This window comes from Dermacentor variabilis, chromosome 2 (genome assembly GCF_050947875.1).
Source record: "Dermacentor variabilis isolate Ectoservices chromosome 2, ASM5094787v1, whole genome shotgun sequence".
NCBI lineage: Eukaryota > Metazoa > Arthropoda > Arachnida > Ixodida > Ixodidae > Dermacentor > Dermacentor variabilis.
In genome coordinates this window covers 82,796,080-82,939,129 of record NC_134569.1, presented here as the reverse complement: position 1 = coordinate 82,939,129, position 143,050 = coordinate 82,796,080, and the positions used below count along the sequence as shown (strand labels likewise).

Here is a 143,050-nt window from a genome sequence, read left to right as displayed (position 1 = left end):
ATGTACCGCACCGCCGCACCTGTGCATGACAGCACGACAGTTGTTAAAGGAAGCTTCTCATATTAAAAAAACAAAACAAGCAAAGCATATAACTTCTGAAAGGGCAGAACAATAGCGCTTATAATGAGGGACAAAAAAGAAGGCGGACAGATATAAGCGTTCACTCGCAAGGTCAGAGTACAGGTTAACACGCAAGATCAGTACATTTTACAAACCACAATATACTCGCATTGTTATTCGTGCATTACAATGCAAGGATGGCTGACACATGGGTCAGGGTGTCTTCTAATGAAACATATTTGAATAGTTTTTCTGTTATTTGTTTCTTTCTGTGATAACAACACTATCATCGTGCCAAATTCAGTGACACAATCGCACACGTTGCTATGGGAATCAAAGATGGAAGTTGATTATTTCAAAGGAGTTAATGCTCTCTCTTAGCCATTTATTGATCCATCTTGCGGTTTTACCAATATACACGTTTTTCGCAAGCCAGTGTAATGTTATACACTGCTGCTATAGCACTAAGAACAAACTTACCGACATGCCTCACAGTGTAGTCGGATTCTTTAGATTTCTGGTTCGCGGATGCATGGTCCACGAGAGCTCAAAGTCGACATAGCTTCCTTTTTGAAGAAACTACATCAATACTGCGCCAGGTGCCTACATTATTCAGGCCATGGGCTATCTTATACTTGCATGGTACGACAGAAAACACTTTGTTGTTAGCGCTGCAATAACTGTCGTTAAATGAGTATCCAAACAACCTATCCTGGTTTTGCTGCCTTGCTACAAAGAAGAAAGAAAAAGTAAAAAAAGAAAAAGCGCGACGTTCCGGTACTGCTATCGCGCTGCTATTTCCCGCCGGCTGGTGGCCACACAGAAATGAATGCTGCGTTGCCCTACGCCTTTAAAAATTTATTAAATAAGAACCTTCTTTTAATTATAGCCACTAAGGGGTATTTTGCAACCGCAGAGCGGAACTCAAGACAGTGCTTATTCTCGTACTCTTTTGCTAGAACCATAGTCTAGAACCATTTCGAGAAGTACGTTCTAAGTAAGTGTCGTTAAATGCGTTGCTGTTACAGCTAACAGTCGGACAAGCATTATGCCCAGTGCATAAACATATATGTAACAGCAGTGCACATCGCTTCAGGTTTTCAGCATACTTTGAGTGCACGAGCGCCTTACTAAGTTACTGACAAATACCCGCACAAGCATTCCATAACGAAGTTCGTATCTGCAAAAGCGGGCGATGTGCAAGAGAGCAACGTTTTAATGTGCTTATTCCGCTAGCATCGGTCACTTGGTCGTCGCTGTCGGACTGCTTCTCTCGCGCCGGCACGGTGATCGAACTCAGTCGACCTAAATGGCACTAGAGTCAGTGACAACCTGAGAATTACAAATAAGCTCCACCCATAAAAATGTACTTCGCCTGCCCTTCAACTCTGAAAAAGCGCCAAGCAACCAAGGGTCCACTCACAATTATGCACAAATTACATACAACCAATTAGGCTCGCTTACTTCCCTGTCGTCAAGCGGTATTGCTTGTTTAAAACAGCTGTTTCTTTCGTACATTTCTATCTTTGTGTCACTCGTTACATGATGAGACTTGAATGTCTAGGGCGAATTTTATGAGTGATCCTGGTGTCGCTCTCAACCAAAGGTATTTTTTCGCTTACATACAGCGAGCTTTTATTTTCTTATTAGCCCGGCGTTTACAATAGAGCAGCAAAGTCACTAAGCTGTGAGCTGGCTCGAGCTGGCGCGGCTCTCTTTCAGAGCTGAAAGAGCTCGGCAAGCGTTAAACAGCTGCAGCTATGGCAGAAAAACGTTAAAAGCTCGAACATCACTTCGGTCTCAGTCAAGCTTCGGCTGTCTGCGCAAGTGGGGAATAAGGTTTTTTCTACATAGTGTGCACATGTTGGCGTTAGTGGTGCCACTTCTTTTGTGCGCTTGCTGCCTCGCCGAAGAATCTGGTTTTACTTTGACCGTGTTGCACACAAATGACGTGCACGCGCATATTGAAGAAAGCACCAAGTATGGTGCTATGTGCAGCGACGAAGATAAGAAAAGCAAGAGCTGCGTTGGAGGCGTTGCTCGGATCAAGGCAAAGGTCTGTGCCCATCCTTCGAATACACCCTTTCTTGTTTGACGTGAGTTTGCGAAATCTGACGCGTGTTCTGTTCATGCGTCTAATCTTACGATCATACTGGTGGTTCGATTATTCTCAGAAATATTAATCACTTATCGACAATTATCACAGCAATATAACTTTTCTTTGTTGCAGCAATTACCGCTGTATTACATTTATGTTCTCACTAAGCTATATGTATACATATATACTGAACAATATAGGTTGTATCAAATCATAATTACATTTATTTTATTGCAGATAGCTACTGCGCATGCTAGGTGTCTTTCACCTTATCATTCATCATGCTTTTACACCAGGTCACAGAATTGAAGAAACAATATCCAGGAGCCCTATTTATGAATGCCGGGGACTTCTTCCAAGGAACCGCATGGTACACTGTGCTGAAGGAAAAAATCATATCCGCCGTCATGTCCGACATGGATTACGATAGCGTGGTAAGAGACGGTGTCTACGTGTAAGCGATAGAAATCGCGTGGACTTTTTTTACATACTGCAAGTATCCCTGGACTGCAACTCATAGGTTCTTGCACAATGTGCCTACACATCTATAGTCCATCTAGTCAAGCAATCTGAGGGGTGTTCTATAGAATTAAACACACACACACACACACACACACACACACACACACACACACACACACACACACACACACACACACACACACACACACACACACACACACACACACACAGACACACACACACACACATATATATATATATATATATATATATATATATATATATATATATATATATATATATATATATATATATATATATATATATATATAACCGCGGAAGTGTTAGCCAGTAATTCCACATGCTGCCTGAAGGCATCAATATTGCTGGATTCGAGACCCTCGTTATGCAACAAACGAAAAGAAAAGGATTTACTCCCAGGGTTAGTTATAGTAGTAAAAACTTAAATACCGAAGTAAGTGGATGGGAAATGGAATGGAAAAGCTTTATTGCTCTATATCTCAGAGAGATTGGTGGTGGGCCGGTGTCTTCATGTCTTGAGTCCTGGCCGCTTCACAAGGTCGGCGCCCCTATTCCAGGGCAACGATGAGTCTTGCTGCCTCGCAGGCGTGCTGCACAATTGCCCGTAGGGCTGCGAGCTCGCTGCTGGTAAGCAGACCCTCCCATTGTATCGCACTTGGGTTATTTACTTTATGGAATGCGAAATTACGCTTGCATTCCCACGTGATGTGGTATAACGTGAGTGTTGCCCCGCACCACGGACGTGTATACCTGTACTGGGTAGGGAACATTTTGTGTAGTGTGTGCAGGTTGAAGAACGTACCTGCTTGCAGTCTTCGCCAGCTGACTGGCTCGTGTTGGATGGGAAAACGACGCCACGGTAGTTGAAATGGTAAAGCACCGCACGCGTAATGCGAAGGCGTGGGATCGTTCCCCACCTGCTGCAAGTTGGTTTTTCGTCACTTTCCATTAATTTATTATTTCTTTAATTCACTTAGTAAGTACAAGTCATAGGCCCTATGTTGTCCTTGGTGTCATTGTTGGTTGGCTTCTTATGGTATATGATTAATAATAAAAGCGGGCCCCTCGGCCGACCCCTTTCTTCCATTTTATATATATATATATATATATATATATATATATGGGTCAATTATAAAGGTAAATTAAGTAAATTCAATGCTTGGGCTAGGTTTTGCTGCTTGACTAATGCTAGAACAGAAGCGCAACTTCCAAAATGAGGCAAGAAAAAAGAAAGGCAAGGAATAGCGCTGACTTCCAACTGGGAATACATATGGCATACGATAAATATACTGTACATGTTGCAAAGCGCAAACAAGCAAATAAATACGGGAAAGAGCCGCACAGGTTAAGATGACAGTGAAATCTGTTCCTTTAGGCAAACAAAGACAAAGGACCCGTCAAGGATATAGTTTCCGGCAATAATCCCGGTCATGCGAGAGCCTGAGGCCTGATCCTGGAGGTGCTGGTGGAAGGCCAGTCCAACCCAGAAAAGGTAGAAATGATACCACTTACATACACGCATCTATTACAACACTACAGGCTGCCAGAGCTCTAGTAGGAAACATAAATACCAAAGAAAGTGGATGGGAAAGCGGTGCCGTGGGTTATCTCAATTGGTAGAGCATCGCACGCGTAATGCGAAGACGTGGGATCGTTCCCCACCTGCGGCAAGTTCTTTTTACATCCACTTTCATTTCCATTAATTTATCATTTCTTTATTTCATTTATTAGGTACAAGTAATTTCCATTATGTTGTCCTTGGTGTCAACGTTTGTTGGCTTCCTATGATACTCGCATATATATATATATATATATATATATATATATATATATATATATATATATATATATATATATATATATATGTGTGTGTGTGTGTGTGTGTGTGTGTGTTTGTTTATTTGTGTAAAACTTATAAGCTTTGAAACTATTCGCATCGTAGGTTGTTTTGTGTAAAGTGTAATAGATATGCTGTTGGGCAAGGGAGGCGTCCCTCAACTTGGCACACACGCACACACACTTTAAAGTTTGACCGCATATCACTTATAAGATGCCCTATAATATGCAAAATTAAAACTCATCCCAATATTTAGTCCTCCCATGCAATACACCACGGACATACCGTTCTTGCGGGCTTCTCTAAAGGGGGGAAAAACAAGAATTTCGTCATTTTGTCCCATGCTCTTAATTAACCGACACACTTAGAAGTTTGCTCACCCATATCACCCATAACATTTCCTTCAAGCTCTCCTAAACTTTGGCTCGCTTTCTAGGAACACATGGAGAAAAGGCAGGGCAGCAGTTAACTCACAACTCAATTCGTTTGTACCATTGTGCTTGAAGCTCTACTCAAGTGTCATTCTTTCGTAGGTTCCGCTCGTCAACGTCAGGTGTGGCGATTCAAAATTGTTCATGATGCACGTCTACCGACTACACTGGTGCACGATCTTGCCGTTAAAGCATATGTGAGCGCAAGCGCTTTCGCCACTGCAGTGCGCGAGAACTTCGCAAAGTAATGCCACTGTAAACTTCGGTGTTATACAAGGCTTATTCCAGATAGCGCACGCATTTTGCAGGGAGCTGCAGACTCATGTGATTGTCATTCACCAATCATTGTTGCATTTTGACTTAATAATTGAGCGGAAACCCGCAAGGTAGAGAGAAGTAATCAAAGAAGGGAAAATCAGACATCCACCCGTTCGTAGCAATTGCTACGAAGGAAACCCATACGGGTTCCTCGAAAGAAAAGCCTCACAGTTGAAGAAAAATTCGTCCTGGTCCGGGACTCGAACCCGGGACCACCGCTTTTCCGGGGATGCCGCTCGACCATCTGGGCTAACCAGGCGGCTAGCATATGGCAGGGCGAAGTCGAATTTGTCGACAACACGAAGGAAAGGCAAGAGTTTGACGTAATAATTCTGCGAATACCAGCAAAGGTTCTATACGGGTTCCTCTTTCGAGGAACCCGTATGGGTTTTTTTGTAGCAATTGCTACGAACGGGTGTATGTCTGGTTTTCCCTTCTTTAATTGTTGCATTATATATCATCCCTGACGTATCACGGAACGTTTCAGCGAAGGCGAAATAACTCTATGAAGAAAGTACACGTGCTCCTCTAAACTTTAATTGTTTTTGTTCCTTGTGAGTTCTATACGCCGGTAATACGTTTGTGATTTCATTGTCGCAAAGACTGCAGTGACGTATGCTATTACAATATTCCAGAGATAGACATGCACGGAAGGAAAACGGTATTTGAAGCTGATGTTGCTGAGACCTCTCAGACAAAGAGCATCTGAGACCTCCACATTCATAATACATACAGAGGGCCGGATCGGCGCGGACTGAAAGGCAGGGGGGCGAGAATACGAGAATTTAAGAACAATATTTTTGCTCTGTATTAGCTCTCTATTAGTGCTCTTATAGAATGGGGGTGAAAGTTCTAACTTAGATGGTGTGTTCATATTTCTTGTTTCTTGTTATGCTTGGACATTATCTATATGCCTGGAAACTGATTACCACAATGTCGCTTCAAAAATAGTTATTATACAAACACTATTTAGCTAACCTACAGCATCCCAAGTAATCGCTTACTCCCCTAAAGCGTGTAATTTGCCCTTACGAAAAAAAATAAAGGAGACAACTGTTTGCTAGAAGAACGATTTACTTTTGTCCTCCATCTTCTCCCAGTCGGAGACGTTACGTGAAACGTCCTTTGAGTGAAATGTGCTGGCTTGGGAACTCTGTTTTCAAGCAATGCGATTTAAGCAGTACCAAGTCTAAGGACGGGCTAGTTGATAAACGTTAAACTAAGATGAGAAGAAGCGATAAAGATGCGTACCCAAGATATGAGAAGTACGCATGTCCTGTGTAATCCTTATATGTTCTGTATGCGTCTTTTCTACTAGATTTCGTCTTAGTTGAGCAACACCAGACAACGCTTGCGGACGGCATTCACTACGTCAGCTCGCAAACACGCACGTGTGCGTTTAAAACAGAAAAAGAAAGGTGGACAGAGGCGGGGGAGGGGGACAAATAAACAGACAGAAAAGTCTTAACTTGCGGGTTCTAAGGGCATAGTTGCAATGTTCAGCTGCAATGTTGGCGCTTCAATCTTTCGGTAAAGTTCGGTAACCTTTTATTTTAGAGGAAAATGGGGTGTCGTAGCGATTCGTTTGTCCAACACGACGTGTCGCTAGAATTGCCGTACAAAAGTGTCGAGATGCAACAACGGGGCGGTCCTGAAATGGATATATATATATATATATATATATATATATATATATATATAAATCGCAATACAATCATTATATATATATACAATCGCAATAAGACAAGTTCATTGTTACTAGTATATTTCTTCTTTTTTTCTCGCATGTATTCCAGTGCCTTGGGAACCACGAGTTCGACGATGGTCCAGAAGTGCTCGCGCTGTTTCTTGTAGCCATGAAAAAGGCTAACGTGACAGTCGTAAGCACGAATACGGACTTTTCGAAGGAGCCGGCTTTACGAAATATCAGCCTTCCGAAATCAGTGACGATCGAGGTGAACGGCGTATCTGTGGGCATTCTCGGTGCAGTACTTCCCGAAACTAGATTTCTGTCGAATACTGGTAAGCTCAAAGAACTTATATTGTGGCATAATCACAGAATTCTTTACATATGTTACGCCGAGCGTGTAAAATTTGGCTCAGAGGTGCGTCACTTAAACCAGGCGGACACGAAATACGGTGCAGGTGCCTGCTCTGGATGATTAGATAACGTTAATGACCATAAAATTATCGATTTACTGGTAAAATTTTGACCACTGTATTTAATGCAGCCGTTATTTGATGCAGAACCCTTCGCAGTCAGTGATGAGGGCTGCATTCCGACGCGCTGGCTTCAGATGGCGGATAATCAGCAGCATGTATCAAGGAGAACAAAGTTGACGAGCACTCACTCTCATACTTTCGAGGAGTTGCTTTGAGGCGCAGTTAAGTGCCTTCAGTAACAAGAACAAGTGATTAATAGGAATAGGCGAACTGAGTACTATATAATTCTGTCAGGGTATACGTCGAAACGCTTAGTAAAATGACAAAAGGCGGGTTATTCTTGGCTAACGCTCTTCTCCAATCTGCAAAATACATAGAATACACAAGTTTATTAAAAAAGAGCTTCAGCAATACTAAGTGCTATGCTGACTATTCAAACGCACCTACACAAAACAATATAGTACGCTGTATATTTTGACGTGCCCAAAGGGTGCAGCTGCGTAAGTAAAGCTTGTTTAGTGACTGCAGCTTATTGTACATTCTTTTTTTTTAAATCAATCTTTAGGTAGTTGGTAGATCTGATGCCGCTGTGATAAGCTTGGGAGGAGCATAGGAGTTTATTTTTAACAACCTTATCCTTGCTGTGACGATCAGTGTATTGAGCGCGCTTTAAAAAAATAATTTGTTATAACTAAAGAGGAAAATTATGCCTAAAGATCATAGGCAATAGGAGTTTAGTCAACTTTATAGATCCGATAAGTCCTGCTTCGAGAATAGGTGGCGATATTATTAGCCAGCATAATGTAACGATCATATTTCAGTTACGTTTCTTTTCGCTCTTCGCAAGTCGTATGAGTGGCGCTCTGCCCAGTCCATTTGCCGGCCGTGAATAGTAGGCGATAAGGAATAGAATAGAGTGGGGATTGGATTGGATTGGAGAAACTTTATTTATGCCTGCAGTTGGGCGCTCGCGCGCCCCGACGAGGGCCTACGTCATCCTCGAAGGTGCCGTTACTCGGCGCGGGTCTCCGCTCGCCGTTGCCGGCTCGCTGGGTCCGTGCCTTTTGAGCGCCTCGAGGACCTGCTGGACGGCCCAGAGCTGATCGTCTCGGTCGTAGCTCTTCGCGGCTGCCTCGAGCCGCTGTGGGAGTGTTCTTGAGTTAGCGTCTTCTGGATATTTAATGCAGTCCCACAAGATGTGCGTGTAGTCTGCGGTCTCCCTCCGGCAGACTCTGCACATATCTGTCGGATATGTCTCGGGGTACATGCGATTCAACAGTTTCGGGCTCGGTAGCGATCCGGTCTGGAGCTGTCTCAGTACTACCGCCTCCGCTCGACTCAGTCTCGGGTGCGGGGGTGGAAGAGTCCTGCGAGCCAAGCGGTAGGCCTTCGTGATTTCATTGTAATCCGTCATGCGGTCCTTCGTTCCGAACCCCGTCGGACGGTCTGTCGCCGGGGCGCGGTTGGTTAGCGCTCGCGCCGCGGCATGTGCCGTCTCGTTATGGTTCTCATTGCGTTCCGACGCGTCGCCCGCGTGCGCCGGGAACCACTTGAGTCGTACTTTTCGTTCGTCTAGTTTTACCGCTCGCAGTACGCGCTCAGCCTCCCTGCAGATTTGCCCTTTGGCGAAGTTTCGCACCGCCTGTCTTGAGTCACTCAGCACCGTGTGGCAGTCTGCGTCGGCGATGGCCAGGGCGATGGCTACCTCCTCCGCTTGCTCCGCTTCGGTGCTTCTCACGCTCGCTGCCGTCCTCGTGGCGCCGGTTGACGCCTCTATGACGACCGCTGCGAAGGCGTTCCGTTGGTATTCGGCCGCGTCCACGTACCGCGCGTGGTCGTCGTTGGCATGCTGGTCGATGAGAGCCTTGGCCCTCGCCGCTCTTCTTCCCTTGTTGAACTCGGGATTCATGTTCCTCGGTATGGGGTCGATTCTGGTCTGGCGTCGGACCTCTTCGGGGACGGGGAGCTTCATCTCCACCTCGTTCAAGCGTCTTATTCCCAGATCGTCCAGTATCTTCCTCCCGGCTTTGGTCATGGACAGCCGCTCCAGTTGAGAGGTCCGTTGCGCTTCGGCTATTTCTTCGAGCGTATTGTGTAGCCCGAGTTGTAACAAGCGGGTCGTGCTTGTGGACTCGAACAGGCCCAGCGCTGTCTTGTACGCTCTTCTGATGAGCACTTTGATTTTGTTTCGTTCGTGTTGCAGCCATCTGTGGTAGGCTGCAACGTACGCGACGTGGCCGATGATGAAAGATTGGACGAGCCTAATTAGGCTCTCCTCTCTCATGCCAGCCTTTCTGGAAGTGACTCGTTTGAGGAGTCGAATCGCGTTGGCTGTTTTTGCCTTGAGACGGGTGATGGTTTCGCCGTTCCTTCCGTGCTTTTCGATGACCATGCCTAGGATCCTAATTTTGCCGACCTCGGGGATTACGTTGCCGGATTTGGTCACGATTCTGATTTTTTTCGTTTTCGCGTTGTCTAGTCTTGCCTCTGCTGTATTTGGTAGGTGGGAGTATGAGAAGCTCCGATTTGCTCGGCGAACATCTCAGTCCGGTGCCTTCCAGCTGGTCTTCTATTGCGTCGATGGCGGCTTGCAGCGCGCCCTCGATGTGGGCGTCGCTGCCACCGGTCACCCATATCGTGATATCGTCCGTGTAGATGGTGTGCCTGACGTCTTCGATGCACCCGAGCTTTTCGGCCACTCCGATCATTACCAGGTTGAACAGCATTGGCGAAATGACCGATCCCTGTGGTGTTCCGGTGCTCCTGAGCTTCTTCTCTTTCGTCTGTAGGTCGCCTACTCGTAGCTCGACGGTCCTGTCCGTGAGGAAGTCCTTGATGTAGTTGTAGGATCTTTCCCCCATGTTGAGCTTGGAGACTTGGGACAGAATCGCCGAGTGTTTCACCTCATCGAAGGCCCTCTGCAGGTCGAGCCCTAGGATGGCTTTGTTGTCGCGGGCGCTGCCGCCATCATCGATGATTTGGTGTTTGAGCTGCAGCATCGCGTCCTGCGTGCTGAGATGCTGTCTGAAGCCGATCAAAGTGGCCGGGTACAGCCCTTCTCGTTCCAGGTAGTCTTGCCACCTGTTGAGCAGGACGTGCTCCAGCACCTTGCCCACGCAGGACGTGAGCGAGATGGGCCGGAGGTTATCCGTGTCCGGCGGCTTCCCCGGCTTGGGGATCAGGATGGTCTTGGCTGTCTTCCACAGCTTTGGCAGCGCTCCCGCTCTCCAGCACTTGTTGTAGTATTGTGCGAGCTTTTCAATCGAGCCGTCATCGACGTTCTTGAGCGCCTTGTTCGTGACGAGGTCTGGGCCGGCTGCCGACCGGCTGTTGAGGTCGTGCAGGGCCGCGCGTACCTCCTCGACGTCGATGTCACGATCGAGGTTCGCGTTAGGCAGGCCGCTGTACGGCGCGTGTTGTTCGGTAGGTGTAGTCGGCAGGTATTTGTCGTTAATGCGCCTGGTGACTTCGTCGACGCCGTGTGCTGAGACCGCCCGATGTATGAGCTTGGCGAGTCTGTCCCTTTGGTGCGACTTGGTCTTCGTTTCGTCGAGCAGGTGACGCAGTAGGTTCCACGTCTTCCCGCTATGCATCTGCCCGTCTGCCGCGTTGCAGATCTCGTTCCACTGTTGCATGCAGAGAGCGCGGCAGTGATCCTCGATCGCTCGGTTCAGCTCCGCCACCTTCTTTCTCAGTCTGCGGTTAAGCCGTTGTTTCTTCCAGCGATTTAGTATCGACTGTTTGGCCTCGATGAGATGCGCAAGCCGGCTGTCTACTTTGTCGATCTCCGCGCCCGTTTCAATCTCTTTGGTCGCGTCGCGTACGCTCTTGGTGATTTCGGCCGTCCACGAGTCGATGTCTTCGATCTCGTCGTCACCGTCGCTCTTCTGGCTTCTGGCGTCTCGAAAGGCATCCCAGTCTATCCATCTGTGTGTTTTGACGCTGGTGTCGTTGTGTTCCGGTATGCCGATTTCCACGATGGTGTGGTCGCTGCCTAGGTCGATCCCCGTGTTTCTCCAGTTGATCGCGCCCCGGATGTCGTTCTTGACGAACGTGAGGTCTGGAGTGGTGTCCCGGGACACGGAGTTACCAATTCTCGTCGGATGTGTCGGGTCCGTGATGAGGGGGAAGTCGAGTTCCGTGGCGTCTTGGTACAGGTCGCGGCCCTTTGCTGTGTACTTGTTGTAGCCCCAGGCAGGGTTCATCGCGTTGAAGTCTCCGCACGCGATCAGGGTGTTACGGCCCGCTGCGGTGCTGGCTCTGTGCAGTAATGTCTTGAATCTCTGTTTTCTCTGAGATGGCTTGCTGTAGACGTTGAGCAGAAATATGCTTCCTTTTCTCTTCTTGCCAGGGATGATTTCGGTCAGTGTGTGCTCGATCTTGAGATTGCTTTGCAGCTCATGTTCGACGAACGTGAGTCCCTTCCTGACCAGGGTGCACAGGCCTCTGCCGTCGGGCGGTCCCTTGTGCACTCTGTAGCCGGGGAGGGACGGTGCGTCGGTTAGTGTCTCTTGTAGTAGTATAACGTCTGGCTTGCGCGCGGCATGTACGATGTGCTGTTGGATGACTGCCTTCTTCCTTCCGAAGCCGCGACAGTTCCACTGCCACGCGGTTACACCTGCTGCTGCTGGTGTTGCGTTGGCGGCCATGATTGCGTTGCCGTGTACGGGGCTCCCTGGTTGGGTGGATGATGCGCGAAGAGGGGCGCAAACGTCGGGTGGCCTACCATCGGCTGTAGGGTCCTTTCGATGTAGGCGAATCTGTTCGTGTCATCGGCTCGGTAGGTCTCCATTGTTTGTTTCAGTGCTGTCACTGCTGCGATGTTTGTCGTGATTAGCTGTTCGAGTTTGCTGAATGTCGCTTCGAATTTCGCTTCGAGGCTGTCGATGCGATCGTTTTCTGTTTGCGTGTGCGTGGCCTCGATGGCTCGCTTCTTCGGTGCCGGTTACTCTATGGCTTTCCCCTGGATGTTCGTTGTCGTTTCCTCTGTCTTGCTTGTGCTTGGCGTGGGTCTCTGTAGAGGCTCGTTGTTGCATAGCAGCAACTGACGAATCTAGGCGATCTCTTTCGTGAGGTTGTTGATGGTCGCTCGCAACGCCGCGTTTTCGTGTCTTAGGAGCTCATTTGCCTCCCGGACCTTATTAATATCTTCTTTCTGCGTGGTTTCGGTGATTTTCTGCACGTTCCTTATGTTGTTTCCTTTCGCTGCGTCGACCCAGCTCACTCGCTCACGTGACGGTGACGTTTTCCTGCTGAGGCTTCTCTTGCAACAACTGCTGTCTCTGGATTTGGGCGCGCGGTTTTCCGATGGGGTCCTTGACTTTCGCGCAGCTGGCGGCTTGTCCAGTGGCGGGAAATCGCTCTCCGACAGCAGCTGGCGTTCGGCCTGTCGGCGCTCCCATTGTCGCTTGCGCACTACGTAGGGGATCTTGTATTTCGCCTTGCACGTTCGGTCTCCGGTCGGGTGTTCGCCTCCGCACAACTGACATTTTGGGGTACAGCGATGGTCTTCTGTAGGGTTCGCGAGTCCGCAGGCCAGGCACGTCTTGATTGTGGGGGTCGGGCAAACGTCCTTGCGGTGTCCCACTCGGCCGCACTGCTGGCAGACGTCGATCTGTTTCTTGTAGGGGCGGCACGGAATCAGGGTGACTCCGTATCGGACAAAGTTCGGTACCTTGGGCCCCTGGAACACCACAATCGCAGTGGTCGTGCTTCCAATCCTTTTTGAGGCCACTGCTAGCGGGTTCCTCTCGTTGACGATCTTTCTATCTAGCTCTTCGGCGCTCGCGTCGATGGGGATGCCTCTGATGACGCCCTTCACGGTGTCGTGAGGTGCCGTGCGATATGCGCTGACCTCGTAGGGTTTGCCTTGAATGGATATTTCCTGGATTTTAGCGTACCTTGCCGCGTTGTCTTCGTTCGGTGTACTTACGACCATGATGTTCTGTTGTGTGTTGGGGCAGATGGTGTCCGCGGCGCTTTCCGCGCTCGTGATCTTGGCTGCAGCGAGTATGGCCGCAGCGACGGTGGTGGTGCCGGTCTTGACGATGTCCAGTCCCCCTCTGGGTCTGACAACTATCTTGGTTTCTTCTAGTGGCATGGCTGGCATGCGTGCTGCCTTGATGGCCGAGGCTCTGACGTTCTTGTAGAATTTTGACCTCGTGCTTGTTTGACACCCGCCGGGTGCATCGGGCTTGCCGCTGGCGGGGGTCCGCTGGCGCAGCCTCGACATGCGTTCCCCCGCGAGCGTCCATCCGGCGTCGCTGTGGTATTCCTCGGGTGATATCTCTGTTCCCTGAACTTGAACGCACATGTGATTGTCCATGATCATTGTTGTTTCAGAGGGCGCCTCCATCTCGGAGCTGACGAGTGGCAGCCGCCGAGGTGTACGGCAGGCCGCTGTCGGTGCGACGGTGTTGTTGGGCCGAGTGTCCGCGGAACACGCCTAAGCCTAGCAATCCTCCGCACGGCGGCAGTAGAAGCAGTCACGAAATATGGCAAAGCACCTCTGGGGTCAGCTGGTATCGGTCGATGCCGCTCGCCTTCACGGACACATTGGTGCAAGCAAAACTTTGGTACGAGGTAATTAGCACTGCGTAATTGGCTAGCAATCACGGAGCCGATCACTGACTAGGGACGAGCGCTTCTTCTTCGTCGTCGTCTCCCTAGAGTGGGGAAAAAATCCTCACAAGGTATCGACCATTGCCTCCGTTAATTTCCTTTATTCGGCATTCAGCGATGCGCAAGCGTTATCTAATCAGTGATGTGATTTGGCGCTGATACACCGTTTCCTTTTTTTTTCTCAGCATCTCAGCACTTTCCAGATACTTTGTCCGGCGTTACATTATAGCCTTATTACAGAAATTATTTAGGTTCATTGGGCTCGCATCAGTAGGCCATATAAAATATCCCTGAATAAGCGTTATACAAGCAGTTCAACATCCTCAACGTCAAAATTATTGCTTGGAGGGGAATTGCTGATCACTGGGCCAAGTTTACAGTTAGAATTCTCGCCCTGCATTCACATTGGAGATCTTCCAGTAGAACAGGCACCGGTCCATCTAAATAGTCAGCATAATATTAATAAAAGCTACTGAACAATGATCATCTTAAGATCCAAAAGTTTTTTTTTTATTCTAGCCCTCATTTGTGGCCGCGTTTTTACTTCGACTGGAGATTGTTATGCGTATCACCTCCCGTGAACCCTATTATAATTAGCTTATTTACCGCGTAGTTCTAATATCCGTAATAAAAGCACTTGGTGTGTCTTCTTCTCTTATGTCCGCGTCGTTTTTTTTTTTTGTTGTTGCGCAATATCACTTGATTAATGGATTACCATCTTGCCCGGAATGCTGCTCTCAAAAAGATGAAGCTTTACCTAAGAAAACAGCCGTGACTTGGCGAATGTAAATGCATATTCTAAGTTGGCGAAAGGAAATGCGCGTTCAGAAGGGGCAAAAAAAAAAAACTAACTGCGGCGCTCTAGCACCTGCACCAATGTAACCGTGACATATAGTTTAACTACTCTCAACCAATCGCGTCCAATGGACAGCTTTTGTCGTTCTATTTCTGTAGTTTTGGCTATGGCAATGAACATTTTTACGCACCTAAAAATTATAGAATAAAAATGACAGCGCTATGCATTGAAGAGTGTACCAATCATTTGAGCACCTGCATAGGAGAGAAAAAAAAAAGAAACCGAAAATAGGGGACGTAAGGGTGGTACGTCGACCAGAAGAGCGTCAGGTTTGTTGTCCTACACTGCGGGGAGAGGAGAAAGAGTGAGAGAGTGAGCAAAACACTCACGCAAGAGGAAGCACAGGGGGGCTATATAAACGCAACTCAGGCTAGCACACTTCAAAAACTCGACTATATATAGTGCGCAAGAATATGTTGGTGTGAATGGCAAACATGGCAAGAAAAGTTGGTTTACGTCGTGCTCCTGTTTCTTACAGGTAAAGTGGAGTTTGAAGATGAAATTACGAGCATTAAACGAGAAGCAGAAAAGCTCGAGAAGAACGGTGTAAAAGTGTTTGTGGCAATAACGCACTCGGGATACCCACGAGACATCGAAATCGTGAAGCAAGTGAAGCAATTGGATCTGCTCGTCGGCGGACACACAAACACGTTTCTGTATCATGGTACTGAATCGTCTGGTATTCCTTCCTTTTCTTGTTGAAAAGTGGCTCGGACACAACTTGATTTGGAGTGTGAAGCTGCTAACGTGGATTCGCAGAGTAATATTGTTGTCCAGAAATTTACCTCCATTTGCGGTTAGTCGATCACAACAACACCTTCCTCTTAGTCCCGGCCTATTCTCTTCATTTGCGTCAGGATACCTTCGTCACTTACTGTTTACCATTTCCGCAGGTGGGCTTACTTTGTGAACGCTTAAGATGCCACCGAAAATGGCTAGGCAATATTCAGACGGAGTCTTGCAGTGTTTCAAAAGTGAAAATAAAAGTGTAATATTTAGTGAATGCAAAACAGCACACTGCATACAAGGTCGTAGTCAGTAAGAGAGAGAGAGAGAGAGAGAGAGAGAGAGAGAGATTTAATCTTGATGTGGTCACTTGTCCACACGCCTAAGGGGCTATTTTGTAAAGGGTGATACATGAAATCACTTACATACCTAGAACACATTCAGATAACATACAAAAGCCAATGACATGCGTAATTAAAACAGTGCACCCAGTTTTATTCTAACGAAATAGTGAAAGAAAAGAAGGTAGAGAAACATGGGCGGAGTGAGGGAATAGCGGATGTAAGGTTCGGACTGCTTTGGCTCGTAGCAACGTATGGTTTTGCATGGCAGGTGACCTGATTTGCCCATTTGCTTTATTTATGTAGAGGTAATCTAATATGTAGTTGGGAAAATGGGAATTGTTTTGTAGCTACTGATGTATGCCTATTGATTGGCATGTGAGATTCACAGAACGGTTCAAAAGTGTAAAGTGGTGTGAACTAAAAAGACCCGCGTCGCGGCAAAGGGACTGCTGCGAATGAAAGGCAACAATATACACAAATTTGTCGCGTCAGTTCTGGAAATGGGTGCTTTAATCAATTGCATCGAATTCCTGTGTGCAGCTTCAGCAGCATGGTCAGTGTAAACGTCGCTCGGTATTCACTAGTATAGTGCGCAGCCACTGCAACACAATGTGATGATGTAGATGCCAGTTTTTATTAGTCCTCTGATGTCGTTGATCAGATCACTCATTTGTGCGGGCTGGACTTCAGCGGCTGCAGAAGCGCTTGTGATTCGACGAAGAATGAAGAGTGACCTGTCTTGTTCGGAATATAACGTATACCGTATGCAAAAGCTGTTCGCACATACGCAACTATAGCTCAATGGCCGAACAAGGAATGTAGCCAACGCCTTGACAATGGGAGTACTTCGTCAGTGACTGTCCTGACGAAGACGGGTTCCATTGTTGAAGTAGTAGCTCTAGAGACATTCCTTGTTCGTCCACTGCTCGTCACTTGAAGCTTCCATCTCATTGTGAACTTCTGTCTTTCTTAGTTTGGTGGCTGTAGCTGAAGCTGGAACATCGGTGGTTCCCTGGGCTGCTGCTACACGATTGATGTTGGCAACATTGTGGCTGTCATAAAAACACCAGCTCATTTCATTGTTGTTGCAGAACCGCTATGGGTAAAAGAAATTCCAATTATGGGGTTTTACGTGCCAAAACCACTTTCTGATTATGAGGCACGCCGTAGTGGAGGACTCCGGAAATTTTGAGCACCTGGGGTTCTTTAACGTGCACCTAAATCTAAGTACAAGGGTGTTTTCACATTTCGCCCCCATCGAAATGCGACCGCCGTGGCCGGGATTCCGCTATGGGTAGGCAACACATATGACTCCAGGGGAGCAGCGCGAGTGCCAGGAGCGGCAAAGGAAAAAAGAAACGGCAGTACAAGCACGGTGGCGGGCTGTCAAAATTACTATTACCCTTGTTACTACCATTACTCAAAGTGACCATTACTACCATTATTCTAATGCAATAAAGCATTGCATGCCCCCCTCAGCAGTTGTGGTGGTGGTTTCAAACACCTTCGCTCGACATCCACTTTCGCAGGCGCGGGCCAAGATGGCGAGTAATTTTTTTTAAACTGTGACTCCGAGTGTAAACGCTGCTGTGCATGACTGCCATTGATTATGATTTCGAGTGAATCCAGCTTGGCCTCATTCGGTTAGTGAATTCATCATCATCATCATCTTCTTCTTCATCATCATCATCATCCTGGTCACGCCCACTGGAGGGCAAAGGCCTCTCCCATACTTCTCCAAGTACCCCGGTCATGTACTAATTGTGGCCCTGTCGTCCCTGCAAACTTCTTAATCTCATCCGCCCATCTAACTTTCTGCCGCCCCCTGCTACGCTTCCCTTCCCTTGGAATCCAGTCCGTGACCCTTAATGACCATCGGTTATCTTCCCTCCTCATTACATGTCCTGTCCATGCCCCCCATTTATTTTTCTTGATTTCAACTAAGATGTCATTAACTCGCGTTTGTTCCCTCACCCAATCTGCTCTTTTCTTATCCTTTAACGTTACACCTATAATTCTTCTTTCCATAGCTCGTTGCGTCGTCCTCAATTTAAGTAGAACCCCTTTCGTAAGCCTCCAGGTTTCTGCCCTGTACGTGAGTACTGGTAAGACGCAGCTGTTATACACTTTTCTCTTGAGGGGCAATGGCAACCTGCTGTTCATGATCTGAGAATGCCTGCCAAACGCATCCCAGCCCATTCTTATCCTTCTGATTATTTCAGTCTCATGATCTGGATACACAGTCACTACCTGTCCTAAGTAGATTTATTCCCTCACCACTTCCAGTGCCTCGCTATACCTATCGTAAATTGCTGTTCTCTTCCGAGACTGTTAAACATTACTTTAGTTTTCTGCAGATTAATTTTTAGACCCACCCTTCTGCTTTGCCTCTCCAGGTCAGTGAGTATGCATTGCAATTGGTCTCCTGAGTTACTAAGCAAGGCAATATCATCAGCGAATCGCAAGTTACTAAGGTTTTCTCCATCAACTTTTATCCGCAATTCTTCCTACTCCAGGTCTCTGAGTACCTCCTGTAAACACGCTGTAAATAGCATTGGAGAGATCGTATCTCCCTGCCTGACGCCTTTCTTTATTGGGATTTTGTTGCTTTCATTGTGGAGGACTACGGTGGCTTTGGAGCCGCTATAGATATCTTTCAGTATTTTTACATATGGCTTGTCTACACCCTGATTCCGTAATGCCACCATGACTGCTGAGGTTTCGACTGAATCAAACGCTTTTTCGTAATCAATGAAAGCTATATATAAGGGTTGGTTATATTCCGCACATTTCTCTATCACCTGATTGATAGTGTGAATATGGTCCGTTGTTGAGTAGCCTTTACGGAATCCTGCCTGGTCCTTGGGTTGACAGAAGTCTAAGGTGTTCCTGATTCTATTTGCAATAACGTTAGTAAGTACTTTGTAGGCAACGGTTAGTGAGTTAATTATACATATTTGGGACATATGCATGGAAGTGGCGATGTCTCTAGCCCAAATAAATGATGTAAATTCTCAGAAATGTGATTTTTTTCCATGAGTCGTTAGCTTTGCTTACTGGAAGGAGAAGCGATACTGAGGCACATATCATTAACTTGCATTTCACACGCCATTGATGAAAGACTCTGCCGGAGGGTCACTGAAATCTGCAAGTTTTCTTTATGCAGGGTCAACAAAGCACGCAAAGGAATTCAAAGCGAGGTGAACATACAGCAACACATTCATTCTCTAAGCATAGGCTATTCATACCATTAGGAATAATTATTAGTTAGCTCTTTAAAATGTAATAAACTTTGACCTGTTTATACAGGGTGTCGCAACTATCATGACCAACGTTCTAAAATATCCAAATGCCACGTAGCTTTACAGAACCAAGGTAATGTCGTTTTCCGTCGCTTGGAGATGCTCATATCATATTTTGCATTCCGCCTAATTACATAATTAGTCTTAATTAATCCTAGACTGTATGCCTTTCAATCGCTCTCACATCGCCGACGCACGGAATCACTACAGTTTCTGCATTGCGTTATTAACTACCCTTGCCGGGTTTCTTCATATGATTACCTAACGCCTGCTAAACCTAGAAGGGTGATAGTTTGGGCTAGTTGGTTTTCCATGAGACTGTGTGGGTCAGGGTGAAGCTGAACAAGGGACACAGAAAATACGCGGACAAGGACCTGTCCTCGTTTTTATGTGTCCCGTGTCCCGCTTCGCAATGCAACACACAGTCTCGTGGAAAACCATCTGATACTAGAAGTCACCACCACCTAATCATCGTGCCTTTTAACGCGACAGCGTTAAGGATCTCGTGTCGCAGAAAAGCCGTGTCGGCGGCGTTGGCCGTGAGTGAAAAATACCGCAAGGCAATTCATGCATAAAAACAACTTGCAAGATGGGCTGGGTTGGATTCGAACCATCGTCTCCGGATGTTGAGACGGAGACGCTACCACTCAGCAATGAGTTCGATGGTTCAAAGCGGGACAAAAGCGCCTCTAGTGAATGGGGTGTTGCCTTAGAATTGTGCCGTAGAAAGTCATACTGCGGTGTATATCTGTAATTATGAGCATGTAAATTACAGAAGTCGCAGTTAGACGAGTAGCGAAGTACGCTTCCGCTACATTTCTTCTGCGCTTGGCACACATGCACGTGCACGCAGAGCCATCTTGCGGCAAACACAGAAGACCCCCTCCTCGCAATGTACGGCGCTGCCCCGGCAGTTGGCGCGCCACTCGCCCGCTTCTCCCCTTCGTCTCGTCAAGAGCCTGCTGAGCGAATGAGTGGGCGGTGCGAACGGGATGCGATAACGCTATCGCCTTCCACTCTTGAACTCGAAGCTTCAGCGTCCTCCAATTTTTTTTACCCGTACGGACAGATTTAAGTACAGTTTCTTTCCTTGTGTAATTGAATATTGGAATTCCTTGTCTGGTCCTCCTCGTTCGTTCCTTTAAACTTATCTTTAGACCCACCGTGGCTGCTCAGTGGCTATGGTGTTGGGCTGCTGAGCACGAGGTCGCGGGATCGAATCTCGGCCACGGCGGCCGCATTTCGATGGGGGCGAAATGCGAGAACACCCGTGTACTTAGATTTAGGTGCACATTAAGAAGCCCCAGGTGGTCGAAATTTCGGGAGTCCTCCACTACGGCGTTCCTCATAATCAGAAAGTGATATTGGAACTTAAAACCCCATAATTAAACTTACCTTCAGCTACTATTGAATAGGCAGTTAGTATTTTGATTTGGTCTGTATCTTTCATATTAGCTCGATTATTTGCAATTGTTCTGGTTTACACACCCACTCCTGCAATACCCCAATGGAACTGCAGCATGTACAAATAAAAATAAGAATACGCCAACTTCTCAAACATTACAATTATATAAGAAGTGCCAATGAGAAAATTGCAGAGCAACATAAAGAACTCCCGATACAGCTTTCTGTTGCTCAATACGTGCTACATACAAGTGTTATTTTCCTAGCGTGAAAGAAGCCCGCGAATACACGCAAAACTGCAGCGCAACTGGCTGCTCGAGGCACTTTTTATCGCTCAGAAAAGCGATTTTATGTAGCACGTATGGAACAACAGAAAGCTGCATCGGTAGGTTTTATGTTTCTCTGAATTTTCTCATTGACACCTTTCATCTAATTATAATGTTTGAGAAGTTGATTAATAAACTAAGGCTAACTATGATTTAAGGCGGAATGCAAAAAAAAAACTAATCTGAGTATCTCCAAGCGATGGCAAACAACATTACTTTGGTTCTGTGTAGCTGCGGGGTTTTTGCTTAGTTTTACATCTTGGTGCATGATAGTTGAGACACCCTGTATATTTACATATATTGTGCCTGTGCATGGCACAGGCACAATCTATGGCAATAAAAGTGGAAATAAAAGAAAATGTTGAAATTGAAAAATACGGATTAGGTAGCCGCCGCTGATGCGCTAATGCGCTTCTTCTCCTATTGTCAGGATTTGCACAAATAAAGCAAAAACATGATTTAATAGCCGTGCGCGTCCCCGTCAACAATGATGCAGTACGCTTTTAGCTGCAATAAAATTGTCTGTGAAAAGGTAGAACCAACTCAAAAGAAACCTCAAATGATGTCAGTAACAGAACAATGTGGTCATTATAAAATTTGAGAAGTTGATTAATGAACTAAGGCTAACTATGATTTAAGGCGAAATGCAAAAAAACTGCCGACTAGGGCGGGCTTCGGGGCTCGAGACCCCCCCCCCCCCCCTGGGGAACTCCGGAGGGGGCTCGAGCCCCGAAGCCCCCCGTAGTCTGCGCTTATGTCACGAAGCAGGCCATGGCTCTCAAGAAAGGCAAGCTTCAAACACGCATAGCTTCAGTGTTCTGCGCTGTGATGATTCTTTTTTTGAAAGAAGTAGCTATACTCAAGCGATACCAGAGTCCTCCCACGGACTCTGGCGATACCCTCCGCGTTTAAACGCATCAAATGTTTTTCAGGAATCGTTCCAGGAACGCTCTTAGGCATTAGGAATTTGTATGCAACGGGAAAACGCTGCACTCAAGATTTCAGGTAGAATCCAGCGCTGGGGGGCGCAAAATAGAACATTCGAAATATGCTTAAGAAACAAAACTATTCAGTACTTCTTCTTGAGCATCGGGAAACATTGCATACATGTATTTTTCTTGTTGGCATAATTTTGTGCATTACAAATATCGTTTTTACTTGGATATTGGGTTGGCAGTTATGCAGTGTAGTAATTACATATATGCAGCTGGATGCGGACCGAAACCCAGCAACGCAGCGTCAACGCTACTTGGTAAAGCCATGACCTGTGAAGTATATATAGGCGCATTGACTCTTATTGGCTGATTTGAAAACACGACGGGACATACGTAAGCTGCCGTATCTGTCGATAATTGCTGGTATATGACCATTGTTTAGGAACGAGAGAAAATAAAACACACGCAGCCAAACATTAACGGCCGCGTAAAACATCTTTTTTGTGTTAAACTTCCTGCTCTCAACACGCTTTCAGAATAAGTCAACCTTGCCAGATTCTTCGCAAAATCGTTGAATAGATTCGGCCGCTTCCTGAACACAGCACTGAAATGTTTAATTACAGGTGAAGGCTTTCCTAAGGAAAACGTTCCAGAAGGAGACTACCCTACCATAGTGAACAGAAGTGACGGTAGCAGAGGTCTTGTCGTGCAAGACTACTGGTTCGGAAAGTTTCTCGGCTTTTTGCAGGTCAACTTTGACAATGAAGGACAAATTGTAAACTGGACAGGAAACCCTATACTGTTAAACAATTCAGTGGAAGAAGGTAAGAAACAATAAGAAACATGCATACGGTAGAGCCAGCATTCAAGAATGCGCTGTCGCTATCGGGCACGGTCTCGACTTTGTTTACGAAAGTTGCGGCATGTACAGAGCATAACGACAAGGGCAGAGCTGGTATGATAGATGTATTTTTCTGGGAAAATATGGGGACAAATCCGATAAACAAGCTCATTTATAAAAAGTGACATTCAATTGACAAGTCCCTAGAGATGGCTCAACTAAAAGGCAGTCTACGTGACCAAATGAAAAGCATGTGCACCATATGAGGTTAACAGGTGCGTGTGCTCGTTGAAATATCAAACGCGCCCCTAGAAATGATATTTAACTGGAATATCACGGGCAGAGGCTGGAAGCATGTGCTTCTTGCTAGTCCATTCCATCTCTATATGGGTTAAGGCGCTCTGAGTGTTGAAGATTACTTGAAGAATTAAAGACAAAGCAAGGCAAAAATAGTTTGGGACCTAAAATCACATTTGAGCGTATGGTTGAAAAATAAAGCTAAGTTTCGAACGGAGTAGTTGAGTCTACGTTGCAAGAAACAACGAAATTCCTTAAAGTAAATAATGTCATAATACCCTCTTTACAATGTCAAGAGAAGGCCATGGTCTCAGAATGAACCTTAACAGGAGCGCATGATTCTTAATTGCTGTGAATTTGCTGCGCAGTTTTCACCTCTGCTGGTCACAAAGCGAACAAGCTAGCCCTCGTGAGATGTCCTCATCTGGTTCACCACACAAGCAGATGACGGTTCAGTGCACCCCATTTTATGCAGGAAGTGAGTGGTGAAGGCCACAGCTAGTCGAAGTCGATTAATAAAGTTTTGACGTCTCTCAAAAAGCTAGCAGAAAGTCCCGACTTTTGTTCTGTACGACCCTAGATAAAGAATAGATATTTCCGCTTGATTACCGCAACGTGTTGTCGGAGACCTTTCCGAAGAAATTGTCTTCATAATGTACTTTATGTCAGATCTGAAGAAAGGAATAATGCAATGCCGCCGTGTTAATAGGGCCGTTCTTTCAATTCGTCTGCCTGGTCGCTCCCGGGTAATCCAATGTGGCTGGTTACCCACTGAACTTTAAGATAATGTGCACTAGATCCGGCAGTGTGGGTATATTTCGCGATCCAAGCAATAGTTTCACTGTACGATCTCTTGGAGTGGATGTTACACCGAAGCTCTGGCGCCGACTTTGAGTCTCATCACACCACTCAGTTCTGGAATAAGAATGTTGACAAAGTTGAATGGTTTGCTGAACCATCCTGAATACAATACCAATCTGTGAATAACCAGTTCTTGCATTTTGCTTTTTGTGATTTTGAAGCAAAACAAGCTGGACAGCAGGTAAGGAATGAACTTCGCATTTCTTCATACCTGCTTCCTGTACACACACTTGTAGATGCATGCGAGGAAAGCCATAGTTTCTTGAGATCAGTCTAACGCTTGTATATAGGGGAATGCTTAGATGATATCGGGCAGTTTTGAACGCAGATAAGACAAGCTTTTTAGAGGTTGCGTAGTCGACTGTGTATGGTACTTATAGTGCGTAAACGTGTGGGAAAAGTGGCATGTGTTTATCATATTCGTGGCAAGGTTGTAGTCAGCTCTCGTGCATCTTGCACGACCTTGACGTCGCCTTCAGTACACAGCAACAGACAAAGTATGCTTGCCGTTATCAAATGCAACTTGTCCCCCACTGAATATGATAATCCTCGCAGTACAGGCAACAAGTATCCGTGTCTTTGCCGTATACGAAAGCCCCGTGGAGCGTGAGCAAGGTGTCCGTTGAGCCCTCCTGTATTGCGCCCGCCAAGTGGCACGAGAAACGTACAACATTGTTCAGGTTCGACTCCAGTAGTTTAAGATGTCAATGTCATACATATGTCCCGCACTGCTTCAAGAAAGGGATGTTTTTTTTTTCGTTTTTTTTCACGCTTTTATTTTTATCGCGCGCTTCTTTCCGTCTTACCCTTTCCCTTCTCCTATTGCAGGGTAGCAAACCGGAGGTTTTAACTCTGGGTAACCTCCCTGCCTTTCTCTCATTTGCATCTCTCACTCTCTCTCTCTCTTTCTAGCTCTCTCTCTCAAGAAAGCGACTGTGTGTTTCACGAAAGTAGTTTACTTGGACGTTAGCACTTCGTCGTTTGTTTCCAACATTTATCGGTTGTCGCGCCGTGCACATCAGCATAGTATTGAAATACTGTATGAGCGCATATCCTCATGTGGCTGCCTTCTCTGTTCCTTCAGACCGAGGTATGCTGGACCTCATAGAATGCTACAAGGACAACGTGACGAGAGCCATCAATGAGGTCATCGGCCGCTCGAAGGTGGAGCTAGAGCAGGCGGACAGTATATGCCGGCTACGCGAGTGTAACCTTGGGAACTTGATAGCGGACGGCTTCTTCGCCTACTACGCGGACAAGGAAAGCAGCGAGCCCGACTTCTGGTCTGATGTCAACGGCGCCATTTTCAACGGAGGTGCTGTCCGCGCGCCCATCCCTCAAGCTGGTGAGCATTTGACATTGACAAAAAAAAATGAACTCAGAAATAACGGCATGTCTTTGTTGTATCCTAGCTGGAATGCTGTAAAGTATCGCTGCATGGGCTGTGTGAAACATTTACAAGCATAACCTAAGATTAGCAATTAGCGTAAAGTCAGTCGTTGTTCAATACGATCAGTACATTGATAAAACAGAAGGTAAACTGGGAAGTTCAATCTCTCGAAACTAGTGTGCTTTGATGGTCACCACAGTCAAGGGCTCCGGATTGCTTTTCATCTCCGGTTATACAGGTATATGAGTCGTGATGCCCAAACACATCTTGAGAGAGCGACAGAGGTAACCTAAATGGGAAAGAAAAAAAAATAAGTCGATACCAAATACCAATGCGATTTCATGTAAAAGCCCATGTGTTCCCATGTAACACGCGGCATATGGAACATGTTCCGTATATATTCCACGTCCAGTGTCAGATGTCTTATATGCGATATGTCCCATATGATATATCAGAACATACTGGTTGTTATATGGGATACCCATATGTTCGTGTATTGTATACGGGAGTTATTGGGCATGCGACATTTTTTTCAATACGGCGTTCTAAACGGAGACAGGTGGGTTTTTATATGGGAATGCCTTAACTTCTTATGAGTGAGTGAGTGAATTAACCTTATTTCGCTCCAGAGAAGACGCAGGGGAGACCCCGCGCCACCCGGCTAATCCCACGTAGGGACCGCCAAGCCGAGCTTGACGGCTCAATCGCGGGCACTCTGGACGGCCAGGGTTTGGTCATTGAGTTCGGGGCTGCCCAAGAGCGCAGCCCACCTATCCTCGCTGAAGGAGGAGCCGATGGCTTCACACTCCCACAACACATGGTCCAATGTTGCCCTTAGTCCACTGGTGGGGCAGTCCGCACTGAGATATCTTTCAGGGTATATGGCATGAAGAACCGCGAGGTTAGGGTACGCACGGGCTTGTAAATGTCGAAGGGTAACCGCCCGCGCCCTGCATAAGGAGGGATGTGGGAGGGGGAATACCCGTCTTGACAGATAGTAGTGTGTGGTGATTTCGTTAAACGTAAGCAAGGGTTCCCCGCGGGGCAGGGGGACTGCTGAGGCGGCGCGGTCAGTGAGTCCTCACGCGGCCTCGTGTACGCCCTCGTTAGGGTTAGAGGGAGAACCCTCAATCGACCCCAAGTGAGCGGACAACCAAATGAGAGAATGCGCAGAGATACTTTTGGCGCTTTGGAGAATACGGAGGGCCTGAGGGGAGACCATACCGGTTTGGTAGGCCTTAATGGCTGCCTTGGAATCACTATATATTGCCTCTCTGCGACCATCGAGCACAGCCAGCGCGATTGCAACCTGTTCGGCTACCACGGGCCTCGAAGTGCGTACCGCGCTGCAAGTGAGCCTTGAATTGGAGTCTGCGATGGAGACAGCGAATGCCTCTTGTTGGACATATGCCGCGGCATCCACGAAGCTTGCTCAATGTGGTTATTGCGGACATGCTCGAGTAGAGCTGTACTCCTGGCCCGACGTCTGCCGACGTTGTTTGCGGGGTGCATACTGCGGGGAAGGGGCGCGATGTGCAGTTGAGACCTGATGTCGCTGGGAATCCGCACGCCGTCGGGGCACTGGTCGACAGGATTGAGGCCCATCTCGTCGAGTAGCTTGTGGCCCGTCGGGGTGCCGGATAGCCTTAGCAGCTGTGAGTGCTCTTGTGCCTCGATAATTTCTTCGAGCGTGTTGTGGACTCCAAGCTTCAGCAGGTTTTCGGTGCGGATGCTTGCAGGTAAGCCGAGGGATCTTAATGAGAATGTTAAATATGAGACATATCGGTTATCCCGATATGGAAGACGAAATATCTTGTTAGAAGGTGGCGACACGAATTATTGCGAAAGCAACAGGGCAACATTCTCGCTCTTAATTCGGTGCTCCGCCGAAATAAAAAAATTATTCCTTCTGTTGAATCAGTCAGAACAGAGGATACGGGAATGTCTGGCTGATTTGAATGTGGCTAGTGTGCAGCTACCGCTTCTAGAAGTGCGTGGCCCCATACCGTCTTATAACCGTTGTTATACCGTATATACTGCGACAAGCTCCAAAGTTTCAAGTATCAAATAGTCGTATCCAATACGAATCGAGCGGTGAGAGCTGTTAGATTTTTATTCGAAAACACGAATGCGTGCTTGCTTCAATTTTTTTTTTCGAAATAACGGCTGCGGATAATCTTTCCTTCTTTCTCTCTTTCTTTCTTTCTTTCTTTCTTTCTTTCTTTCTTTCTTTCTTTCTTTCTTTCTTTCTTTCTTTCTTTCTTTCTTATTACAGTATTAGAGAGGGCTGACACTTACTTAAAGTGACACAACCGCTTTTCCTGCCTTTTTTATTGGTTTGTAAATTTGAACATCCAAGCTCATCTTAAAGGTTTCTTTCTTAAGGTGAAACATTCTTTGCCTCTTCCTTCAATTTTTCCGTTGCTGCTGCTGTCTCGCACGTCGCGTCTGGATGTGGTTCATAGCGCGCATATATATGGCAGGAGCGCGGCAGCGACTAAAGGCGACGCGAGAAACTCGTTTGGAGCTTTCCATATACGGTCATCACAATGTCTTCTGGAGCTGCCTGGGTGTCGGCATAATACCATCTTGACAGTTGTGACATTCCATGACCCTCCCCGAAAGCATCGCAGAAACTGCCGCGCTTACCTTTCTGCTATCGTGCAACAGCCCAAAGGGGAGATAGATAGAATCGTTGAGAAGAGGTAGGGAGAGGAGGCAGAAAATGGGTTGAACGAAAGTCCTTCAATGCTTTTCTGGTCATGAAACTCCTACGTAGCGCTATGGGAGAGCTTGCTATGTTGCCGTAGCTGCCACGCAGCGGCGCTGGGAGCACAGTGTGGGCTAGAGGAAAGCTGTGCGCTGCGTCAGTTGGTTCTTTATTCTATGGCTGGGCGCCCAAGTAGTCCGGCAGGATCGGCAGTCGGTTTTCTTCACTTCAAGAGATAATTTGTTGATCTGTACCGCGTTGTCACTTCGGCTACAGAGGTGTGAACGTAAAGGTATCGCTATTTTGTTTGCCTAGTGACGCCAATGAGCGGTTGAAGTGGAAACGTGCAATAGCGCGACATGAAGCTGGCGGCTTTACCTTCGACTCTCAAGTCAGTTTGCGAAAATGATTTTTGACACCATGAACGTTATTCGAAGCGATAAGTTCACTGTGAAAGGAGACGCTGTGTCCTTGCCCGGCGCAGTTCCTTGGCTGTTCGAAGGGCTGCCGGTGTACTGGGCACCACGGCAGAAATTGGGCATTTTTTTCTCAGATGCCGTCTGTACTTCTTCACAAGGGAAAAGAGCAAACTTGCACGGGCAAGTAAGCGCGCAACATGCCCAGCCGGTGGGGGCAAGAAAGTGATGCGCTGAATTGCTTGCTTAACGGTTTCAACCACGCAAACAGGGAGCAGTTTTTATTTTTCACTGCTTTTTCTCAATGCGATAGGTAATCGTAAAAAAATGCATTTGCGTCTTTTCATTCACTATTATGCCAACCGTGCTCATTTTTCCATTTCTAAACTACTTCATTAGAACTACTTCGTAGCTGCTATTTTTTGATATGCTTTCCATCATATTATTTCACATTTTCACATATCGCCGACAGAAGACATCGCAGCTGAAGGCGACGAAGGGACTACTTCGGTTTATGAAGGATACGGGCTTGGACAAGCGGTTGTGACAGTGATGTCGCGTACCGCGCAAGAGTGACGGACTGTAACTGACGATGTGTTTGCTTTGTTATGTGCTCTCTCTCTCTCCTCCCATCTTTCATCCCCCCTTCCCGCTCCCATCTGTAGGGTAGCAAACCGGTTAGGCTACACTGGTTAACCTCCCTGCCTTCCTTCTTCACTTTTTCCTTCCTTGCCTTATTTACTGTAATTTTTTTTGCGCAACAATGTCATGTTCACGAACATATGTAATGAAATGTGCCATTATAGTGAAGCTTGTAACGCAATGGACATTAGCGTCTCCTCAGCTTGACACGTTTTGGGATATATTGCCCCATCTTATGTAGCTCACATTCTGAATAAATCGGCAGTGCAGCAGTGTCATGCTCGTGAACACGCGAGCTTATTTTTGTTTAGATTATAGTGACATGAAACAAGGCTTCGTTTCCGTTAATCAAGCCTCCCCAGTGCAGTCTTCATTGCGAAATCTCACGCCATGCAAGCGTAATCGGTCCAAGCAACACACGCTGTCATTATGAAGCATGCCAAGTTGGAGCGGACGTACTTTCGCTCGTGCAATGCCTACGTAACGTGAACTCGTCAAGGTTGCACGTTGGAAATGAACACACGGTGGTTGCAAACCCGGAGTTAAGGCTAGGTTAGAAATCAGCGCGTATTCACACGACACACGGACGTTCCTTTGCGAAAGCTTCGTCGTTCCCGCTTTGAAATGTTGCCGACGCTCGCTGCGATAGGTTGCAGCAGAGTGAAGTTAGCTTTTATTAACTGTAAACAAGGGAAATCAAGAAGCTTTTCTGTTTTGTAATGCGGCAGCGCCAAACTCCCGCGGCGTAGACAGTCTCATTGCAAATGGCTAGCGCAATCGGCGAAGCTTCAAGTCTCGCTGCGAGGCTACAATGTGCGAGTAGTCGGCGAGTTTCTTAGGCTTGCACAGTGTCACAAGCCCAAGCAAACGACCTATTCTTAAATAAATGATACCACGCTCCTCTGCCTGAGATAAGGAACTGCGCTGCAACGACACATACATTCAGTATTGCTGCGTCGGCACGACTTCCTCCATCGTAGCCTTGTTATCTTGCAAAGGTAAGGGAAAGTAGCTTTATCACGCGCACATGCAATAACCGCATTGTGTGTAAGGCGAAATATGACTGGTAGTAGAATGTTAGCTGTTTGATGAAAGATAAACAATTGCTTCGAATCGGTACAGGAGTTTCAGCCGAGTTGCACACGAGGTAACCTTTAGCGTCAACTCGCCTATTGTATTCTACTAAACGCTGAAGAAATTAAACATTCCTTGTCAAGATCACCGCTAATTATCGTAAATAAAGCAAAATGCATTTAGAAAGTTTTGCTTAAGTGGATTCCCACAGTGCGTAGGATCCACATAATTGTTTTTTTTACTTCCTTGCTCCTGATTTACAAACTCCCTTTGTTACATGGTTTGTATTGTTTCCTCCCAATTTATTCTAGCTGCTCGTCTAAGCAGTTGCTTATATAGTCAACCGAAATTAAAAGATCAGCACATCGATAACATACCTTTATTTTTTTCCCTCTTACAACAAAGGTATAAGGATGGGCCATATATTGTCTACAATGCCTTTCGGCATGTCGGTCATCATCATGACACTCAATGGCTCCGAGCTACGAAGCATGTTTGAGTACTCAGTCTCTGAGTACAGTTACAAAGAGAAGCAGGGCCGATTCTTGCAAGTATCGGGTGAGTTATAACGTTCTTTGGCTACATATTCATATTAGTGTCACGTAGTCCAGATAACTTTTGAGACTGTGGTACCGTGCTAGCTTTCCCGCGCACTCACTTGCTCAGAAACACATGAAAGCGAACGTGCGCGCTTCTAAGGGCACAAAGCAAACTATAAATCACTAAGTGACAAAAATTTCTGGTAAGTCCAATGCAATCAGAGTCAGGCTGTATGTTCACGAAGTGTATTACAAGCTCACGGCAAGCGCATTGCTTCTTGTCTTCAGAGGATGCCTGCGACGAACACTCAAGATGACTGTCCTCGAAATCTTGGAAGCGAATCTTTTCGAGATACTATGGAAAACACGATACGGTGTTTTTCATTGCGGCAAGAGTTGTTTGTAAAATATTGATGCAATTTTCTTGCTATCGTGGTGTCTCTTCCGTATTATTATTATTTCTAGAGCGTTATATCTGCGGCACAAGAACGCACTTTGGTGACGGTGATGAACTGTGTTTTAATAGCGCAGCAGTCGTGTCGACTATAATGCGTTTATATACGTTCGTTTATTTTACTGGTTCTGACTTTGTTATGTGTGTTCCTTGGCTTGGTTTAGTTAACAATCGAAAACGGTTTACCAATTAAAAGCGCGAGCTGCGTAATATTTCCAATTAATATTGTTAAATTAGTTTGCACACGGGGATCAGAACGTACCGCCGTTTGTGTACCAAGGTCACCTTGCAGGAAAACTTGATTGTAGGCTTATGTGTTGTCGTGCTGTGATTTCTTTCCTGGGGCACCTTCCCTACATTGATGATCAATGAGCTCTGTGGACAGTATAGAAGACCTGAAAACCAAAGACAGAAACCCATGTTAGGCAGGCTCCAACTTTCTCGTAGATGGCTGTGCTATGTTCAACTCAGCTTCCAAACGTCAGTGTATTTCAGTGTGCGGCTCAGTGAAACTCAGTTTGGTGCAGTCGGTGAAAAAAGTCACAGGCCTGCCCGGCACACGCAGCACAGTCACAGCGTAAGCTGGAGGAGCGGCTCCACAGGTGCCCCATTTCGGCACCAGGCACTGTAGAGTCTTCGCGGCGAAGGCTCCTTGCATGGTTTTCACGAGAACAATCTGAACTTTCCGCCGGGCGTTCGCGGCGAAATGTGGCTTGTGCTGCCCTATGCACGGCGATCTGCTGAGCCCGATGGTGCCTGGTTGCCAGCCACGCCCGGAGGTCTGTGTTTCGCTTCTTCAGCAGCGGTTCGCACCTTGCGAGGAGGCGCCATGACGTGTACCGAAAAGAAAATACAGGCATCCAGACTACGTGGCGCGCATGTCACATACCAGATGGCATTACATCAGGCATGTTGGAAATATTGTTCGACCTGTCCCCGCGAGATCTCTCAAATATAGTTACTTACTCCCTCTTGACTGGAAACTCGCTAAAATAATCCCCCTGCTTAAAAAACAAGGAGCGGGAATGAATATAGATAATAGAAGGCCAATCGCGCACCAACTTCGGATGTTATAAAATTAAGATAAGAGGTATTGCACATTCGTATCATGAAATTTTTAAATGATAATACATCATTAAGCGCATATCAGATTGGATCTATAGACCTGGATGGTCGATATGGGGCGTACATGTCGGCTTAGAGGGACGCATTAAGCTTGCTCGACAAAGGCGCACTATGCAGTTTTAGTGACCTCTGATTTAGCCAAAGCATGCGACAGCGTAGAGCATGCCATACTCCATAACGCTTTAAGTAGCATAAGTTTTCATCGATGTATCATAAATTGGATATACCATGTTTTTAAAGGGTAGTAAATTTTATTGTTCCTAACGTGGCGTGTTGACCCAAAAATATAGTCGATCAAGAGGCGTTCCCCAGGGATCTGTCCTTTCTTCTTTCTCGTTTAACATTTGTTAAGCTCAATTCTATTGGGCGATACCGTACAAGTATATGCCTATGCAGACGACATAGCATTCTTTGCATCTGCGAGTGATGTTCACTCAGTACAAAGAACACTGCAGTCATGCTTAGGAACGCTTGAAGCTTGGTTTGCAGATATTCGAATGTATTATAGGAGACTCTTCCCTCACACCAATCCCTACCACGTGATCGGCTTCTCCCACTTACACACATAGATGAAAATATATTTATAAGTGACTTAAGCACTTAATTAACGACAAATGAAAGTGAGTTCATGCAACTGTTAAACTACATGTTGTCCGTATGCGTCTGTTACCTATTTTTGGACGTGTACGCTTCAAAAACTGTTCCAACAGCTGAGAACTATTGTGTAAAAACAATAGGTGGAAACAACAGCATTAATCCACACACTGATGTTCCACGAAGATGAACATTGATGTTTCCTACTTGTTTTTTATGAGTGGGCTCTCACATCTCCTGAAATCACGCATGTGCTGTTCACCATCGAGTCAGAGAAGTAGGGCAGTTTTTCTCTTACTATAATCCCTCGTACCCTTCACACCCTGATGAATACAGAGAATAATAACATCACAGCTACTACGAGCTTGTACTTGACTTGGCTGTTTTCAAATAAGAAACTGTTAAAATTGAACTCGCTGTATATTTCCAAATTATTGTCAAGCGTGGTGAAAAGTTGACTCGTAGCATCCAACGACATGGAAAAAGCCTGCACATTTTGTGCGCCCGTTAACCCGCTCGGCTCTGGTGTCCTATAAAAAGGACACGAAGATGAATTGTCCTATATCGTAATGCAAATGGTTAGCAAAGTCAAAAAAGAATTTTAGCCATTTTCAATACATCTCCGTCAGCGTAGGCGACTGTTTCTTCGTCCTTATCTTCCGCAGAAAGTCCTAGCGATGAAAACAAAATGGCGGAAGGCAAGAAAGACGACTGAAGCAGAATTCACGTCTTTTCATAATATTTTGCTCAATACTTACTGTCTCGATAGTGATCATAAATTTATATGTCGTTTCTGATATGCTTCGGGCTGTATCTATATCGGGAACCTTTGCCTCTCATTTGCGCGTAGCCCACGGCAAGCCATGATTTGTGTGTACTAAATATAGGACACGAGGACTGAGTGGTTGTCAAGGCTACTGCATGAGTTTATTGTAAAGTGGGAGCGCTGTTGCTTGTGGCAGCTTCCGATTTCTTGTCTTATTATTCCAGAGGCGATAAGTCAGCCTGAACAGCTGTACTCAGAGGCAAGGTGACTCCTATAGCGAAACGTCTGGGTATCGAGGGCCTAAATATATTTGCTGCACTATACGAAGTGTGCATGTTGGAGGTAGAAGACGATGACGATGAAAAGAACAATATACAGTTTGCATTTGCAGGCTTGGGGAGCAGTATTTGCTGCACAGCAGACGAAGAATTAGCCATCTATGACGCAAATACGCCCGACAAAGTGACTATGAGTAGATAGAGGCCATTCACGTGTGATAATGAAGTAACTGTGCGTGTTGGAGTTAGAAGACGATGATGATGAAGAAAAGGATGTACAGTTGGCTTCTTCAGATTTGGGGAGCAGCTTTTCTGCATAGTATACAAAAAATTGGCCATCTGTAACGAAAATACATCCGACAAAGCGACTATTAAGTAGATGGAGGCCATTCAAGTGCAATGATGAGCCTTCTATAGCGAAACCAAATAATGTTTTTAAAGCCTTTCACGCACAAGAACCGCAGTCAAATTACCATTACGCAAGTTTTTTTTTTATATTACATTTAGATGTTTGATACAGCTAAGAATAATATGCACCTTCCAAATACTTCGCATCGCTCTTTACAACCACTAAGCCCTGGTGTCCTATTATAGGACATGACGCCATATCTTATACTGACGAGGTACACCGAATTTAAATATTTTGCGGTTTCTTAGGCAGTAGTAAATCCTTAGAAAACGATGAAAAAAAATTCTGCACGTTAGAAAATTTAGGAGCCTTAGGGAAACAGCAGCGAATTAACCGATATCATTAAAGCTGGGGACCATTTCCCGAGAAGATTTCTTACTTTTGCCCAAGTTTACTGGTAAAATTCATTGCAGCAGGGGTTACATTGAAAGGAGCAGTTTACTTTCTGAAAGCTTTCTTTTCGGTGTTTTACATTACCGTCTGTCTAGAAGTTAGCAGAGAAATACTTTTTATTGGTACTTCCTTTTGGAGCTGTTTTCATGCCCAGCAGTGCTGTAAGCAATCCTTCTGGCGAAAATTGTTTTTCAATGACCCTGGCCGGCTTTTCTGCGTAGGGGAAGGCCAAAACTCCTCAGTCGGATTTCCCCGCCTTTCGCGCGTAAGCAAGCGATTTGCTAATCTTGAATTAACTTCTGTGGTAACTCTTTCGACTTTCTACGCATTCATAGACTCCGGAGAAGTACTGCTAGTGCTTTGCCCGCAACGAAGGCGTCATGAGTCCTCCTCCGAAACTCTGGCTTAAACCAGACACTTTATCTGCTTGTTACCATGCATGTGTACTTGTGCTTGTTAATTGCGCGTGTTTTATATGCGGGTGTACTGTGTGTGAGGGGCTCATTTCATGCACCAACCAGCCATTTTTAGAGCAGCATGCTAAGCGTATAGCCAGGCGAACATCTCGACCCACTGATTAAAGAATGTCTCTCTCTCTCTCTCTCTCTCTGTCTTACAGGTATTCGTGTGACGTATAACGTGGGGTATCCTCGTAACTGTCGCGTCGTATCAATACAAGTCCTGTGCAGAAGGTGCAAGGTGCCTCGATACGAGGAAGTAAGTGACACCGGGGTTTACCGAATTGTCACCACCGACTACATTACGAGAGGAGGAGATGGCTATAAGAAAGCAACGAACGCCACAAGCGGAGGTGAGGACCAGGTCGAAGTTTGTGTATAGTGTTTAGACTTGCACACACCTAAGGCCACATTGCAAATCACTACGCCAATGTGATCGTCGCTTTTAAGCTTATTATTTGATGTATAATAATGAGAAGAGCTGCGGAAGAAGCCAGAAACACTTCAAACAATATGCGACCGTTCGTACAGAAGGATTGCTGCAGCGCCCGCTTAAGTCACGTGGTACAAGGCTGCGGAAGGAGCTTTGGAACAGGGCACGCAATTAAGGGCAGTCGTTCCTCGAAGACCGAGTAAATCTACACGTTACACTTGCGACAGAAACACACTATCGCTTTCTTTGTTAAGTATTCTAAGATAACACATATCGGTGTATGTGTACGATTGATTTTGATAGGACTTAACAATGTCGCCAATAAATTCATTTATTGAATAAGGATGTATTTACTTAGACGTCGCCAACCGCAACTTGAGTATAGTAAAGGAGGCCGGTCGTTCCTTGGATATTCCATATTCAAGATTCCTTGGATATGGGGAGGTGTGCAAAGGACTCATGAAGTTTGTGCTTCCCTTGCCCGTGCAAGGCCATCTAAAGTTTCTCGGGCAAAGCAAAAAGCTCTTCGCGATCGCACTCACACGTACTCCTACCTGATACGAGTGCTACATGCGTTTATCATGAAGTGTGCATCCATCCGTTAAGACAGCGGCACAAAAGCTGCGTAACGACAGCTTGACTGGGACCCTCTCCCCATCGGATGGGCCTGCACAAGTTCCATCTCCCACCCGGATTTCAATTTGATATTCCAACACATTTTTGTTTTACTGCTCTTTTCTGCAGGTCCTACAGATTACTCAGTTCTTGTGAACCATGTCAGGAAGATGACGCCGGTGAAGTCGGCCATTGAGGGACGCATAACAATCTTCAACGGATCTGAACGTGCAACAATTCCAGGCGACTTTGTCAACAACCCATCACTAAGGAGGAAAGAGACACTATCTGCAAGGCTGCTTTAACGCCCCATATAAAAAATAGGAGCATTTTTTTTTTCGCCTAAAGGGGTGGAGACATGAAAATTTTCGCTCATGCGTTCTTTGATTCAGGCGTTGCGTACTGCTTCAGGAAGCCCGATACACACCGCGGGTTTCATATATATCCGATAAATAACTCAATAACAGCGTTATTATACCGAGAGATTTCGGTTTCGGTTTCTGGGCTCTGGGTGATGCTATGACGTCGTAGGAGAGGAAACGCAACGCGGCTTGGTCCCGTGGGTCATAAAAATTAGTGACGTAAAACTATGCTGCGTCGTCTGCTCGCGCATACGCGTGCTCTGCCAGCAGAGGTAAACAACTGGCGACTCGAAGTGCATGTCGCGATTATTATACTTATTGCGAAGAGCGACAACAACGGTAAGAAAATATTGCGGCTTGTGAGCGTCGGTGATTCACTCCGAAGCGCCGTCAGCTTTAGCTCTGAAGTGAACCGGAAGAAGCGTAGCGACGATATCGGCGCCGCCGAACGATCAGCGGCAGTGAAGCTGCCGTCGGTGCCCGAGTGACCACTCCTCGGTCGCTGATTGGCCACTTGGCCGTACGGCTGCCGCAAAAATGGGTCCCGGTCCCATCCTCTCTACGGCAAGGAAATCTCGCCGTTCGCGAGCAGAACCGCCGCCGCACGGCGGCCCGCGAACGGCAAACGGCGCACGGCGAATTGCTGTGCCGGTAACGTGGACGGACTTTTACACGTTGAGAGACGCCAAGCGAACGAGAGACCGCTCCGAGCTGCCGAACTATGCGACTCTCAGATGCTACGTCAACTGCTCTCCGCTACAGCGCTGTGCATGTCTCGGTTAGCCAAGGGCCAGGGTTAGCTCGATTACAGTGTTCTAGAAGCTTGTAGTACAGAGAAAGGATTTCTATATGCCTGTAGCTCGCTCATAGCGGAGGCTATGCTCGGCTCCCTAATCGGCATTTCATCGCTACTCATCATAGGTCACGTTTTTGTGCTAGTGTGCTATGACGTCAATATTTTCGTTCTTCCGTTGTCACGTCATAGCAGCCGCGCTAGCCATGGGTCTCGATCACGAGAAGGAGCCTTTAATGACTTTTTGGAGCTGAATTAAAATCATTTTCAAATTTTTGCAGCGTTCAATACCTCGTTGTGGGTGTCCTCGCATACAAAAGCAGCCTACAACAGGCTTTTTATAGCCTCAAAATTTGGTGTCTCAACCGCTTTAATAGTGCGTTTATTAGAAATAAACAAGGAACTTTTCGACACAAATATTTCGTCGGTGCGAAACATATACATGTATAGCATCGCCCATTGCATTCTTTAACTGAGGAAACGCAGTTCTTTAAAATATGTTAGATATTACTGAACTAAATTTTAAAATATTGAAAGGATCGAACAACAGCTAGACTTAATGAAAGAACTGTTGAATGTTTTTTGGTGATGGCGTCACTATACAGTTACAATGAACCAATTGCACATCCTAGTGCACTTGGTTCTACGAGATAGATAGATAGATAGATAGATAGATAGATAGATAGATAGATAGATAGATAGATAGATAGATAGATAGATAGATAGATAGATAGATAGATAGATAGATAGATAGATAGATAGATAGATAGATAGATAGATAGATAGATAGATAGATAGATAGATAGATAGATAGATAGATAGATAGATAGATAGATAGATAGATAGATAGATAGATAGATAGATAGATAGATAGATAGATAGATAGATAGATAGATAGATAGATAGATAGATACGAAGGGTGGGGTGGGTAACTGAAACATATATATGCCGTTTGCTACCCGGCACTAGGGAACGGGTGAAGGGAGACGAAAGCTAAAGAAGAAAATTGCAAGAAGAGAGAGAAAATAGGAAATAAAAAGAAGGAGCTCTTTCTACTCCACTTGAAAGTTCGCGCAAAACACTGACGTGTGCCAGCTTTGAAAGTGCTTTTAGTTTGCAGGCCGACACAAGCTAGCCGACAAAAGTGACGCAATTGTGTACCGCACGACCGCGCCTGTGCATGACGGCACCTGTTAAAGGAAGCTTCTCATATAAAAAAACAAAGCATATAACTTTTTGAAGGGCAGAACAACAGCGCTAATAATGAGGGACAAAAAAGATGGCGGACAGATAGAAGCGTTCACTCGCAAGGTCATATTACAGGTTAACACGCAAGATTAATGCATTTGACAAACCACGATGTACTCACATTCTTTTTCGTGCACAACAATGGAAGGATGACTGACGCATGCGTCAAGATGTCTCCTAATGAAAAACATATTTGAATAGTTCTGTTATTTGCCTCTTTGCGTCATAACAACAGTGTCGTCATGCCAAATCCAGTCACACGGTCGCACACGTTGCAATGGGAATCAAAGATGGAAGTTCATTATTCAAAGGAGTTACTGTTCTCTCTCAGCCTTTTTTTTATTCGTCTTCCGGTTTTACCAATATACATATAACAAACTTACCGACATGCTTCACAGTGTAGTCAGATTCTTTAGATTTCTGGTTCGCGGATGCATGGTCCACGAGAGCACAAAGACGACTCAGCTTACTTTTTTGAAGAAACTACATCAATACTGCGTCAGGCACCTGCATTATTTAAACCATGAGCTAGCTTATACTCGCACGTCACCACACAAAACACGTTTTTTTTTCCTCCGTTGTTGTTAGTGCCCCCCCCCCCCCGATAGCTGTCCTTACATAAGTATCCAAAGAGCCTATCCCCATTTTGCTGTCTTGTTACAAAAAGAAAAAGTAAAAAAAAAATTGCTACGTTCCGGTCTACTGCTATGGTGCTGGTATTCTGACGTACGCGAGTAAAAAGGAAAGAATTTACCTTTATATATGTGACCCATCCAACGCACGGCTCCCCGCCAGCTGCTAGCCACACAGCATTGGACGCACCGTGGCCCTATAGTTTTATAAATTAATAAAAGTATCCTGTATAGTTGTTTAACTTTAGTAGCTAGGTGGCATGCTGCAACTACAGAACGGATCTCAAGCCAGTGACTATAGCATACTTTTTTGTTAGAAATCCTGTTCAGAACCATTTCGAGAAATACGTTCCAAAGAAGTGTCGTTAAATGCGTTTCTGTTACAGCTAACAGTTCGCCATACATTATGGACAGTGCATAGACATATCTCAAACAGCAATGTCAATCGCTTCAGGTTTTGAGTATACTTTGATCGCACGAGCGCCTTACTCAGTTACTGCTAAATACCCGCGCCGACATTTCGTAATGATGTTCATAGCCGCAAAAGCGCGCGATGTATACAAGAGAGCAACCTTTTAACGTGCTTATTCCGCTAGCATCGGTCACCTGGTCGTCGCTGTCGCACAGCTGCTTTCACGTCACCACGCTGTCCGAAGTCACTTGAACTAAAGAACGCTTTAATCGGTGACAACCTAACAATTACAAATAAGCTCCACCTACAAAAACGCGCTGCGCCTGCCCTTCACCTCTGCAAGAGAACTAAGCTGCCTAGGGTCCACTCAAAATTATGCACAAATTATATATAACCAATTAGGTTCGCTTGTTTCGATCACGTCAAGCGGTATTGCTTGTTTAAAATAGTTGTTTCTTTCGCACAGATCTATCTTTGTGCCACTCGGTACCTGATGATACTTGAATGTCTAGGGCAGATTTTATAATTTATCCTGATATCACTCTTATCCAAACTTATTATTTCAGTTTGAAATAACGAGCTTTCGTTTTTTTTATTAGCCCAGCGTTTACATTACAGCAGCAAAGTCACTCAGCTGTGAGTGCACTTGAGCCGGCTCGGCTCTCGATCTTTCAGAGCTGAAGGGCACGTGCATAGCGTTGTTGTGGGTGGAGCTTGTTTGTCAATCTTAGGTTGTCTGCAACTGTATTTGCCAGATTATTTTATGGGAGCTGCATGAAATTCCGCCTGTATGTCCGCCTCTTCGAGTAGGCCAGCTCATGAACTAGAATTGCACTATCTGCCACAGGCAACCTTAAAAAAAATTTGGAAGTGTTCGCTGGAACACCCGGTATATGCGCGCTTCAATTTCTATCGTGACACGGAATGACGTTCCCTCGTGGTTTTGCACGCCTCTTTGCGACAAACAATTGAATCGATTTTCTCCGACGTAACCAATCGACTCACACAGCTCAGACTACCATCCCTGTGGAGTTGTCTAGTAGCCTTCTTCATTTTTACTTTTTTTTTTACATCTGAGAATTACGACAAGCCTAGGTTTCGTTTGCGCCAGAGAGGAAATTGTTTAATATCGAAAGCTGCAACATCATCTGGCGTAATGTTTTTTTTAATGGAAAATACACGCGGAGAAAATACACATTTCCTGCGTATGATAACTAAGCACAAGGCCCAATACGGGGTTGGTATTAGATGATACTAGTGTTAAAAAATTTACTTTATTGCGCGTTTTTACGCACAACACACAAACCTATGGAAATACCTGTCTACGCACGCTAACACAGAAAATGTCTGCAAAGAAATATGGGTGAATGATCTAGATACTGCAGTGTAATGTGTATTGAAATGTAATAATTGTGTATTGCAATGTAATATATTACAATGCAATACTGCAAACTGTACTTATCTCGGAGATGGACGAATGAAATGTAATAATAATATAATATAATATTTGGGGTTTTACGTGCCAAAACCACTTTCTGATTATGAGGCACGCCGTAGTGGAGGACTCCGGAAATTTTGACCGCCTGGGGTTCTTTAACGTGCACCTAAATCTAAGCACACGGGTGTTTTCGCATTTCGCCCCCATCGAAATGCGGCCGCCGTGGGCGGGATTCGATCCCGCGACCTCGTGCTCAGCAGCCCAACACCATAGCCACTGAGCAACCACGGCGGGTGAATGAAATGTGGGTCAGTTATAGAGATGCAATAGTGAGCTGGGCCGCAACCGTCTCCTCGTGGTTCAGTGTACGCCTTGGCTGCGGGAAGATGTGGGTCGAAATCCACGTCGCCGCCGGTTGCCCACATAAATGGGCACTGGCGTCCCCCGGCCCAACACTCAGCTTTCTTTATGCGTGAACTATGCTGAGGAAGCCAGCATAAGTGGCGGTTTGTCTCCGTCCGTGTAATATCTTACGTTATTTTAGACTTCACAGAGTGTTACACTCTTACATATTTAATATTAGAGACTTGTGGACTAATGCAATGACAGAGGACAACTTTGATAGACGAAGATCAGCGTTGGTTCTTCGTCTTTCTGAGTTGTGCTCGTCTGTTTGCACGCTGCTTATAGTAACTTATTCCTACGGTGACGCAATAACTTTTGTCACGGATGTTCATCATAATCATTCATCAGCCTTTTCCTCCCCGTCCTTTATCCCCAGTGTAGAGCAGCGGGCCAGAGCAAGCTATAGCTCAGGCCAACCTCTCAGCCTGTCTCTAAGCATTTTTTCTCACTCCTAAATCAACGACGCAAGATTTGGTAATGGATTAACTCTGAGAGATAGCGTTAATAAACAACATTTTCAATTAAACTTGCGAGCGTGCTCTCATAGCGTAGCACTCAACCTCACAAAGTACGAACACCCTTCCTTATCAAGGAAAATTAAAACGACTTGTCCGCCTTTCACAACTGGCTATTGGGAGTATCTTCGTGTAAAGAAATAGCAACAAAAAAGGTTAGCTGTGTAAAAACTAATTAGCGTCGCAATTAATTTTTTCATCAACAACTCACAACTGAGGACTCGCTCTAGGAATCAAAAAGACTGGCTATAGGCTAAGTTTTCCACCCATAAATCAGAATTTCGAGGTATCAAAATGAGCGTATCAAAAATTATGCGCTGGACTTCGGGGGTTAAATCGGTTAAGTTGACTTTATTTTATCGAAAAGCTTACAGTCTCGTTGTCGCGCATAACTACAGTGTTTGTCCTCATGCATAGCGATTGACGCCATGACACTGACCTTATTTTGCTCTCAACTTTATTCCTTTTACACACACACACACGGAATGAACCCGCATGGCTTATTCACGAGGACGAGTGACACATCTGTTGTTCCTTTTCTCTGCGCCCTCATAACCTTGTCGGGCGCGTCACAATCGACACTCAGCGGGTCTTCGTGATTGTCGCATTACTCGTGGTTACATTCCCGTATATTTTGATACGACCTTCTACAGGGGTCTTTATTGGAGACATTTTCTTGATGTAATCTTTAAGAACTTCAAAATCCACAGGACCTGGGATGATAAGAAGTAGCACAAGTTAAGCCACTGAAGTGTTTCTTTACACACACACACACACACACACACACACACACACACACACATATATATATATATATATATATATATATATATATATATATATATATATATATATATATATATATCATTTTTTTGAATTTTAGTTGTGTCGTGCAAACGTTGTCGCACTATTCTAGAAATGCATACAATAGTCTTTCTTTTACGCTGTTTCCGATTTCACTGTCACAATATTACAAACATGCATTTCTTAGCCAGAAGATTGTATTTGTATTTGGTCATTTGTTTTGCATTGTATTTCCAACATTCATTGCTTCATGTCCTATTTACGTTTGTAAAGTGTTTACATTTTTTACGTTATGTGCATATTTGCTATACCCACCCTGTTACGGCCAAGACGGCCAACAGTAATTGATATATATATATATATATATATATATATAGACTAGAACTTATCTTTCTGCCTTACCCAAAGAAAAAGAAGGAGAAAGAGTGAGAGAGCACTTTTTCCTTTTCTCTTTATTTGTTTTATTTACATATTAACAGAAAGGGATATGGCGCACAAATATGAATGCGGCTACTCTTTGTCTCATAAACAGGTGTTAAAGTTACACATAATTTTGTACACTTATGCACATAATGGCGGAAAGATGAGAAGTCGGCGGGATGGGCGCATTTCTGATCTGGTAAGGAAGAGGAAAGCGGGAACGTATATAGGGGCGTCTTGTTTTCTTTAGCTGCACCAAATCTTTAAAAACCGTCTGTGGCAGATAACACCGTCCTAACCCTTGAACTATAACACTTGCTTAGGCGGACATTACTTACACGAGAAATTAAAAGCGTAATTGGCTAATTAGCCGAATTTCACTAAATGTTTCGCACCAATTAATTTACATCACGCATTGCAATCTACGAACTGTATAGCTAGTGATCAGCTTGCAAAGAATATCGACTTGGAGCGAATTCCCAGGATGGCACCGGTTTCGAGATATGCGCCGATAAACATGCCGTAGAAATGCACTGTTGTTTCACTTAATTTATTAATGAAAAAGGTGTTTTCTGCATTGAAGCACAATAGTAACTGGAACGCCGATGTATTACCTTAAACACGTTGAAAATTGATAACTGAGATAACTCCGATTCTGAGAATTCGTTCTGAGCAGATACGCCTTGCGAACTTGCAGGCTACAATAAGTAAATTGCAATATTTGCCGTAAACTCCCTATATAATTAATCAGTGCAAGTATGCTAATTATTGATTTAAGCGTTTTGATTACTCGTAGAAGTAATGTCCGCCTCGCCAAGTAAATTAGTTCATCCGTTAGAATTGTGTTACCTGCCACAGGCGATGCTTAAATATTTGGTGCAACTAAAAAAACACACAAGTTAAACAGAGGAGGTAAATGAAAAGAAGGGGTGGAAATGATAATGAAACAAACGCATGATGCCAAAGACGGGCATCTATCTCTGTGCTTGGTAACAATGCTTCTAGCTTATGAAGAGAAGCAGGCAATTGTCTCCACAGCGTGCATTATTTGCACGGCTGTTCTGGCCACGGTGGTGTTCAAATCAGCAAGTAGTAGCATCAAGGCTTTATTCATTTGCTTCCGCTTCGGCTTAATATGAGTGTGCAGCGCTAAGCTCTCTTGGCACTGTGATTGTTGCGAGTTATGTTCGGAGGTAGGCGTCCTTGAAGACGACGAAATTCACATGCCTTCGCTGAGTCTGGCGTTGATTGCAGGAGACTGAGCTTTCAAAATATATTCAGTAGTGGCATGTGAATATTCAAAATCTCGAATTCGGATTGATTCGAGATTTACTCGTTTGAAGCTGCCGAATATTCGTTTCCATTGAATGCTATATAACGGATAACAAGAGTTTTTGGTCTGCAGGTATGAGGATAGGTGTAAGTGGATATATGGGATCTTCTGAATGATTTTGCAGGAGCGGAGCTGCGGTTGCTATGCGGAGGCAACAGTCTCTGAGCGAACATATTGAGGAGGTCACCTCTGCGCAATAGTTTTCAGTAGCTGAAATTCCATGCCTCGCCATATGCACCCTACAAATTTGTTGTGCCTATTTAGGCAAAGCAATTTGTTAGTTATTCAAATTTAGTATGTTTGGACTTCGTCCAAACTTATGTGCGGAGCTGTATTAGTGGTGCTGTAGTATTACACATCGGCTCTTCAGCAAGCACAGCACTCTACTAGGTGAATGCGGTGATCTTAATTTCACTACTGCCAGTGCCATTGCGCACCATATACAATAACATTTCAGTTGTTTTATATTTACAAGCTTCTCAGTTGACCTGAAACCAACTCTTTACCTATATTACGCCTATCACTTAACGAACGCAAATAGCATTTTTCGTTTAGAAAGACTCGGCTAAACTTACCGCAATTTCAGCATTCGATTACACATTCGAAGGTATACTTTTTTGGGAATATTCGTAAATTGGTTACTTAGAAATGTAGCTATTCGGACACCCCCAATAATGAGCCTTTTTCGCCTGCGCTTGCAATGTCTTCACCCCATTCGAGGTACAAGGTACACGCGCTTGAGGTTTGAATAATAATAATATGGATTTCCAAGTATTTTTTTTTTGGGGGGGGGGGGGCATTGTAGCCCCTCAGAAGTTGAAGTACGTCAATAGAATGTAGTCCATCTTTTTCGTACAGAAAGTTTGCTAGGCCCTAGCAGACACCGTCGAAATATATGACGTCATGCCGAGTTAGTACGAGAAGCTCAAGGAGGTGTCGCCACTTGTCTTGTCTCTGCATCTTTTCGGGTTGTCAAGCCTTCCCTCCCGAACCAAGGACATTTTTACGGCATTGCAAAACGGTAATTTTTTAATGCCACTCAAATTATGATTATGTTCTTGATTGCCGTCGCTCTAAAGAATCAAAGGTGTATGGTAGAGCATCCACCTACCTGAATCAGTAGCGTTCGTCGCCTTCTGAAATCCGTCTCCACCTCTGACCACAAAATCAGTTGTGACGATATTGTAAACGGTGCAGTCTTCGACTGGCTGATAGACAGGTACCGTACAGTTTGTGCAGAGTATGTCAATCGATAAGACTCGTTTGTTCGGCGGTGAGCTTAAGTTGTACGCAACATGTATTCCTGAAAAACAAGCATCACACGTTTTCAAAACAAGCAGGCAGTAATGCGTATCTGTCGGAAGTAGTTGCGGCAGGTCTAGCATATGATATACGTAGTCTACTGCCTAAGACAACAGTTTTTCTCTTGCCAAGAACTTGCAGTTGGTGGGCAACCTATGTGTCGATGTTGATAGTAGAAACGGAGAACGGTCATCCGTTTTTCCACAAATAATAATAATAATAATAATAATAATAATAATCAATAATTTATTTACCGTGCCAAGGAACAACCTTGAGGCCTAAGTGTTGGCGCACGCATATGTTAATAAGAAAAGCCCTGGGGAATTTAGGTTAAAGAAATGAATAGGAATATAAGTAAAAAAATGAATAAAAAGAACAATGTCGAAGAGAAAAGTGTACGTACAATAAGGCGCAAGGTCAATACAAAAGAAAAAAAATGAGGAAGGCAGTTGAACAATATGTGAAACCATGATATAACAGTGTAAAGCTCGGAAAAGAACATTTAGAGCGAGTTATGAAAAATGTCAGAATAATGAAAACATGCGTTATAAAGATTTGGTATTCTGTGGACGACTGAGCGTAGGGGATGACAGGCAGGAACATGGAAAGGTCTATGTTCTAATAATAATAATAATAATAATAATAATAATAATAATAATAATAATAATAATAATAATAATAATAATAATAATAATAATAATAATAATAATAATGCTGATCGTCACCCGAAAAAGAAGAACAACATAACATTTCGTTATTCTACTTAAAAGAATTTGAAGCAGTGAATATTACGATGTCAAAGCGTTCTGGAAGTTAATTTCACCATAGCTCCTTCAATAATTATTTCAGCGTGTTTTCCGAAGCCGCGTTAAAAATTAATGCATTAATTAATTGATGATCAGAAGTGTTTTTTTAAGCTCCCAAGAACAACCCCGAGGGTCTTCGTGGTGGCGTACTCGGCAAAACAACGCACAGGAAAAACAGTGCACGCCCGCACGCACTCACACACATACACACGCGCGTACACATAAAGAACATAATTTCGCGAATGTAGATTTTAACAGATCACAAAATGTGTGCACGAACAGAATACAAAGCAAAAGTGGAGAAACAGAGAAGGATTACAGAATGACGGAACACACAATAGATGAGAGCTTTAATTCAGTTATTGAAGTTCTTCTGCAACTACTTTCAGGAAAGTATTATAATTAGGCATGAATATATCCAGGCACTCTGAATGGGCTTTATACGTCGCATTCACTCTACATAGAGGGTCACAAAAATCTTAAGGCTGAAAGGCGCGCTGTTTCCTTGTGCTTTTCTGCGGAATGTAAAAGCGCACATTAGAAAGCAAGTGCAAGCAGCAGATATTTCGATGTAAATATTTGTGAAGAAAAAGAACAACCGATTTATAGCGTCTACAGGTGAGTGTAGGTAACGTGAGTGTCTGTGTTTGCTCTATCGAGATGGAAGGCTTTCGACAGAATCGATGTTTAAATATAGGTGTGAACTTTTTTTGTACATTTTCGAGAAGTTCACAATTTGACTTACAAGTGCCCCCCCCCCCAAAAAAAAAAAAACAACGGAGGCGTACTCAAGAACTGGAAGGCACACGCTCTTGTATAAAGTTACGAATGGCCCAGGTTGTTTGAAGTCTCTCGTCACCCGACATACTGAGCCGAGCGTTCGAAGTGCACGCTGCCTCGTTTGTTGAGCGTTTGGTGAGAAACTCGGAGAGCTATGGAAGTACACTCCAAGGTCCTTTGTTCCTTGAGCTCTTGGCAGGAGAACTTCTTTAACACTATAGGGAAGTAAAGTCCTGTTAGTCTTCCGCGCGAAGCTTACGACTTTCGGTTTTCATGCATTTATGACCAGCTTGGTTTTCAACGCACCATGAAGCAAAATTTGCAATGTCCTTCTGAAGAGCGGTGAAATCATTAGCATATTTTACCGCCTTGAAAAGTTTCGCGTCATCAGCATATACCAAAATTGAAGAGTTTTGAATGACTGCCGAAATATCATCAATAATAAACAGCGAGAAAAGAAGAAAGCCCAGGACAGACTCTTGAGGAACTCTACTTGTAACCGCATAAAGTTCTGACGACTGACGCTAACGTTGCAGTACCGGTCGCGTAAGTAGCTTTTTATCGGCGCTGTGACAGAGGGTCGCAGATCAAGTTGTGTCAACTTATGGAGGAGTATCCTGCGGCATACGATATCAAAAGCCTTGCTTAATAATAATAATAATAATAATAATAATAATAATAATAATAATAATAATAATAATAATAATAATAATAATATTATTATTATTATTATTTATCTCTGCCTGTTCTTCGCGCTCTTAGTTTAAGCAATGGGGCACAAATATTATTATTATTATTATTATTATTATTATTATTATTATTATTATTATTATTATTATTATTATTATTATTATTATTATTATTATTATTATTGATGCCATCTTACAATATTCGTACATCAGAAGGCAGGCTCGTCAAAGCCAAGGAGGTGGCTTGTGCGACTTGGCCTGGCACGTCAAACAAAAACAATATGGAAACATGTACAGCAATGAAAAACTGGTGAAGCTCACCGCAACAACAAAATGGAACAGAAACTCAGTTAAAATCAGTCACGACAGAAATACAAGAAACGAGAAAAAGAGAACAGCATATAATATTTGCACCGTCGGCGGAGCCCTCTGCGCCAGGAAAACTAAAGATCGCAGTTCAGGAAGCGAGAACTGCGATGTCTGCGAAATGTATAAGGCCTCACACATCCCCGAAAAACGATATTGAAGACGCAATAGAAAGAACACTGACGCTAATACTTGCCGACACCGGCGCTGCACTTTCAGTGATAGATGCCCGAATTTCCCCAATATAGGAAAAGTGATGACGCCGCTTACTGGACTGTTTCTTCGGATTGCCAGCGCGCAGTACGTCGAGCCATCCGGCGCCTGCATCGTTCGTGACGTCCTTCAGGAGGTCCTTTATATAATAAAATTCATCGTGTTGCCATCATGTTCGCACGACGTCATATTAGGTTGGAACTTTCTCTCCACACATCATGCGGTCGTTGACTGCGCCCGCGCCGAAATCGAGCTGTTTCAGTTTTCGGACGATATTATCACTGACCACAAGGACCGTTGTCGCAAAATTGCTGTTTCAGAAGACACCTTTGTATATGCCTGGTCTTCCACTCTTGTCAGTATCTCTTGTGACTCTGTAGATGACGGCACAGTACTCTTCGCTCCGTCTGAACTCTTAGTTCGCCGCCGTTCACTATACCACTGCCGTTCGCGGTCCTCGAGTTCAAAGCTGGCGCCTCTCTCATGTGCGTCTCAAGCCTATCGGCTGAACCAATTACTTTACGCCGCCGTGAAAGCCTTGGCCGAGCAGAGCCACCTGCCTCATCTTCAATATTTGATATGACGGACGACTCCACTTATCTTGCCGCTCTAGAGGCATCGCCTCCTCAGTCACTGCCGCGTTCTTTTACGCCAGTGACTTTACGACGACGCAGCGGGACGAACTTCTTCGCTTGCTCCAAGGCTTCTCTTCCTCTTTTGACTGCCAAGCAACATCACTCGGCCGCACAACTACTGTTTCGCACACTATTAACACTGGGAGCCATGCATCCATTCGACAGCGTTCCTACCGAGTATCCCTACCGAGTATCAATGACCAGGTGAACGATATGCTCAAACGCGGTGTCATCCAGCCTTCTAGTAGTCCCTGGGCATCACCAGTCGTGCTAGTTAAAAAAGAAGATGGCACTGTACGATTTTGCGTCGATTATCGAAGGCTTAACAAGATTACCCGAAAGGATGTATACCCTTTGTATATCCCGTATTGACGACGCACTTCACTGTTTGCAAGGAGCGGAGCTTCTTTCCTCCTTTGATCGCTCTGGCTACTAGCAGGTGCCCATGGATGACGCTGACTGTTCTAAAAACCGCGTTTGTATATCCAGACGGCTTGTATGAATTCACTGTAATGCCATTCGGTCTGTGCCACGCGCCCGCCACCTTTGAACGCATGATGGACGGCATCCTACGCGGCCTGAAGTGGCATACTTGTCTCTGTTACCTCGACGACGTTGTCGTCTTTTCCCCTGATTTTCCGACCCATCTTCGCCGTTTACATCAAGTTTTTACCTGTCTCCGGAATGCCGGTCTCCAGCTTAACTTAAAAAAGTGCCGAATTGCGGCTGGAACACTCACTATATTAGGACACGTTGTCTCCAAAGAAGGCATTCTTCCTGATCCTGTTAAACTTTGCGCCGTATCCGAATTTCCGAAGCCCATTCACTTGAAAGCACTACGTAGCTTCATTGGCCTATGCTCCTATTTTCGACGTTTCGTTCGCAATTTCACTACTGTGATCGCGCCACTAGGCCAACTTCTCCAAGGCGACAATGAACTTTCTGCAGGCGCGCTTGGATCAAAATGGCGCAAAATTTACGGAGACGTGAGTAGGCGACGAAGAGTTGTAAAGGCATCATCAGAGGCTTCCGACCAAGCAGAAAGTTCATTGTCATAGGTTCATAAACCCCCTTACACCAATTGTAAGGGGGGGTTTATTCGGCTCGTAGAGCAGCAGCGACAAACTCTGCACCAGCAAGTAGGGCGCAGACGAACTCGCTACGAGCCATGCGATGGGGCAACGGGGCTTTTCAACCTGCCGACCTTCTTCGTCACATGTTATACATAGCTTATAGTGCCTTCAACAGCTTTTTCAAGTTTCGTTTTGTGGTTGCAGTAAATACATGATCAGGTAGGTCATTTAATATTCTTGGGACATAAGCATACCTACTAGCTTTGCCAAATCTTGTGTTGCAGCAGGGTACTATAAAGCTTAACGTTCTCCGGAGGAGCCGGCAAGCAATATATTCCTGCTTGAAATCCGGTTGCCAAGCGTTTCACTACCATTTTTTCGTTGATGAACAGGAACTTTCGCATAGCCTTGGTGTTTCGGCTGAGCGGCCGCCAACCGAAGGCTCGGCTGGCGATGCTCGTACGCGTAAATTGATATACGTAATATGATAGCAGCCAAGAGGGCGCCACGAAAGGCTGTGCGTCGGAATATTAGACGCGAAAACGCCGAGATAAATCGCGAGATACGCACACCATAAGAAGTGACGTGACTCGAAGACGAATGTGCGCATGAGCGTCTGCTCGCTCGTCCTCGCCCGCGGTCCTGCTGTCGTGCGCCCATGCCACGTGGCGCACGTGCAAGCCAATCGTCTCGAAGAAGAGCCACTTGGCGTTGGCATGAGATAAGTATACGTGCAGTTTAAACAAAGTGTCCTCCATAGTTATTGATGCGAAAGCGTCAAATAGCTAATTGAGCGAAAAATCCGGCGTCCGGCGTATCTAGCAGCTAAATCCTCAATCGTGGAGGCGCACTCGTGACGCCACGTCACGAGCCTGAGCGGGCGAATCGGAACATCATCGTGTCAGCTGTTCTGTAAGGGGGCAACGCCGCTATGCTACGTCACCGTCGCTCTCGGTAGCCTTTGTTATCGGGGCGTTCCTTGACCACGCAATCGCCTGCGTTCTAACTGTTCGGTAAAGCCAAATCAAAACGCGCCGAGCGTCTCAACGCGTTCGCTTGCCCGCGAGTAGTTCACAACTCGAAGGACCGCTCAGCAACGTTCAATCGGACATCAATGCTTCCGTATTCACAACTGATAAGAAGCGCTTAGGTGTCCTCGAATTTTTTGCGTGCATACGTGCAGTTTAAACAAAGTGTACTTTGCATGTACTTTATCAGTGGTTCTAACTTTACCAGCTCTCCCGCTGCACCTTGAACCCCTCATAAGTTACTAGGTGCTACCTCGGGCCACGGTGGTAGAAGAGCCTACCACCGTGCCTCGGACCTTTAGTCAATGTGTATGCATTTGTGCGCGCGACTTCATTTTGCCAATTTTTGCCAGTAGTGGCAAAGATGAAGAAAAACTCGAAGATTTATGCTATCCCAAGCAGGAATCTGTTTTGTGACTGGCCAAAATATACGCAAGACTTTATAAGCGATTCATTCTGTCTTGTGCAATTCCTTTGCTCTCCCAGAGACTTTTCATGTCTCGCTATATTCGAGCTGTGTATGAAAACTTGCGGTTCTTTTTTTTTAAAGAAGAAACATCAAGAGATCCGTAAGGTACCAACGTACCCATATGACCCAAATTGATTTCAAGCCAAAAGGCCCAGACGTGACACCCAAAAAATATTTGTCAATTCGGGCCCCAACTAGCTGGCCTCTAACGTGACGCTGGTAAAACGAAGGGTAGAAATTCGGCCTTGTTGGCACGATAAACTGTAAGCGAAGCGCAAGAAGCAAGGACAGGCGTACCCTTCGTGCTGCACCTTTCGTCTCCCGTTGTTTCTTGCGCTTCACTTGCAGACGGTGAGCGAGTGAAAAAAACTTTATTGCAGAGACCAAGCTGTTGATGCCCGTGTGTTGGTGCCCTAAAAGAAGAAAGTCCGGATTACTGATTACGGATAAACATAAAAAAGAAAACGGATGTCGTGCAGAGGCGATAAATGAAGACGTAGTTCCATGCTGTGGACGGTTATATATGCTTTAAGAACGGGGATATGTCACTGGCATTCGACTACAAATGACAAAAGTGATGTCGCACGCTGGAAACGAAGGAGTTGTGGCGTTACGGAAATAGTCGAAGTTCCAAGTCAATTCAAGATCAACTTTTCTTTTTTTGTCTACCGGTTTTGCAACCGATGAGGTGAATGCGCCTCAACACAGATACACAAATATTCGAAACAAATGCCTCGCGTAAGGCTTTTATTTGATAAAGGTTCGCCGTTCTATTTTTACCGTTATTTTGCTGCTGTTATCAGCTTCCCCTTAGCGATTTGTGTTTTTGGTTGATACGTGCGCCTGCATTTGTCTTTCAATATATTTAAGACCTACAGTACTATGTACTACCCTAAAATTTGCTGTATTTACCATGCCCCTTTTGTGGGCTTTTAGGGAGCGCCAAAATGAAAAGTTTCGCTGACTCTTTCGTACCATTATGCCCGTCAGTAGCACTTCGTCTTCAGAGCGGTTCTCGCGAACAACATAAAATTCTCTCGAAGCTTCCTCGATCGGGGTACATGAACCGCTGTTTGGGAAGCGGTGCCTGAAGTTATGCCCGTCTGCTTAGCCTCGAAAACCACACGCGCTGGTTGTATAACTCTAAGTATGGACAGCTGGACTAGTTGGTTATGATTAGCATTAGCGTTCGTGTTGTCTTTCTCTCCTCGTCCGTGTCCAAATGTGCGCTGGAACTATGTTTCATAAGGTTGAATAACTTACCGGACACTTGAAGAAATTGTCCTTTTCTGTTCTCGTAGCTGTAATTTGCAACAGAGTGTTCGAACATTTGTTTCAGCTGGTAGCCGTACAAGGTTACAACAAGGAGGGTTTGCCCGAACGGTGCTGTCTGCAGCACGTCTCCAAATGTAATATCTTGAAGAAAAGAAAGGAGAATAATGTGGCTTCGTGCATCACCAGAAGGGGCCAGAGGTGGGAAAATGCCATCACATATACAAGTGTAAAGACGATAATTACAATATTTACAAAATAAGATCTACACTAAAATACGAACCAGCACAAAAAAGACTTAAAGTTACGGAGAAAAGCAACTTCCTGTTGCCTGTTGCATTTGTTCGCATTTTTCTACTCAATTGAAAATAAGACTAATAAATGTAGGGACCCTCTAATGGTGGGTGGCGTTTGTTATCCATTTTCCATAGCGGTGCTGTTAGAGCGCATTCACACCAGCGTTTAGCAGAGGTCGCGCGACCAGTCAGGACTGACGACCAAGGAGTGACTCCCAGTGACCGATGTTCGCACCAGCAGGCATTATATTTATCCATCCCCACACGGAAATCTCTCGCGTCTTGTCGCACCACCATCGTCACGTAAAAATAAGCGTCGGCGTCTACAGCACCGCGTATTCCTGCACCACCGTTTGGTTCAGCAGCTTTGCGACTGCAGTTGCGTCTGAAAAATCGATTAACGATCGACTGACCCAAAACAATCGCGCTCCGACAAACGCGGCCATTTGCGACAAGCTGCGACCAGTCGCTTTGCAACCACTTTGGATGCACGACCTCTGTATTGGTTGCACAAGTCGTCTGTGTGAATGAGCCGTGCGACGGATTGTTCTATATCCTCAAAAATGTGCATTTAACCCCGAACTTTCGAATGATCGAACTTCCTCTATTTCATGTAGTTCTGTATAAATAGCTGCTTGCCTTCTCCTTGAAGCAGATACTTTAGTAAAGCTCCAGCATTTTTTTAATAATCAAAATATCGCATAATACTAGTCGTTAAATGATTGATTTATAGATATTAACGCTCCACAGCAACACATGCGCTACGACAGGTGCCGTAGTAGGGAACCCCGAATTAATTCTGCTCAACGGCAGTTCCTAAACTTGCATGCAAAGTACGATACTGCAGCTTTCTTTGCGTTGCACCCCCGTCGGAACGCGGTCTCTGCAGACGGAAATCGAACAAACGAACTCCTTCTCAACATTGCAGCGCCTGACCATGCCAACTCAGTCGTTGGGCCTAGATGCAGCCAGCCAGCCCTTTCTAATGTTTAGCCGTTGTTCTTAAAACATAGTTATTTCGACATATTTCACCATCCCTCTGGAGAATTCTCCCCACGCGCAAACAGTGGTTGCGGGAATATATTGGCGCAAAGTGCATATGTTGGACTTAGCGGTGCAAATAAACCCTCCGGAAGGTCCACTACGGGCTCGAGCTTAATGGTGGAGTGTCGCGATGCGTTCGGTCAAATTCGTGGAACGTGCATGCATCGTGCTTTTATAACTGAACTCTCAGAGATCATTTTTCCCTCACCGCTTTGAGTGTGGCAGGAAATCATCTGTTTGCGTAGTACAGTTGCGACAAATTGACGTGGCGTTGCTTTCGTTGACAGCTTCGAGAACTATTTGTAAAAATTAAAAGGTTTTTTTTTTTTGAAGAGAAATAAACATAAGTTTCAGTTCAGTGCTGTTTTCATCGAAAAATTGAAGCAAACGGGGAATGAATATATATATCCTTTTGTGCTCGACTGGTTCCGAGACCAGTCCACAGGGCATCAATTACATAAGTTATGCAAATAGTTGGTGCCGTTAACTGCGCTTTAAATGAATGAATGAATGAATGAATGAATGAATGAATGAATGAATGCCTTATTCGCACGATTCTAACTAGCAGCTTTTTTGAATAAAAGTACGTTCAAGTTTGCATGCGCGGTACAATCGTAACTAATTCTCAAAATCAAAACCGAAACCGATTCTTACTAAAAATAAAAAGCTCAATGCAAGGTAGCTAGCCACACTGTCATCGAACGGATGTTGTTTGTTTACGGTTTATGCCTTAGTTTGAGGTCGTCATTTTCGAGTTTGCTGAACGCCTGTAACAGCGCTTCGACTCAACCGCCTTTTGTCAAGGCATTCCAGTGAAAGGACAAAAAAAAAAGACATTTGTTTGTTTTTGTATGTTCCATAAAAGCGTTTCAACACGGTAAGCGTTGACTCTGGTTTCGTTACTTGACGTGCGCAGTAGAATTGGCCCAAGGTTATTATTTTTGTTTAATATCTGGGCAGTAATATAACTGCGCATTACAATCGGAGCGCGGTAGAACCGTGCAAGTACGGTAAATAAATAAATGTTGAAGGAAACATCTGTCCTAGAAATTTACTCTTTGTTGCGCTATGAAATTCGTGATGCGACAGTGTTCTCTGCACCAAAACAGCGCCGTTTGGCTTGTTTTCAATGGAAACTATGTATTGTGGCTCTCTAAAATCATGCATAGGGGTGGGAGCCTCGGTTGATTTCCGTTTATTAGAGAGGGGAGTCGGAAAACTGCCCACACTTCTGAGCGGTCTCCGAATAAGTAGCGTACAGAGCTGACCAACAATTTTAACGAACGACGCGACTGTCTATGGGTGGCTGCTACGAGCAAGTATTTTTGCACAAGCCAGCTCTGGCTTCCCCCAAGATACTTTACCGCTTTATGCAGTCACAGTGTGTGGTACAAAGTGGTAAAAGCTCCCTCACTTCCTTGCTCAATCGGTGCCCTGATGGTTCCCCCGTTGAGCACGGCCGCGTTCACGTCAGACCACAGCTCGGGGCTGGAGCTGTTCTTGTCGGCGTAGTAAGAGAAGTACGCGTCCGTCATCAGGTTGCCCAGGTTGCATTCGCGCAGGCGACAGATGTTTTCAGCTTGCTCCAGCAGAACCTTCGAGTAGCCGATGCTTTGTTCCATCGCAGCGGTGACGTTTGGCTTGTATTTCTTGATAATATCTAACATGTCTTTATCTGAAGAAAGGCAAGAAACATAGTCACACCTGTGTTGTAAGTAATTCAGCGTGAGTCAAATAATAAAGCTATTTTATCGTGAAGCATTAATAAAGGTATTTTCTTATAAAGAGCTAAAATTTTAGGACACTTAAGCTTCGCCTTTTGAGAGTGGAACGCGATGGAATTAAAAGAACCATGACTGCTTCTCAGGCTTCCCGACAACTGCAGCTTATGTAACCGTAGTGTTTACCGGGAAACGCTGTAGGCGAACGCTATGCACGAAGGTGAGCTTTCTAGTAGAAACGCGGCCTCTTGCGTGAGTCGATTCCGGATGTAGTACACCGCTGCGCCAAAACTGACATAATTTTCATATTTATGTTCTTGTTTCACGCTTTAATATGTCAGTCTAAGAAGGTTTAACATAAAAGGCATGCGGTGTCGGTGTTTTTTTGATGAGATATGTTTGTGGGCTGTCATTGTCAAAATTTGGAGGTATAAATTTGCCAAAGATGTAAGACAAAGTATGAGCAATTTCAGTGACAGAATGGTGGGGCAATATAACCTGCACATACCGCATGTCACATAGCAAAGTGTGGCCCATACATATACCTAAATATATACGGGAACGAGTGAACGAACAAGTCGCAGCAAGTCAGAGAACAAGGCAGGCCTGAACTTTAAGAATAAATTATCATTTTAGCACAGTAAAAACTTACAACTCGCTTAGAACGCAGCCGTGGCGTAATATCTGCTTAAAGTTATGTGAAGTATTCTCTGATAACGTTTTGCTTTCGCTATACGTATGTGCATCAGGCATTCCATAGAGGCTTCGAGAACTATAATCATATCCACAGTGAATTTGAGTCGTTGCTGCTTGCCATCATTTCCACTGCAGTAGTGCACCACGAAAGGTGGTTTTTACCCTGCCTTGTTCAAAATAGAACCATATAGCATGCTATTATCGCTTGCGGGTTGAATATTTGTAGCTAATGATTGCTAACACCAACATGCATATAACTTTAAAAAAACACTGCCTTTTAAGCACCTCTACGCACTGCTTGTTGCTCTTGAAGTTGGATTTATGCATGCAGGGAACGTGCAGCTTTTACCTTCGTTCACGGATGCATTCATGAGAATTGGGTTTCCACTCCAGTTTACTGCATGGCCTTGCTCATCAAACGTAGCCTGAAGAAATCCGAGAAACTTTCCGAACCAGAAATCTTGGACAATTAGAGCAGAGCCATTCCCTGTTCTGTTCACAACTGTTGGGTAGTCTCCCTCGGGTTTGTTTTCGGGAGGATATCCTTCTCCTGAAATGCAGATAATATCATTTTAGACGTTGAACTTAATCTTCTAAGTTTCGAAGAATCCAAAGTAGCTTACTGCGAGGCTATGGTTTGTTTTTCTGAGAAAAGCGCTGAGGAACGCGTGCACTCCCGCACCGCACTATTGTTCACATATATAACGCATAAGAACGCGTGCCTCGTTTTACAAAACACACAGACCCCTGGTATAGCATTCCGCCGGCCGTGTGCAAATAACGATTTTCAAGTGCTGCGCTATTCTCTCCTAAACATATTAAACAGGTTTAAACGAACAGATGAGACTGTATCTGGTTTGCCAAGAAATGCTGCATTGCAAATGCTGTGTTGAATGCGCTGTATTTTTTTATTGAGTTTTTATGTTTTCTGGAGATTTATATTGCACTTATTGTTTATCTTGAGGAGGGTGCTATGTTCACATTCCTGTGTCGTTCCATTCTGCTTCCTTAGTGGTTCATATGGTGGGGCTAGTCAAGCAGCCGATGTGCGGCTTTTATCCCAATATTCGTTGCCACTTATGTACATTCTGGTGTGTAAAAATGTGGTACATTCTGGCATGTAAAAATGTGGTGAAAGTAAATCAGCTCACCTCAACCTCGCGTCAGGAGTACGGAGATATGTATTTCAAATAACAAGAACTGCATCAACCGCACGTATTAAAGAAAAGATGTGCACTCGCGTTATAAACGAGCCACAACATAGTTCTGAATTATATGCGGCAAGTTATATTTTCACTCACTTTCATTTCTTTTTGCCTTATTACTTCTATTAAACATAATAATCTTTTCCTCCTGTGCCTTCTGTGGCTTCATTCATTCATTCATTCATTCATTCAAAAAAAAAAAAATTAGCCCCTCAGAGACCCTTAGTGTTCTTGCTCAGTGGGTAAAAAGCACTTACTTACTCTTGTGTACGAATAAAATGAGCGAAAGACAATTAAAAGAAATGAAAGACAATGCTTAAAGCTTATGTGAGATGGGCTATTAAAGAGAACGCACAAGAACGCCAATTTCCAGGCGCTCCCGTTGTGCTCGCCAAAACAAGCAGTGCCAGTGCTCTCTGCGAGAGGGTAGAGAGGAACACGTGCATCCAGTGTAACCCGTTTTTGTGGTGAAGTTCTCGTGCTGCGTTTTCCAAAAAGCTGCGCCATTTTTCATGTGTGCCATGTCACGCATTTTCAACTCCCTCCAGGATACAAGGCCGTCACCACACCGGCAGTCAACACAAGCTCATCGATACAATTGGTGCAATATGAATGAACGAAATAAAGAGGGTATACTTGTCGCGTGACAATTATTGACATTTATGGTCAACAAAGGCGTCTGGATAACGGAAGAAGCTCGCGCCCCCGTTTGTTTCTTTGGAAAGACATTTGACTGTACTATGCCTGACTCACAGCTGCCAGGATGCCTACTGCACCCATAAGTTAGACTTGTTTAGTACATTGCGTTTTTTTGATACCAGAAAGATCAGCCTTACTGTCAGCAGAGGCTTGTAAAGCCAGAAAATATGTAGGAACAAAAGAGTGGCGACATCACCTTTATGTCCTTGCACTAGTTTCCCGTGGCGTCAGAAAGTTTCACGGTAGCTGCTCAAGAATGGTTTAACTGCAAGTCGGCCTAGTTTGAACAGATTCATTAAAAAAAAACATTTTGTGCGCAAACAAACGGACGAAGAAAAAGAGCAACACAAGGACGAGCACTCGCCCTTGTGTTACACCTTTTCTTCGTCCCTGTTTCTTTGCGCACAAATAATTTTTCAAGAATGGTTAACATTATAATCGAATCAAGGACTGAACCTAGCAAATTTTAAAAACTTTTCAACACTAGGTTCGTCAGACAGGTGAGAGCATGTAGAAGTCCGTAATGTCATACAGACGAAGCAGTGCGGTGGTTTCAGCACGAAATAAAAAGTGCAACTGTGGCCTTCACTTCGTCTACATATAACCAACGCTTTTCCGCCAAGTGATTAAATGGAAGTCTTGATTAAGCTTATTGCACCGGTCTCGACTGATTTACTAATGCTCCTTAACGTCTCTTTAATGGAGTGCTGACATGACATTTTCGACTCTTCATGTTTTGCATGAAGACCCGGGACATCTAAACCATAGAAAAAATGCTGACAAACCTGAGAACATCCTAAATAGTTTAATAGATTAGTTTTGTACATATAGTTTCGGTTTCGCTTGAGGTGACTGTATCGTGACTTCAAGTTGGAAAAGGCAGTCACGTGGTAGCAGGATATCGCGGCGTTTGGGTACTCGTTCCGGGTTGCTGGTTCACCTCCTATGCTCTTACTCGTTGCGAGGCCCAATGTCGAAGCCTAACAGATGGCCGAGCGAGCCTGAGCGAGTGTCAAAGCAGTCGCGATGTCCTGCTCCCACGTCACCACCTTCTGCGTCACTACGGGACGACACAATCACCTCCTGCAAAACGACACCAAAGCAAGCTGTAGACTAGCTATTATATTACATTATTTAGGGCGCTGTGAGAAGAGTCCAGTACCTTCATTTAACGGAAAAATTGACAAGTTGAATATGCAATGTCGGTACTCCTTTACAAACGCCCAAGTCTATATGGTACTCAGCATGAAGTATCCATAAGAGAGTCACACCTCACAATATGGTTGGACGTAATACTGTCGTTGGTTCCTACAGGCTGTTGCGTTTACTTCCCGAACTTTCAACTGGAAAAATTAATCCTATGTCCTTTGGTTAATACCACGACATCTACTTGGGCTTCTCGTGGCGGCACGTCGTATAATACTAAAAGAACAAAACTGAAACCGCTACGACATGATTACATACATCTCAAATTCTCGGTCTCGACAATGCCAGAGTCCGATTAACCGCAATAGGTGACTTGTTCAAAGATTACACGACAAAGGGAACCGAGGGGTCCGACTTCTGTTAGTCACGACCATATGAAGCCAACAGGTAATGAAGCGAAGGAAAGCAAAGGGGAAGTTATTTGTAGTTTTAATTGTATAGTAGAAATGAGAAGCTATAGGGAATTGAAAGCGTACGAAAAAATTTGTCGCTGGTGGGACCGAACCCACAATCTCAGCATTACGCGCGCGTTGCACTACCAATGGTGCTGCGTTGGCGGCTATTCTTGTATGCACATTCTTGGATATTTATATAAGTGTACAAGATAACCAAGGCATTGTTAGCCATCGCCACTCATGGCCATGGCGGCTGAAAGAGGGAGAGCTGCATGTAAGCCCTGTTCGAGCGCCTGTACGCTCTACGACGAATTTCATGTTTTTCGTACAGTTTTGATGCAAATGATGTTCAGTTTGTGAGCTCAGGTAATTTTTGTAAATATTTACGGAAAACACATGGATGTCGTGAAATTATCGGACTGAAATCGCGCACGTTTCAATAGTAGCGTATCGCCAATGGAACGCGTATCACATCATTCAAACACGCTTGCAATGGTCACTTCGAAAAACGTTTACTCACCGTGATACAAAAATGTGTTCGTGTGGCCTCCTACGATAATATCAACCTCGGGTACTTTCGCCGCGATTTCCAATTCGCGAGGATAGCCACAGTGAGTGATGGCGATGATAATATTTGTGCCGTTTTCGTGGAGCCGTTTTGCTTCCTTCTGAATGCTCTCTAAATCGTTTTCGAACGTCACATTTCCTAGAACAGTGAACAGTTACTTAATACAAACGTTACTTAAATGTAAAATTGAAATTCCTAATCTAAATATTTAGTGAGTAAAAGCCCTCCAGCAAAGCTTTGCATAAAAGCTACAGACTACAGTTAATTAAAACTGTTAATAATCATGTAACTTAAACTTAAACAGACCTATATCGCTATAGCATCCCCTGCAAGCTCTTAAAACATGTAATCTACTCATGTTCAGCTAGGTTCCTCGAGTCTAATGAATTTTTCAAGGACAAACACCATGGCTTTCGTAAATTATTTTAACCCGCCGCGGTGGCTTAGCGGCTATGGTGCGCTGCTCGGCCAAATCAAATCACGGCCGCAGCGGCCCCATTTCAATGGAGGCGAAATGTTAAAACATCTGTGTCCCGTACATTTAGGGCCCGTTACAGGTCCCCTGGTGGTTAAATTTAATCCGCAGTCCCCTACTACGGTGTTCCTCATAACCAAATCATGGTTCTGGCACCTAAATTCAGAGAATTCAGATTCAATCATCGTCATGGGAAACGCAACTAAATTGTTTTACTGGTGAACTCTTTAGTAATGAACGGGTGTTTCATCTGTTGCTTATTCCTATATTGTTTCTCATTCACTAATATGTTTTAAATTAGCAAATTAAACATGGATCCCAACAGTATTGCCTGGATTGAAAACTTTCTCTTTAACAGAACGTAATTTGTTACAGCTAACTATTTTGATTCCCTTTCGTGTCCAGTTACTTCGGGAGTGCCGCTGGGCTCTGTCCTAGGCCCTCTTCTATTTTCAATTTATGCTAACGACATGACTAATGTAGTTCAGTCATCTATTAGGCCATGGGCTGACGACTGCATGATCTGACGCTGATCATACAGCTCTTCAATCTATCCTTGACGCTATCACTAACTGTTAATTGTAACGCATGGCAAATGCATTTGAATGCTAAAAAGTGCAAAATAATGAGAATTTCCAGGAAATCAACCACTTGTAACCCTCCTCTTTGTAACATTGCTGGTTCCGTGTTAGACGAAGTAACGTCTTATAAGTATCAAGGATATCGTATAACTGCTAATCTTTCTTAGCAAAATCATGTTAACTACGTTGTTAATAATGCTAATCGCGCAATAGGATATATTTACACCACATCTTTTGAATAGCATCGTTGTCTCTTAAATTAACCTTACATGAAACACTTACAAGGCCTAAGCTTGAATATGCATATGCATTGTGGGATCCTAGTAAAGAATGTTTTATGCGAAAGCATCAAATGGCCTATTGAGCGAAAAAGCCGGCGTCTGTAGCAGCGAAACGGCACGCATATTCCCATTGGCTACGACACCACGTCACGAGCGCGCCTCGACGGAGCAGATACGGCGGCGCGACTCCGCGGGCCGAGACGGCTTGTCGTCGGCGAGGCAGTCGTGCGGTACTGCGCATGCGCAGAACCGTCTTCGCATGCACAGTACCGTCGCCCCTAGTTCTTGCGTACGCAAGCCGCTTGCGTCCCCTAAACTGAAGCTCTCTAATGACTCAATGTAAATTTGGGTGCCGCCGTCTGGCTCTCGGAAGCCGGCGCGCAGTTCAGTATCTCTCTCTCTCTCTCTCTCACCGCCGCTGGGCTTGGCTGATGCGCGCGCCTGCCGGCCTTAGCGGCCGCTACTGCTTCCTCGGTCTCTCATCGCGCAGGGCGTCGGTGGCATGCGCCGTTGGCACCGCTAGCTGCTGCTGCTTGCTGGCTCGGGCAGTACGTACCGCTATGGTACATTACTCGCAGCGCAAAACTGAAAGGACTGCTCAACGGCGTCCAATTGGGCATTAATGCTTTCGCATTCACAACTCGTAAGATGTGCTTAGGTGTCCTCGGATTTATTTTTTTTATCAACTGGAACCGTTGCAAAACCGTAGCGCGCGTTTCATTTTGCGAAATTATTCCTGATTTTCGAGTGTATCATCGATGAAACTCATTTCGCAGCTTCCCGACCTCTCCTTGCACATGAAAATGTCCCGTTTATCAATGCTCCCCAAGATCTTTCATAATGCACTCTTGAACAAGGAACTTCTCAGTGGGCCAACTCATCTATTGTGTCGTACTAACCACCGTCGTAAATGTTGACTTCCCTTTTGTCGCACTATTTTGTATTCTGATTCGTTCAACCCGAGGACAGTCAAAGAATGGTATCAACTGCCCACCTCCGCCGTCAACATTCTCAATGTTCCCGAATTTAAATCTGCCGTTGAAGATTATTATATGTACTAACCGCCTATGGCACGTACTTTTTTCCCTACTTACTTCCGTAAAGCCTTCGGGCGTTGAAGGCATTGAAATAAATAAATAAATGAGTACGTTTCTATATTTTTCACTGATTCCCATTCACGAAAAAATGACACTGCGAACGAAAGCACAGCGGGGTAAATGGTTTGCTCTGCCCGAAGAGGAATACCTTCGCAATTAAGACAACATAAACTACCGCTTTTGTGCATCTTTAATGTGACAACAGAACCTAACGCTACCGCCACGGGCGCTTGCCAGCTACGCGAGTGCTAATTAGCTAAGCCGTGCGTGCACATGCACGGCTTGGCTAGCACGTGCACAGCTGGGAGATAATTGCAGTAGTAGCGCTAAAGATAAGCATTAACGGTATACTAGTGACACTATTACTAATAATGCTATACTAATCATTTCTCTAATAACAAGAAGCAGCGAAGCAGCGGCACAGGGACCGTGCAACAAGCTCAAGTTTCAAGTGTATACAGATCATAATTCGTAATAAAAGAAAGCAACTAATACAACCAATGTAAAGATGAAACCGCCAACAGACCGCAATCTGCTTTTTACAGAGCAGTTTTCGACCTGGGACATGACGGAAATTGATACTTTGTGTGATACCACGCAATAATTCGATTTCTGAGATACATTGTGCGTTTCGCTCTTCAGAGCCGCAGAAAATAAAAACACAGGGTAAAGTAATGCGTTCTACTTGCTCAAACTTATGGGGCTCACAAATATTCCGAGAGAATATTCACCAGTTTTACAGAATACCAAAGTTTGAGATGTCAGCTGCCTGACTTTAGAAGCTGTAGTTATACCAGTTGTAAGCTCTGATCTCGCGGGAAACAGCAGCCTACAGTAGAGCATCTTTATTTCTATGGCTCCGGGAGAGAAGCTAAGCCAACCTGCCGACTCACAGACGTAGTTATAATGAGGGGGTCCTAATACAGGTTAACTGTGCTGACATGGACAATCTGGCGACTGCGATGCTTCAGACTTGGCGAAGGTGTCAAAGGTTCACCTACGTAGGTGACAGTGGATGGGCTGGTAGAGACCGTGATAGCACACGAGAAGTCTGACACATCTCTTTCATTAAATCTATTAAATTTGTCTCATATCTTCGATTGACGCAGTGTTAAAGAGCGGAGCGCGCCTTGATGACCCCTGCGAATTGAATATCAGTACCTCCTCGGCTAAGCTGTTTAAGTATGCTAGGCACAGCACTTCAGTGCAGCGCACTGACATTAACATATTCCCCACGCACTTTCCTGAGCAAAAGTATACGGTCCGGGAAACCCGCAATAAACCCCATTTCCTTCTCCACCTATAAATGTAAATTGTAATGGTGGGCTGCAATCGAAAGTTGCACTTGCCAACTTTCCAGTCGAGTCGTCAATTTCTGGTTGTGGGTCTGAATGACGAGCGAATTCAGTGTTTTCAGTTCGTCTGTGGTCCGTTTACTTTTGCTCACAGTTCATCGTACAAGATGCCTGACGCGCATGTTTTAAAAAATTTTAACCAAGATTACACAAAGCAAATATTATTGATGGACGTCTTACACGCCTCAGAGCTACTAGAAAATTTTTGCGAACTGATAAAGCATTCATTTGTGCTGATTAAGGCTGGATTCTAGGAGGGGAAATAAAGCATGATTAGGTGTAATGATTCAGTATTGTTTATCCGACTAAATATTTGTTCCATCATGCAATTAATGCCAGCCCGAAAGAAAACAACAAACTGATAAATCAGAATTGCGCTATTTATAGCACAGGCAATAGTGGAGAAAACACTGAAGGTATAAAGAAACAGAAGACTGTACATAAAAGCTGCTCTTCCACTTTCTTACTTATGACGTGATGCCACTCACCTGGATTCGAAAGTACCTCTGTTTCGTGAAGCACTGCTCCAACAATTCCAACTTTTGTGCCATTGATTTCGATGGTGACAGATTTTGGCAGGCTGATATTTTTCAATGCATCCTCATCCGAGAAGTTAGCATTGGTGTTGACCACAGTAACGTTAGCGTCTTTCATAGCTATCAAGAATGGTGCAAGCCCTTTTGGTCCATCGTCAAACTCATGATTCCCTAGACTCTGTATTTATCAAAACAGAAGAGAAGCCCAATTATCGCTGTTTTACTTTTAGGACAAATTTCGTTGGACTTAAACCACCAGAGTACTTAAGGTTCAAATGAATAACTCACCAACTAACGTTATACATATTAAAGAAGCAGCTACAGAAACTTGCCCTATCGTGTGATGTCAGCCACGTAGCGAAGTTTTTTTTGTCGGGAGAGGGGAATTAAGAGCCAGATGAGCAAACCTACACTAGTCCAAACTTGTTCCGGCCTTATATATCCTTGCACACACACACACACACACACACACACACACACACACACACACACACACACACACACACACACACACACACACACACACACATATATATATATATATATATATATATATATATATATATATATATATATATAGATATACACACTGGAGAAAAGAAAGAACGAGCAGCGTGCACTGCTTCGAGATAGACGACAACGAGTTCTTCGAAGCCTTGTGCCTGTGTTGCCTCAGCTCTGTGACCTGTCGCTGCGGTGCTCTACTCTCTGAGGGATCCATCACTTAAACTAGAACAACTGTTGACATTTGGTGGAGGTGCTGGGCCGTTTACAAACCTGGAACTTCGCAGTCGGACGCTCCCTACCGTTTCTGCAATGCCTCAGGACGCCGTACAGCCCGTACGGCGTCCAGCCTTTGATAGCCACGGGGTTGGTATCCTCCCAATACTGCGAGGCTACAAGGGAATGCTCCTCACTCCCAGTCCCGCACTGCTTCACCAGTCCCATACTTCGCTCCCTCGTCTCCTGTTCCCCGAAGCGTCAACACTCGTCGGTCACCATCTCCCAGTCGACGTTTTCCCGTTCCCCATCGTCCGCCGCCCTCCAGCTGTGGAGGAAAACTAAAAGGGGCAGTTCCGGAGGCAAGAACTGCGATCTCTGGGAATTGCTCAAGCCCTCATTCATTCCCTGCGAATGTCATTGAAGTTTATGCCGAAGGTATCGCCGTTCATGCGCTTGTCGACACGGGTGCCACAGTGTCCGTGGTTTCCGACCAGCTTCACCATACGCTCCAAAAAGTTGCGACGCCGTTTTCTGCCATTTCGCGTATACGTACAGCAAACGCTGAGTCAATAGGAACATGCGCCGTCCGTGCCGCCATACAATTGTTGTTCTTCCCCGCTGCTCTCATGCCATCATCATAGGATGGGACTTCCTCTCATCTCATCAGGCTCATCAAGCAGTTATTGATTGGGCCCGTGCCGAACTTGCGCTGACACCATAATGTGGCAGTCTTTCCGAAGATTTGCCTTTATCTTGAATATCCTTACATATATATATATATATATATATATATATATATCACTCATAACAAGCCAACAAACACTGACACCAAGGACAACATATGGGAAATTACTTGCGCTTAATAAATTAAATATTTCATTTATTAAGCGCTAGTAATTGCCCCTATGTTGTCCTTGGTGTCAGTGTTTGTTGGCTTCTTATGATATGGCTAATAAATATCGGGTCAGTTAACCCACTTTTATCTCGTTTATATATATATATATATATATATATATATATATATATATATATATATATATATATATATATATATATATATATATATATATATATATCGGTAAAGAGAAATTCTTCAGGCTACCTTTGAAACGTAAAGCACTTGAGCGATGCTACAAGGTAAACCAGAACAAGTATTTCATTTCAACAGTTTCGACCGGTGGACCGATCTTCATCAGGGTGTACAAGAACGTGGGAGTTCGGCACTAACAGTGAAGAGCCCGGTCGTTCTCAGATAGATGAAAACGAAAGGGACAGTTGTCACAGTCCACACTTTCACGGCGGTTTGGAAGATAAATTTATAGCTGCCTTATCGGCAACGATGTAATATATATATATATATATATATATATATATATATATATATATATATATATATATATATATATATATATATATATATATATATATATATATATATATATATATATATATATATGGCGCCCGCCGCCGCCGCAACGAGGGGATCCTATCATCAGCCTTTTTTTTTCTTTCAGTTTTTTTTTCTGGAAGACTGCTAGGTTGGTTGCCGTAGCCGCCGCTCCGCTCACTGTCTTCGACCTTCTGCCGGAATAAAATGTAAATACTGTGGCGCGGCTCATGGGCCGCCGTCACGACCTGTTAGACTGGTAACTCGAGAGAACCCAGCTTACACCCAGCCATGGATAACTTACGCTGCAATTGGATAACTGGCCGGAGCCAGTTCAGCCCACCGCACAGCCATTCTGGTCCCGCTACATCCGGGTATGGTCCGCGCTGTTTGCGGCGGTTATGGAGCTGTACTAAACCACGATCCAGGAGTTCAAGTAAGAGGTACTCCTTTCCGTCCGGCCACTGCACTTCTATGGCGCTAGATACTGCCCACTTCCTGACGCTGACTGCATGGTACGCGACACAGCTCTGCCAATACCCTCAACGCCAGCACCCAGCGTCTCTCTTCCTGTGCCTTTAAGTCATCGTCATCAGGCCAGCCTTCTTCCCTCAACCTACCACGATGTCTCGTGGACCGACAGATGCGCTGCCACGCATTCCCCAGCCTCATCCTCTTTATCGCCACCAACGATGGCACGTGACAGTGATGACATCGCCGACCCAACGCTGGCTTCCGCGCCGCACGCCATCGGGTATGTCTCAAACGACATCGCACCTGCCACTCGGCCCCCGACCGCCTCTCCACCCGATTCGTCCACGTCGTCTGCATAGCCGGCCTCAGAGCCGGCGCGCGAGCTCTGCAACCTTGCCGACTCCATTCCACCCGACCTTACCGGCTATCGCCACCGCGTACACGGGCCGCGATCTTGTGCGACCCCCCGAAATCGAATAAGCCATATCTCCAGCGGTCAGTGCAGTCCTCGGCGCTGTTGGCACAGGCTCCACCTATCCAGCCCTTCCGCGTCTTCAAACGTAGTGCCTCCGAAGACGTTGGCGCCTCGCCGCTGTGCGCCTCACGGCCTCATCCCGTTCCCGGCTTTTGCAATGTCGCAGAAGCGGCTGCGGGGCATCCCGCACTGGACGTCCTCACCGAACCACCGGACATTCCTGCGGGCCTTGACCGCACTTTACCCGGCCGGCCTGTGCCTGGGTCGCGATGCGCCCCGTCGCAGACTGCGCCGAATGGTTTTCGCTTATTGACAGGGTGTGCCACGCCCACATACAATGCATCCGCCGTGGCCCATCCAGCGCTTCGCGCTTCGACTGAATTGCTCGTGTGCTCCGCGAAACGGTGATGTCCATGCGCCGCTGGAAACGCTTGCGGGGGCACCGTCGAAGCACCATTCGCCTCGCGGGATTCACCATTCCTCCATCATATAGGGACAAATGAGCTGACCGACATCTCGTCAAGTTGGCGCGTTCGCTCCACCAGCGTCCGTTCACCGGGTCCGACACCCGTTACGTAACACGCAGGGTCGCCCGCCTGAGCTCTGCGGCAGTGATTCGATGCCCTTCACGCTGAATACTTGGATTGACCACGGACGATTTTGAAACGCGGTTTCACTGGCTCGCCTTGCCGCCGTTCCGTCTGGGCCTTATCCTTCCGCCGACACCGCGACGCGGGAACACTCTGGTTGGTGCTCTCAGCCGGCGCCTTGGTGGCAACTACTAAAAGAAAACAAAAATAAAGTTGGGCGGCACGTCCTCGAGGCGCAAGCTCGGCACGCGCATTGTTGTTCTGGAAGCTTGCTACGTTGGTCGCCGCAGCTGCCGCTCCACTTGCCGCCTTCGCCCTTCTGCGGAATATATGTGCGTGTGAGTGTGTGCGTGTGCGTGTGTGTGTGTGTGTGTGTGTGTGTGTGTGTGTGTGTGTGTGTGTGTGTGTGTGTGTGTGTGTGTGTGTGCGTGTGTGTGTGTGTGTGTGTGTGTGTGTGTGTGTGTGTGTGTGTGTGTGTGTGTGTGTGTGGGCGTGTGGGCGTGTGGGCGTGTGTGCGTGTGTGTGTGGGCGTGTGGGCGTGTGTGCGTGTGCGTGTGCGTGTGCGTGTGTGTGTGTGTGTGTGTGTGTGTGTGTGTGTGTGTGTGTGTGTGTGTGTGTGTGTGTGTGTGTGTGTGTGTGTGTGTGTGTGTGTGTGTGTGTGTGTGTGTGTTACTAGGCCATCTGAGACACAAAACACGACAAGAACCGTTTACGCACGTATCGGACACAACCGTTATTCAAAGTATGAGTTCATGGTGGCTTAGTGTTTTGTTTCATAGTGGAACACTAAATGAAACATGGCCATTAACATATGCTTCGCGCTTTGCTCTTCTCGTTTGTTTGTTGCGTTAGGTAGGCAAGTAAGCTTGTGCGTATCAAACATGCATGAACTAATAATGTACAACTGTTGTCCGTCTGTTAAAAGCTTCGTTAACGCACCATACAAATACGATTTGTCGAACAGGTTGGTGAATGATGCAATTAACATAAAGCTGGGACAATCAACAGGACGGATCGACATCATCATCATCATTATCAGCCAGGTTATGCCCACTGCAGGGCAAAGGCCTCTCCCATACTTCTCCAACTACCCCGGTCATGTACTAATTGTGGCCATGTTGTCCCTGCAAACTTCTTAATCTCGTCCGTCCACCTAACTTTCTGGCGCCCTGTGTTACGCTTCCCTTCCTTGGAATCCATTCCGTAACTCTTAATGACCATCGGTTATCTTCCCTCCTCATTACGTGTCCTGCCCATGCCCATTGCTTTTTCTTGATTTCAACTAAGATATCATTAACTCGCGTTTGTTCCCTCACCCAATCTGCTCTTTTCTTATCCCTTAACGTTACACCTATCATTTTTCTTTCCATAGCTCGTTGCGTCGTCCTCAATTTAAGTAGAACCCTTTTCATAAGCCTCCAGGTTTCTGCCCCGTACGTGAGTACTAGTAAGACACAGCTGTTATAAACTTTTCTCTTGAGGGATAATGGCAACCTGCTGTTCATGATCTGAAAGTGCCTGCCAAACGCACCCCAGACCATTCTTATTCTTCTGATTATTTCAGTCTCATGATTCGGATCTGCCGTCACTACCTGTCCTAAGTAGATGTATTCCCTTACAACTTCCAGTGCCTCACTACCTATTGTAAACTGCTGTTCCCTTCCGAGACTGTTAAAGATTACTTTAGTTTTCTGCAGATTAATTTTAGACCCACCCTTCGGCTTTGCCTCTCCAGGTCAGTGAGCATGCATTGCAGTTGGTCCCCTGAGTTATTAAGCAAGGCAATATCATCAGCGAATCGCAAGTTACTAAAGTATTCTCCATTAACTCTTATCCACAATTCTTCACAATCCAGGTCTCTGAATATCTCCTGTAAACACGCTGCGAATAGCATTGGAGAGATCGTATCTCCCTGCCTGACGCCTTTCTTTATTGGGATTTTGTTGCTTTCTTTATGGAGGACTACGGTGGCTGTGGAGTCGCTATAGATATCTTTCAGTATTTTTACATACGGCTCGTCTACACCCTGATTCCGCAATGCCTCCATGACTGCTGAGGTTTCGACAGAATCAAACGCTTTTTCGTAATCAATGAAAGCTATATATAAAGGTTGGTTATATTCCGCACATTTTTCTATCACCTGATTGATAGTGTGAATATGGTCTATTGTTGAGTAGCCTTTACGGAATCCTGCCTGGTCCTTTGGTTGACGGAAGTCTAAGGTGTTCCTGATTCTATTTGCAATTACCTTAGTAAATACTTTGTAGGCAATGGACAGTAAACTGATCGGTCTATAATTTTTCAAGTCTTTGGCGTCCCCTTTCTTATGGATTAGGATTATGTTAGCGTTCTTCCAAGATTCCGGTACGCTCGAAGTCATGAGGCATTGCGTATACAGGGTGGCCAGTTTCTCTGGAACAATCTGCCCGCCATCCTTCAACAAATCTGCTGTTACCTGACCCTCCCCAGCTGCCTTCCCCCTTTGCATAGCTCCCAAGGCTTTCTTTACTTCTTCCGCATTACCTGGGGGATTTCGAGTTCCTATAGACTATTCTCTCTTCCATTATCGTCGTGGGTGCCACTGGTACTGTATAAATCTCTATAGAACTCCTCAGCCACTTGAACTATCTCATCCATATTAGTAATGATATTGCCGGCTTTGTCTCTTAACGCATGTATCTGATTCTTGCCAATTCCTAGTTTCTTCTTCACTGCTTTTAGGCTTCCTCCGTTCCTGAGAGCATGTTCAGTTCTATCCATATTATACTTCCTTATGTCAGCTGTCTTATGCTTGTTGATTAACTTCGAAAGTTCTGCCAGTTCTATTTTAGCTTTAGGGTTAGAGGCTTTCATACATTGGCGTTTCTTGATCAGATCTTTCGTCTCCTGCGATAGCTTACTTGTATCCTGTCTAACATCGCATCGACAGCCACAGCTCAACTAGAATTTTATTCAGCAATGTTATAACATTGCACTTGCAGATTTAGAAAGTACAAAATTATTCGACGAGCACACGGCATGATTCTAATACACCAAGCCGCCTCCTATCTACGTGCTTTTGAGGGTATGATAGTCATAACAGCGCTACCGTTAAGGCAGTTCCTTTTACAGTTTAAGCTGTTTTAGTTGGCGATGTTCTTGTTCCCTAGTGAAATGGCGCAAACCACTATGGGGGATCGGCCATGAATCGTGCGGTGAAGTTGTCCGCCACCGTCGCCGGTGTCCGTCGCAGCTATCGCCAGGCTCCTGCCCACTGACCAAGATATGGTTGGATTCTCTTGAGGAAGGGAGAAGTCCTGCTCCATACGTGAAAGACATTTGACATACCTGAATAAATCAAGCAGGCTATGTGACTGTTTGTCACCGCCCCGTTTCAAAGAGGATGCCAGTAAGTCATCATAATCATCATCATAATATTCATCAGCAACGTATCGTGCCACTTGTCACGCCGTCCATGCGCTTCCGCGATCGGGCCGGCAGGCTAGACCAGTCAGTCGCGTCGTGGGATTAGCGGGGTGCGCATTTTATCGCGTTTTGCTGGACCCAATAAAAGTGAATTTACTCACTGACTCACTCACTCTCTCACTTTTCACGCGATGAAAGATGCGCGCTGCGTATAGCGTCGAAACGTGTGCACTTTTCATTGTGGTTGCGTATTATTACACCAGGTGGCACGTCACGTATCTCAGGCCTCCTTGATACCCTTGAGTTCAGCGAGAGCAGGAGGAAAGCAAACATGCTCGCAAAAGAAATAAAGAAATTAGTAATCTGTGATTAGAAGAATGGTGGAAGTAGGCAAACGACCAACAATGGAGGTGAACAAAAATAAAGTTCCCAATAGGGGTTCAGAAAGTTTGGTGACGGGAATTCCTCGTTTATTTCTTTAAGCGCAGCTGTATATGGCTCAGATCCGGGATCCCGTGGCGTCTGTGTGCAGAAACTATCATCATGTGGGCCGACCCTGGTGATAGTGCAGAAAGGGCCCAAGTTCAATAGCACATACCCCTGTAGGCTCGGGGACCTGTAAAGCACCCTGGAATTACCTTTGTCCCACCTGGGACCCAAAGAGCTTCCAGGAACAATGGTAAGAACAAATTTCTTATAAAAAAACTGTTTCGTACAACTTTTCAAAAAGGTTCTGCTAACGCGCGCTCGCGCCACTGCTCGCGCTTTCGTAGTCGTCGTCGTCTTCCACAGCTGGTTCCGTTGCCGCTCATCATTCCAGCGTAGAAGTTCACTTCTCTTGTGTCGTCGTAATGGGGAGACCGAAGTTTACGGGGTTATGAGCCATTCATTGTCCTTCGCGAAGGACACATTTAATAACAGAGGTCATACGAGGATGTGTGTGCTTACCTATATCGTCACCTTTGAGTGGTACAGTAAACAGCTTCGCGGGTCATCCACCTTCACAGAGTGGAATGGCTCATGATGGTCTTTCTTTGAAGATAGGTATAGGACATTAGCCAATATGCTTGGTTGCGCAACCCATCGCACCATTCCGAAGGGCACGCTAATATCATCTATCCATCCAGCGTAAGTAACTGTACAACATAGTGTTTCTTAACACGTATGTGGCTCCCACCCACAATGGGAGATTGGCCAAAAAATGGATGGTCTTGAGCAAGAAAAAGAAGATTAAAGAGACGTATACAAATGCTAGAATGAAAAGCATGTATAGTATACATGATTAGATCAAGCAGGCTAGGTGTCTGATTGTCACCGCCCCGTTTCTAAGGGGATACCAAAAATCATCATCATCATCAATAGCAGCAGCAGCAGCAGCAGCATCAAATCGCGCCACTTATTGCCCGTCAGAACGCATAACGAGGACCTCCTTCGGCTCGGCATACACAGCACCATGCAGGAGATAGCCGAGGCTCCGGAACGGGCGAAGCTAACTCGGCTGTCCATCACGCCGGCCGGCAGGCGTATCCTCGAGGAGATCGGACTCGCACCCACCAAGAACTTGGCTGAAAACACCCAAATCCCCAGTGAAATAGGGGAGAAGGTCGTGGTCGCCCCTTTGCCCCGCAACGTTCATCCCGTTCAAAACGCAGGTCGTAGCAAGGCAAGAGCGTTGAATATACTGAAGCAAATAATTAAACGAGGACAAGATTGAAGCAAGCTTCGTGGACGCAGCTGCATACCGAGACAGCAAGGCTTTTGCGGTTTCCGTCGTGGACACGCTGGGCAAAGTCATCAACTGTGCTTCCGTCTGGACGACGAACCCCGAGGTGGCCGAGCAAGTGGCCATTGCACTCGCCATGCAAGACGGTCGGAGAGAAAGGGTGTATAGCGATTCGAAAGTGGCCGTCAGTGCATTCCAGAAAGGCCGGGTGGCCCGGCAGGTAATTCAAATTCTGAAAGGTGCCAAACACGGCGACACCTCCATACACTCCATCTTTTGGTTCCCTGCCCACGTCGGGGTGATTGAGGGGGTTCCTCTGAATCTCAACGAGTCCGCCCACGTGGCTGCGCGTGGCTTTACCGACCACGCTGCCCTCGGATCGGGCGACTCTTTCCCCGGACACAGAGACGTTCCTATCACGCACAATGAACTTACTAAATTATTTTACTTAGAGAGAAGGGTTTTCCGCCGCGTCACTCCAAGCTAAGCAGGCTGCAGGTGGTCACGCTCAAACTTTTGCAAACGAACTCCTAATCCGGCGTCCCTTACCAGCATATATACCGAGATTTATCCGAATTGTTCTTGCGCGGCCTGTGGTGAGGTTGCTACTTTGCCTCATATGCTCTGGGAATGGGGGTCGCTGGGCCCGAAGTTCATCAAGGAAGAGTGGGACGCGCTCCTGCGAAGTCCCGTCTTTGAGGACCAAATCCTGGCCGTGCAGCGCACCCGCGATTGGGCCGGCAGACTAGATCTGTCAGTCCCGTCGTCGGATTAGCCGGGTGCGCGTTTTATTGCGTTTTGCTGGACCCAATAAACGTTTACTCACTCACTCACTCACTCACTCACTCACTCACTCACTCACTCACTCACTCACTCACTCACTCACTCAATTGTCACGCGATATGACATGTGCGCCGAGTGCCTTAGATACATGCAAACTTTGCATTGCAGTTGCATTGATTCCACAAGGTGTCGGGACATGTAGCAATTGCATGTTGCATGTGACTGGACCTGGTTAAGTCAAGCAGGCTAGGTGACTATTTGCCACCGCCCCGTATAAAAGTGGATGCCAGCAAATCATCATCATCATAGTCATCATCATCATCATCATCATCATCATCATCATCATCATCATCAACCGCAACATCATCGTATCGTGCCAGAGGTAACTAACCGTAACTCGCCGTCGACTCCGGTTGGAGAGTTCAGGTCGTTCTCGTGAAAATGACGCAGAGACTCGTCCGCGAAAACCCTCTATTCTGTGCTGCCGAAAATGAAGCTCTTATGGAGCGCCTCCTCCAGCTTACGACGTGACTGTGCTGAAGGCCCCGCATGCCTATGACTTTTCTTTTTGACAAGACGTTTTGAGCCTAGTTTCAGTATTTGCCCGCGACTTTCGCGAGTTGTTTCTCCATAAACGCGAATTTAAATTCGTCGGCACTGACTGCTTCCCGGTGAGTGGATTGTTCGAGCTTTTCAGCCGTCCGCTTCCGCAAATATTTCTTTTCTCTCTTCAGTTTTGAGAAACTGCGTTTTTCGGCAGCTGTCGTCACTGTGAGCGTTGCCGATACATTGAGGAGTGCGAGAACTTTTGGGAACATGTTTGTATAACATACAACTCTAGAGCGTTCGTCCCATAGCATGTCAACTCTTCTTCTTGCATGGACTAACATTTCACGTTCCAGGCCCCCACTCCTCTTTAGCATAAGGAAATGTGCCGTTGTGATCTGGCGTAAAATTCAAAGGCGCGGCTACACATACTTCAAGTTGTCTTAGACAGCACGTTTAGGCCGGAGAAATTGCAGCATCTGCAACGTGGTATGGTGGTTTGCTTAGTGGCGCTTGAGAGAGGCTCTAAAATGGCAGATAATGAGACTGATTGTGACTCGCCCGTATACTTCTCCGCAGAACTAGAAGAATTGGTCAGGTATATTTATGTGCCAACCATGGAGCCGTGGCATTTCGCAGTTCATTCCGATGTCGGTCGCTCTGTGTGGACCCGAAAAACAGATCCCCTGCTTCTATCGGGGTGAAAAACGCCTCAAAATGGATACCAGAAGCTTTTTCCCGAGATGGAGCCATGACTCTAGCGAATGATGTTGTCTACTTGCCTACCTAAGGCAATACGTTGGAAAAGTTAGCTTTTTTGGACGTGAGCAGGCGCGTACCTTTTATGGGGTAGAAGGGGGTGCATCGCTCCTTGTATTATACTCGTGTGTCTGTTTGCGAAAATGGGCTAACTTTCATTTGAAGGGATGTAGAGGGGACCGTCTCGTTCCCTTCCCTAACTACGCGGTACTGTGATGTTATGTCATCATGTTCGTTTTATGCTTAGTGAATATTAGTGCATGTAATAATTGTTTAAATCAAAGATGTCCCCACCTCTAACATGACACTTTCTATTAATATCTATTTACAAAGTTTTTTCAATTACTTACTCTTTGTTACACGGATGTGCACGGGGGGAAAGTCAGACATAAATACTTCCTAAAACTCAAGCATTGGTGCTTGAAATCGAGCACTTGGGAAAAAATAAATAAAATAATTATAGATGCTACCGCCTACCAGGCGACCCATCTATCTTGTCAGGTGGAAATTAAGCAGAGTGCCATACATATTGCGTTAGCATTAATAGTTCGGTAGTTATTAGGTAAAATAAACTGACGCTCTCTTTTTAAACTTTTGCCGGTGATGTAGACAACTGGCATATAGCCAATGCCTAAAATTACCAGGAGACAAATGATAAACGATGGCGGCTAGCTGACGTACAACGACAAATGCTTAACGAGTACAAAATGGATTTCACAGTGGGGCCCTTGTGAGGGTACGTTGTCGCAGACTGTTTTGTGCGTAAGCTAGCTGCACTTCAGTTTTTTTACTCCTATATCTTCGAGCTCCGCAGTCTCAGAACTCTGAGTTCTGCAGGCCATCATCTGCCCGCCGCTATTGAAGCATCCTAGAATTAGAGCAAGGGAAGAGACGAACCGATTAAATGTGGCATTTTATGCGATGCTGTATACTGCGAATGAAAGTGCAAACCACCGTTGTGGATAAGTTTTCATGGCGTTCTGCAGTGACCTCATAAGTGACAAAGAAGCACGAAAACGTCACAAGTGCAGAAGCGAGCTTCTAAACTCTGTCATATGCCTTCAACAACAACCAATGTTTTAGGAAAAGTGGTTGACAGCACCGTTGGACTGTAAAGAAATGTAAGGTGCGGTTGAGTCATCCCGAGCAAATTAAGAGGTTTCTCTTTTCGTTTTCACTGTTTATCTACCGACCCCTTCCCTCCATGCAGGATAGCCAACGGGAACTAGCTCATGTCAACTTTCCTTCCTCTCTATGCATTCTCTCTCTCTCTCTCTCCCTCTCTAGGAAACCCTGATGGAAGAGAGCATACCAACAGTGACATGGCCGTTAAAGTGTGCGCACTTATTACCGAAGAAAATACCGTGAATTTCTACATGGGCACGGCCGGCACAGGTGAAGTTTTTGGGCGTATGCTGCGTTGACGAAGTCTAGATACAGCAACCTACAACGACTAAAGCGTAAATGGCACCTTGCCTTTCATAACGGCTTTTCATACTCACATGAAATTGGCGCTCTGTAAGATCGTTTGAGCAGCACTCGTCGGAGCGCAGATATAAAAGGCCTCGTAACGAGATGCTTGCAGTCAATATAAACGTTTAGTTCAGTGAACGTTGCCAACTAAATTGTTCATATAAAGTACTCATTATTAGAGTGATATTGCATGTCTTTTCGACATTTGTGTGACGGGAAGCTGCTGCATCTAAGCAATGAGCATAATATCATAATCATATATAATTCTTAGTCGAAATTTTGAATATTCGCTCGTTCTTTATAAGCAGGCATGAACCTGAGGTACCAACCAGTTGCATATAATTCTGTAAGCTTCAGTTCTCTAGGTGTCGGACCATCTCAATAGCAGTTATAAAAGTAAATAAAATAACGATATGAATTTATTTCAACATCGCTTTAACATATAGCATTGCACGAGCAGCGACCAAAATGATATACTTACCACGTAGTCGTATTGCATTGCTCCCATAACTGCTGAGACTATCTTGTCCTTTAAAATAGTGTACCATGGAGTTCCTTGATAGAAGTCACCGGCATTCATAAATAGTGCACCGGGATATTGTGATTTCAGTTCTTTAACCTGCAAGGTGGAAGACACATGCTAGCATTCTAGGCGCATGGTCAGTAAATTAGGTTACGGCCGAGCTAACAAATAAGACGGTTTGGTTGTGGAGCAACACCTTTCAGGTTCAGGTTACGCAGGTGACATTATCTCTAAGCAGGCACTCAGAATGATATATTCAGCTTATATTTGCGAAGAGGAGGGCAAAATCTAAATGTTAAGTCCAGTGTAAAAATATCCGGCTTCATGCTAAATTTGATCAGGCGTTCTGAATACATGAAAACGGTACTTCGAAGGTCGAAGAGTAGGAATGCATTCGAATATGGTTTAAATAGAGAGCGAATTGCGTGGAAAAAGAACATGGCAATAAAAGTGAAAGACAAGAGAAACGCCGTTATAGTAGAACACAAAGCATTGTGGAGGTGCCAGTATACGGTAGTGCGGGGCGTGTCGAAAATATCCATGGCTTCCAGACATTTGGTGCTGTGTTTAAAGTGTAGAGTGAAATAGACTACAAGTAAATCAAATGGTTGTTAGAAGTCTAGCTTTAGGCGCGCATACAAAACAACAAATGAAGTAAGTTAGTGCTGAGAAACATGGTATGAACATTTTTCGGAGTGGACAACCGCTGCGTGTTGTCTCTTCCATCAAGTCTCGTGTTTTGCTTGCGACAAATTCCCACAATCATGAATCACCAACTGGCCTGCACCCACACTCTGCTATGAAGTGATGACTCTGAGAGAGAAAAATCTGTGACTATGCAGAATACATTCACAGATTCGGTAATGGTACGATCACAGATTCTCAGAGTCACGAGGCGCGTAACTCTGGCAGAAAAGAATCCTCTGACCCCTCTGTCTGGCCCTTCAAGTATTCGCTCTGTGGCCACTGCACCGGAGGAAGTCCGCAGGTTCACTGATGATAACGCGCGGCTGTATTCACCTAGTTAGTATACAGCGTAAGTGGTTATGGGCTCATTCCAATAGCCATTTCGGTTGGTGACGTTGTCCGTCACCGCCGCCGCCCTTGTCCATCGCAGCTATCGCCAGGAACGAGAAAAAAAATTGCTACAAAAATTCTGACAATTGTCTACTAATGCGTAAGCATTCTTTGGCTCCGCTGCTACTTCGCTTTTGCTTACTTGTTTAGCTAGCATATGCACATCGACCCATCGCTACCAATCACCTGCTATTACACTTTTATGAAGATTACATGTGTTAACTTTCCAATTATGCATTCATTTTGCAAATATAGTATGTATCAACTCAGCCAAAACGCCATTACAACCGGGTTTTCTTTTGCCATACCACATTTTTTTCTTTCTTTTTTGTTACGACCTTGACGGGGCGACGACGACGTCGCCATATATAACACTACTATAACGATTACATGCGTTAACTTCTGTATTTTCCTTTTTGTTGTTACAGCCTTGACGTGGTGACGTAACCAGCCTTTTTATTTTATTTTTTTTCTAACGCTACCAATGAACTACGGTTACACTATAATTACAACGACTAAATGTGTTGACTTGATTGATTATGCATTTATTTTGCAGATATAAGGCGTCACGAGACGGTCAGTACTTGCTGAGGTGCTTGCCAATGAATGCTTACGCATTACTGTAGGAAACTAAGAAAATGGAGAGAAACCGCTTAATGTCCTGACTTGAACATGTGATGTAGACTGAGGCTAAAGCAACTTTCACGCCCATTAGTTTAATGTCCCTCACACAGACATCTGTATGCCACGCTGTGGTCCATGATTCGAATCCCAGTCAGAAGCATTTCTTTTGCTTTTCTAACGCTACCAATAATCTATTATTAGACTACTATATCAATTACATGCGTTAACTTTGCCAATCATGCATTTATTTCGCAGATGTAAGGCCTCACGGGACGGGCAGATTTTGCTGGGGCACTCCCCAAAGAATGATTACGTACGCTGTAGTCCATAGTTCGAATCGCGGTCAGAAATATTTTGTTCTTTTTTCTTACGCTACCGATTATCTATATATAATATTACACTACTGTAACGATTACATGTGTTCACTTGACTAATTATGCATTTATTTTGCCGATATAAGGCGTAACGGACGGACAGATTTTGCTGGGGTACTCACCAAAGAATGCTTTAGCAATAATGCCTTGTTCCCGCGGGAATCGAACCCGGACCCTCTGCACGGGAGTCAGCTACTCTATACCACTACGCCACGCCAGCGTTTGCTAGTAACTGCGGAAACATGCCCCATACACGCGTCTTAGCGCGCGAGGAATCACGCGATGTGAGATGCGTGTCGCGTAGCGTCGATACGTGCAAACTTTGCATTGCAGTTGCGTTGTATTCCATCTATATGTAGCAGTCGCATATTATCGTACCACGTCTCAAGGGATGTGACATGTGACAAGGGATGTGGTAATTCTTCGGTACACGTTATGGCGCCTCCTCGCAAGGTACGAACCACTACTGAAGAAGCGAATCGTAGAGCTACGCGTGCGGCTGCAACCAGGCAACGTCGGGCTCAGCAGACCGCTGTGCAGAGAGCAGCACAAGCCACAGCTCGCCGTTGACGCTGGGCTGACAGTTCAGTTCGTTCTCGTAAAAATGACGCAGAGATACTTCGCCGCGAAGACCTTATAGTCCGGCTACCGAAAGTGGAGCTTCTATGGAGCCGCTCCTCCAGCTTGTGCTGTGACTGTGCTGCGTGTGCCGCTCAAGCATGTGACTTTTCGTTTCTTTTTTTTTTTTAGGCGAAGCTTTCTTAGCCTCTTTTCCCCTGCTTTGGTAATCGTATCTAACCAATATTGGCGGCGCAGATACACGCCACGCTCGCACAACTTATGGGAACCATGCCATAAGATATATAGTGTTGCCTTGGAAACTTTCTTCAGAGAACAAGAGAACACACTCGCCTATACGCACGTTCTCACTCACACGAACACCCCATGAAAGAACGCCCCCCAATTTTTCACACAAGCCCTCACTGCCAACTGTTTATTTGCCATATTGGAAACCCCCACATATACGTGATTACCGCGCAAGCTCAATATATCAGCCAGGCCACCGTCTATAACGTGTTATCTTATAACAAACTTATTAAAATCGAGAAGCGGAACTCGAATGCAAAAAGGGAATGATACAGTCCTGCACGTGATCCCTATACGATTGTGAGTAGAGCATAAACAACATAGACAACATGATAACCTGGTTGACAGCCCACCTAAGAAACTGGCAGCAATATGTTGTTTACAAAGGCCACTCTTCAGAGCGACTTTCAGTAGACAATAGCGTCTCACAGGGACCCGTGCGTTGCCCGCATTTATTTCTCGCATTCATTAATGACAAAGCAACAGATATTTCAGTTAAGATTGAATTATACGAGGACGTTTTGGGCAAATAATCTGCTTCTTGATAAAAGAGCTAGCTCACTTTAAGTATTTAGGACTATGGATCAATAACGCCCTTCATTCGTCAAAGCACATTTACCCTGTTGCATCCAACTCAAAGCGAAAACTGTTCTTTCATCGTAGAGCTTTAAAATTATTAACCCATGCTCTTGGGCTGCTAGCCTATAAAACAGTTTGTTGTCTTACCACTAGTAGACGATGCTTCTGTAATCTGCGACCTTTTGACTAAAACTGATATTGACAAAACAGAGAAAATACAATAAAAATTATGTCCGCTTTACATGTAACAGTTGGGACGCTCTTCAATAACGGCTCTCATAGCCAAGGGTAATTTACCTACTTTGTCACAGCGGAACCGCTGTTCCCGTATTAATTTTTACCGGCTAACTTATGAGCACTACAACACTGATACATCATAAGTAATCTCGTTGTTATCCGGATATGCCACTAGACAAAGACATCATTTAACATCTACTCCCTTTCGCTCATGCGTTTTTTGCTACAAGTGCTCCTTTTTTCCTAGAGTCGTTAACGATTGGAACAGCCTCGGTAATGATAAAGTCATTGAACCGAACTTTTATTCTTTTGTTTCAAAGTTAGCGCGCTGAAATCGTATTCTTCCTACTTTTGTTTGTTGTGAATTTGTTTCTGTATTTCATATCTAGTAGCTTTTACGATTTTATCGTAAAATGCTTGACTTCGAGAGCTTGGTTATGATTGTCGTATTGACGCCAATAATTTTTCGATTTCTCGTTTGTCAGGTCGAACTGATCTCAACAGGATGCAAATATATAGTCGTCGAGCGATGTTTCAGAGCCTTATTTTTGGACCCGCTAGATTATTCTGACCTACCGGCGGCAGCGCCACCTCTAAAAACGGCAAATGAAATTTTGGCTGCTTTTCCATGGATATTTCACGAATAAACATTATTAACATTTCCGTTTTTCTGTGATGCAAATAATCCTTTATGCGAATTTTTTGACGGTTTTCTTTTCTTTTCTTTTTTTTTTTTTTTTTGAAGCGTCGTAGTTAAAATAAATTCTGTGCATCTTGACTAATGAAACAGCTAGTAGACTTCACAAAATTTTGATATTTCTTGGCTTCGACGGTAGTACTTTTTGCATTTTAAGATTGGCAAATCAGGTAAATGTTACATTTTTGCATATATACTAATTAGCTTTGCTTCATAATTCGCTCTACCAAAATTGCCATTATAGATTGCAGTATCAATAAACAAATAAACGTAAATAAAGGCCATGTACACTCTGTTGGCATATTGACTGTTTATCAGTCACATCCATTGACATTACACAAACCTGAAACGTCTAGGCAACTTATTTACTTCACGTTAGCTTATAATATAGTGTTCTCAAACGTATGCGTTATTTAATATTCAATGAAATGCACTAAAGTTCACTAAAACATAGTGAACATTTTAGCAAACTTTATGTCTTACTTCTGCGACATGCTTCAAAAAGTTTTTGCAACACTGGATTGTAATGGTTCATTACGTGTGACTGATATTCTGGTCTGTCGATGGCAAAGATCGCTCACTAAAGCATTTTTCAGGCTCCAGTAAGAGCTTTATATATATATATATATATATATATATATATATATATATATATATATACAGAGATATATATGTGTGTGTGTGTGTGTGTGTGTGATAAATAGCGCGCACTGGAGACAGTTATACAGTTGTGACGAGAAACGGGTGTTTTATACCGGGTGTCCCACGTACCTTGTGCCAAAATTTAGAAATAATATGCGAGTGGTCACGTAGCCGGACAGAACCAAGGCAGTGTTGTTCGCCGTCGCTTGTAGCAAGTCAGGCCAATTTTTTTCGTATTTCGCCTAATAATATAAATAATTAGTTATTATTGTTTTCTCAAATATTATAATCAGATTAAGATTGTTAATCGTGAAATTGCAGGGCATCATAAGAAAATTTCGGACACATCTTTCTGTTGCTCTATACGTGCTACATGAATGTTTTTTCTAAGAATGAAAGAACCCCGCATTAGCACGCGGAAAGTGCCGCGCGAGTGGTCGCGCGGCCCTTTTTCGGGTTCTGCGGGCTTTCTTCTGCATACGCACGGCACTGTGCGAATTAACAGGAATTTGATTCGAATAATGCGGGATGTATACGCACGAAGGTATGGTATATAAATTTTGTGCACAAGTCACTGCGTTACCGCACGCAGATATAGCGCTACTAGGCTGGCGAATCGCGCTTCCCTATACGCTAGGTGTCACATTTACTTGCACCGATCTTCCTTTATGGGTGTATACTTACTTTGGCAGTGATTCTGGCGACACCTCCGACGCATTTGCTCTTATTCATGTCTTCCTCGGAACACACTCCGCCGTATTTTGTGCTTTGCTCGATGTGCGAGTGTATGTCGTTGGTATGCAGAATCGTCAGTGTCAATTGCGAAGTCCCTTTGCCTCCGTTTTTCTCACATAGGATGGGGCACAAGTCATTCAACAAGAAGAGAATCACAACGGTGGGGAGTAGCTTCATGTTCGATGGTTCGCGTTTGTCCACGGCCTTTGCACGAATGCGTATTGCACGAATCTTAGCAACACGATATTTATGGCGATTCAGGCGCACAGAAGTTCCTCACTGCATTCACTGTATAAAAAAGAAAAAGGAAGTCAGAACTCATAATTGTGAAAGAAACATCGAAGCGCACTCCCCACAAACAACATCAAATACTCTTTCTTTAACACCATCCCTTGCTTAACACCCTCTCTTTCAGGACCCCGTGATAACGTCAAAGTATACTGAGATAGCGACACTAATTCTACCACAAGGCAAAGTGCTTATACAGGGAACATTCTACATTCAAAACTAAGGTCGAGTGTTCAGTGCATTTAGAAAAAATAAAGTGAACTTTAGCTCATAAAAAATGTTAACATTTACGTGCTGTCTGTTGAAAAACTGACGACAAGAAAGTTTTCGCGGTAGCAGCAGATAATGCTGTGTGGCAGTGCTGTGGTCACGAAATCTGATAGCACGAAAGCGTCAAGTATTTTGCAGAGCTTTTTATATACACGCAGAAAGGGGTACGTCAGCGCCAGCGAGCATAGCGGCAGGCACAGCTGCAGGTACACTGCTTTGGCCTGGGATCTTTTGCAAAATGCAAAGTACCATTTTTACGTCTTTGATGTTGTTCACACTTTGGGCTGATTATTCTCAGAGTGATTGGAGTGACATTGCAAGTATTCAATTAGATGGCTGCAAACAAGCTCGTGTTCAACAACACGAAATTCATGTTATAAAGCTCTGAAATCGAATAAATAAAAACAAGGCAATAAAATGCGAAGTTTATAAACGGAACACAATCACGTCACAATACTTCCTGCACATGATAAGCTTTTGCTGTTTATTCTTCAGTAGGTTACGTCATGTCTGGTCTTCCGCCTTACATTTCAAAGCGACGCAAGAAGGGTTGCGGTTATGCCAAGAAATGACCCTCTCGAAATGTGCAAATGATGCAGCCAATGTTCATTGATGACGTATTATCCAAGGCTCCTTGAAAAAGAAAAGTGAATTGTGAAACGACCAACAGAATGCTGTATCTCGATTTCATCAAACAGGAGACATCCAGCATGAAGGGAGGGGGGGGGGCGCTGCGCATGAGCTATGCTCATTCATCAACCAAATCTATTCAGAATTAAATGGAACAAGCTAGCTGAAGAGCGGTGATCAAGATGGACTGCCCAGCTCCACACACAAGCTACATTTTAGAAGTTTCATCGGGACGGTTTTTACAATTCTAGGTTTAACGTAGATAAATGTCATATTATTATTATTATCATTATTATTATTATTATTATTATTATTATTATTATTATTATTATTATTATTATTCGGGCTCTCTGTAAACGCCTCTATAAGCGGGTTAAAAACTCATATATTGCATTCTTAGAAAAGAGCGCCTCCGACCAGCCGGCGGAATTTTGGAAGTTCAACCGTAAGCGCTCTAATATAGATGGAGAGTGCTTTCACCTGCTCGACTCTAGAGGAGTAGAAGACCAAGCAGTCGCGGATTGTTTTGCTGCCCATTTCTCATCATTATAATCAGCAATGCTAGTCACTGCATGTTTAGAAGTATTCAAGCTTTTAGACTGGGAAGGCTAAGAAGTAAGAATCAGGCGCGAGTATATCAACAACCTCCTGTTTGCAGGTGACATTATCCTGCTTAACAACACTGGAGTAGAACTGCAACAAATGATTGAGTATCTTAGCCGAGAAATCATAAAGTAGGGTTCAAGGTTAATATGCGGAAGACAAAAAGGTAAGTTTCCATCACCTAGCTGGTAAGAGAACAAGAATTCAGGATCACCAGTCAGCCTCTGGAGTCTACACACGAGTATGCTTATCTAGGTCAATTACTCACGGAAAACCCTGATCGTGAGAAGGAAATTTACAGAAGAATAAAAATGGTTTGCATACGGCAGGCATTACCGAATCCTGACTGGGACCTTGCCAGTGTCGTTGCAAAGGAACGTGTGCAATGATTGCATTCTGCCGGTGCTAACATAGCGGGCGGAAACTTTCAGGTTTGCGAAGAAGCTCGGGAACAAGTTAAACACAGAGTTCAGAGCGATGGAACGAAACATGTTAGGCGTAACGTTACGAGACAGGAAAAGAGCGGTGTGTATTACAGAGAAAACGGGGATAAACGATATTCTAGTAGACATTAAGAGAAAAAAATGGAGCTGGGCAGGCATGTAATGTGTAGGGTAGATAGCCGGTGGACCATTATGGTTACAGAGTGGGTGCCAAGAGAATGAAAGCGCATTCGAGGACGGCAGAAGGCTAGGTGGGATGATGAAATTAGGAAAGTCGCAGGCGCAAGTTGGCATTGGTTGGCGCAGGACATGGGTAATTGGAGATCGCACGGAGAGGCCTTCGTCCTGCAGGGGACATAAATATAGGCTGAAGAAGAAGAAGAAGAGAAGAGAAGGAGAAGAAGAAGAAGTAGAAGAAGAAGAAGTAGAAGAAGAAGAAGTAGAAGAAGAAGAAGAAGTAGAAGAAGAAGTAGAAGAAGAAGTAGAAGAAGAAGAAGAAGTAGAAGAAGAAGAAGAAGAAGAAGAAGAAGTTGATGATGATGATGATGATATGATGATGATGATGATGATGAGTATGATGATGATGATGATGATGATGATGATGATGATGATGACATCAAAGAAGCTGCTGCTTATAACGCACTATTCTATTAAGAGGTCTATATGATTCAGAGATACCTATGGGCCGGCATTACGTGTTCAGGTTCGATATACAGGGTGTTCAAAGTTAGACTTTCCGGGTTTTTTTTAATGTGAAGAGGGGTACACAGAAGCCATTTGTCTACCTCAGTTATGCGGTAAGGCAGTCGCAAACTGTGAGGATAATTTTCGTCGTAATGTCAGTATATCATTAAGTTCGATAGTTAACATTTTATTTACTGCAGTTAGTATGTATGTTTATATTGAAAACTCGGAGGCGGTGCGATTTGGTGACTATTCCCTTTTGTACAATTTTAGTAATGCGCCTACGTCCTGAGATATGCGTGTCTGAAATTTCAACCCAAGCCGTCTAATTACGCATGCGAGGCCCCCTCCCTAGTGTCACGCAGCTGTTGAGTATGGCAGGAATGTGGGGTAATAGGTGACGGTAATTACTTTTCGTTATCGGCCAGCGTTTTCGTTCTTGGCCAGCGAAACCGAAGAATGACTTTGCGGGCGACGTGAGGCAAGCCCTGTTTCTTTGAGCAAATGCTAGTAGAGTGGGTGACAAGACGCCGTGCCGATGAAGACTGCTTATGCACTCAGGTGCAGTGATACTGCTCTGCTTATATATATATATATATATATATATATATATATATATATATATATAATGGAAGCTTTGTTTGCAGAATGATTGAAATGAATGCCCTCTGACAACATAAAGCGACAGCGTCAGCTGCCATAGAGCACATCATTAACCACTAAAGTTTCCAGGGCGCCTTGCGCTTTCGTAAAGAGAATTTACGACCCTGAATTGTCAGCGCTTAGGAAACGCGGGTTAATGGCCCGTATTCTCTACGTCACCTTTTTAAAATTAGAACACATCTACCAGTACTCATGACAAAGCATCAAATTGGGTCAACGTTGTCAAATTCATATTTATTTAGTTACAGACAGCTCCTGTTCCGGCACTACTTCGGAAAGAGGGGGAATAAAAGAAAAAAAAACAAGTACAGTGTAAATTCATGGCCTACATACGAACAACACAAATATACCATTGCTTACACTGTATTAGTTTTGAGTGATATGACATCTTACCGTTAACTTACAATTATGACAGTTGCCAAGAAACCAACTCTCTAAAAATGTTCGAAATGCTTGCCTTCCGCCGCAACACACCACATGAACCGCTCTACCGTCGAGTCGACAACTCTGCGCAGCATTTCCGGGTCGATGCTTCTACAGGCGGTAACTATTCTCATCTTCATGTCGTTGACATCGGTGGGCTCAGCTGCGCAAACGCGATCTTTCACGTAGCCCCACAAAAAAGAAGTTCAGTGGAGAGAGATCAGGGGATCTCGGCGGCCAAAACATTTCTCCTTCGCGTCCAATCCACTGCCGTGGAAAGTTACAGTTTAACCAGTTCTTTGCAGCGGAGGAGAAATGTGGTAGGGCCCCGTCATACTGAAACCAGACTTGCCACAGTTCGTTGAGAGGGAGACTCGAGGCTAATTTATCGACGACACCAGCAAGAATTTCTTGCGTATAATTCTTTCCATCGAGGTTCCCTTCGAAGAAGTGAGGGCCAGCGATTCTGCCCCCAAGTAGGCCACATCGTACATTTAGACCCAAGCGAATTTGGTGGTTGTGTTGCCGCAGCCATTGAGGATTCCCTTGCGACCAGTAGTGAGCATTGTGAATGTTCACTATGCCGTTCTTGCAAAATCGACCCTCATCAGTCCAAATCACTCTTCGTACAAAATCCTTATTTTAATATTTTTTATTAGGGCCCTATTACAAACTTCTGCCAGTTTTTCAGTCTTCCTCACTTAGGTCCTGATGAAGAATCACATGGTATGAATGAAATTCGTGCTTTTTTAAAACGTTGTGCACTGTTCACACGCTTTGCCCGCACTGTTTAGAAATCTCTCTGATGCTTACATTTGGCATTGCATGCACGCAGGCAACAGCGTCAATTTCAAAGTCCTCATCAATGACGTTCGACGTTCTTCTAGGGCTGTCTTTTTGGGTGTGAGCCTGTTGTGCGAAAATGTCTGAAAATGCTAAGAAATGTTGCTTCAAATGCTAACAAATGTTGCGATCCGGATGGCGAGACGCGTACAAACTCATTGCTAATGAGGCATAGCGGTTCATCTCCGCCATTGATAGCACTACGTCAATTTTTACTGCCGCAGAATAGTACCTCGACCCAGACGAAGCAGCCATTTTTCAACGCAGAAGGTGCCAACGCAGGGCTTGCTTCTTCCAACGACCCAGCTTAGTAAAGGCAATCAGTGGCAAAGGCAAAGGCGCATAATGGAAGCTCAGGGATTCGCTCGATGCGCTTGCAAGGCGATGCCTAATCTGTTCTGCCCTTTCGCAAAACCGCGAAGAACAAAAAAAAAATTGTCAGGCATACACCAATGAAGTGCACTACTCACGCCAGTTCGCAGTCGCCCTTCTATTTCACAGCAGTTTTTCAGGCGTAGGCTATGCAGGGCCCTCAAATCACATTGTACCCATTTCATCTGAGCATGCACCAAGAACTAAGAGACATAGGCTTCTTGAGACGCCTGGACGGCACAGACGCTCTTTTTCCAGCCAGTTTCAGTTTCAAGGAGCCTGTCAAGCGGAATTAATTGTTTGCGTAGCTTCCAGATGAACTCCGCTATTCAAAATTTGATCGTTGAGATAGGAAGCGTCGAGGGCAGGCCTCAAAGCACTCACTTGCTGTAGCCACTTATTGTTGGTAATTAGAAAGCTAATTAGCGTAACTTCACTAATTGTGCACGTAAGTGCGGACGGAAATTGCTCTATATCTAGAGGCCGCTACTCCGCACACTCGGATCGTAAACATAACGTTACCGTTATTTATGTTTTTCTCATTTTAAAAATATTGTGGGACTGAAAAAAAACACCCGGTATAATGTGTTCTTTTTTTAGCTGCCCCAAGTTTTTAAAATTGCTTTGGCAGATATCACAATTTTAACCGTTGACCTAAATCACTCGATGAGGCGGCCATTACATTTACGAGAAGTCAAAATGTATAATTTAATAATTGGCGGAACTACGCTAATTAACTTTGTAATTAATTACTTTACGACACGTAGTTCAATCTACGCATTACAGCTGGTGTGTTCGCAAGGCGTATCCACTTGGAACGAATTCTCAGGTCTGCAGCAGTTTCGAGATGTTCATTTTCAATGTGTCCGACGAAATGCATTGGCGTTCCAGTTACTTTTGTGCTTCTATGTATAATACAGCGTTTTCATTAAAATGGCAACTGGAACTCCAATGCATTCCGCCGGACACACAAAAAATTAATGTTTCGAAACTGGTGCGTGCAGTCCTGAGAATTCGTTCCCAGTGAATACGCCTTGGGAACTCACCGGCTATAATTTGTAGATTGAAATATATGTCGTAAAGTGATTAATTATAGAATTAATTACTTAGTATGATTATGGTACGTATTCAATTAAGTATTTTTATTTGTCGTAGAAGTAATAACCACTTCATCGTGTAATCTAGATAAAGGTTAGAATTATGCTATCTGCCACGGGCAATTTCTAACAATTTGGTGCAGCCCTGTATAAGATTCTTATATACAGGGTGTGTCCGAAAAGTGATGTCAGTGATTATACTGTGAAGCGACTTTGCGTTGCAGCGCGCTAGGACCGGTTGGGATTTGTGGAGGCGGAAGTCAGCTTACACATGCGCGATCGCTCAGTCGTCTGCGAACATCTGGAGAGCAAGGACAGGGTTTTCCGTGAAACTCATTTTCCTTTCCCGTGCAAGCCATAATGCAGCGCTCGTTGGAACAAAGGATTGTCATCAAGTTTTGTGTGAAACTCGGCATGTATGCTGTGGACATGTCTCTGATGATAAGGGTGGCCCTTGGTGACAGTTGTCAGAACGTCAAGTCTACCGGTGGCACAAGGCCTTTTTGGAAGGTCGTGAAGAGGTCAGAGATGAAGACCATGCTGGAGGGTGGTTAATGACCAACACCAATAAAAATCTGACGCGTGTGAGAGATCTTTTGAACTCAGACCATCGTTTGAGCGTCCATTTAGTGGCATAAACATTAAAAATTTAAAAATTCTAAATAGTACCGTGCACAACATTTTGTCAAATAATTTGCAGATGTGAAAAGTGTGCCCAAAGTGTTAACGGCCGACCAAAAATCGCGCCGTGTTGAAACGTGCCAAGAACTTTGAGACTTGTGTGAAAGTGGCCCCCACTTTTTAGACGATGTCATCACAGGTGACGAGTGGTGGGTTTTTGAATAGGACCCTGAAACAAAAAGGCAAAGTGCCGAGCGGCACACCTCGGTGTCCCCTCGCCCCAAGAAGGCCACGATGAGCAAATCAAAGGTCAAGACCATGTTCATTGTGTTCTTTGACATCAGGGAGCTCGCCCACCATGAGTTTGTATCACGTGGTACAACCGTCAATGCGAAATCCTACGTGGAAGTGCTCAGAAGACTCAATCAAAGGCCTGACGTCCGGTCTGACATCACGGGCGATTGGAAACTTCATGACAACGCGCCTGCCCACACTGCCTTCCTCGTGATCCGCTTCCTGGTCGATTCAAAGGTACCAACGGTTCCCCAGCCGCCCTACAGCCATGACGTGGCTCCCCCAGATTTCTTTTTCTGCGCTTGAAATGCGCTCTCATGAAAGCACATAATTTCGGGACCGTTGACAAAGTCAAAGAACGTCGCACCAAGGCTCTAGAGTACATTCCGGAGGAGGCCTACAGTGACGCCTTTGACGCCTGGCAATCCCGCTGGAAGCAATGTATCGGCGCAGGAGGAGACTATTATGAAACCTTTCAATATGTTGTACTAATCTGATCAATAAGTTTTGGAATCGACTCATTGACATTACCTTTCGGACATACCCTGTATATCCACAAATGTGTGCGGTGAAGAAACGACGAGCGCCAAACCCAGGTGGAAGAGGCCGCGAAAGCTTCGCTTCAAGACGGATGTATACCCAATGAGAAGGGTGATCACACTTTAAAACACGAATTGTCGTTGCGGAAGACCAACGTCCCCGCACACTATACATACACACCTTTCCGCTTGCTCTTTGGTTCTGCTGAACTCTTTTTCTGAGAATGTTCATATCACGCATGAGACAGCAGAAGCACACCACATACCTCAAAAGCCACTTGCTTTAGACTTATGTGCAGATATAAGCATTCTTTCGTAGATAAAGATGTCGACCTTTTAAACAGCTGTCTTGAACTTTGGTTTTTTTTTTACGTGACATTTAAGAATTATTCACATTTCCGCAGATAAATCGTTCGAAATGCGCTGAGATTTGAAAATCAAATGAACAGCGAAAGGAATAAAGAGCAACCGAACCTCCTCTTTTTTTTCTTTTTGTTAATATGAATGCTGTAAAATTGGAACTGTATTATATTTACAAGATGCGGAAAAGCATGTCTCAAGTTAAAGTTCACATGAAAACTCCGCGCTCGTTACTTTTCAGTCAAGAATGCTGTGTCGCTCTGACAGCGCGCGTGCCGTTCGTAACCTGGAAGTACCGGAAGGCGCGCGCGGAGCGCTAAGCAAAAACAAACAAACAAAAGCAGATACCACCGACAACAATTATGAATATAAGCGAATAGCCGAACGCTTCTGGAAAGCTATTCGCTTTATATGAAAAGAATGGCGTGCTTAATGACATTGAGCGAGGGTATTTAGGTAACGCTTGTCTCATTCGGTAATTCCGCAGAAAACAGTCGTTGATCAGCACATCAGCAGCGAATCAGACGTGTCTTTACAAATAAGACTTCTTTTTTTTATATGTGTGTTCATCTCCCGCGGTGCGATCGCCGGCGTGAGAGAGAGAGAGAGAAAGAAACAACTTTATTTGCCACTGCAGGGTTGGAAGTTAAGGCCGGTAGGCCTAGTGTGGCTCCCAGGTGGGGGAACCGCACTTGCGTCTTGGCCCCACGAGACGAGTGACAGTTGTGTTTTCTTGTCCGCTCTTGTCAGCAGCTGGTTGCAACCCTCCTCGGAGGAAGCTGGCGTGCAACGCGACTGCCATCCGTGTACTCTCCCGCGGTAGCACTTTACCGCAGCTGCCACGTGGGAACAAGGCGGTAAGAGAAGAGAGGTGCTGTCGCTCCACTGCAGCATCTAAAAAGTGTAAACATCTAATCCTTCTGACGTCTAAAAGATCAAGAGCGACGTGCGAGAACGCGTGCTCTTTTCATCGGTGCCTGTCTATGGAAAGTCCGACAGCCAACCATGAAAACGGGCAAAAGAGACATCTGTTCGCCTTGAAAGGGCACGCTGACGAGATGACGATTATTTTTCGGGTACAAGATGAGTGTCAAGGACTGCACACTTTTCTTGGAATGAAGCACTGACGGTCACAAACGCTCTGGCGCGTCAACTCGCTTTTATAGGTGCTTCATGACTCGTTAGCGAGTTTGCCCGTGCTGCGTATTTGCGCTCTTGTTGAATGAGCAAGTCCTTGCCGTACACCTTTTGGCCCAAATAAATATTTTCTTGCCTTCGGGTAAGTGCTCTAGGCATGTACCCTGCATCGGTGGGTAATACACATTTCGACGTCATATATTTGCGAATATATTTGTAAATACTTTCACACTTTCTATGGCACTGAGCAGCCGCAGCTTCTGCGGTAACCCGGTTTGTTCAGAAATCAAAAAGTACATTTTTTTTTCATTCAGAACTGACATTGAAAAAAAATTGGTAGAACCAGCACTGTATAATGTTTGTTTACTTTAGAAAAATACAGAGCTGAGAGGGAGATGATGAACAATATACTGCAATTACAGTACTAACTTTACTGTAAACAGTGGAACGTTGTACGAGGGACAATTCTACAAGTGCACAAATAGTGCCTTGTGTTTTCACGGGATAGCAGAATATATCTTGCGCTTTTATTTTTGCGTTCTATAAAGAAATGAAAAAAAGTCGGCCTTTCCCATTTGTTTTTAAAGCCCTTATTATGCGTAACAAACTCGAATGTCAAAAATTCGGTAATGAAAAAATAATAGTACAGTCCTACATCACTCACTTTTACAAGACATCTTAGCTTTGAAACCTTATATTGTTTTTAGAAATCGAGGCGCGAAACACTAATATGCGAAAATCGCCATTTTTATACATTAGAAATGGAAAAAAGAATGAAAATCTGAAAAGTACTTAAGATGTGAAAAAAAGGTTTCATCGGTTTCAAATGTGAAAAAAATGTTAGGTAAAATCGCGACACATTACTTACTTGCTTACTTTCTTAAGAGCAAGCACAGCATACTTAGACGCTGCTAGATTAAAGTAAGATGTGAAACATTAGACATCGTACAAAATTGAAGTTTGGTGGCCTAGGACAGCGCACACCGCGTTTTGTTGCGGGCATGAACGTAAAGAGATTAACAATGTTTAAGAAAAAGCTAAGCTCAGATTTGTGTACTTTGGCTCCGAATCTGCGATTTGTAATTTTTCAGACGTCATCAGCGGGGAGAAGCCAGAGACGCGCCAATCCTTATTCTTCAGAATTTAAAGATGTCACCCGGATATGCTGACGTGTCTTACCTTAAAGTAGCCAGCCATAGCGCAGTCGAACTATGTAACTAAACTACGACAAGAAGCGAAAGAGCGCTGTCATCGACAGTGGCCATGTGGATGTGACCAATTTCGTTAGGCAATTTTTGAGATACAAGGTATAGCAACTCATTTTATTATCATAAGCACATATCCTGCTGTAAAATGACGCCCATATTGTTCTTACATCGCGTTTGAGATACAACTTCATCGAAAGACCATTGCGCAAACGAGACTTCATGTGAGTCAACTGCAGCACTGCTCTCAGCCCGCTCGGATGTGCCTCACACTCTAAGTTTACACCCTTTGGGGTGTATATTTGCCACACAACAATAATCGTCATCCGTCTCGTCCGCATTTCCTTTCTTGAATGCTGCGAGCCCGGTACTTCCAATTCACGAACGACATGCGCGCTATCAGTATCACAGAGCATTCTCTATAGCAAAGGAAATGCGGGCAAGACAGATGACGATTATCGTTGTGTGGCAAATATACACCCCAAAGGGTGTAAACCATTCTTAGAGTGCAAAGGTGCGAAGCGCCCGCATCTGCTACAAGTTTTATTAAATATTGTCACATAGTAGTGGCGGTAAATAAAGCAGAAAAACTGGGAATGACGAAACCAGCGTATTATTTGGAGAACCCGGATTTCAACAAGAGGTGTTTGGGATCCGACCCGCTGGTACGATCTGTTGGGAACTCGGCGCTGACGCCCGTGGTTGTACCTGGGTCGCAAGCCCCAAGGGTAGCGTTGGCCTGGCGGCCTGGGGTACAACTGGAAGCATCCGAAGGTCCCGGCAAAGCATGAGTCGACTGGTAACAACAAAACAACTTGTTTATTTTAACATCGCAAAGAGTTGGCGGTCAGGTTGACCGAAGTAGAGAGACGGGAGAGCACTTCACTCAACAGAAGAAATCGGAGCCCTCCTTTTGGCGTCCGGGGGCAGCTGTTTTTATACTCTCGCAGTTGAGGGCAAGAAGGAACCCCTCAAAAGACGAGCACGTGAATGTACAATGGGCTAATGGTGACGCACACTGTCGTAGCGATGCCGTAGCACCATGTCGAGCACGATCTCGTAGCACCCTGTCGTGGCGCTGCCGGTCGGACACAATGACTGTAATGAGAGGATGGTCCCTGCTTTGGCATCGCCTGTTTCGGGCACAATGACTGGAACGAGATCCCTGCTTTGGCATCGCCTGTTTCGGGCACAATGACTGGAATGAGATCCCTGCTTTGGCATCGCCTGTTTCGGGCACAATGACTGGAATGCGAGGATGATCCCTAGGCGGTCGCATCGCCGCAGTCGCGCCTGGAAACACCTGGCGATGAGTGTTGCGGCGACGACGATCGGGCCAAAATGTCTGCCGCCCCGCCGCAGTCGCGCCGGCAAAACCACGTGTCGCAGGCGAAACGCAACAGACCGCCCCGCCGGGGGAAGGAGATCCCGATGGACAGGGGACTGCATCCGCTGTCCGGAGGGATGTCGCTCGATGATGCTCATAACCGAAGTCGGGCGTCCCTCGACGTTTCTTGAGCGCAGCGCACAGAGAAGGCCTCGTTCTCTTGTTCAGGTTCGCACGGGACACTGCAAAGTGACTTCGGGAGAGTTCACATTTTTGTTCTCGTTCCCGGCAAGCGTTAGAACTACGCTGAAACTCAACCGCTCAGTCAGCAAGCACGGCACAACCCTCACTAAGCCCTGCCAGGCTCTTTCCCCTTTTTATACCACTGCCTAGTTCCTTACAGTAGTCTAGCATCACTCAGAACGCGTCCACAAATTGAAAAATTGCACTAGAAAGCATATCATCACTTTGAAACACTAAACAAAAGCAATATGTTAAAAAAAAAATCCTGCCTCAGGAAGAAAACATCAGTAACAAACAATTTTGAGGCTGATTCCTACGTTAGGGGCTTCGACTTAAGCCATCGGCGTTACCGTTGAGACTCCCCTTTTTGTAACGCACCTCAAAGGAATATTGTTGTAAAGCGAGGCTCCAGCGCAGGAGGCGGCCATTTTTGGGAGAGATGGTCTGCAGCCATTGGAGAGGGCAGTGATCCGTCTCAATGATAAACCTCGAGCCGGCTAGATAGCATGACAATTTCTGAACGGCCCACACGAGACATGCACACTCTTTCTCGGTGGCGCTATACGCCTGCTCACGACTGGTCAGCTTACGACTAGCATACAGGACGGGGTGTTCTACTTCTCCATTTTCCCGTTGGCACAGTACAACGCCCATGCCTCGCTCACTAGCATCGCACTGAACAATGAACCCTTTTGTATAGTCTGGCGATCGTAGCACAGGCTGGTTTGTTAGGGCACTCTTTAGGGCGCTAAAAGCTCTTTCCTTGGTCTCGTCCCAGACGACTGTTTGAGGCTCTGTCTTTCTTAGAGCATCCGTCAGGGGAGCCGCGATATCAGAGTACCTAGGGATGTACCTCTGATAGTAGCCGGCGACACCTAAGAACGACCGAATATCGGTCTTCGTGCGCGGTTGCGGAAAGTCTCGCACAGCGGCCACTTTTATTTCAGAGGGGCGGCGACGACCCTGACCAATCACGTGACCGAGGTAGACAACCTCGGCCTGTGCTAACTGGCACTTAGGAGCCTTGACTGTCAAGCCTGCTTCGCGCAGGCGGGTTAGCACTGCCCGCAAGTGTGTCATATGCTCAGACCAGGATGCGGAGAATATCGCTACGTCGTCTAGATACGGTAAAGCGAATTCTTGCTGTCCCCGCAACACTTTATCCATGAGACTTGAAAAACAGTATGGCGCGTTCTTCAAACCAAAACTCAACACTTTAGGACGGAATGTTCCCATTGGTGAAATGAACGCCGCATACCTACTAGCCTCTTCTGTAAGTGGAACCTGCCAATAACCCCTGACAAGATCTAGGGTGGAAATAAACTGAGCGCTACTAACTTTCTCAAGGCGCTCCTCGATGTTAGGGATCGGATAAATTTGATCCTTAGTGATGGAATTAAGCCTGCGGTAGTCGACGCAAGGACGAGGTTCCTTGCCCGGTACCTCAACTAAAATCAAAGGGGAGGTATAATCACTCTCACCTGCCTCAATAACACCGAGCTGTAGCATTTTCTTTACCTCAGCCTCCATAATATCGCTCTGGCGGGGTGACACCCGATACGCCTTGGATCGTACTGGCTCTGTGGAGGTAAGTTCTATATCATGAGTAAGTACAGAAGTCCTACCAGGCCTCTCAGAGAACAGACCTTGAAACTCTTGTAATAGCTGGTGTAGTTCGGTTTTCTGCTCGTGCGACAGCGGTGCTTTACTGATAAGGTCACTAATGACTTGACCGGTGTCTTCCCTGTTCGTCACTGAGCCTAGTCCCGGAAGCTCGACCGGAAGCTCTTCAGGAACGTTTATCATCATGCACACCACTGCTTCCCGTTGTCTATAAGGTTTGAGCAGATTACAGTGGTAAACTTGCTGTGCTTTCCGCTTTCCTGGCAGACTTACCACGTAGTTAACGTCCGACAGTTTCTGAACAATTCGTGCTGGGCCCTCCCACTGCACGTCTAGTTTGTTGTTTAGCGATGTGCGCAATATCATGACCTCATCGCCAACCTCAAAACGACGGGCCCTGGCTGTCCGATCATAATAAACCTTGGCCCTCTGCTGGGCCTTTGTCATTGCTTCACCTGACAACTCCTGTGCCCTTCTTAAGCGTTCGAGGAGCTTAAGTACGTACTCCACCACGACTGGGTCGTCGCCCCTACCTTCCCACGATTCTCGAAGCATGCGAAGCGGAGATCGAAGCGAGCGACCGTACACCAGTTCAGCTGGCGAAAACCCCGTAGCCGCATGCGGCGCGGTCCTTAAAGCAAACATCACCCCAGGCAGACACAGCTCCCAGTCAGTTTGATGTTCAAAACACAACGCTCTCAACACGCGCTTCATGACGGAGTGGAGCTTCTCAACGGAATTCGACTGTGGGTGGTACACTGAGCTGTGTAACAGCTTTACCCCACACCTTTCGAGAAAAGTTGTCGTCAAAGCGCTAGTAAACACTGTGCCCTGATCTGATTGAATTTCTGCAGGAAAACCAACTCGCGCAAATATGGACAGTAGTGCATTAACTATCTCAACTGAGCTGAGTTCTTTAAGCGGCACTGCTTCAGGGAACTTTGTCGCTGGGCAGATCACAGTCAAAATGTGTCTGTACCCCGTGGCTGTTACCGGCAGAGGTCCCACTGTATCAATAACGAGCCGTCTAAAAGGCTCCGTAATGATAGGTACCAATTTCAACGGCGCCCTTGATTTGTCCCCTGGTTTGCCCACCCGCTGACAAGTGTCACATGTCCTCACGAAATGGTCTGCGTCCCGAAAACACCCTGGCCAATAGTACTCTTGCAAGAGACGGTCCTTAGTTTTCTTAACTCCTAGGTGTCCGGACCACGAACCCCCATGTGACAAGCGCAACAGATCCTGACGATAGCATTGAGGCACGACCAGCTGATCGAACTCCACTCCTCGGCGGTCTAGATACTTCCGGTACAGGACTCCACCTCTTTCCACAAAACGCGCAGTTTTCCTGGCGATACCTTCTTTGACATTGCAGCGCACGTTTTCCAGGCTGCCATCCTTTTTTTGCTCGGCTATCAAAGCCGTCCGGCTGACTTTTAGCAACCTATCAAGTCCGTCTGACGTAGGCGCGATGAGCAAATCAGTAGATAGCTCTTCTAACTTTCCCGCGTCGGGCGTTTCCTCTCCAGTATCTGGCGCCTTTAACGTTACAGACTCAAGTTTATTCAGTTCGGGCGTGCTCGGAATATCAGCTTGCTGCGCCTCTGACCCTTTTTCGTTGTTTGATAACGTCGGCCCCGCAACTACCGCCTTTGCAGCGAGCTCCCGAACCTTCGATCTGGTTAAGGCCTGAACACTAGCTTCACCAAACAAAAGCCCCTTCTCGCGCAGGAGGTGATCGGTCCTGTTTGAAAATAGGTACGGGTACTGGGGGGGCAGCATAGATGACACTGCCGCCTCCGTCTCAAGCGCTCCGAAAGGTCCCTCAATAAGCACTTTTGCTACCGGCAGACACACGCTATGAGCTTCCACGGCTTGCTTGATCCATGCGCACTCGCCCGTGAACATATGGGGTTCTACATAGGAGGGGTGAACTACATCCATCGTAGCTGCGGAATCGCGAAGCACTCGGCACTCTTTCCCGTTCACGAGGAGGTCTCGCATGTAAGGCTCGAGAAGCTTCATGTTCTCGTCAGTGCTGCCTATTGAAAAAAACACAACTTTTGGTGTTGTTTCCGGACACTGCGCCGAAAAGTGACCCGGCTTCTGGCACGTATAACACAAGCGCGCTCGCCTCATCTCGAACCGCTTTCTGCGTTTGGCTGCCGCCGTCTCTTTACGTTTGGTCGGACTGCTTTCGCTCGCACCCGCACTACGCGTGTCCCCCTTTAATCTCATGGGCGTGAACTTCGGCCTCTCAAATTTCGAGCCAAATTCACCCTTTTGACCGTCCTTAGCTCCGCGAGCCCGACGCGTCACAAACTCCTCGGCTAGCTCAGCGGCTTTAGCCACCGTACAAACGTCTGGCCTATCCAAGACCCAGTATCGCACGTTCTCCGGTAACCGACTATAAAACTGTTCTAGCCCGAAACACTGCAGAACTTTATCGTGGTCACCAAACGCTTTCTCTTCTTTGAGCCACTCCTGCATGTTCGACATAAGCCTATACGCAAACTCTGTATATGACTCACTTCTGCCTTTCTCATTTTCCCGAAACTTCCGACGGAACGCCTCCGCAGACAGCCGGTACTTTTTTAGAAGACTCGATTTCACTGTGTCGAAATCCTCTGCCTCCTCTCTATCCAAGCGAGCGACTACGTCGGCCGCCTCGCCGGGTAACAAAGTGAGCAAGCGCTGTGGCCACGTTTCCCGAGAGAACCCCTGCTTCTCGCACGTTCGCTCAAAGTTAACCAGGAACAAACCAATGTCCTCTCCAAGCTTAAACGGCCGCATCAGGTCAGTCATTTTGAACAATACGCGTTCTCCTGCACCGTGTGCCTGACTTCCATTACGAGCGCGTTCCATCTCTACCTCAAGACGCTTCATTTCCAAAGCGTGTTGACGGTCACGCTCTTGTTGCTCTCGCTCTTTCTGTTCTTTACGTTCACGCTCTTCTTTTTCTTTCTGTTCTTTACGTTCACGCTCTTCTTTTTCTTTCTGTTCTTTACGTTCACGCTCTTCTTTTTCTTTTTGCTCTTTAAGTTCGCGCTCCTGTCTTTTTGCAGTCTCTCTCTCTTCAATGGTCTCAAGGCATTCCGACAGCTCGTCATCCTCAGCCTCTAACTCAAGAATAGCCTTTATCAGTTCCGGTTTTCTTAGTTTGTCTGAGACATCCAGACCCAACTCTCTTGCAAGCTCCAACAATTTCGGTTTGCGCAACGACTTCAAATCCATGGCTGCTCTGAATGCTGCTTTCTCTACTGCTTACTATTGTCTTGCCGCAACTAACCCGGCAGCAACGACAACCACAATTACCAGCTCTGTTTCTAACACTAACAAAAGCCTGGCAAAGCTCAGAAGAAGAAAGTCCCGCACTCACCAAACCTCGCAGGCAGGAATTCCGCGCAGTCGTTCCGCTGCAGGCAACCAGTCGACACACAGGGCTCGTTGCACTGCTCCCGGATCGTCGTTGAGCTGCTCAGCATACTGTCAACTGCATCTCTTTGCTGCTGGCCTCCGTTGTCGCGATCTCGCCGCTGGCAGACAGTTGTTTGAAGTCGGAGGCGATCTCACCGCTGCCAACCAGATGTTTGGGATCCGACCCGCTGGTACGATCTGTTGGGAACTCGGCGCTGACGCCCGTGGTTGTACCTGGGTCGCAAGCCCCAAGGGTAGCGTTGGCCTGGCGGCCTGGGGTACAACTGGAAGCATCCGAAGGTCCCGGCAAAGCATGAGTCGACTGGTAACAACAAAACAACTTGTTTATTTTAACATCGCAAAGAGTTGGCGGTCAGGTTGACCGAAGTAGAGAGACGGGAGAGCACTTCACTCAACAGAAGAAATCGGAGCCCTCCTTTTGGCGTCCGGGGGCAGCTGTTTTTATACTCTCGCAGTTGAGGGCAAGAAGGAACCCCTCAAAAGACGAGCACGTGAATGTACAATGGGCTAATGGTGACGCACACTGTCGTAGCGATGCCGTAGCACCATGTCGAGCACGATCTCGTAGCACCCTGTCGTGGCGCTGCCGGTCGGACACAATGACTGTAATGAGAGGATGGTCCCTGCTTTGGCATCGCCTGTTTCGGGCACAATGACTGGAACGAGATCCCTGCTTTGGCATCGCCTGTTTCGGGCACAATGACTGGAATGAGATCCCTGCTTTGGCATCGCCTGTTTCGGGCACAATGACTGGAATGCGAGGATGATCCCTAGGCGGTCGCATCGCCGCAGTCGCGCCTGGAAACACCTGGCGATGAGTGTTGCGGCGACGACGATCGGGCCAAAATGTCTGCCGCCCCGCCGCAGTCGCGCCGGCAAAACCACGTGTCGCAGGCGAAACGCAACAGAGGGGACACTTGGCGAAAACTGACAACAGGAGATACGTCAAGCTATAGTATTAACGCCGACCGTTTGCTGCCGCGAGCATAGAGAAAAAAAAAAGAATGTGAAATGAAGTTAACATTCTTTCATTTTTTTAATTTATTTCCCGTCAAAACTAAGAACATCTGCGTATAAGTTAAATTATACTTTGCGGCTTACTTTTCTTCCGTTGCATAGCGACAAGTGAATGACGCGCCAGATGCATGCGTCATTCGCGTGGATGGAGGGGCTTTAGCAGAACCGAGCGAGACCATGGCGAGACCGGCTGCGCATGCGAGCGTTGACCTTTTCGGCGACCCGTCTGCCTGTTTTTCTTTTTGGGCTGAGCCTGGTTTGTTGCGCTCTCGGCGAATTCTTGCGTTCCTTCCGCACTTCGATACGGCACCACTGAACTGTTGGACTACGGCAAGGTGAGAAATTTTGTTCGACAATCTGAGTCGCATTTATACGGCACGGACCTAGACTTGTGGCACAGTAAGCGAAAAACAGCTCGGCCGTTGTGGCCCAGTTAAGTTGGAATAACTCGTACTGGGAGGTGTTTACGACGCTTTCTATGAGCCCCAACATTATTTTAACTTATTCCGGCAGTTTTTGAGCACGCTCGTCGCACAGGGCCCTGTGACGCAGTTCCGTGTACACTGAATCTTACTGGGACAAGTTTTGGCGCTTTCTCTAACCCCCAACATTACTATAACGAATTTCGTTCCTTTTTGGGGTGCTTTTCAAGCGCAGTGGCCGCGCCTGGGGTTGTGACGCGGTTAGCGTAAAGCAGTTCGGCCCGGGTCCGCAGTTTCGGCTTTGCTGCACTGACAAGACAAATTTATGGCGCTTTCTCTGACGCCTGAACTGGTGAAAATTAATTTCGGTACTTTTTTTGTTATGAGGCATGCTCGCCGTGCCTGGCCTTGTAACGCAGTTAGCGAAAAGCAGCTCGGCGGTGTGGCGCAGTTCTTTCGCGTGTACTGAATCTTACTGGGACAAGTTCGTGAAGCTTTCTCTGACCTAAAACGTGATTGTAATTAATTTCGTTGCATTTTGGGATAATCTTGAGGCACACTTACCGCGCCTGTCGTGACGCAGCGAAAAGCAGCTCAGACATTGTGACAAAGCTAGTTTGGCGTGTACTGAATCATACTGCGACAAGTTTGTGACAATTTTTATGGCCCCGAAACAACTTGAACCTCCTTTCGGCACCCACGCTTGTCGAAAACGCGACGAGCAATTGCCAAGACTGATAACACGGGAGTGTGTTGCTTGCGCCGGCAGAACGCGCAAAAGATAACGCCAAGGAGCTCAAACACCCGGAGCTTCTAATCCAGGGGTGAATATCCGCATGGCTGCGCTTGGCAGTTTTCGAGCAGACGCTCTTTCGACGCTAGCGCCGAAGTCCCCTTTAGTTACGGCCCTAACAGCAGGGCTATGCTCTAGCAAAATGGCGGCGCACACGATTGTTTACGTTGTCATGGCAACACGAACAGCAGCCACGCGGTGCCTCCTCTCCCTAGGTTTTTTGTTTTTGTTTTTATTATGCCACTCTGCTCCCTTTCCCCTCTCCCCCATGCCTCGCGCGCCGCTTACTTTTGTTTTTGCCTGTACGCGGCGCGTTCTGGTTTGTTTTTTTTCTTATCGCGCTACGGCGCATCACGAGCCAGCTCGCAAGCAATGTGCGCGCTACGCCGCGCATTGGCATTGCTTGCGAGCTGGCGCGTGGTGCGCCATGGGCTATGCGTTGGCAGGCACACAGTCTTGCCCATACTTATACCAGTATATGCCGGGACATAAAAGAAGTCCACTTCCAACACAACAGATCTTTCGTCTCTCTTTATTGACTTCGTTTCCGAAGACAAAGATTTTTCTTATAACGTGGTGGTGATACACGCTTAAAAAATGAACACAAGTAAAAGGTGCGTGACATATACATGAGTGCTAAACACAAAAGTTCACAGACAGTGAAACAACAACAAAAAGAAACGCTAGAAAACGCGAAGGCCGTTTCATGTACACACACATTTAAAAAAAAAGATTTTTATATAACGCCCTCAAGACCAAAATGTAGACGAGCTTCTGATGCACTTCGATATTGCAGAAAACTGGACGAAGTGTATGAGATAGACATGGCAATTAAAGAAAGGGAAAGCTCACTGGTAATGGCAAAAACAATGCCACGCAAAATACCTAAAAATAGAATAAAATGCTAAGATTGTTTGATTGACAGCATACAAAAAAAAGAGCTTACTTATAAACCTGCACGAAAGTATATGAAATGCGTGACATATTCATTACTACCGAACAAAATGAATAAAGACATAGCAGGACAAAAATAACGTTGTACTATAAACTGAAATACACATTATCAGATTATTTTGCATTCGGCCACAACTTGAGTGACGGTGGCAAGGGGGAACAGAAGATAGTCGGCTTTTGCAACAGCACATAGAACACATTCGCAGAAAGCCCTATATTCCTCAATCAAAGACCAGGTGAAATAAGCTAACACTTGACTCTTCTTTCACCCCGAATTCAATGCTCAGCAGTAAAATTACGTCACTTAAGGCACTAAGTCGTACCTACTGGGCACTCCTTTGTATAATAAACGCGAACTGCAAAAAGCTGCATTTAGGACACTTGCAATGCTCATGCTTACCAGAAGAAAAAAAAAAGCGTATCATGCTTACACATGAAGGTTGTTCGCGCGGTTTTCCCATCGGCGATTACTGAGATAATACACAAACACGAACAGTAACTTTTCAGCTCTTAGTACGTTTGTAGAACGTGACACATAGAAAAAGCACTAAGGGCGGAATGGAAAGCTAAACAAGTTACTGAAGTCGCAGAATGAGACGGCACACAAAAACACAAGTCATAGACCAGGTGACAATGAGGAGGAACATCTATTTGTCAGCTTTTCCTACCGGTAAGAGGGAAGTGTAGCACAAGGCGCAAGGACGTCCGGAGGCTCGTGGAGCACACACATGGACAGGGCTGTGTTCGTGTACATGGGCTTTCTGATGTCCTTGGGTGTGCGCGCTCACCTGTTGTCTTTAGACACCCAGAACAACCTTGCAGGGCTTATTTTTGAGGTATTCGTGCACCACTGCACGAGCGGTACGAGTCGTGAAACGGGTGAAACATCGCGGAGCACAAGCACACAGCTATCGAGGACCACGAAACTGACCAAACTGCGCCGGTCAACGCACAGCAGCGCACGCTTCCCGATAACAGCAGATAACGAAACATGACACGTCATGCAGCGGGCTAAGTCGGCGGCGGGCCGCCGGGCGCGCGCGGACACAGTCGAAGGCGAGCGTGTTGCGAGAGATGGCAAGGGGAGAGGAGCTGAGAGGAGGGGCGAAAGGGCACAACTTCCTGGATCGGCGAACGCGGGCGCGCGCCGTTCTAGGATGTCGTACAAGGGAAGCGGATTTGCTTTCCCGCCCTCCAGATGGATGGCGCCCATTACCTCTGCCACCGGAGCGGCCGAGTTTCCTAGGCCGGCTTGTAACTCGAAAATTCTGTCTTCTGAACGACTGAAGACAGGCTTTGCACCCACGCATTTGTCTTGAGTGCGAGTAAAATGAATTATGCGAGTTTCCAATACGTTCTGGTTGAGTGCCTGTGTTGTGGCCACCTCTGTGTATTCGTAGTATGCCATCGCGTCGATTGTAGCCAAGTCCGTTTGGAAACGCGCAGTAGCCCGTGTATTCGTGCTCTTAAAGTGCATGAAATAGGTCCCGGGAAGAGGGGAATGCTTGGAAATAGGATGTTTTCGTGGTATGTACGGCATTGTTTGGGATGAGTATTTTCTACGCCATGTATGTAAAAGCGAACTGCTCTTATTTGCAATGCCGCCCATTCACTCATTTCGCACGTTTCGCCTCTACCCGCATTATTCGTATATGTTAATACCAAAATGACACGTACATGCATGTAAATTTACTTTTCTCAGCTTATGTCGTCCGGTGGAGCTTCGTACGGGAACTACTGCTGCTTGTCAGGTGCCACAACGATGGATGAATGCACAAAAAGCCTGCAACGACCATTTCTAAAGAATAAAATAAACATTTCCTCATTTCACAAAGCGTCTTGCTTCTTTATGAAATTGCACGTGGTGCATATTCAATGGAGGCTTGTAAAGATCATTCGCAATCATTTATACTTAATAATAAAACGATTGTGCATGAAAACCACGCACGGTTGAGCTGTAGAAGCAAAAAGAATATTAAAAAAAAAACGCGTCGATCAGCGCAGCCGGCGTAACGCTTACCAGCTAGCGTTCAAAACGCGCGTCTCTATCGCTGGTCTCTGGCCGCTGGTCTGTATCGGAGTGTCCGCTGTTGTTGAATCCTTTCTCTATGCGTGTGACCTCAAAAACAGGCTACACTCAAGGAACGGCGATGGCGTCGAACAAAGTCGGCGATCGTCGAAAATCTGATCTGCCAGCCAAGGACGTCGGCTTTTATACATGAGCCATCGAAGGTTCCAGAGTAACTGCAGCTGCCCACGTGTCTTCCACAAAGTTCTACACAATTCGTGTCGCACATGCAATCAGATTACACAAGCTTCGGTGACAAGAGACAGCAGATGAAGCATTCGACAAATTTCCGGCACATGCGGGCGCGTCCAGCTCTGAGCTATAACATGTTAGACGGTGAAAGCGGTCACGCGAAAAAGGCAAGCAAGTACACGTATCAATATCAAACTGCTTCACGAAAGCAAACGAACAATAGTCACCGTCCTTCGCAATACAAACATTAATGCAGCAACTCCCTAGTGGGACATGTCAGATAGTGCGTAAGGATTATTTCTAGTCTCTCATCTCGCACTCATTCAACGAATGATTGATTGATAGGGCGGCCGAGTTACGCACACCGCGACTCACTGTGTTCAGAACGACGCAATGTGCTGCAAGTAGTGCAATCACCTGTTGCAATTGCGTAATCGGTGAACCCAATTAGTCGGAATTAATCATATTGGGAGGAAGTAATGTAATCGTACTAAATCTGAATTAGGATTATGTAATAGGACTTAGCATTTATTGCCCTTAACCTTGATTGGATTTAAGTAATATAATCTTAATTGATTTTATATAGGCTAATCATTATCATAATAATAAATCTCAGTAGCCATACGTAGTCATAAGGCATTCCCCTTACGACCCCGTGTATACCTATGGGGTTCATCGTGTCACGCGTTACAGGCAAGCGGAATGACGTACAGATCTCGGAGAGAAGTAGCCCTAGAATGCTTACGCATTTTAAACGTCCGCGGCGTCGCGTGCTTCACTGCAAATGACGTATAAGCGCGCGTGGTGATGCTGCCAGAACACGATATAAATGTCAGTGGCGGTCTCATAGAAAAGCCATAGTAGAGAGAGAGAGGGAAAGAAGGAAGGAAGTAAAGGCAGCTAGGTAGATTAACTATACTTTGGCCAGTGTGTTACCTCACCCGGGGGGAGGGGGATGGAGGAATTAAACAAATTAAACAAAATGAAGAGACACGAGTCTAGATCAATCCAACGCATTAAACAAGGTGCAGCGTATCTGCAGTCGGATACTATAGTCTGTCACCTTCCTGTATTTTAAGAGAGCTGGTGTGGCTTTCTGGGCTGGTGAGCTGTGAGGCCAGGATTCCAAGGCTTTTACTTCTGTAAAAGGCCGACCGCACAGTTTACTCAAGGCACAATGGAGAAACTGGCGTTGTTTGTCCTATCGGGAACACCAACACGGGAGACGATCGATGATCTCTTCACGTCTGCACTTAGCTCACATGGGTGAGTCAGCCATTCCAATGGGATAGCTGTATGAGCTAGTGAAGACGCCCACCACACCACAGCCAACACAGCACCGTTGTGTCACGCCGTGAAATAGTTTTTGGTAAATGTTGTTCTAATGATGGATCCAGGCTACATAATTGATTGCTGACGTTAGAAAAAACATAAAATGCTTCAGCAGAGGGGCCAATGCTGACTTCATGGGATGGGTCGATCGCACCTTCAAGGTTATTAGCTATGTGTTGACTGGCATTGGGGCCCGTATTCACAAAACCACCCATTCACTAGAGCGTTTCGCTACCCATTCAGTAACCGCAGTGACAAAAAGTTTTTTGTTTAAATTGCGCGGCAGATGTACAGTTGCTTTTATACCACGCAACCGCAAGCACCCATACAGGGTGCTTTTTCTAGGCTTTCTGCGGTACAGCTCACCAGCAATAACCAATAAAACGAATCTACGCACAATACAAAGGGTTCAGGCTCAAGCGTTCCGGATCTGTCTAGGCCTGCCTCAGAATGCATCAACAGTGGCTACGGTAACAATCGCTAGAGACCACCTTGTTAAGACTCACATTGAAACTGAAGCGCTCAGGACCCATATAAGGCATCTTGCCAGGACTACTCGTCACCACTTAGCCTCTCTACCAGCGGACAGACGACGCACATCTTTCAGCCAAACGATAACCGCACATGGTGAATCATTGCCGGCTTGTTTCACTCCGGCTGCGAGACCCTCGATTCCTCCATGGTGCCTCGCTCAGCCAAAAATCAAGCCCCACAATACCTGGCATCACGAAAAAAGTTGATCATCACCAGCCCTTAAACAGCTCACGTTACTACTTTTGAACGAGAACTACCGTGACTCTACGCATATCTACACTGATGGATCTGTCCTGCCAAACAGCTCCGCGGTGGCACTCGTGATACCAGCGAAAGTTACAACAGTCAATTTTAAGACGACCCACGCTACCACATCGACGGCAGCAGAGCTCACAGCGCTCTTTACTGCCCTTCATTACATTGGTGATGAACCGCCACACAGCTGCACGATAATCTGCGATTCAAAGGCGGCACTGCGGTCTCTACTGTCACCTTTACGACGCGGACCGCACGAACAGCTAATATTTCAGATTACTGAGACGTTACACCATATAAGTGATGCCGGCCATAAAATAACTTTCCAATGGCTTCCAAGTCATTGCGAGATTATCGGAAATGATCAGGCCGATCAAGCAGCCCGTTCAGCCCTGTTACGTTTCGCCTACGACGCGCGGTATAGCCGGCGCGGATGCAACGGACGCGGGGGCTTCGTTCAAAGCGGCAGACATTTTGGCCCGTTCGGCGCCGCCGCTACGCCTCCCCGCCAAGCGCGTCCAGGCCTGTTCTAATGCCACGTGTCTTCATGTGCGTGTGTGTGTGTATGTGCATGTTGGTGCCCACGCTTGTCGAAGCGCGGCAGCCGGGGAGAGGAGCTCCCCCAACTGTGAAGCGAGGGGGTCTGACCGGCGCCGACACGACGTATGCGCCACCTTCTCTTCCCATTGTGCCCGAACGGCGCCGGCACGACGGCTACGCCACCTTCTCATCCCATTGTGCCCGAGCGGCACAGTCACGTGCTCGTCTATAGAGGGGTTCCTTCTTGCCCTCAACTGCGAGAGTATAAAAGCAGCTGCCCCCGGACGCCAAAAAAGGCTCCGATTTCTTCTGTTGAGTAACGTGCTCTCCCGTCTCTCTACTTCGGTCAACCTGACCGCCAACTCTTTGCGATGTTAGAATAAACAAGTTGTTTTGTTGTTACCTGTCGACTCATGCTTTGCCGGGACCTTCGGATGCTTCCAGTTGTACCCCAGGCCGCCAGGCCAACGCTACCCTTGGGGCTTGCGACCCAGGTGCAACAACGGGCGTCAGCGCTGAGTTCCCAACAACTCGTGCCAGCGGTGCGATTACAACAACTGTCTGCCAGCGGTGAGATCGCGACAACGGAGGCCAGCAGCAAAGATATGCAGTTGACTGTATGCTGAGCAGCACAACGACCATCCGGGAGCAGTGCAACGAGCCCTGTGTGATGACTGGTTGCCTGCAGCGGAACGACTGCGCTGAATTCTTGGCTGCGAGGTTTGGTGAGTGCGGGACTTTCTTCTTCTGAGTTTTGCCAGGCTTTTGTTAGTGTCAGAAACAGAGCTGGTAATTGTGGTTGTCATTGCTGCCGGGTTAGTTTGCGGCAAGACAATAATAGGCAGTAGAGAAAGCAGCATTCAGAGCAGCCATTGATTTGAAGTCGTTGCGCAAACCGAAATTGCTGGAGCTTGCAAGAGAGTTGGGTCTGGATGTCTCAGACAAACTCAGAAAACCAGAACTGCTAAGGGCTATTCTTGAGTTAGAGGCTGAGGATGACGAGCTGTCGGAATGCCTTGAGACTATTGAGGAGAGGTCAAAAAGACAGGAGCGCGAACTTAAAGAGCAAAAAGAGAAACAGGAGCGCGAACTTAAAGAACAAAAAGAGCGAGAGCAACAAGAGAAAAAAGGAGAGCGCGACCGTCAACACGCTTTGGAAATGAAGCGTCTCGAGGTAGAGATGGAACGCGCTCGTAATGGAAGTCAGGCACACGGTGCAGGAGAACGCGTATTGTTCAAAATGACTGACCTGATGCGGCCGTTTAAGCTTGGAGAGGACATTGGTTTGTTCCTGGTTAACTTTGAGCGAACGTGCGAGAAGCAGGGGTTCTCTCGGGAAACGTGGCCACAGCGCTTGCTCACTTTGTTACCCGACGAGGCGGCCGACGTAGTCGCTCGCTTGAATAGAGAGGAGGCAGCGGATTTCGACACAGTGAAATCGAGTCTGCTAAAAAAGTACCGGCTGTCAGCGGAGGCGTTCCGTCGGAAGTTTCGGGAAAATGAGAAAGGCAGAAGTGAGTCATATACGGAGTTTGCGTACAGGCTTATGTCAAACATGCAGGAGTGGCTCAAAGAAGAGAAAGCGTTTGGTGACCACGATAAAGTTCTGCAGTGCTTCGGGCTGGAACAGTTTTATAGTCGGTTACCTGAGAACGTGCGGTACTGGGTCTTGGATAGGCCAGACGTTTGTACGGTGGCTAAAGCCGCTGAGCTAGCCGAGGAGTTTGTGACGCGTCGGGCTCGCGGAGCTAAGGACGGTCAAAAGGGTGAATTTGGCTCGAAGTTTGAGAGGCCGAAGTTCACACCCATGAGAGCAAAGGGCAACACACGTAGTGCGGATGCGAGTGAAAGCAGTGCGACCGAACCTAAGGAGACGGCGGCAGCCGAAGCCGAACGCAGAAAGCGGTTCGAGACGAGGCAAGCGCGCGTTTGTTATACGTGCCAGAAGCCGGGTCACTTTTCGGCGCAGTGTCCGGAAACAAAACCAAAAGTTGTGTTTTTGTCAATATGCAGCACTGACGAGAACATGAAGCTTCTCGAGCCTTACATGCGAGACCTCCTCGTGAACGGGAAAGAGTGCCGAGTGCTTCGCGATTCCGCAGCTACGATGGATGTAGTTCACCCGTCTTACGTAGAACCCGATATGTTCACGGGCGAGTGCGCATGGATCAAGCAAGCCGTGGAAGCTCATAGCGTGTGTCTGCCCGTAGCAAACGTGCTTATTGAAGGACCATTCGGAGCGCTTGAGACGGAGGCCGCAGTGTCATCTATGCTGCCCCCCCAGTACCCGTACCTATTTTCGAACAGGTCCGATCACCTCCTGCGCGAGAAGGGGCTTTTGTTTGGTGAGGCTAGCGTTCAGGCCTTAACCAGATCGAAGGTTCGGGAGCTCGCTGCAAAGGCGGTAGTTGCGGGGCCGACGTTATCAAACAATGAAAAAGGGTCAAAGGCGCAGCAAGCCGATATTCAGAGCACGCCCGAACTGAATAAAATTGAGCCTGTAGCGTTGAAGGCGCCAGATACTGGAGAGGAAATGCCCGATAAGGGAAAGTTAGAAGAGCTATCTGCAGATTTGCTCATCGCGCCTACGTCAGACGGACTTGATAGGTTGCTAAAAGTCAGCCGGTCGGCTTTGATAGCCGAGCAAAAGAAGGATGGCAGCCTAGAAAACGTGCGCTGCAATGTCAAGGAAGGTATCGCCAGGAAAAATGCGCGTTTTGTGGAAAGAGGTGGAGTCCTGTACCGGAAGTATCTAGACCGCAGGGGAGTGGAGTTCGATCAGCTGATCGTGCCTCAACGCTATCGTCAGGATCTGTTGCGCTTGTCGCATGGGGGTTCGTGGTCCGGACACCTAGGAGTTAAGAAAACTAAGGACCGTCTCTTGCAAGAGTACTATTGGCCAGGGTGTTTTCGGGACGCAGACCATTTCGTGAGGACATGTGACACCTATCAGCGGGTGGGCAAACCAGGGGACAAATCGAGGGCGCCGTTGAGATTGGTACCTATCATTACGGAGCCTTTTAGACGGCTCGTTATTGATACAGTGGGACCTCTCCCGGTAACAGCCACGGGGTACAGACACATTTTGACTGTGATCTGCCCAGCGACAAAGTTCCCTGAAGCAGTGCCGCTTAAAGAACTCAGCTCAGTTGAGATAGTCAATGCACTACTGTCCATATTTGCGCGAGTTGGTTTTCCTGCGGAAATCCAATCAGATCAGGGCACAGCGTTTACTAGCGCTTTGACGACAACTTTTCTCGAAAGGTGTGGGGTAAAGCTGTTACACAGCTCAGTGTACCACCCACAGTCGAATTCCGTTGAGAAGCTCCACTCCGTCATGAAGCGCGTGTTGAGAGCATTGTGTTTTGAACATCAAACTGACTGGGAGCTGTGTCTGCCTGGGGTGATGTTTGCATTACGGACCGCGCCGCATGCGGCTACGGGGTTTTCGCCAGCTGAGCTGGTGTACGGTCGCTCGCTTCGGTCTCCGCTTCGCATGCTTCGAGAATCGTGGGAAGGCAGGGGCGACGACCCAGTCGTGGTGGAGTACGTGCTTAAGCTCCTCGAACGCTTAAGAAGGGCACAGGAGTTGTCAGGTGAAGCAATGGCGAAGGCCCAGCAGAGGGCCAAGGTTTATTATGATCGGACCGCCAGGGCCCGTCGTTTTGAGGTGGGCGATGAGGTCATGATATTGCGCACATCGCTAAACAACAAACTAGACGTGCAGTGGGAGGGCCCAGCACGAATTGTTCAGAAACTGTCGGACGTTAACTACGTGGTGAGTCTGCCAGGAAAGCGGAAAGCACAGCAAGTTTACCACTGTAATCTGCTCAAACCTTATAGACAAAGGGAAGCAGTAGTGTGCATGATGGTAAACGTTCCCGAAGAGCTTCCGGTCGAGCTTCCGGGACTAGGCTCAGTGATGAACAGGGAAGACACCGATCAAGTCATTAGTGACTTAATCAGTAAAGCATCGCTGTCGCCTGAGCAGAAAACCGAACTACACCAGCTCTTACAAGAGTTTCAAGGTCTGTTCTCTGAGAGGCCTGGTAGGACTTCTGTCCTTACTCATGATATAGAACTTACCTCCCCAGAGCCAGTACGATCCAAGGCGTATCGGGTGTCACCCCGCCAGAGCGATATTATGGAGGCTGAGGTAAAGAAAATGCTACAGCTCGGTGTTATTGAGGCAGGTGAGAGTGATTATACCTCCCCTTTGATTTTAGTTGAGGTACCGGGCAAGGAACCTCGTCCTTGCGTCGACTACCGCAGGCTTAATTCCATCACTAAGGATCAAATTTATCCGATCCCTAACATCGAGGAGCGCCTTGAGAAAGTTAGTAGCGCTCAGTTTATTTCCACCCTAGATCTTGTCAGGGGTTATTGGCAGGTTCCACTTACAGAAGTGGCTAGTAGGTATGCGGCGTTCATTTCACCAATGGGAACATTCCGTCCTAAAGTGTTGAGTTTTGGTTTGAAGAACGCGCCATACTGTTTTTCAAGCCTCATGGATAAAGTGTTGCGGGGACAGCAAGAATTCGCTTTACCGTAATTAGACGACTTAGCGATATTCTCCGCATCCTGGTCTGAGCATATGGCACACTTGCGGGCAGTATTAACCCGCCTGCGCGAAGCGGGCTTGACAGTCAAGGCTCCTAAGTGCCAGTTAGCACAGGCCGAGGTTGTCTACCTCGGTCACGTGATTGGTCAGGGTCGTCGCCGCCCCTCTGAAATAAAGGTGGCCGCTGTGCGAGACTTCCCGCAACCGCGCACGAAGACCGATATTCGGTCGTTCTTAGGTGTCGCCGGCTACTATCAGAGGTACATCCCCAGGTACTCTGATATCGCGGCTCCCCTGACGGATGCTCTAAGAAAAACAGAGGCCCAAACAGTCGTATGGGACGAGACAAAGGAAAGAGCTTTTAGCGCCCTAAAGAGTGCCCTAACAAGCCAGCCTGTGCTACGATCACCAGACTATACAAAAGGGTTCGTTGTTCAGTGCGATGCTAGTGAGCGAGGCATGGGCGTTGTACTGTGCCAACGGGAAAATGGAGAAGTAGAACACCCCGTCCTGTATGCTAGTCGTAAGCTGACCAGTCGTGAGCAGGCGTATAGCGCCACCGAGAAAGAGTGTGCGTGTCTCGTGTCGGCCGTTCAGAAATTGTCATGCTATCTAGCCGGCTCGAGGTTTATCATTGAGACGGATCACTGCCCTCTCCAATGGCTGCAGACCATCTCTCCCAAAAATGGCCGCCTCCTGCGCTGGAGCCTCGCTTTGCAACAATATTCCTTTGAGGTGCGTTACAAAAAGGGGTGTTGCGTTTCGCCTGCGACACGTGGTTTTGCCGGCGCGACTGCGGCGGGCGGCAGACATTTTGGCCCGATCGTCGTCGCCGCAACACTCATCGCCAGGTGTTTCCAGGCGCGTCTGCGGCGATGCGACCGCCTAGGGATCCTCCTCGCATTCCAGTCATTGTGCCCGAAACAGGCGATGCCAAAGCAGGGATCTCATTCCAGTTATTGGGCCCGAAACAGGCGATGCCAAAGCAGGGATCTCGTTCCAGTCATTGTGCCCGAAACAGGCGATGCCAAAGCAGGGATCTCATTCCAGTTATTGTGTCCGACCGGCAGCGCCACGACAGGGTGCTACGAGATCGTGCGCAGCGCCACGACAGAGTGCTACGAGATCGTGCGCAGCGCCACGACAGAGTGCTACGAGATCGTGCGCAGCGCCACGACAGGGTGCTACGAGATCGTGCGCAGCGCCACGACAGGGTGCTACGAGATCGTGCGCAGCGCCACGACAGTGTGCGTCACCATTAGCCCATTGTACATTCACGTGCTCGTCTTTTGAGGGGTTCCTTCTTGCCCTCAACTGCGAGAGTATAAAAACAGCTGCCCCCGGACGCCAAAAGGAGGGCTCCGATTTCTTCTGTTGAGTGAAGCGTCCTGTATGCTAGTCGTAAGCTGACCAGTCGTGAGCAGGCGTATAGCGCCACCGAGAAAGAGTGTGCATGTCTCGTGTGGGCCGTTCAGAAATTGTCATGCTATCTAGCCGGCTCGAGGTTTATCATTGAGACGGATCACTGCCCTCTCCAATGGCTGCAGACCATCTCTCCCAAAAATGGCCGCCTCCTGCGCTGGAGCCTCGCTTTACAACAATATTCCTTTGAGGTACGTTACAAAAAGGGGAGTCTCAACGGTAACGCCGATGGCTTAAGTCGAAGCCCCTAACGTAGGAATCAGCCTCAAAATTGTTTGTTACTGATGTTTTTCTTCCTGAGGCAGGATTTTTTTTTAACATATTGCTTTTGTTTAGTGTTTCAAAGTGATGATATGCTTTCTAGTGCAATTTTTCAATTTGTGGACGCGTTCTGAGTGATGCTAGACTACTGTAAGGAACTAGGCAGTGGTCTAAAAAGGGGAAAGAGCCTGGCGGGGCTTAGTGAGGGTTGTGCCGTGCTTGCTGACTGAGCGGTTGAGTTTTCAGCGTAGTTCTAACGCTTGCCGGGAACGAGAACAAAAATGTGAACTCTCCCGAAGTCACTTTGCAGTGTCCCGTGCGAACCTGAACGAGAGAACGAGGCCTTCTCTGTGCGCTGCGCTCAAGAAACGTCAAGGGACGCCCGACTTCGGTTATGAGCATCATCGAGCGACATCCCTCCGGACAGCGGATGCAGTCCCCTGTCCATCGGGATCTCCTTCCCCCGGCGGGGCGGTCTGTTGCGTTTCGCCTGCGACACGTGGTTTTGCCGGCGCGACTGCGGCGGGCGGCAGACATTTTGGCCCGATCGTCGTCGCCGCAACACTCATCGCCAGGTGTTTCCAGGCGCGTCTGCGGCGATGCGACCGCCTAGGGATCCTCCTCGCATTCCAGTCATTGTGCCCGAAACAGGCGATGCCAAAGCAGGGATCTCATTCCAGTTATTGGGCCCGAAACAGGCGATGCCAAAGCAGGGATCTCGTTCCAGTCATTGTGCCCGAAACAGGCGATGCCAAAGCAGGGATCTCATTCCAGTTATTGGGCCCGAAACAGGCGATGCCAAAGCAGGGATCTCGTTCCAGTCATTGTGCCCGAAACAGGCGATGCCAAAGCAGGGACCAGCCTCTCATTACAGTCATTGTGTCCGACCGGCAGCGCCACGACAGAGTGCTACGAGATCGTGCGCAGCGCCACGACAGAGTGCTACGAGATCGTGCGCAGCGCCACGACAGGGTGCTACGAGATCGTGCGCAGCGCCACGACAGGGTGCTACGAGATCGTGCGCAGCGCCACGACAGTGTGCGTCACCATTAGCCCATTGTACATTCACGTGCTCGTCTTTTGAGGGGTTCCTTCTTGCCCTCAACTGCGAGAGTATAAAAACAGCTGCCCCCGGACGCCAAAAGGAGGGCTCCGATTTCTTCTGTTGAGTGAAGTGCTCTCCCGTCTCTCTACTACGGTCAAACCTGACCGCCAACTCTTTGCGATGTTAAAATAAACAAGTTGTTTCGTTGTTACCAGTCGACTCATGCTTTGCCGGGACCTTCGGATGCTTCCAGTTGTACCCCAGGCCGCCAGGCCAACGCTACCCTTGGGGCTTGCGACCCAGGTACAACCACGGGCGTCAGCGCCGAGTTCCCAACAGATCGTACCAGCAGTCCGATCAAAACATCTGGTTGGCAGCGGTGAGATCGCCTACGACTTCAAACAGGGGAGTCTCAACGGTAACGCCGATGGCTTAAGTCGAAGCCCCTAACGTAGGAATCAGCCTCAAAATTGTTTGTTACTGATGTTTTTCTTCCTGAGGCAGGATTTCTAACATATTGCTTTTGTTTAGTGTTTCAAAGTGATGACATGCTTTCTAGTGCAATTTTCCAATTTGTGGACGCGTTCTGAGTGCTGCTAGACTACTGTAAGGAACTAGGCAGTGGTATAAAAGGGGAAAGAGCCTGGCAGGGCTTAGTGAGGGTTGTGCCGTGCTTGCTGACTGAGCGGTTGAGTTTCAGCGTAGTTCTAACGCTTGCCGGGAACGAGAACAAAAATGTGAACTCTCCCGAAGTCACTTTGCAGTGTCCTGTGCGAACCTGAACGAGAGAACGAGGCCTTCTCTGTGCGCTGCGCTCAAGAAACGTCGAGGGACGCCCGACTTCGGTTATGAGCATCATCGAGCGACATCCCTCCGGACAGCGGATGCAGTCCCCTGACCATCGGGATCTCCTTCCCCCGGCGGGGCGGTCTGTTACGTTTCGCCTACGACGCGCGGTATAGCCGGCGCGGATGCAACGGACGCGGGGGCTTCGTTCAAAGCGGCAGACATTTTGGCCCGTTCGGCGCCGCCGCTACGCCTCCCCGCCAAGCGCGTCCAGGCCTGTTCTAATGCCACGTGTCTTCATGTGCGTGTGTGTGTGTGTGTGCATGTTGGTGCCCACGCTTGTCGAAGCGCGGCAGCCGGGGAGAGGAGCTCCCCCAACTGTGAAGCGAGGGGGTCTGACCGGCGCCGACACGACGTATGCGCCACCTTCTCTTCCCATTGTGCCCGAACGGCGCCGGCACGACGGCTACGCCACCTTCTCATCCCATTGTGCCCGAGCGGCACAGTCACGTGCTCGTCTATAGAGGGGTTCCTTCTTGCCCTCAACTGCGAGAGTATAAAAACAGCTGCCCCCGGACGCCAAAAGGAGGGCTCCGATTTCTTCTGTTGAGTGAAGTGCTCTCCCGTCTCTCTACTACGGTCAAACCTGACCGCCAACTCTTTGCGATGTTAAAATAAACAAGTTGTTTCGTTGTTACCAGTCGACTCATGCTTTGCCGGGACCTTCGGATGCTTCCAGTTGTACCCCAGGCCGCCAGGCCAACGCTACCCTTGGGGCTTGCGACCCAGGTACAACCACGGGCGTCAGCGCCGAGTTCCCAACAGATCGTACCAGCAGTCCGATCAAAACATCTGGTTGGCAGCGGTGAGATCGCCTACGACTTCAAACAGGGGAGTCTCAACGGTAACGCCGATGGCTTAAGTCGAAGCCCCTAACGTAGGAATCAGCCTCAAAATTGTTTGTTACTGATGTTTTTCTTCCTGAGGCAGGATTTCTAACATATTGCTTTTGTTTAGTGTTTCAAAGTGATGACATGCTTTCTAGTGCAATTTTCCAATTTGTGGACGCGTTCTGAGTGCTGCTAGACTACTGTAAGGAACTAGGCAGTGGTATAAAAGGGGAAAGAGCCTGGCAGGGCTTAGTGAGGGTTGTGCCGTGCTTGCTGACTGAGCGGTTGAGTTTCAGCGTAGTTCTAACGCTTGCCGGGAACGAGAACAAAAATGTGAACTCTCCCGAAGTCACTTTGCAGTGTCCTGTGCGAACCTGAACGAGAGAACGAGGCCTTCTCTGTGCGCTGCGCTCAAGAAACGTCGAGGGACGCCCGACTTCGGTTATGAGCATCATCGAGCGACATCCCTCCGGACAGCGGATGCAGTCCCCTGACCATCGGGATCTCCTTCCCCCGGCGGGGCGGTCTGTTACGTTTCGCCTACGACGCGCGGTATAGCCGGCGCGGATGCAACGGACGCGGGGGCTTCGTTCAAAGCGGCAGACATTTTGGCCCGTTCGGCGCCGCCGCTACGCCTCCCCGCCAAGCGCGTCCAGGCCTGTTCTAATGCCACGTGTCTTCATGTGCGTGTGTGTGTGTGTGTGCATGTTGGTGCCCACGCTTGTCGAAGCGCGGCAGCCGGGGAGAGGAGCTCCCCCAACTGTGAAGCGAGGGGGTCTGACCGGCGCCGACACGACGTATGCGCCACCTTCTCTTCCCATTGTGCCCGAACGGCGCCGGCACGACGGCTACGCCACCTTCTCATCCCATTGTGCCCGAGCGGCACAGTCACGTGCTCGTCTATAGAGGGGTTCCTTCTTGCCCTCAACTGCGAGAGTATAAAAGCAGCTGCCCCCGGACGCCAAAAAAGGCTCCGATTTCTTCTGTTGAGTAACGTGCTCTCCCGTCTCTCTACTTCGGTCAACCTGACCGCCAACTCTTTGCGATGTTAGAATAAACAAGTTGTTTTGTTGTTACCTGTCGACTCATGCTTTGCCGGGACCTTCGGATGCTTCCAGTTGTACCCCAGGCCGCCAGGCCAACGCTACCCTTGGGGCTTGCGACCCAGGCGCAACAACGGGCGTCAGCGCTGAGTTCCCAACAACTCGTGCCAGCGGTGCGATTACAACAGCCCATACTGAGGACCATCACGTACCAATTCCACTTTCTAGAACTGACGCAGCACGGAAGCTCCGCCTGCTTGCTCGGTAGGGCACCACGTCGCAGTGGAATGAGTCACATTTAAGAAATTCTCGACTGTATTTCCTTGATCCCACATTAAGTGTTCGAGCCCCATCAAAGCTTCGCCGTGGAGACGCCATGCTCTTGTATCGACTGTGGTTGGGCGTTGCCTTTACGAAAGCCTATGCTTTCCGCATAGGGATGACCGACACCGCAACCTGTGACCACTGCGGCCATGAAGAATCGATTGGCCTTATTTTGAGCAGTTTCCCGTAGTACAGTACACAGAGGGAATACCTTCGCCACGAACTTGACCAGCTGGACGACCAACCACTATGGGAAAAAAGAATTCTACACCATCGAAAGGACCTAACGTCACATAAGAAGGCCGTGCAAGCGCTATTTCGCTTTTTGCGATATACCGGCCTTTGTGAACGTCTCTAACTGGAACGCCTTTTGTGTGTGTGTCCCTGTGTGTGCGTGTTCTTTTTTTTTTTTAACACTTTCCTCTCTGCCTTCTTTCTAACCCCTATCTCACATCCCCAGTGTAGGGTACGATACCGGAGACAGATATCTGGTTAACCTCCCTGTCTTTCCTCTTCATGTCTCTACTACTACTCTGCCCCTTTAACGCGTTGTCAACGTTACCGGTTGATAGCAGCACAAAGAACAAAGGCATCACGTCCGCACACACTCGAAGAAAATTAGTACGTTTAAAAAAATTAAATTATAGCAAACACAACGCAAACACACAGAGTAAATACATAGAAATGGTGGCGAACAAGTCACAAAATCCAAGCTCGGTTGAAAGCAAGCTTAATGAATAGGATGCCTCTCAACAGGGTGTGAGAGGAAAGGTTCCCGGCAGAAGTTATTTAACGCCATCTACGGCCACCATATATTTTCATCTTGAGAACAGGACAAAATCAATGTAAAAGTAGATTAAAGTAACAAGCACTTTCCAGCGGGCCACAGGCATGCGAGTTGTTTGGTTTAAACTATACCGTCTATGTAAGCTTCATATTTCTAAGGAGATCCCAGAGGCCGAAGGAACGCCGAGTATGAAAGTAGTGAGACAGTTTGTCGCTGCATAGTCTAGACGTGAAGTACGGCCCTTGGAGGACAAGCAGTCATCTAACAACTCTCAGAGCACACCAACATAACGTATCGCAGTGTCTCGTTTAGTGGAGGCTACGGGTATCGCGATTTGCAATGCTTCGTACAAAAAGAAATAAAGAGAAAGATGGAAAGAGGCGTGAGGCGGAGAAAATGAGCTCCCGAAGTATACACAGATGCATTACTAGCGTGTTCTTGAAGTCTTGAAAGGTCAACCACTTGAGGCCGACGGCTATGTGCTCGATGACGTGCTCGTAAAGTGGAAGTATCATAACTTTTGAGTGGTTATGAGACATATTTTTCCGACGCAGGAGTCCCTAAAGACATCTGTAGAATTTTCACTCCTGCCATTCCACATTAGACGGTATGCCGGGCAAGCCTGCTTGCTTTTTCAACCAGTTTCTTAAGTCTTATGACCTTTGATGCATTAAATTATACTTTATCGTCGTGTTCGCGCACTCCGGCAGCCAGCGAGCTCAAATCTCGGAGGCCATGCACTGACACCACGGCAATTTTTGAGAACCCTACCATAGCGTGTTCTTCAGTCGAGGGCCGGCGCTGTGCTTATATCGGTGAAGTGTAGGGAGAGCCTCGCAGTCGAGGATCGTTTGATAATACTGGGATAAAAGCAACATCCCGTATTCTCACACAATCCTCTAGTCGAATTGCCGGGGAGTGTCACTCAGTGTCAGTGACTACTTCTATTAGTAAACGAGAAGAAACGGGGTGAACCTAGGGGCCCGATTTTTATTAGTCCTATCATGAGAAGCCAACAAATACTGACACCAAGGACAACATAGGGGAAAATACTTGTGCTTAATCAATGAAATAAAGAAACGATAAATTAATGGATATGAAAGTGGATGAAAAAAACAACTTGCCGCAGGTGGGGAACGATCCAACAACCATCTATTAGCGGAGGCCATTTAACATAAGAACGGTGTTCTATTATATTGCAAGATAATAGATGCCAAGGGAGAGGAAGTGCAGTTGAGAGCGGTGCTATGAGATTACGAAATTTGTGGACATATTGACGGTGTCTGCTGACGCAAGCCGCTCTAATTGAGAAGTGGTCTTATATGAGAAGGGAAATTTTCGCGCTATATTGTGCCACTCTTAAGGGAGCACGGCTAAGCGCCAAAAAGAGTGCCATCCGCGGTGTTCCCAGGTGGCCTCCCTCACAAGGGCTGACCGAGCCCAATGCTGCAATTAAATATCGATGAGAGAAGCATGTGTTCTACAGTGCACACAAATGAGCCGATGACGATGTTGGCAAACCTACGGCTGAGTTTTGGATTGACCACAAAAGCATTTGAATGCAGCACGCAGTTGACCCGTGGTGTGCTATCATGGGCATGCATACCGTCAACTGCTGCCATATATTCAAATTAGTCTCCTTGTTAGCTCCGAATGCCTAAAGGGGGCGAATATATACCGCTTCTGATTCCCTAAAAGCACCTAAGATAATAACTTCGGTTTGACAGCCGTATATCAGCTAGAGTACAACCGCTATGATTGCGGCGATGAGCAGTATCGAAACTCAAAGTAAGACCAGATATCACCGTTATTCGCATGGCTAAACAGACAATCTGAATCACCAGGGGTAATTAACTGCGTGTCTCTGGCTGTATTAAAGGATTCTGTTTGCTCCTTATTTATTCACTCCCCGTTACAGACGAGGAAGTGACTTTCACGGGCCGTCACTGCTGTAAAAACGTTTTCGTGGAGCTAAATTGGAGCTATGATACAAACCGTTGAATCTGTTGAACACAAATGCTGAAATTGTGATGACGCGATAGTGTAATGAAGTCGCGGCTCCTCTTGAAACGATGGAAAACTAAGCTTGATTGTGCTTTTTAGCTATTCGATATGTTCTTTGCCATTTTCGCATCTGCATGCTTGCAGTTTAGCCGTCTTCCTGTAAGTCTCTTATGCAGCCCATGAGAGAGCGCAATTTTATTTGCTGGAATGCTAGAATGCGTGTTCGCGAGTTCTTGTAAGATGTATACATTGTTTACGAGGCCTTCAAAACTTTTTTTGCGTGCTTCTCTCTTCCTCAACTGGCGTTGTTACTTTACTCGGGAACTTCAGTAAATCATTTCACCATTAGTGACGCCTACATTAGGCAAATGCCCGTATAATTATTTGAAAATACAATTCTAAGTAAGCTAAAGCTACGATTTGTGCACAAAATGTCATAATTACCTTGTCTGCTGAGCTGATGCTGCCTGGCGCACACCAAGAGACCATTCGGCAATCGAAGACGCAGTTGCCAGTATCCGTGAAAAATTCTCGTTCTTCAGAAGCAAGGTTGTCAAGAACGTTATCATCCAGTACAGAATGTTTGTCCGAAAGCATGCGTTGCGTATATGAGTGGCCTAGGCATTGAGAACGTCAGCGTTTTCGAGCCATTTAAATGTGAGAATCGATTTCACAAAGAGCCGACCTTCGTACACAAAATGCACTTTGAAGTCGTTGGTTGCTCTTTTCACCTTTGTAGTGCGACATTTACTGAGAACTGGCGCTCTATCTGCCAACAGATGCGGTTTCGCTCTCCTTATAGCCATGCTGGCCGCGCAGACGCATGCTATACCTGACGGTATTTTTGCCCTTATGTGCGCTCAATGCAGACGAGGGGCGGGAGGTGGGGGGGAGTAGAGATTATCGATCCTTCTCTGTCATTGTTCCCGGTTCGTCGAACAATGCCACACAGCCTGTCTTGACCAAACTGGGCAGCCGGCCTTTTACCGAAGGAAAGGTCCTGGAAGCCTGGCCTCTCCGTCGCACGAGCGTTTCTGCCGTGCCCGAAGTCGACGACAGACTTGAGTGCCCGACTGAAATGAATTGTGGGTCTTCACATGCCAAAACCCCGATCCGATTGAGAGGCCGTAGTGGGGGACTCCGGATTAATTTTGACTGCCAGGGGATCTTTAAGATGCCCGATATATGCACGGGACAGGGGGGTTTTTGCATTACGCACAAATCGAAATGCGGCCGCCGCGGCAGGGATTTGATGCCACGACCTCGTGCTTAGCAGCGCAACGCCATAACCGCTAAGCCACCGCAGCAGTTAGCTACCGACTGTAAACATGCTGGGTTTCAGAACTGACATTTGAGCGAGTAGGGTAGTTTCCTCTTAAGCAACAAAAACGACACACACACGCGCGCGAGCCCGCGCACGCACACACGCAAACAAACCAACGCTAACTTTAATAAAAACGTGATCTTAGTTACAAAAATCAGCTTCCGCATGCATGTGGTTGATGTGCATTGGTGGACACAATTTCCCCCAGCAATTAGAGTAACCAAACGGCATCCCATTGACAAAACATTCTCATTAACTTCATTTCTTTTGCTGTCACAATTATAGTACATGTTTATTTCTAAAACGTTAAGACAGTGCTATTTGAAGACAACTTTGTTTATTTCTCCAGGAGCTCTTCTATTATTTTTGTAGAAATTTGACACTCAGTGACCTAATTTTCTATTCAGCGGCGTGCATTATATATATATATATATATATATATATATATATATATATATATATATATATATATATATATATATATATATATATATGTATATATATATATATATCTTACAGACAAACATTAACGAAAGTTACAAGTATTCTTTAATTTAAAAACTATTAGCTTCTTGTCTATTTGCGCTAAAAGACAGCTTTTTTTCTCATTCGGACAGAATTTATTGTCTTTGTGTAAAGTGAAAATCTTGTCAGGAATAGTATATACGCATATTGCGAGCGAAATTGTTTTCGTCCTTTTCTTTATTTTCCTGAATTAACATTTGTGTGAAGCTTAATTCGTCGCCAACGTAAGTGTATGCTATAGACAGATAGATATCATATGCGCGCGCCAACAGTCTTAATTTCTTAAGAAATATGAACACAGCTGCTTCCTCGGCGAGTCAATACACGCGGACTTTCTTTACTCTAACATTTATTCATTCTTCGATTAATGTATGTGCTAGTTAGCCACTCATTTTAAAATTTTCAGGTTATCCATTTCCATTGATCCTATTTTTGTCAATCACTTTTTTATTTACTTTCTTGAACCCTCATACTGTCCGATTCATAACCGATCCCGCAGAGTGGGCTGCACCACTTCACTAATGGCACATTCGACAGGTCACTTTCGAGTGCTATGGAGCGCTCTCGCGGTGCGGTTTGCATTCGGCTGGTAAATATCGAGCGCTCGGAACACATTCGCCTGGATCGTTTATTCATAGCGCCGTGCTCCAGCTCAGAGCCTTCGGAGGCGCTCTCACCTTCGAGCTGGGAATGTGACCGAGACCCGACAGAATGTCAGTCACGTGCTAAGTCCGATTACTCTGGGAGCAGCTGAACGTTCAGCCATGGCCGTGTCTCTGGCTCCAATTTTGATAAGGCTGTACGTCGCCGAAAACCGAGTTGGAATAGGGCAGGAACTTGTCGAATGTACCATAAGAAACTACCAACCAACACAGAGCATGGCTATATCTATAATGCAAGAGAATGTTCAATCGGGCTAGTTGATTGACTTTCATCTTGACAATATTTTAAGCAAAACGATAGACAGTACACGATAGAAACAAGAGGACAAGGCGCTTGCTCGCAACTGATAGATTTATTGAAAGATAGCACAAATATGTGCGCAAGAAAAAAAAAGGGGGGGGGGGAGATCGTGCATACGCAGCAAAACGTTTCACAGCCAGAAACAGTCAACCAGAGACACTGCCCCAGCTGAACGTTCAGCAGCTCCCAGAGTAATCGTAGTCATCTGACTCTTCATTCCGTCGTCGCCACGCTATCGTCGTACCATTGTCATTAATTCAGAAATGTTATCCCATTGCCTGCATGCTTTCATACTGTCTTAGTGATTCCATCGACGTCATTTTTTTTAGAGCGCAGCTCTTAGGCGCACGTTCCTGCGTTGAGCGTCGGTGTCCTCGGCGTAACCGAGCGTACAAGCACAGCGAAGGGTGAAAACGAACGCGGAGCGCAGTGGGGGATGAAAGACTGCGATAGTGAAGAGAGCGCGAGGAGGAAAGCAGAGGAGGAGGATATGGCGACAGCGTGAGAACAGCGTAGTGCCGCACAGGACAGACTCTGAGGCGACAGCCGCTACGAGATGGCGCCAGAGTTGCATGCCGTCGTCTGTTCATCGATGATGCCATCGATAAGGCATGCGGCGAGCGCGTCCTCCGATACTACGTATGGAAACAAAGCACTGCATGAGCGGAGGTCTGTCTGCGGCGGCTGCTGTGAATCGCACCCACGCGTCACCCACGCGCTGCCTCTCGCGATCTCCCGATTAACGAAGTACCACACTTGGCTCCGTTTGCAATGTGCCGCACGAGACATATTGTCTGCGCCAGCCTCGCCACTTACAGCGTCCTCTTCCTAACATAAGCCGTGTATGTACTTATATAATCACAGTACAAAATATTGATACGCATGCTTCTTTCACGTGTAGAGCGGGGCTCAAATTTCGCATTAGGGAGTATTAAGTCAATCGTGATTATGCCGCCTTTGTCATGCCATCGTCGGTATTGCGTTGTCGCCATACACTCGTCGTCATACGGCCCTCGTCATTCCATCAGCGATATTCCTTCTTCGTCACTCTATCGTCGTCGCTGCATCGTCGTCATACCTTCATGGCTACGGCCGACCCCGGCGAGCGAGTGTCACAACAATGTAGGCCCGATTCCTCAGACCGTGTACACTCTAAAAAAAACGTTTGCACCCTTTTGGGTGTATATCTGCCTCACAACGATAATCGTCATCTGCCTTGATGCGTTTCCTTCTTTTAACGCTGCGAGCCCGCTACTTTCCAGTAACGAACGGCATGCGCGTTATCAGCATGACATAGCATTCCCGACAGTAAAGTAGCGGGCGCGGCGTTTTCAAGAAAGGAAACGCATCAAGGCAGATGACGATTATCGTTGTGTGGCAGATATACACCCCAAAGGGTGCAAACTTTTTTTTAGAGTGTCTGTCGTACATAGCCTAAGAAATGAAAATCTCAGTAAGATCCCTAGAGATTCTATAAATAATAGTGTCTTCAGAAATACAATTTGTCGCTACATTGCCTGAATGCTAATCCTAACAGTATATCGTCGACAGTCATCGTCAGATCGGTTCTGCCGGAATTTTTCAAATATATTTTTCTCCGAAAATGTAGACTGCGAGCGTAGTTTTTACAGCTTTATAGAGAACAATCGCGTGGCATTCCTCTTCGTGAAGTAGGCATGATGACGCCTTTATTAGGGGCGATGTGCATCTGTGCGCGGGGAAAAAAAGGAAACAGAAAATAAGAAATTTCGAAAGGTCATGCGTCGAAGAAGTGAAATACTTCCCTAGAATAATTCATGTAAAAACTTCCCTTGTGCATAAAACAATTTCTTCTTTTTTTATTCCTATGTCGGAGTACATTCTAAGAAAAGTTTACACCCTTTGAGTCGTATCTTGCCACACAACAATAAAGGTCATCTGTCTTGTCCGCATTTCCTTTCTTTAACGCTGCGAGCCCGGTACTTCCTAGTAACGAAAGGCATGCGCGTTATCAGCATGACATAGCTTCCCTACAGGAAAGCATAGCGGGCGCGGCGTTTTCAAGAAAGGAAACGCAAGCAAGGTAGATGACGATTATCGTTGTGTGGCATATATACACCCCAAAGGTTGTAAATGTTTTTTAGAGTGTAAGGTGATTTACTCCCATTCTGTCTTATTTCTGTTTACAGTGTTCTGCCTGTCCTTTCACCAAAGTAATGTGTTGATGGTGTTTTCCTCTATTCTACAGGAAACATTTGTACCAGTTTCCTATCGTTCTGATAAGTTAACTGTAACATTAGTGCGTTCCGCCACAGCTATCGAGGACCTTTTTCTCGAGCCTGGTTCTAAGCGCAGAATTATTGCTAAATGAATGTTACTTCACCACTGCTTGGCTTCGATTCCGCAATAGGCACATGCACTCTGAAATATGGATTACTTCAGAACACTGCAATTTAGCTTGCAACTAGTGCTCGTCTCTTCAAATAGTTCAGCTAATCTAACACAATAGCAATGTCTATCACAGCAGGGATTTAATAAGTCTAACTGCCTCCCCTCACCCATCGAAACAGATAACCCGCGGTATATTCATAAGCGAAAGATGGCCGCAGCTGCAGCTATTCACTTTACGTGGGCGCAATAGTTGCCAGCTGTGTGCAAACTTGTGCAAGTCGCCGCGAATAACAGGTGAAATGCACTTGCTGTGATTGCGTTCTCTGCGAGCAATTAGAAGCGTACTCCAACGCAGATCATTTCGTCTTTCTACACACTTTCTAGTCGTCAGTCGCGTTCGTCATTTTTCTTTGAATTTGTGATTTCTTTTCTCAATTCGTCGTCATCACACTACACCGTTTGAGAGAACAGCGTTCATCCACACATGCCGTGACAGCGCTTTATGCTTTATTTCCCTAATTTTCTGTCTTTTATGTCCTGTGCCATGAACAAATGTGATTCTGAGTCAGAGATGAGCTGGTAGTGAAAAAAAGAATGTATATCCAGCAAGAAGCTGAACATTGTCAATTCGAAGTGTTTGCTCGGGAAAACCTACTCCGAGGTCTCTGTCGTTCCCGCAGAATACATAGATGATCCGTCTAAACTGCAAAAACAATTAAAAGGAATTTCTTTATTCCTCGTTTCGTCAGTACACGCACAAACTGGTATTTGGGCATTTATTTCTATTGCTTACGAATGTGTTTTATATGCTACTAACAATTTTACTTGTGTCAGGCAACATTGAACTAAACTCAGGTCATACCCTACGTTCTACTAACCCGCCGTGCTCGTTGCTCAGTGGCTATGGCGTTGGGCTACTGAGCACGAGATCGTGGTATCGAATCCCGGCCGCGGCGGCCGCATTTCTATGGGGGCGAAATGCGGAAACAGCCGTGTACTTGGACTTAGGGGCACGTTAAGGAACCTCGGGTGGTCTAAATTTCCGGAGTCCTCCACTACGGCGTGCCTCACAATCAGAAAGTGGTTTTGCCACGTTCAACCCCATAAGTTAATTAAATCTAACTTTTCATTCTACTTAAACTTCAGGGGACAGTTTGTCCATTCCAGACAGCACAAAGTGAGAACAGTCACCACTTCTAAATGAAATTAAGGTCATCCGCTCAAAACTACCGCGAAAGAATAATATATTTAAAGGCTTCAAAAAGTGCATAATACAGATCGAGCAAGATTGTTCCTCTCTTGCCTAGATAAAAGGCAAAGCCACCAGTATTCAGTGAATTGCTGACTGGAACGCGAAAGAAATCGCTGAGGTTATTAACGACCAGGAAGATAGGGCCCAACGATTACACTTAGTATTTTACTGGCTAAAAGACAACGTTCGTTAAACCTGAGTCTAGGCCGAGTCTTATGTCATCGAACCTTGCAAAACCAATCTTTACAGTGATTTAAAGTTGAGGTATGTTGAGCGCGTGCATAGGTTGGGACACTTTATGGCCAAGAAAAATAGTTCTGGCAATGTAAAGTAGATTCATTTCAATGTAAAAGAGAGCATCCTCTGGAATGCGCCTACGCTGAAAGCTCGCCTTTCAGCGTGGCCACAAACAATACTAGTCAAACACTCGGCTGGCTCGCGAACATCTCATCGAATTTGGCAGAGCCCAACAAAAACATTTCAAACTACGCCACGATAAGCTAACAATCGATACTTGGTACTTGAATCGATGCTTGAATTTTACTGTAGAAACTGTCTTTCTCCAGGGCTCTAGCGGACTTCTGTTCCTGCCATCGCCTGGCATGGCGGTACTCTGCTTCAGGCCGAGCGGATAACTTTTTTAACGAGTTTGTCGCCTTCACGGGAAGTGAATGGGGTTGTGGACTTTCTCTGCCCCCCATTTCACCTCGGCAGGCAAATTCTGGCGTTATCTCGGCCTTCTACTTGAGATTGATTTGCGTGGTCGAGATTGGCGTGGTCTTCTTGTGGTTTATTGTGCACGATCCCAAATTATCCATCAAGTTGACGCCGAGCCATAGAATGCTTTGGCGCTGAAACCTATCGATGATTTGTCGTTTTAGATGCAGCCCCAAAGTAAAATTTTTACTGAAGTTGGTAACGCTTTAATAGTGATAACGATTAACTGCCAGTGTCAGTCGTCGTCTTTCCTTCATGATCCTCACTGATAGCAGTTCCCGCTCTATTTTGATTATCGTACAAAAACTCATAACAAAGGGATATATACCTTGCGGGAAAAAGTATGTATGTGACACCTGTTTATAGTATGCTATATACTCGCTGTTTTTGCCTTGTCCAAATGGTGCCAGAATGTTGTCAGTAAGCGCTGTATTGTATTCGGCCAAGAGTAGAACAAATGCATGAAGAGATTTATGCCAAACGCTACGAGATGTCGTACGCCGGAGTGATATGCCCAATCATATATACGGTACACTGCAGTATAACGGTTCACTGTGTGCGGCCATGAATGGAACCGATGCCAAGCGCCTGAGACTCGACGGGCCTAATTGTCACGCTCGTCAACATGTAGATACTTGTCCGTCGGGTGTGTGCGACTACTCTCCTTTGCCCTACGTTCAACCCCTCTATGCCAGTGAGCGGTTTTTTTTTCTCCGTATTTCTCTGAGGCTTGCCAGAGAGGGGTTTTTTCTCGGCATTCCTCTGTGTGAGCTGACCAGTGTGTTGACAAGTGTGCTGACAGGGCCCTCTACCAGGGAGCAAGAGAGAATGGGGTTGCCCGGATGGTGTAGGGTATAAGAAGGCCAGCGAGAAGCCACGAACACATGTTCTCTGCCCTTGCGTACAGGAGCACGCAAGCCGAACATTTCTGTACTTTTTGTCTTGGAGCGCAACGCCCACCCATAACGATGTGTTAAACTTCTGGTATTTGCTTTTACATGATCTCGTCTTCCCTTTCGGACCCTCTCCTATGATCAATCTGGTTCGAGCTCTCAGCAGACACTGCTGAGGATCGCCGGAACTCCGTCCCTTTAACGATTGGTACCAGCTCCTAACAACTGGTGGCAGCCTTAACAGTAGCAAGATGTCGAACTAGCTTAAACAAAGATATTTGACATACTGAACGATATTAAACTTACTGAACATACTGAACATACTGTAAAATATATCTTGTTGTTTGTACCTCGGAAACAGTCTCGAATTGTCTATATATATGTACGTGGACATGCTGCTGTCCGCACGAGCGCGACATTTCAAAAAGCCATGAGGAATCTCTCTGTTTTCTTTATTTCTTTCATATTTAACGTTCTTAGTAGCCTAGCCATTAACAGAATCCGACTCACAAATATTTTGTAACGCTAAACGTCATGACGTTATAGAACTCTGGCGTGTTCGTTCAGCATGTGCTTTCTTCTTTTTTTAGTTAAATATTGCTGTCTTCCTTCTGCACTGACCTTTGGCGAAATTCTTACTTTTCGCAGCGGGTCGAAAAGTACGTCAATTTCTGTGAGTCAGCTGCTTCAGTTCAACGCGAAGGGCGAAACACTCACAACAATATCAAGGTACAGCGTTGGGCTTGGGCTGTTTCGTTCGGGTCCTCCAACCTGGGATTCAGTCACAGGGACATTTGCACGGCAGTCCAGGAATTTCGCATGGAGTCCAAACGAATGCCTTGTTAAATTTTATCTTTTCCTTTGCTTTTGTGACCTTTTCTATTGATGATTATTGAGTCTTCCTAATATTATTATTTTCGTTTTAAAATATAATTTGATCTTTCAACAACGCTTACTCTACAGCAGTCCTGAAAGTTTATTTGGGGTTATTCCACCCAGCTTGGAATATTCCACCCATTTCTTAGCCAATGCGCTATTGTAGGTATGAGCCACGAGTTGGACGGGCAACAACAACGAAGACTCCTCGAACGGTGTTCGAACTATGTGAAAATGCGACATATTGGCAGCACGAAAAGCATCTCCTGGTTGTTCGAAGAAACAGCACCTTGACATCTACGAAACGTCTCCTGTCTTGCAGGCGGGAAATCTCAACGAAAGCTGGTCTTCATATATATATATATATATATATATATATATATATATATATATATATATATATATATATATACACCTTCGTTATCTCTCGTCACTTTTTTAGAAGTTGGACGACGACGAAGTTATTGTGCTCGGTGAGTGAGTGAGTGAGTGAGTGAGTGAAGAAACGTTATTGCAGGTCCGGCGAGGACGCGAACTCGTCGCGCACCCGGCTAGTCCCACGTCGGGACCGGCAGGTCTAGCCCCCCGGCCCGGTCGCGGGCACGCCGGAGAGCCAGGATTTGCTTTTTCTAGAGCGGGGCTCCGCAGAAGCGAGTCCCACTCCTCCTTGATGAACATGGGGCATGTCGACCCGCACTCCCAGAGCATGTGCGCTAGAGTGGAGGTCTGCCCGCAGGAGGGGCAGGCGTCGTCGCGATACACGTCCGGGTAAGCCTCGTGGAGAACGGACAGACTCGGATACGTGCTGGTCTGCAGAAGCCTAAGCGAAACGGCTTGCGCCCTATTAAACTTGGGGTGAGAGGGTGGAAAGACCCTTCTAGACATGTAGAAGAATTTAATAATCTCGTTGTGAGTAGCGGGGAGCGTCCCTGTGGCCGTAGGGAGGAGGGGAAGCGCGGTCGGTGAGGTCACGCGCAGCCTCGTGAGCAGACTCATTTAGGTTCGGGGGAGCACCCTCGACCGACCCTACGTGAGCGGGAAACCAGTGGATTGAATGATGCGTGAGAACATATCGACTCGAGCTGCTAAGAACAGCTTGCTTGGCGATGCAACCCTTCCGAAATGCACTAACTGCCGTTCTGGAATCGCTATATATCTCGGACCCACGACCGTCTAGCAGGGCGAGGGCGATGGCGGCTTGCTCGACGACTCCGGGGTCTGAAGTGCAAATAGAGGCGCTATTGGAAATCTTGCCGTTGGAGTCGACCACAACGATGGCAAAGGTCTTCCCATCGCTGTACTCCGCGGCGTCGACGAAGCTTGCTCTAATGTCTCGTTGCTTGATCTGTTTGAGGATGGCTGCTGCTTTGGCCTGCTCTGGGCTTGCGTCTGCCCTCGTTATTGACCGGATGGACGTTTCGGGGCACAGGGGCCACTTCGAACTTGTCTCGAATGCACCTAGGGATCGGGTTGCTGACCATTGGGAATCCCGCAGGTTGGTAACGCAGCTCTTCGAGGATGTGTTTACCTGCCGCTGTGGTGCTCAGGCGAGTGAGTTGTGCCTGTTCTTGGGCTTCGGCAATCTCCTCGGCAGTGTTATGCACCCCCAGCTTGAGGAGATCCTCGGTATGGATCCCGATGGGTAGCCCGAGGGCCCTCTTGACCACTTTGCGGATAAGAGCATTGAGCTTGTCTCGCTCCGCTCTGAGCCAGTTGTGCATAGAAATTGTGTACGTAAAGTGACATAGTACAAAGGCATTGGTAAGCCTAAGGAGACTGTTTTCCTTCATTCCTCGGTGCCGGTTTGCAATTCTGCGAACGAGGCGGAAAGCGTTGTCCGTCTTTGCGATGATCTTGCGGAGAGCCGTTCCGTTCCCGCCGTTGAATTAGAAAAACATGCCCAGGACCCGAATAACGTCGACCTTGGGTGTCACCCCCCCCCCTCGTCACAAGCGCGAAGACTGATGCTGCTTTCGGAGACTGGCTTCCAATCTTTGGGTCTGCCTCCCTTCTCTTTGCTGTAAAGCAGAAGCTCCCACTTGGTGGGGGAGCATCGAAGTCCGGTGGGGCGGAGATACTCCTCGATCATGTCGATCGCCTCCTGCATGGATTCTTCGACCCTGCCCTCGCAGCCGCCGGAGCACCATAAGGTGATGTCGTCGGCATATATGGTGCGCTTGACGCCCTCTACGCGTGCCAACCTCTCGGAAAGACCAATCATACAGATGTTAAACAGTGTGGGTGAGATGATGGCGTCCTGAGGAGTGCCCCGCCCTCCGAGGGGCACATCGTTGGAGCGGAAGTCCCCAATGCGAAGCTTGGCCTTCCTGTCTGTTAGGAAAGAGCTGACGTAGCTATGCAAATCTGGAACCGAGACCCAGGTCTGAAATGGTCTTTACGATGAAGCTGTGGAGCACGTTGTCGAAAGCTTTCTCGAGGTCCAGACCGAGCAAAGCCTTGACGCCTCTGGAACGGCCATCCACAATCTGATGCTTTATTAGCTTCATTGCATCCTGCGTCGAGAGTCCGGCGTGGAAGCCGATCATGGTGTACGTGTAAACCTCGTTGTCTTCGAGGTACCCGTTGACCCTGTTGAGGACGACGCGCTCCATGACCTTGCCGACGCAGGAGGTTAGAGAAATCGGCCTGAGGTTCTCGATGTTCGGGGCCTTGCCGGGCTTGGGAATGGGCACCGTGCAGGCCATCTTCCATTCTGCAGGAACAACGCCGCTATTCCAGGACTCGTTGATTTTGTCGGTCAGAAAGGCGATCGACGTGTCCTCGAGGTTTCTTAACATTCTGTTGTGACTCCGTCTGGACCCGGCGCAGACTTGCGGTTGAGCACGAAGATGGCCTGTCTGACCTCGGCAACGGAGAAGTTTTCGTCGAGCTCGAGGCGTGGAGGGCCTCGGTAGTCCGGGAGTTGGGTCACTGGATCTCCGTTGCGACGGACGGGCAAGTACTTCTGTACGAGTTTTGAGACGAGCTCATCGACCGTGTGAGACATGGTGGCTTCGTGAAGGGCCCGGGCCAACGTATGCCTCTGATTTGACTTTGAGCCGCTTTCATCGAGAAGGTGCTTCAGCATACCCCAGGATTTGCCGTTGCGCATCTGTCGTCGATGGATTCGCAGAGCTCGTCCCACTGCTGCTGGCATAGCGCCTTGCAGTGGTCATCGATGACCTTGTTGAGCTCCGAGATCTTTTTTCGGAGTCTGCGACTGAGCCTTTGAGCCATCCATCGGCGGAGCAGGGCGTTTTTGGCCTCGATCAGGTGGGCAAGTCTGCTGTCCATCCGCTCGATGTCGAGATCGGTTTCCCCTTTCTTGGTAGCTGCGGAAGCGTCGTTCCGGACGCCTTCGCACCATTCTTCGAGAGTGGCGGGTGCCCTGGCTCTGCCGGGTTCTTCGCGAATCTTGCGAAAGCGGTCCCAATCGATGAAAGTGAATTCCTTGATCCTACTCCGAGACACCTTGAAGTTGGTCTCGAGAATGTAGTGATCGCTGCCGAACTCCATGGCGTTGTTCTCTCAGCCCACGTCCTCAACGTTCCTGACGAACGCGAGGTCGGGTGTCGAGGCCCGGGTGACGGAGTTGCCGATGCGCGTAGGAAAATTCTTGTCAGTGACCAGAGTGAGGTCCATCTCGTTGGCGTTCTGCCACAGTTTGCGCCCCTTGGTAGTGTCGTAGACGTAACCCCAGATGTCGTACGGTGCGTTGAAGTCACCGACGACGACCAAGGGTCAAGGGCCGGCCAAGTCGGTCATTTTCTTGAGGATGGTCTTGAACTGCTGGCGCGAGTCCTTCGGGTTGCTGTAGATATTGAGGACGAACACGCTGTTTTTGCGCTGATTCTACTGTGGTACGTCGAGCAGGATCTCAACCATGACATAATCAATTCTACCACTCGCCAGCTTGAGGTCGTGGGTGATATGAGTCAGCCTTTTATCAATCAAGGTGCAAATCCCTCGCCTCCCGGGCAGGCCCGACACGGCCCTGTAGCCTTGGAGCGAGGCGGTGGAGACTAATGTTTCCTGGAGAGCAATGCCTTGAGGTTTGACAGCGAAAGACCTGAAGAACTGCTGCGGAGGGGATTTTTCGTTAGAATACCCCCTGCAGTTCCATTGCCAAATGCGAAAACTCTCTTTGGACCTATCCATTATGGCGGACCGGATGGACTACCACCTCACGGGGCAGTTAGGGCTGCGCAAAGACTGGGACCTCCTGCCGCCGCCCTGGTTGGATAGTCTAGCTTTCTTTAGTATGGCGGGAACGGTGAGCGGTTGTACGACGGAGGCGGATGAAGCCATTCGCGCCTCAATGGCGTCGATGCTATCTATCATCGAGAGCTCCGAGGTCCCTGTTGGGGTCTCCGAGTACAACCTGAATTTGACGAACGTTATCGGTGAGACAATTGACGCTAGCAGTGACCTGTTTGAGGCCATCTGCCAGGCCAATGAGAGTTTGCTTAATCTCGCTTACTTCTGCGAACAACGCTCCCGATTCACCTGTTTGTTTTACTACTGCTCTGCGTTTGGAGGACGTCGCAGTACCGTCTACTGGGGCTGGGATTGGAGTCTCTGTGGCCCTACCTGGCGCACCGTTATCCGACGCATTCGAAACGAGTTTCCGAATCTCTGCCATTGAGTTAACTAGCCTCTTGATCGTGCTCTTGAGGTCGTCGTTCTCTTTGCGTAAGCGAATGACTTCCGCGTCCCTAGCTTGCTCTGGGTGCAGGTCGTTACGAGTTGCCTGAGCAGCTTCTATATTGGCACCGGGCTTGGGACGTGCCAGATCGGCCCAAAGGAGGGTCGGCTGCTTCCCCAAACGTGTGGAGGCGGGCTGAGGTCCAGATGCTGGCTGGGTTCTGCAACCCGGGCGGCCCCTGGAACCGTATCTTGATCTGGATCGGACTCGGGATCTTGACATCGACCTGGCCCTGGAGACGGAGCGGCTCCTGGTGCGACCCCTGGAGCGGCCACGAGACCTGGATCTCCCCCTGGACCGGGAGCGGCTGCGACCGTATTGGCGTTCAGGCGATGCTTGCCGGGCTTGATTCGCGCCCTTCATGGGCGGGAAATTTTCGGCGTTGAGGGCGTGGGAGCGTTCCCCCCGTCTGCGCCTGACGAGATATGGCGTCTGAAATCGTCGCTTGCACTCCTTGGCGGCGGTGAGGTGGTCGCCACGGCACAGCTTGCATTTGGGATCACACCTATGCTGGGCGTCGGGGTTTGCTTCTCCGCATCCTCTGCAGGTGGCTTCGTTTGGCGAAGGGCAGACGTCGGAGCGGTGCCCGAGTCTGCCGCAGTTGTAACACACGTCCATTTGATTGCTAAATAAAGTGCACCTGACGATAGTGCCACCGTAGGAGACAAAATTAGGCATCCGGTACCGGTACCCCTCGAACAGGACCACCACGGTGCCGGTGTTCATGATTCTTTTGGCGCCCAGCGCCGTGGGATTTCTCGGGTTGACGAGTTTTTTGTCGATTGCCGCGGGCCCGTCAGTAAGGGAGACGCCTCGGATGACGCCCTTGCACGTCTAGTGGGGGCCGGCCTCGTAAGCTCTCACCTCGAAACGTCGACTGGCGACGGAGATGCCCTCGATGGCGACGTAGCGTGCAGCGCTGTCCCTGTTTGGTGTGCTGATCACCATTATGTTTTGTTGAAAGTTGGGACACATCGTGTCGGTGTCTCACGACGCCGAATCGAGCCCGGCAGCCTGCCATATGGCGTCGGCGACTGCGGTAGGTCCGCACTTGCTGATACATAGGCCTCCCCTGGGCCGCACGACGATCTTTGCCTCTTTCTTGGGTATCGAAGGCATCCTGGCCCCTCGAATGATCTTGCTTTTAATGCCCGCGCGGTCGGCGCGACGCCGAGCGTTGGAACCGGCGTTACGCTGAACGTCGGCCGCACTGGCATTGGCCGCGTTCCCCTTGCTCATTGAAGAACGTCTGGCGGGAATGAGCTGCCACCCGGAGTCTTTAGTGAAGTCCTCGAGGGATAAAAACTCCCCTTCCACCTCACACACCATCACAAAGTCCGTCGAAAAAGCCTCCGATGAGAAGAGGTGGGCGAGTGATGCCTCGCCTCGTGAACCTTAACACGGTTAGGCTCAGCACAGTCACGGCATAGTCAAAACAAAAACGACAAGAAATGTCTCAAAAGTCCACCCACCCACAAAAGTCGGGTATCGGCGTGTTGCTCTTGAGTTCACGGATCCGAAAATGTAGAAAGTTCAGGGGTACACACTCGAAAAACATCCGAAAATGTTGGCAAAAATGTGGGAGCCGAGCAAACCACGTCAGATGTGGCTCTTCTGGTACTGCAGTTTTTCTCTATTTATATTATTTTTGTGCATCAGTAACAGGCAACGACGTTTGTGTTGAACCCTGAAGACTCCTACTCTGCTGGGAGATCCTCCCCGCGGAGCTTGCCATGGAAGACATGATCTTGGACTCGTTTGGCGGTCAGCATAGACCGCCCGCGGCTCGGAAGCGGCTCAATTCGGCAGTAGGATCCGACGCTGGTGATTCCGAGCTTTCTGACTCAAGATCGGAAGATCCGGATGCTTTCATATCTGTCAAGCATCGCCGTCCAAGACGGACGTCTCCCGCATCGACCTCATGCGAAGGGACTATCATATACAGCACTATCAAAGGAAAGGAAGGAAAAAGTGGAGACGGAAAGACAGGGAGGTTAACCAGTTTAGCTTAAGCGGTTTGCTACCCTACACTTGGGAGAGGGATGGGGGAGATTAAAGATGGGGAAGGGGGAGAGGGAGAGAGAGCACATAGCACAGCACACACACATCGTCCGTTGGAGTCCATCAATCTGGCATGGTACGTGATATCACTGTCACAGCCTCTTGTCCAGTCCCGACTCTTTCAAAAACCGAAGTAGTACCCTCGTCGCCTTCACCTGCGATGTCTTCTGTCGGCGGCATGTGAAAATCGTGTCGAGGGACAATGGTCTAGTGTCAAGGTGCGCTAGAACAGATGCCAGGGACCGTCGCTGAACATTATGTTCAGGACAGTCGCACAGAATGTGTTCCAGCGTCTCCTCGCAAAGACAGGCATTGCAGAGAGCGTTGTCGGCCATTCCAATGCGGAAGGAGTAAGATTTCGTGAAAGCCACCCCTAGCCATAAGCGATAGAGTAGAGTCGCCTCTCTTCGGCGGAGTCCAGTTGGCATATAGAGATGCATCAAAGAGGGCAGGTGGTATTGACGGTTGCTCTGGTTGGTTTGGCTGTTTGGTGTGCATCATAGAGAGAGCGTGATCTCCTGTGCAAGCACTCGAAGTCTGCTAGCTGCGTCGGATCGTGAAAGCGGTATGGCCTCTTCTTGTGCGTCTTCAAGAGCTGCCCGAGCGGCATTATCGGCGTCTTCGTTTCTAGTGACGCCGCAGTGACTTGGCAGCCACTGAAACGTCACGTGGTGTCCTTTCTTTTGTGATGTATGGAGTAGGCATCTAATATCGAATACGAGCTGTTCGAATGGCCCGCGATGCAGAGCTGATAGTACAGATTGTAGGGCTGCCTTTGAGTCGCTGAAGATTGACCATTGTCGAGGTGGCTCCCGATTGACGAAACGAAGTGCAGCGCCATCAAGACTATGACAGTAGCTTTCATGCCTGTCGACGCGATGGTAAGCCTGAATGCTATCTCTCGACAGAGACTTAATGATTTCTTCTTCAAACTTGCCCCTGGACTAATCCAAGAGTTTCGCGTGAACCCCTGGAAAAATCTCATTGCTGTTGACACAACTGATGACAAGATGGTGCAAACTCTACTTGGTTTGTCTGAAATCTGTGGGGTCCACACGCTTCCCTACATACCACACGGTACAAATATAGCAGCTGGTGTCGTATCTAATGTGGACTTGGATCTCAAAGATGACATTTTTAAGAACATGACCTTTTGCAAGCCACCATGGAAAATAGTTAGAGTTCGAAGGCTAGGCTCGTTAAAGCGTATGAAGATACTTTTCGCCTCTGGAAAGCTGCCTAGTCATATAAAGGCTGGGCTTGTGCGCCATCCTGTTCGACCTTTCGTACCACGGCCTTTGCAATGTCATAAGTGTTTTAAGATTGGTCATGTTCAGGGCTTTTGCGCCATAGATCTGGTCTGTGTCAAATGCGGTGGGAATCGCCATGTAGATTCCTGTGAAAGTCAGGCATATCGGTGCCCTAACTGTAATGGTGAACATTTGGCAACGGATAAAGGATGTCCCTCATTGAAGAATGAACTAAAGGCACTAAAAGAGAAAGCCAAAAAGAAGGCAGCAGGAGAGGAAAGCTCCCGTCGTCGTAGTGCTTCCCCAGCGACTGGAAAAGCAGCGCGTTCAAGGAATGGCAAATACACAACGCATCAGAAAGTAAGAGGGTGGATCTTCTGCCTCTCAGACACATTGTGGCCAGCGCTGCCATCTAAATCGTCGGAAAAAGTATCTACAAAGACTTCGACCACAGTGGAAAGCACTGCAAACACAGTACCTAAACCGGTATCAGCCAACGACGATGTGCAACTTGTCAATCTTCTGAAGATTGACAATTGATTGTGTCACAATAATCAGATCTCTAATCGCCGGTCGCCAGACATCAGCAGCGTCAGCAGCAGAGCAACTTTTGGAGGCCCTCGTTCCAATCCTCGACGGCCTTCACCAGACGTTTTACCGGAAACAATTTTACCAGCTGTCAGCAGCCTCGCCCGTTTGTGCTGCAATGGAATGTCAGGTCGATGCGACCACGGCACACTGATCTCGTCCTTCGACTTATCGCTATGAATACTCCACCAGACGTTATAGCGCTTAAGGAAACTAACGTAAGGCAAGGCGAATATCGATTGTCGGGCTTCGTGGGTGTCTACAGTAACACTCGATGCGCAGAACCAGCTTGTGGCTCTTTCCAGTGTGTGGACGCGGCGCATACGCGCAATGCTTCAAAAGCATCAGTGTACGTGCGTGCTGACTTGGACTTCGCGGTTCTTGACACCGACGGCATCTGTGACGATAAGTTTGAGCGTGCAGCTTTTACTGTGAGCCTCAGAGGTGTGTCTACGACGGTGGCAAGCATATACAACAGGCCTACACGTTCTTCCAATACCTTACTACTTGAGTGATTAGTGTCTCGGTATGGTGCGTCGATTGTGTTATGCTGAGATTTTAATGCCAACCATCCACGATGGTGTAGCCATCCCCAAGACAATCGTGGGGCAGATATTAACGATATCATTATCAAGAACGACCTGCAAATATTGAATGATGGTTCACCTACATTTATAGGTAGAGGAAAGGAGCATTCCACTACAGACCTTGCGATATCAACGAGAGATGTGAGCCTAGCCTGGTCATGTGAACCTGACCTGTGGGGCTCAGATCACCTACCAATTTGGTTAACACGAACACATACTGCGGGTCGCCAGGATGTCGTTTATACAGTGACTAACTGGGACAAGTTCCGTCAGCTGATCTCAGAGCCAGCATCTCAAGACAGCCTGTTTAAACTTATGAGCGATTGCTTACGAGAAGCTACAGTACAACGACGACGGAGTATCGGCAAACCAAACCCCGATCTAAGGCGTTTGCGACTCCGCGCATGTCGACGGCGCGCTTATAGACGGGCACAGCGCTCTAAACGATGCACCGACTGGACTATATATAATCGCATTGATGTAGCCATACGGTGGCATACAAAACAACTTCGTCGCAAGAGCTGGGAAGCTTTGTGTAGTTCATTACATACTGGAATTGGTTTTGGAAGTGTATGGCGCATACTGAAGGCGCTCCGCATTCCTGAAATCTGCAAGAATCCTACGGCTGCATTGAGCTTAGCGACTAGCCAGTCATCAAAAGTAATAGCGGAGGCATTTGCAGACATTTCCGTCTCTCCTGCATCCAGTGACGCCACAAATAGCGACCTTCCTTCTTTGACAAGTCACAGCACCATAACCGCTTCCTTCGATCCAGCCTGCCAGGTGGACGAGGCAGATTTCACTCTTGCGGAGCTGCGACACGCGCTGAGCCTCTCCAAACGCCGCACTGCTCCAGGTGAAGCTGGTGTGACGTATCAAACATTGCGGAACATTGACAAGAGTTTTCATGTCCGTATATTGGACGAGTATAGTGAAGTATGGAGAACTGGTGCAATCCCTGCTGAATGAAAATCATCCGTGGTAATACCAATTTTAAAGGCTGGGGGTCCTGCAAAGCACCTCAAGTCCTTCCGGCCAATATCCATAACTTCAAATGTCATCAAGTTAATGGAGCGAATGGTCTTGTTTCGCTTAGATGTCAGGCTAGAGGAGCTGAATTTTTTCCCTGATGTCATGAGTGGCTTTCGTCGCCGCCGTTCAGCTCTGGGTAGCATATCAGACCTTGTCTCAGCGCTCGAATTTGCTAAAGGAAACAAACATTCCGCCATGCTCTTCCTAGACATACAGCAAGCTTTTGATTCAGTTCCTCACAAGGCGATTATTATTTCTGCTCTTAAAAATTAAATTAAATTATGGGGTTTTACGTGCCAAAGCCACTTTCTGATTATGAGGCACGCCGTAGTGGGGGACTCCGGAAATTTCGACCACCTGGGGTTCTTTAACGTGCACCTAAATCTAAGTGCACGAGTGTTTTCGCATTTCGCCCCCATCGAAATGCGGCCGCCGTGGCCGGGATTCGATCCCGCGACCTCGTGCTCAGCAGCCTAACACCATAGCCACTGAGCAACCACGGCGGGTTTATTTCTGCTCTTGCAACTGCGGGAATTTCGGGTCGCCTGCCCCACTTTGTGTGGCAGCGCCGGATGAAAGTGCGTGTCGGAGGAGTAACTAGTGAATACCTAAATGTGGAGTGCGATGTCCCACAGGGCAGCGTATTATCGCCGCTTTTGTTCAACACCGTACTCGCCGCGCTTTCAAGTCGTTTGTCTCGGGACAGTGACTTCCCTGTGAGCATAGCTGTCTACGCAGATGACATTGCTCTGTGGATAAGCGGCCCTTCGCACCTTGGTCCGCGGCTTCGTGCAAGCTTGCAAAGAGCTCTAAACGCTACTTCGGAGTACTTGGGTGTATTTGGCCTGCTCATATCACCTGCCAAGTCGGCTGCAACAGCATATCACCCTAAACAACGCGCTCGCCGAAGAATGAGCCGACTGTATCTTGACGAAACGCCTATAAACTAGGTGCGACAACGCCGTTATTTGGGGTTAATTGTGGATGATCACATCTCTGTCATTTGTACTTTCAGGCATGGTGTACGCATTACCAGTCCTGAACACACCACCTATAGTTTGATGGCCCAGCTGGAGCGAGATCATCGCGTTGCGCTTCGACTAATGCTTGGATTACCTTGTGAGGCGCAATCTGTTACATTACTCACTGAAGCGCATCAGTTACCCCTGAGGCCGCAAGCAGACCAGAGAGCTCTATATCATATTGAGCGTCCGCAGCGCGCATCGAATGGTCAATCGCTCCTTGATCGTCTCATTAACCGCCCTTTATCTCGCGCGGGGAAAATGGCGGCATTATTTATGAATATTACTGACATTTCTGAACATGCTCCTTCAGATACGCCTCCACCTCCGAAAGATATCACGAAACACGTATTCCCTATTTACCTCACAATCCCTGACATGCACAAAAATCTGATATGCCTGTTTCGGCAATATTCCAATTGACTCAGTCTCACGTGTTCGAAAAGTTTCCAGATTATCTTCAAGTATTCACAAATGCATCTGTACCCA

The 143,050-nt window shown here is 46.7% G+C and overlaps 2 protein-coding genes and 1 pseudogene across 2 annotated transcripts; 1 reads left to right on the top strand and 2 right to left on the bottom strand.

Moving 5' to 3' along the window:
* Positions 1-1,314: 1,314 nt before the first annotated feature.
* Positions 1,315-37,644, top strand: LOC142572181 (protein 5NUC-like). Its single transcript, XM_075681114.1, has 9 exons — positions 1,315-2,116; positions 2,455-2,592; positions 7,045-7,270; positions 15,367-15,552; positions 22,549-22,749; positions 25,009-25,269; positions 30,562-30,714; positions 35,334-35,525; positions 36,350-37,644. Exons 1-9 carry the CDS (start codon positions 1,922-1,924, stop codon positions 36,523-36,525), a joined length of 1,728 nt encoding a protein of 575 aa, XP_075537229.1. The 5' UTR covers positions 1,315-1,921; the 3' UTR covers positions 36,526-37,644.
* Positions 12,357-13,724, bottom strand: LOC142573332 (uncharacterized; annotated as a pseudogene).
* Positions 37,645-42,456: 4,812 nt separating the features above from the next.
* LOC142572180 (protein 5NUC-like) lies at positions 42,457-123,103 on the bottom strand. Its single transcript, XM_075681113.1, has 10 exons — positions 122,841-123,103; positions 84,013-84,351; positions 78,190-78,327; positions 65,323-65,548; positions 60,998-61,183; positions 57,322-57,522; positions 55,970-56,230; positions 53,207-53,359; positions 45,694-45,885; positions 42,457-42,738 (listed from the first exon to the last, which is right to left on the bottom strand). Exons 2-10 carry the CDS (start codon positions 84,238-84,240, stop codon positions 42,608-42,610), a joined length of 1,716 nt encoding a protein of 571 aa, XP_075537228.1. The 5' UTR covers positions 84,241-84,351; positions 122,841-123,103; the 3' UTR covers positions 42,457-42,607.
* Positions 123,104-143,050: the final 19,947 nt, after the last annotated feature.

Coding starts and splice junctions, on each gene's coding strand:
- LOC142572180 (XM_075681113.1), bottom strand. CDS start 84,240: ATGAAGCTACTCCCCACCGTTGTGATTCTCTTCTTGTTGAATGACTTG. Junction 61,184..65,322: donor AGAGGTACTTTCGAATCCAG/GTGAGTGGCATC, acceptor TCACTGTTCTAG/GAAATGTGACGTTCGAAAAC. Junction 42,739..45,693: donor GACGAACGCTACTGATTCAG/GTAGGTGGATGC, acceptor TTATCATCCCAG/GTCCTGTGGATTTTGAAGTT.
- LOC142572181 (XM_075681114.1), top strand. CDS start 1,922: ATGTTGGCGTTAGTGGTGCCACTTCTTTTGTGCGCTTGCTGCCTCGCC. Junction 2,593..7,044: donor ACATGGATTACGATAGCGTG/GTAAGAGACGGT, acceptor CATGTATTCCAG/TGCCTTGGGAACCACGAGTT. Junction 15,553..22,548: donor AAACACGTTTCTGTATCATG/GTACTGAATCGT, acceptor GTTTAATTACAG/GTGAAGGCTTTCCTAAGGAA.